The sequence below is a fragment of the Callorhinchus milii genome, unplaced genomic scaffold (assembly GCF_018977255.1).
Source record: "Callorhinchus milii isolate IMCB2004 unplaced genomic scaffold, IMCB_Cmil_1.0 Scaffold16, whole genome shotgun sequence".
Lineage (NCBI taxonomy): Eukaryota > Metazoa > Chordata > Chondrichthyes > Chimaeriformes > Callorhinchidae > Callorhinchus > Callorhinchus milii.
In genome coordinates this window covers 15,828,964-15,973,142 of record NW_024704757.1, presented here as the reverse complement: position 1 = coordinate 15,973,142, position 144,179 = coordinate 15,828,964, and the positions used below count along the sequence as shown (strand labels likewise).

The window sequence follows — 144,179 nt, the reverse complement described above, 5'->3', positions numbered from 1 at the left end:
GCGCCTTAGCCGGACGGGACGGTTTTCCACACCCCCCCCCCCCCCCCCCGATCGCTGCCGCTTCAAGACAAAAGCCGACGCTCGCGGCTTGCGGGGGGGCGCCCTGGCCCGCCAAACGCACAGTCACTACACTTTTTTTTTTAACGCAGCGCAACCCGCGACGTGACGAGGCGCCGTGTCGAGTGCGAGGATTTATTATTAATTATTATTAATGTGGGTGAAAGCCCGACCGGGTGGCGATTGGGCGGCTGCCCTGTTAGGGGGTATAACCCGGTGGCTTTGCCCTCAGGTTTATCTGGGTCAGGGCTGCTGATGGGGTGGGGGGGGGGGTTAATGGGGTGCGTGGAGGTAGGGGCAGTAGGGTGTGGGGGGGCAGTGGGGTGTGGGGGGCAGTAGGGTGTGGGGGGCAGTGGGGTGTGTGTGAGGGGCAGTGGGGTGTGGGGGGGCAGTGGGGTGTGTGTGGGGGGGCAGTGGGGTGTGTGTGGGGGGGCAGTGGGGTGTGGGTCAGGGGCAGTGGGGTGTGTGTGGGGGGCAGTGGTGTGTGGGTGGCAGTGGGGTGTGAGGGGGGCAGTGGGGTGTGTGTGGGGGGGCAGTGGGGTGTGGGGGGGCAGTGGGGTGTGTGGGGTGTGGTGTGGGGGGGCAGTGGGGTGTGGGGGGGCAGTGGGGTGTGTGGGATGTGGTGTGGGGGGCAGTGGGGTGTGGGGGGGCAGTGGGGTGTGTGGGGTGTGGTGTGGGGGCAGTGGGGTGTGGGGGGCAGTGGGGTGTGTGGGGTGTGGTGTGGGGGGCAGTGGGGTGTGGGGGGGCAGTGGGTGTGTGGGGTGTGGTGTGGGGGGCAGTGGGGTGAGTGGGGTGTGTGTGGGGGGCAGTGGGGTGTGTGTCAGGGGCAGTGGGGTGTGTGTGGGGGGGACGGGCCGGGGGTGACGGTTGGACGTTGGCGGTTGGGAAGCTCACGCGGCGGGTTTGAAAGCGCCGGAAGTCGCGCGAGGGTAAGACCGACCCGCCCCCTCTCCCAGCCCCGCCCCTCACCCAGCCCCGCCCCCTCTCCCAGCCCCGCCCCCTCACCCCTAGCCCCGCCCCCTCTCCCAGCCCCGCCCCCTCACCCCCAGCCCCGCCCCGTCTCTCCCCCAGCACTACCACTCAGGGGGGGTCTCCCTGACCAGCGCTCCCCACTCGGGGGGTGGTGGGGGGTCTCCCTGACCAGCGCTCCCCCCTCGGGGGGTGGGGGGGGGTCTCCCTGACCAGCGCTCCCCCCTCGGGGGTGGGGGGGTCTCCCTGACCAGCGCTCCCCCCTCGGGGGTGGGGGGGGTCTCCCTGACCAGCGCTCCCCCCTCGGGGGGTGGGGGGGGTCTCCCTGACCAGCGCTCCCCCCTCGGGGGGTGGTGGGGGGTCTCCCTGACCAGCGCTCCCCCCTCGGGGGGTGGGGGGGGGTCTCCCTGACCAGCGCTCCCCCCTCGGGGGGTGGGGGGGGGTCTCCCTGACCAGCGCTCCCCCCTCGGGGGTTGGGGGGGGGTCTCCCTGACCAGCCCTAACCTCAGGGGCCCGAGAGCGGTTTAAACCAACGGAAGCGCCAACGAGCGTCGAGCGTCCCCGTCCCCTCCCCTCACCCCCCAACATCTCAACATCACCCCCAGTCAGTGTGATACCCCGACATCACCCATTCACTCACTCACTCACTCACCCGATCGAGGAGTGTTTGGGGGGCACTGCTGTGTGCAATTGGCTGCCGCAAAGTATACACAAGTGGCTCCACTTCACAGTGTATCGTGTGAAGCGCTTTGGGACGTCTCACCCACGTGATGAGGCGCTCTACCAACTGCCAGGATTATTATTATGATTATTATTATTATTATCCGGTGTCCCGCTGCCAACGTCCCGCACACCGCAGTGTGTGACCCCAACAGCAGCAGCGCCTTAGTCCGTGCAATCTGCCGTCGTTATGCCACCGCCCACGGCAGTCGGTGCAGCACCGCCACACCGGGCACACGCGCACTCCATTTGTCAGCCCACCAGGAGGTCAATTAAAACAAGAATGTCGGTTTGGATCAGTGCCACCGTCGGGGCAGTGCTGACTGTGAACTTGTCAGCAGTAACCAGCCCTGATGGGCAAACGTGCATCTCCGCTCCCACCTCTCATGTCACAGTGACTTGGCTGTAATTGTGCCGCAGCGGGGGAGAATTCCCAACCTCGTCATGGGGCTCGCCAACTTTCAATCACCGTATTGTTTTTGTAGAAGTAAAGCCTGCTCACTGTTATCTACGCCTTTCCGCACTTTACAACCTCGAACGTGTCATCTCAACAGTTATCGCCAATGAGAATAAGTCAAATTTTGTCAGACTGACCTCTGATGATTCAACAAAAATATGCGGCAGTAATTCCTCTTCATACCACATTGTAACTAGCGTCACCAGATGTTTGATATATCTTGTAAGCCCCCGCCCCCAGCTCCCCGTTACATTTGATGTTCCATTCGTGAGATATTTCAATACAGGATAATGATAATAGAAATATTATTGCTGCGAAGCTCTTGAGGAAAGCAGAATTTTGAGGAGCTTTAATACCAATCAGACTGTTTCAAGCCACGTGCAAATGTTTTTGCAGAGGCAGTAAATGCAGCTGAAGAACACAAGCGCAGTTATTTTCTGTTCAAAAGAGAATGGGCCACAGTATGTTTCAGTATCGGCAATCTTATAACTTGGACAACGTGTTTCTGCTATCTCTTGAGACACATTTACGTAAGGGAATTTTGAGGCCAAGCGGACTGACCTGTCATGTCAGTACATTGCTGACATATAGCAACCATAAATGTACAAATGATTTGGAGGAATGGTCAGTTTTGCCACTTGTTAAAGGGTCAAGGGTGATTGTCCAGAGGTCAGGGCTGAAATGGCTTGCCATTGTAATTAGGGAATTCCTCTTCCGTGGCACCTGTCAACATTTATGTAACACGCTATACCGCAAATGGCCCTCATGGGTAGTGTAACTGTTTAAGAGGTTTAAAGATTTTAAAATAATAATTTATTACTTATGGATCAATTGATCGTGGCTGCACAGGCCAAATGCAATCATGCGTAACTTTACATCAAGACTCGTGTTTGAGAAGCTGATTGAGGTGACACGCAAAGGTTTATGCGTTGAAGAATCACCCTTCATTGTAGGTCTCTTCGATGTGCCTGATGTAAAATTCTGCTTTCCTCTAACTCATTCACGATGATTGCATTCTATTGAATAAACCTCCTCCAAAGAAGCATATTATATCATAGAATCTTGTCTCTTGAAAACAAAACTACCATTGCCTGCAAAATACACAGTCACTTCACTTTACAGTTTATCCAGTGAAACGCTTTGAGTCATCCTCCCAACTTGAAAGGTGCTCTCTGAAAAGTAATTACTTATTAATAAGAATAATAATCAGAAGCTAATTATTACAAGAAAGAGGTATTTTGAAGATTACCTCATCCATTAGCCTTACTTTGACTTGATAAGAGTGCCGCTAAACATTCTATTGAAATAAATCAAGGCAGAGAGAGAAGAGAAAGCTGAACGCTTGAATAGACATCTTAAAAGGCAAACGCAAAAAATTGCAGTTGGCAATGTCCACGTGCGTTTACAACATTTAAATGTATGTATGGTTGGTAAGGATAAAAAATATGTTCAGGAGTGTTGCATCACAGAGTTAAATAGCCTGCGAATATAATTTTAAGTAATGGATTTATCGTAACCTGTACATCAAGTAGACTACCTCATAAACCTCGGTTTTCACGCAATCATAAAATACTTACAGCACACAAAGAGGCTATTTGGCCCACGGTGCCTCTGCCGATACTATTCGTATTCCATTTCCTTACTTTTTTTCACAGCACACTTTAATTTTTGAAAAATAAAATCGTAGTACATTAAATTCAATCCTATTATTGAGTATTATTCAATCCTATTTTAACTTTGGTGCAAATCCTGCTGTCATACGATTCTCGAGACTTTTAGCAATTACAGATCTTGTGTAATAATGGATTCCAGTTTGTCAATCACAGGATTGCTTATCTTGTCTTTGCTCTTTACTAATCCATCTGTGTGTTTTTGCTTAATGAAGGTTAATCCTTTGTTTATTATTTAAACAGCAAGTAGTAATCTTTGGTTGATTTATTTATTGCAGGAGCATCATTCACCTTCCTAGGAAAATGAGTATTGGACCATTTTATTGCAGCACATTGAAGGGCCATTACCCATCCATCATCATGCCTAGCAGAAAAATCAATAATAATTAAACTATAACAGCATTGACAAGATTTTTTGGACTTGCTTAGAAGAAGGTTACAGCCCTAAAGTCATCAGTGGCAGAATTTTAGACAGCTTGAGTAATACCTTCTGCCAAATAACCTCACGTTACAACATCTTTCATTACAGTAGTTAACAGAATGAAAATTAATATCACCATTGCTATCATATTTATTATGTCAATAAAGTCTATTACCAATCTTACCATATAGATGATGCATGCTAGAATTCTCAATTACTAAGTTGACAAGGGATCTGTATTTATTTTATTTGCGCTGACAAGTCAACCTGCACTGAATAATTTCTGTACATGTAATTGAGAACAGTGGAAATAAAAGCAGAACTGTTCCTTAAATGACAAACTTAAATTATAAACAATGTAAGAACGCCTTGGTTATGGATTAGGTTACACACAATAAATCAAACTATGCCCTGGAGCCGAAGACCAATAAATCCTAGTTCTTTGGTATTGGCCTTATTTGGTATCGGTGACGTAATACACAGTTTACTCTTTCAAACATAAGAACATTGTCTTACTACATAAATTCAAATCTACGTATACACTATTGACTGAAATGAACATGCTTTATAATGACTTACCAAAGTAAGACTAATTTCCGAGCCGCAATACAGCCCACAAAATGGAAGAGGAAAAGTACGAATGCTGAACCGTAATGAGCTCCACATAAATTGTATCTGTGGTTAAAACTGGATGCTTTCCTTACTAATATGATATGGCCTCCCATGTAGCTAAGTTGAGAGGAAGATTTCAGAGGCACAACATATATATCAATCAGTCATCGAGCTGCCTACCTGTTAATGGGCACAAATTCAAAATAACCCGAGGGTAATTAAACAATGGAGGCAGAGATTTTCTTTTCGGCAGAGATAGCTATCTGTGTTTTTGACCTGTGAAGGCGTATTCTTTTTCCAGCATTTGTTCAAAAAAGTCTGGCTTTTGTCAGCTTCGGTTATTTTCATAGCCGCTCACTTTAAGGTAATAGCGTTCTATTTTCTGTGTGACGGCGTGACTTTTCTCCTGCAAGTAACATTGAGTTCAACCTTAGTTAACAGGATATTACTTTTAGCGACATCATTAAACATTTTGAAATACCTCTCAACGTGCCATTTTATACAATGAAATGATTTATAGCTTTGAAATAGACAAGCAATGTATAATAATACCATCTACTACTGCTCAACACCACTAATGATTGTGATTAAACATAAGGTATTTCATTGTATTTAAATATTTTTTTGACAACCATTGCGCCCCCCAAAATAATTTCCCCTTTAATCCTCCACATTAATACCGCATTGAGCGTTCAGATCAATCTACTGTTTTCCCTACATTTTGGAGACGACTCCTTCAACCAACTGCTGGAAGTGAATCAAGTGATTTTTCCTTCACCTTTACACCATCGAAAAACACCTCAAGCTTTCAGATTTGGCAACTACCTTCACTCGATGGTAAAGCATTCCTCGGAAATCAAAGTTAAGGATTTATCTGGAAACGTAAGGGGAACAGTTGGGACATTTCATATGAATATTATGAAACAGTTTCAGACAGTTCCGGAGACATTCATATTTTTCAAGTCTTCATGTAACCAAGGGGGTTAAAGAAAAGAACTTGCAATTTTATAGTGCCTTAATATGTCAAAATGTCATAAAGCACTTCATAGATAACTACTCAGTTGAAATGTTTAAAAGGAAGATAGATAGATACTTGGGTATTAAGAGGTCTGGAGAAAATATGGGGCAGTGAGATTGAAAGATGTGCCCAAATCAAATAAACTGGCAAAACAGGATCGATCACTGGGTCTCGTAGCTTCTTGCTGTTCTTATGTTACAATAATAATTCTTCCATTTGATGTAGCGCCTTATCACCACATCGTCAAAACATCTCAAAGTGTCTCACAGGCTTTACTATAAAATGTAGAAATTGTAGTACTTCACCGTATATTCTGTGAAGCGCATTGAGACGTCTCGACGATGTGACGAGGCACTATATTAAATGCAAGTAGTATTATTACTGTTTTCTCTTCGTTTACTTCCTTGATGCATAACACAACCAACAGCTACAGTTGCAGTGTGGAGATAACAATTCAGTCAATTAAGAGAATATATCGTTACCTAAATCCCTTGAGTAAAGTGCAATTGTTTGTGGTTGATAATGGTTTGGAAATATAGCCCTAACGACAATCTGAACAGTTATTTGAAAGATCTGTTAATTTTGTTAAATGCATGTTGACGAAGAGATTAGTGTATCTACATTGTAACACGTCTCATCACCTTGTTATCAAACCTTGGCTTTACTGGCATTACATAGGACTCAAGAGATCACAAGGTTGTTAAATCTAATAAGATATTAATGAATGTTACACGTTAAACCTTGAGTAAACTGTTCCTCAAGTTCTTACTCTGCGACAGGTCAAAATGTGGAGATAAGCTGTGTTGTAAACATGGCCTTGCAAAAGAATTAATAATGATTAACAGGCACAGCCACAAACACATCTGTTAAAAGACAGAAAGAAGCCTTTGATAGATTCCACAAGCTGAATTTTCAAAGGGGAGGAAAATACCTATATTGCATGCAGTTTGTGGACAAAGCATTGTTTGCGAGATTTAAATCTATCCGCAACAAAATGTGTTGAGTGTCCACGAGTTTTAAGCTTGGTTGCCAAATGGGAGTCTTTGCAATGGCAGTAAATTACTTGGAGAAGGGGAGTGTAATCATGTCATCATACAAGACTTACAGCAAGTGGTCCCCCTGTGAGCTGAATAAAGATTAATATGCGCCTGAGAAGGCACGAATGAGCCCTTCGCAGATTTTCACAGTTACCAGGATTTTGGGCAGCTTTTATTTTTCCATCTACTCTGCCCTGAAACCTATCATTTTTAATTTGAAAAGGTGGCATTTGCGCAGTACTGATGTGCGGCACAAGATGTCCCTGAAGTACTTACTTACAAAGTCACCTAGAGGCATCTAGTTGCAATAAAAGTGTACTGTGCCCTAAAATGACTGTCTAGTTGACAATGGACGTAGGGAAATTAAGATGGAAGAAATAAAATAAAAATTAAACCGGTGTTCTACCAAGACTTTAAATTCAATCTACTTTAAGACCATATTCTCTTTATAAGGTACACCACGACATACTGTTTATTCCTCAAAAAGTAACTTTATCAGAAATGTTATTGTATATTATGGTTTGTGAAAACAAACATGCTGCATGATAACTAACTCATTTGAAACTCAATGTTTAGCTTAATGTTTATACACGGATTGATGGTTTGTATGTCAAAGATGTTTCGGCGAAAGTAAACTCGGTTTGGAAAGCGGTATCAAATTTTGTAAAGTTATAACTGTATTTACACCCCCACAAAATGGAGTTTTATGTTTTTTTTAAAAAAGCCTCTATTATAACACACCTGCAAGTGTATCCTAAATCTAATAGGCTTTGACTCTCTTTGACTCACTTCACAAATCTCAAAATTGACTGGTTTCAGATTCCCATTTACTGACTGAGCGTTGCCCCGGGTGATTCTTCAGCTGCAGCTGTCAGGATAACCGGTGCAGGATCAGCAATAACCAGAGAAAACTTAGCATAAACTTCAAGTGAAATTTAACATAAGCTTCTGGTGAATAACAAAGAAACCCAAGAACATCACTTTGAGTGTGTCGAAGTTGTGATATGGGATTTGCCATCTTGACCTTGGACTGGCTGTTAGTGCAAAACACAATTGATTCTGATCCCCGTCCTGATTAATAGTTATAATTCAACAATGGCTCCTAGGTGTCTGGTGTAATGAAGAATAAATATCTGCCTTGGCAGTAAACTCATAAATCAAACACGGAAACACTAAATTAAACATTTGTTCTATCTTTTTGCATACTTTAGGTGCAATTTTTAGGAGAACATTTGTTAAAGTCAATTATTCAAATTCAAGACAACTTGTAATGGGTTTATAAAGCGTCAAAGGTACAAACAACACTTTGTATAGTTCAAAAGGACCTTTCTTGCCACACTTAATCTGAAATCAAATATCAGAAAATAACTTCTTCATAGTGTTTTCTGCAGTGTAGATTAATAGAGATAAACAGCACAGGTTTTTTTGGACTGTTTTGGAAACAGAAAAAGGATAAACAGAAAAAGCTGCTGTCAGGAAGTACCTCTGAATAGGCGACGTCAAATGGAAACCTTGCATATTCCCCACTAGATGATAGAGTGAGTGAGATACTTCTGGGCGGAGAGAGACAGGTTTCCAGGGATGCCATTTTGAGTTTCTGGAAATGTAAAAATCTGCCATGAAATCCAGTTGCTGAACAAAATTCCAAAGGAATTAAACTTTGCCGTGGCCTCATTTCACTCCATAACCAAACCATTTCTGCATAAGACCAAATATGTCTGTCATTACTGTCCCAAACTTGATGCATTTTGCTACTTTCCGGCACCTACTTTGTGCTGAAGTTTTACTGAACTCCATTGAACATTGAATAGGGCCCATCTATTGACTTATTACATGATTAGGCATCTGATCGGAAATTGGTACAGTAGATTTAACGACTTTATTTTATGAATTAGACGGCATTAATAATAATTAGACAACCACAATTCTCATTCGGTCTCCAACAATGTCTAATTCCTGTTCAAATGCTGAACATCTGTTGCAGGTAAAACTACCAGAGGGCTTTGCTTCTGTTTAGATTTTAATCACATTTTCTCACTCTTGGCTAATTCTTTGCTGTAATCTGAATCTCATTTCATCCTACCCCTCCTCAAGGGCATCAAGCCATTAACTGGTACCAGGGAGAGCAACAAGAGGGCCGTTGTGCCCGGCTGTACATTGTCACCATACCTTCAGTGTCATGTTGGATGATCAGGTAATCAAAAACATCAGTCATTCTTTGACGTCCTGTGGCCAGGGATTTACTGCTGTTATTTAAACTGTGTTTACATTAGGTTTGTTGATTTGCATCAAATCAGAATCAACAGCGGGTCTAGATTATAAAACCCAAGTTATTGGAGCCAAATTGAATCAGTTTAGGGACTGTACCCAACTGCAGTAATAATAAACAGCAAAGTACAATTCACAATGTTGAATTTATATTTTCAATTGTGAATTCTATTTAATAGAGGTTTGTTCAGTGTCTTAAAGTCACTTTCAGAATATTCAGGATTGGTGGCTTTTCTTTTGCAAATGTACCATGGAAAATAATTTCAAAGCTAGAAAAAGCATTCAATGTTCAAAGGGTTAATCGAATTGGAAGCTTATTTATATTACAAATGTGTACCACTCCTTCCTGGATTCACATTGAATCAACCCCTGAGATTAAATCAGATTAATATACATAGTTAAAACTAAATGTATTGATTCAGTATGCAAACAGCATTACATGTGTTACCAGCATTCTGAACATCATAAAAATGTGCGGCTGTTTTCTAACTATTTACATTTTTTGTGTGTGTGAGACAGTGGATGATGGTGGACGTGAGCCTAACCCCAATGAACATTCTCCGTGTCAGCCTCTGTCCATCTCCCTGACACGTCTCCCCAGCTTGTCAGGAAGACAGTGCGCCTCATTGCCACCCAGACAACACTGTCACTGTTACCCTCAGCTCCTTCAATACTGTCTGTTTCCACCTGAATGAAACCTCATTTGGAATATTCAAAAGGCGTCCCCACCTCATTCCTGTAGGATTCCCAACATCTTATTTTATCTTCAACCCACGGTGTGGGTTTTAAATTGAAGCTCAACTCAACTATTTCAACATACGGCAGCTGTACTTCCTCATTGATTACTGTTTGGACCAGAAGGGATTTTCTGTAGATCACAGTGAAGAAACGTATAAGAATTTCCCGATGAAACATTTCCTCAACGTCAACCTTGTGCAATAATTCAAGTTCATTGCAGAGAAAAGTAGCTTGTTAAGATTATAATACTCTTGCGACCAATAAAAATATTAATTTAATAGCATACATAATCTTTGACTGATACTGTGGTTTTAGCTACTATTTCAGCCACTCAGAGATAGCATAAAACTGTTATACCATAGTGCAGTATTGCAGGAGCCCTGTCTTTCGAAATTATGCCTGCTATCAGCTGAATAAGATAATTTTGTGCTTTATAAATCATTAAGGTCTTAATGATAGCCATCAGAGAATGGCTGAATCTATCGTTCCACTGTCATTGAACAATTTGCCTGTATAACTGCAGTAGTGATTGAATATATTCACTGTTGGTTAGGTAAGAATGTTATCTGACCTGTTTGAAGTGAATGGAATTGACTGATGGCCTCAAAATGCGATGGTGGATATATACGTGCTGATCCGATGAAACAGATGCAATACGTACAGCGAGACACTTGATCTCACCCACCCCTCCTCGAGTCCTGATCAGCTATTGTTAGTGGTGCACAAAGTAAAATTCCCCGCTATAAGAGAGAACCATTCATATGGGAGTAAATTGACTATTTTTTAAGTTGAAAAGACACAAAGAGCAATGTCTAGTATCCAGTTCTAAAAGGCCAAGCTCTAATAAAGAAGAGAAAGAAAATCTTTTTTTTTTAAAATGGCCCCAAATTCCCCTTTAATCAAGGACATATATGATCTGAATGAGATCCCTGATTTAACAACAATAAAGCCTCATATGTGAGTAAATGGGTGCTGTACACCCACACCGTCCAGGGACTGGGTTAAATCCAAGCATGTTTTATAGGGGAACATTAAACCTGATAAAAAGAGTTTACACAATAAGTAATGATACTAATCATCACTGCATTTGATGCAGCGCCTGTCATGTTGGGATGATAACTCAAAGAGCTTCACAGGATTCGCTGGAAAATGTAGTGACTGTGTATTTTGCAGTCAGACATATTTGGTACGTCACATTGGTCTACCGCAACAACGACAAAATGACATGTGTAAAGCGCCTTTCACGTCGGGAGGACGTCCCAAGGCCCTGGACAGTCAGTGTTTCAGACCTGAGTGGGGTTTGGGATTGGGGTCGAGGTAACATTCAAAGTTGGATCCCAAAGGTGTAAAGACAATGAATTCACCCACTGTGCTACCCAATCCATGTGCAAACCTTAGACTATCCAACACCTTGAGACATCCTCCTGACTTCAAAGGTGCGATTTAAATATAAATTTGTATTATACTGTATTGTGAATGTAATCCATGATTTTACAATTTTAATCAGATTGTAAATTCTCATTTGTAGAAACTGACAAACGCACATTGACACTGACATCAGAACTCACCATCCTTACCCGCCGTGAGCTTTCTACATCCTGGAAGATATTTTTACCTTCAAAATAAAAACAAGTTTTTTATTGCTCTGAATTGCACACAAATGTAAACCTTTGATTCTGTGAAAACAAATTCTTTGGGATTTCTATTGATACAAATCTTAATGTCAGAGAACAAAGACAGTGAACAAAACATGAAATCTGTGTTTAAACTTTGTAAATTTCCCAACAGTGCAATTCCAAACTTGTTCCAATCCCAGAAACTGTTAAACCTTAGAGGTCTTAAGCAGCGTTTTTCCATCAAAAATGAAATGGTTTTGTTTAACGAATGGATAAACAATAACCCATACATCCCATGGATTTGTGAGGGTTTACGAGTGATGTTTGGCCTTAGAAATGTTTGCAAATATATTTCTTACGAGTTGAAAAATGTTGTAGACATATAAAAAAGTTGGGGGAAAAAAAAGCTTTCTTCCAAATATAAACATTGTTTTTTTTATTAGGGAGGACAAATTCTTTAGGGTTTAATTCAGCTTCCCGCTCTTCCCCTCAAATCACGTTGGAGACAGGAATGTGCAAGTGGAAGTGTGAATCGGAAAATTCTATTTTCAAATCCCCGCTGCCGGTTTCTTATACACAAAATGTCACTTACATCACCCGAGACATAATGAACTCCTCGTGGTAAACAGCTGTGATGTCATACCGTTAGCCCAAGAGGTTTCAGAACCAATCACACATCAAACGCTGCCTGCCACATGTTTGGTTCAGGTCCACGGAACAGTGACCTCATAAATGTATAATTTCGTTTTGTTTAAATTACGAAATGTCATCTTAAACCTCATCTTGAAATAATAATGTTGTGGCACCCGGGGAATGGACTCTGGGTAACCCTAGCCTTTTAATCTAGTACAAATCCTAGCGTTCGTGTCTTTTAAACCCTTTCACTGGCTAACTCATTCCCATACAGGTTCGCAGTATGACATTGAGCCCCGACTGTGGATGGCTTGTCACAGATTGTTGCTTTTTTGTCTCTTATTTTACTCGTGTTTATCTGATCGTTTTTGCTGAAACCGCTCTGGAAATGGATCTGATTAATGGGCACTGTGTTCCCAAAATGCCACACAGATGTCAAATGTTATTGATTCGAAAATATAATTAGATAGAAATGCGGGTTAATGCTGACCAGGGGGCATTTGGTTTAAAGCAGAATGTAGGTTTGTACCATTGACAGACTTGCCCTTTTCACATTGCAAATCCGCACGCAGCTTTGAACAACATTCCCGAAGACGCCTATAAATTCTGGTGACTAAAAATTGCTGCAACGCTCCGTAGGCTGCTCGGCCTAATGAAACTCCATTAAAAGAAGACACGGGGGTGTCATTGAGCAACAAGCTGCAGATAAATCCCCTGATTGCTCCTACGTTCACAATCTCGCCGCGCCGTACACAATGGGCGCTGGCAATTATTGACTGGTTTTGAGCAGAATACAGCAACTCTGACACAACGGTTCGGCCCAAGCCTCTTCAGAAAATTGTTCTGTTATCATTTTGCATACCAGCTTTGTCAGAGAGAGCCAACAACATAGTTGACCCGCAAGGTAGCGTTTGACTGCTGTACGGCTATAACAGTTGAGTTATGCCTGTACCCTATTTATATCCGCATACAAACAGCATTCTTTGTGATCGGGGGCGTTGAAATCTTCGGACCTAATCGAACTACTTTTAATCGGAATTCAACAAATCTGAGTGGTTAAACACTAGAGGTCACTGCACCTCGTAATAAGATTAATTACTGTTAAATTGCATAGCGTAAAATAAATTATACTCCATTAGTTTTGATTTTCAGCTTATTTTCAGCTAAAATACAGGTAAACTCCAGCCCCACCCCAACACACACTCTGGGGATGTAAATGTGCATGTGCGTGAGTGAGTGTGTGTATTTTGCTCTACTTGCGACCTGTAATGGATCAATTGGAATGCATTTATCATGGGCAATCCCAACATTCATTGAAAGATTTCTTCCCATTTTTCTTTGCCTAATCCACAATTTTGTCACATCCTCTGTTATATCCCTATAATCCTTGCATCTGATATAGCGCCTTATCATGGCTTTGTGACGTCTCAAAGCACTTCACAAAGTATACGGTAAAGTGGAGTGACTGTATATTTTGTGGGCGAAACGCGGCAGCCAATTGCGCACAGCAGCGTCCCCACGAAAAGTTGTGGATTGAAGTGACCAATTTATTATTAAGATTATTTTCGAAGCCATTATTACCCCTGGAAAATTATTGCCCCCTCTTTCTGAAGCCAGGATTGTGTGACATCACAAAATGACTACATTTGAGCGACAAAGTCTAAAAGAATTAAAGAGTTCGGAAATCTAGAGCTGCTTAGAGCAGCACTGGGAGGGAGGGAGGGAAGACCTGTACACGCAGGAAACCAGAGAAGACATAGGCAGCAAAGCAAGGTCACACGTAACATGACTTTCAAATAGGGAGCAGCAGTAAGATGTTGCACGGGCTCGTTACAGTGGATCCTACACTTCTCCTCACCTCAAGGTACTGACTGATCCTGGCATTTGGTTCCCACTAGATTAGATTCTCCCTCTCCCTCGTCCTGGGTTAGATACTGAGGCCACTCACATGTTGTCGTGCAGCTAACATCAGCTAACCCAGCCCCAAAAAACCAGGGACATTACCACTCAGTTTCACACCAAGCCGGTACATTTAGCCACTGAGCCAAGTTCTTCTCTAACGCAAAGGCGAGAACGATGGCAGCGCAGAACTCTTCGATGTTTGCCTTTAAGACAACATTCCAATAGAATTCCTGAAGAAACCACATTCAGCTTCTCCCCCACCACCCGCCCACTCCCCTCCCTCCCCCTGAGAGAATCCCTGGGGCATCTTCAGATGAATGTTCAAAGGACTTGAGTTTTGACAGCTTTAAGGTTTAAGGGAGGCTAAGAAAAGGCACATGGTGGCTTTAAATGGAATCAACTGTACTTCATACGAGTCTATAAATAAAAGATGGAAATAATGAGTGGCTTGCTGTCCAAACTGAAGTGTATCAGTGAACCTCTTTAAATGTGGTACGGATGCCTCCACGAGTCCAACGTCCAGCTTGTAGAAATCATGGGACTTCAAAAAGTTAACTGAAATATTGTGCTGGAGGTGAAAGATCTGAGTAAACCACATTGGCATGTCGTGCATTGTTGCGCCATGATTCTTAATTAAATGAAATGAATATGTAAAATAAAGTGTAGTCTTCTGTACAACTACACATGGTTGAAACTGACAAAAATAATCGTCTTCACAGCAGCTCAATCATACTGACATGCAGACCGATGAAAGACTGTTCTGTTGCTCATGCGATGCAGGTTAAAGACTGACTACTGTACTCTGTTGAATCCTTATTTCACAAATAACAGGCGAATGAACATCAGCGGTAAAGACAAATTAGAATCATTAAAAAATATTTGATTTCAAGCCTTGCTAAGAATAATAATCCTTGTGTTTGATACAGAGTCTGATCACGTCATCAAAATGAATCCAAGTGCTAGATTCCTAGATTATACCCCCTCCCCTGCCCCATCCCCACACACATGCACACAAACACATGCGCACACATACACACACGCACGCACACACACACGCACACATACACACACGCACAGCTACAGACACGCACAGCTACCAGAAATTAATTGATATCTGAGAATATTTGAAGGAACATGTATCCAGTTAGAGAGTTATTCCGATATCATATCCAGTATTGTGATCATTTGTGTCAAAGATGGATTTGTTATCCCTGAACAGAAGTAGAGACAGTGAAGCATTTGATCAAATACGTTATTCATAGCTTCTTGCTATTGCTGTACAGTAGATGGCTTCCTGAAGAGCCAGCTTGATCTTATCAAGCCTAATGCGATTCTTATGCCGGGACTGGATTTAAAGGCTTTAATAATACTTAATAATAAGCGTAGGGTAATAGGCATTTTTGTCACTCCGCAGATGCTCTTACTGATGTGTGTAAATTACACAGTTGTCACAGAAGTCCATTATGTGGTTTAAAATGAGAAGTTCCTAAAGTAAATCCCTGGTGCGTTCCAATTCCTACCGAAATTGGGGCGAGCCAGAGATTAGCTGGAGGTTGAATGCTTGATCCCGGGGGTGAGGAGGCAGGATCTCTCGAGCACATGCACATATTGTAATTCCTATTCAATACTTCAGGAATTTCTAAATGCAAACCATATGTTGGACTCCATTTCTCCGAGATATTATTCATAAATGTGACTTATATACCATATTTATAAAGTCAGTATTTTACCCTTGAAACAGTGTATGAGCAATAGATTAACACAAAACTCAGGTGTAAAAGCAGGTAAAGACATCACTGGAGATAACAAAGTGGAGCTGATGGTGAAGTCTGAGGCTCATATTAAGCTTTCAACCAGGTTTTACAAACCAATCCAGATTCAAACACGGAAGAGTGACTGATTCATCTAATGTCAGTTTCTTGTTTAATTTTCATGTCCTTTACTGATCGATCTCTTGACCGTTCGATTTACAAAACACTCTTCTCTGTGGGGATTATAGAAAACAAAAAGAACTTGATTTTCGGGGGGAAGGAAAAAAGATCCTTTTTGGGCATTTTAAAATGGAATCCGTAGCCTAATCTAATTCAGAATCCCAGTGAGATTTGTGGGCCTTGCGCTTAAATATCAGATTCTGTTTACCTGGTAAGAAAAACAACAGAATAAAAAGATGCAGCTCAAGAGTATGGATAAAAGGGATCCAGACATTATGTCATTCAAATGCTTGTATATTGCGTTTCTAGTGGAGTGTTTGATGTCACTGGGGAGGTGGTGTCCGGTGGGGAATGCTGTATTAAACGCTTAAGGCTGTCACATTTGACTGGATGTATTGTAAAGTATTTTAAATTGTAGGCATACACTGTACTTAGCAAAGCTCACTCGGTGGGATGTAGTGTTTGTACTGATATCAAGAACTTGCATCAAGCCACGAAAGATAGATGCCCTTTAATTACCAGGCAATGAAACTCTGAAACTTTTGTTTAAGACTTGAAACGATGCGGTGGTTAATGCTGTATCTCAGACTGAATAATATGTGCCAGTATTCAACGACAGCTTTTCACTCGATTCGCTTGCACTTACAGTGATAGCAACATGAATTTTTAATCCACTTGCGAGCTTCAGTTGCTTCAGTTGCTACTGGCTCAAAGTAGTCCCCAAAGCGAGCTACGTTCTGACATAACATTAAAATAGCACGCACTAATAAGTAATGATATTTGGGAGCAATTTCAAGACAATTTTTAATCTTGAGGTTTAGATTACGTACGATTATGAAGAGTATCTTTAGTGATTCGATGTGTCATCTCATTTCCTCTAATGGGTGATTGTGATTATTATTATTATTTCCTCACAATGTCTCCCAGTGATCTTTTATTCTGCGTTTGGCAAAGATCTTTTAAATATATTGTTTGACGTAGACAAAGACAACACAACACAATGTTTTGCAGCAGCAGAATTTGAAACAGATACAGGTTTGTTGGTCGCCTTCTGATATACAACATATGATTATTATTATTATTATTTTATTATTATTATTATCTTAGTCTTTTGTAAGGTTCTTTATCATTGATTTTCTGTCCTCTTCCCCTTTTTGGGACACGTGGGCTGTAAGGCTTCTACAACAACAACAACTTGCATTTATACAGCGCCCCCTCACACAGGGAAGCGTCCCTGAGAGCTTCCACAGCTTCCACAGCGAAGGGTCATCCTCCAAAGCCTCTACCAATGGGGGCTGCAGGTTCCTGCTAGGAGATTCACGGGAGGGAGTCAGGTAGGACTTGTGGTGTTCACTCTCAGTGGGAAATTAACTTGAATCCACTCACCTTTAATCTCCACATGTTTGAGGAAGCCAACACATTGGCATTTTGGCTTAAAATTGTAAATGATCGAGGAGTCTTTAGCGCCTTGGGACGTCCTCCCGACGTGGAAGGTACACGATGCAATTGTAATTTTTTTGTTGTTGTCTTAACAATGAAGCACTTCTCGATCACTTATAGCACAACTGATCCATCCCAACATTATATCTTCATCTGAAATGCTAGAAGTCACAGCATAGATCACTCCATTTCCCACGCTAGGAACCCTCGCAGCATCTGAACGAGCTGCCTATTTCTGGTAAATTGCAGGCGGTTTTGGACTGTAGACCCATACTTTTTAGGAACTGGATTGAACTCAATAAAAAGTTGAGTTCTTGTAAACTTCTTAGCCAGCAGAAAAAATATTTTTTGCTTGCTCACATTAGCTAAACTCCAGCCCCGATCTTAGACCTGAAATGGCAGTGAGTTAAACTAACAATCGTCACCTTTTAAATATGTTCAAGTAAAAATTATAACTGTCCAGCAGGTTATTGGAGTGAAGTTTTGCCCACAAACTATACAGTCACTGCACTTTACAGTGTATCTTATGAAGCGCTTTGAGGCGTCTCGAAGACGTGATAAGGCTCTGTATCAAATGCAAGAGGTATTATTATTAGTAGTAGTTTAACCTACATTTTATTTTCTTTCAAGGGAAATTAATCAATTTAAAGAACTCTATTAGTTGAGTGAATATTGTGGTACAGAACAAGGTAAAACAGAACTAACAACGTGCATGCGAGCTACTGTGTAGAAAAAACATTGATTGATTACTGATCTCAAAAGAGTTAAAGAAATAGCGTACCAGGTTAGTTCATATTGCAGTTCAGTGAATAGGAACTGAAAACAAATCTATACCCATTTGGCTCATGTCTCTTACTGGACCGTGGTCAGTTCTACTGTAAATTCCTGTCGTCAATCGGGGGGTAAAATACAGTAAATCATTTAATCTGTCACCGTAGTTTAATAAGAATGTCAGGCACTGAGCCAGAGTGCAATTAATAGCAAACAAATGTTTCTTGAGGGGCAACAGGAGTGGAGGGAACATGCTGAGATCCTGGACTTCCGGCTCGGGATTCAACTCGGGAGTTCTGGATCTTGCCTTTAAGGAGAATGATATGAAAGAATGAGTCAAGTGGGTGGTGGGGTTTATCAATGATTCAACAAGCACATGGTATAAAAGCGACGGGGTGCAGAGCAAGAGAGAGAAAAGAAAAGACAAATGATTCAAGTCACAAATCGCAACCTGTTCTGAGTTAAAGAATGAACCTGAGGGTTTGCAGCCTGTTCCGAATGGAACAGTAAAGACAAAAAGTTTATTTCTATTTAAAGATTTTTGAACTGAACCAATATTTACAATTATTTAATTGGGGCAATAAAGGCTTTTAAAACACAAGCCATTGGAGTGGGATTGTTCTTGAGAGAACCCCTTCCACACCATGTCTTTGCCACAATCAAACTGAATAAAGATATGTTCTGGTGGTTTAAAGTGTGTGTGTGTGTGTCTGTCTACCGGTCATTTCCCTGCTATTTCAAGCAATGTATTCAGGATACAACCTTAAATCATCATTAATTTTCTGCTATAAGCACCAGTTTTAACAACAACAACAACAACATGACACTTGTAGAGCGCCTTTCAAGTTGGGAGGATGTCCCAAAGCACTGGACAGTCAGGGGTCAGGACCCAAACATGGATGTGAGGTGACTGTTTTTCGCTGCTGTCTCAATCCTGCAGATAAACTAGTCATTGCCTTCATAGCTGTTTGGGTGGTGGGGGGGAACCATACTGTGCACAAAATGGCTGTGGTGTTTGTCTTTTAAAAAAAAAGGTAATTATTTGCCTTCTGACGGCATTTAACTTTGAAGCGTTTTGAGTCTATTCAAGGTTTAAACACTGTTATCAACTGCAAGAATTGTTATTAAATCAGTCTACTGACACAAGTAATTGAACACACTGTAAAGGTATTTTCTTTTGCCCATTATAACAGTGCTAGTTGTTCATGCACAGATCTCCTCAGACCCTGGTGACTACGGACTGAGTATTATAAATATTATTTTCCGTTTCTAATCACTTTATTACTGGAAGTGATTTCAAATTGCTTCCAGCAGTATGAATGGAACATTAGCAGCATGCCTGTCATATATAGTTCCACATGGATATATCTGATATCGATTACAGCCCAAACAGCCTAAATCCATTCACTGCTATTTTCTCAGAAAACACAAAGCCTTATTGCACTTTACACAATCCTGGGTTTATAGTTACTTCCAGCCCAAGCTACTTACAGTTTAACAAAAAAATTCCCAGTGGATACCTGGACCCAGTCCCATTGCTAAAGACTATATTTACAACTGTATCACAAGCTACAGCCTGGTTCCTTCCCAGAGCTTTATATGAAGATGATTGCATCCAGTGTATCAGTCAAACTCCCACCCCACCCCACCCCCAAACTGCCATTAGGTCTGACCAGCCCCCTTATGTTGCAAGGACCGGAACTGTACTCCAGATAAACCGGAGGACGAGGTAGTGTGAGAAACTCTCACGGAAAAATGGGGGTGATTTTCCTGTCATCTCCAGGAAAGATGGGGTGTGTTCATGGGCTGATTGCTAAAAATGGTGATGGCTTCGCTGTGTGTTATAGACCCCCAGAAGCAAAATAATGAGAAATGACTTGAATTTCCACTAATCACCGACTATGCCATTAACCGCAATTAGCAACCCATCGTGTAAGTTTCCCATCTCGCAACATATCCACTGAGATTCCTTTTTCTCACCGACCAGGCTCCGGATATCACAAACTTTTGCAAGATTGCATTTTAGCAGAATTTTAGAGTTAGACCGTCCGTCAAAACACGTAGACCACAGAGACAGTGTGATGCAAGTGAGAGTAAAGCAGCAGATGGGATATTTTGCCTAAAGACACAAGGTATTTCAGAGCATTAGCTGAGCTATTAAAAGAATGTTTTTCCACTTCTTACTGGCAATCAAGTGAAAATAAATAAACAAGCTATTATGCGGAAAGCTATACGCAAGTATTTGGTAAACTCATCCAATATTTGTGGGACACTGCTGTGCGCAATTAGCTCAACCACAAAATACGCAGTCACTACATTTTACAGTATATCCTATGAAGCGCTTTAAGACTCCCCAAAGACCTGATGAGGCACTATATCAAATGCAAGGTTTATTATTATTAATGTTTAATGCATAAAAGTATTGCACCGTTTTGCTGTACAACACGTTACAAAAATTGTAATTCAAAAGAAATAGAGGAATTTGAGAAATATTTGGATGCGCAGATTCAGAATCGCTAACTTAAATAAAAATAACCACAGAAATTCATAGTGTGGTGTCTGCAGTGTTGCACAAACCCCTATGCACAACTAAAGGGTTAATGTTTTGATCTCATTAATGTGATGGACGGCAATGGAGTAGATCAGAGAAGGGTTATTCCTGCTTTATGTCCAATCTCACCACTAAACATTGGAAAGTGAGGTATGGTACGAGTTAGCAATAATGCTGATGGACTCTGGTGTTGCACCTCAGGCTCATTTACAAAGCGGGCAGGGTGAAACCTTAGGCAAGTTGCCTTACTGCACACGGCTCTGTTCACCCGGCAGTAAGTGGGAACACGGCTGTTAGTCGATTGGCGGATCGCTTCTCCGGGGGTAATAATCTCTTCAAAAATGAAAAAAAATTTAAAAAATGGTAAAATACACAGTCAATTCACTTTACAGCACATTCTCCATCAATGCAACACCCCCCAGTGCTGGATTGCAGCGTCAGCGCAGACTATGTGAGTACAAGATGCAGAAAACTGGTAGGAATTGGGTTATTATTGGTAAAAAAAACTCCACTCAGACAGAAGAAGGAAAATTTGGATCAAGGAGGAAGATATATTCCATGTGCCATTTCCCCTCTTTTATTTCTCTGAAGCCGAGCAATCGGTGCAAAATAACACCAGCTGGCAATTGATCTGAATACAGAATAAATGCTGATTAAATGGAGTTGGCCACTTAGAGCAAAACAGTCGTGAAGGTCAGTGAAAAATTATCGTTATTTTGCTGCCAGAACACTGATCTCAGTGAGCTTTGATGTCTGCATCATTTCACAGCAGCTGGGACCGCAGAACGCAGACACGACCCACAGATAGAGCAGTGGATTTGCTCCACTCACACAGCTAGTGCTTCCCTGTGTCCATTGGCAAAGCTCGAGAGGGATATATTACAGTCACTGGCTGTCCATGGACTGCCCACTGCAGTATTTGTGCATCCTGACATAAACAGAGCTGAACATCCTGCAGTCAGCAATAAGCCGACACTCCCAAACTTGTACCCTTAGGATGGACATTGAAAATTGGGGGGAAAAACATATTTTCACTTCCAGCCATCGGAGCATCGTTTTAAGATCATTTCCATCCCTCCAAAAAAACAGGAACAAAGATCGGGAGATTTGTTTTTCATGGAGGGTCATTGGAACATTATCAAACTTGTTGAAGCACCATAAGAGACACGGGGTTTTGTGGAAAGTGCAGAGACCACGTGGGCAGCTCTATCAGAGAGCTGTCATGGAGGAAAAAATTGTCACTGGTGAGTCACTGGAACCTCAGTACTAAATGGTCCACAGTAAACCCTTGGTCTTATCTTCCAAATTAAATAAGCCGTGGATCATCATGAAAAGAGAATAAGAGACCGAGCAAATTCTGGAGGATAAAAATCACTGTAATTTTGTAACAATTTTAGAGTTGACATCGCCACCAATAAATTGAGTTAAATATCGTTTCTGAAGCCAGAGCTGTCCAGAAGAAACATTTTATTTCAAGTAACATATTATCTGTGCTCCCAGCGTGCAGAAACACCAACATTCCTCACTTGAGAATATGTGCCATCCCACCGTTTTCCCACGAGGAGTGGGTTGGGGACGGAATGGCTTTGACTGCTCAGCGCTGAGCCAGACTCGTCTTGGGTTTTAAATTTGGCACATTGTTGAATTCGGTATTACAATTCTCGAAAGAATTTTCCAGAAAACCATATTCAAAAATGAAGAGAACCGCTTGGAAGAAGTTGCTCAGTTTTGGACGTTCTGAAGTAATCTACGAGTGGAGTGAAATGTTGCCTCGGGTGGAATTTCTCTCCTCGATGCGATTTCAAAACCAAACTCAGATCCTCTTACACACCCTCCTCGTCCTTTGAAGACGTCTGAATTCATCCCCCGTCTGATGACCGGGGAGTAATTCAGCTTCGCGCAGCTTGAGATGTTCTGAACGCTGACATAGGCACTTCGGGGGGAAAGAAAAATCCAGATGTGGCGGTCAATCAGTGGGAAGAAATGTGGGTCCAAGTTTTGCATCTGGAGATCCAGATTCACTCAGCCACGCAAAGTATCAATCCTCGAGCAAACAGTATTGTTTGCCTCAACATGATATTTTGGTTTGGGATTTACAGAACATACTCCTTTCTCTTCTTGGCCGTTCTGCTTCATGAGTGGAGGCAATCTAATAGCAACATTCACTTGTCTCTCTCTGGAATGAAACCATGTTCCATTGCATGGCAATTGACTCGGGAACCTGCACAGGCTCTGGCAAAACTCATCACTATTGGAGCTGTCAGCTTTAGTGATCAGGCATCAGGCATCCGTGGGATTTAGACCTGTGATCGCTGGACTGGGAAGAATTGGAGGAGAACTACAGCACCATCACACTGATCTGTCTGTTTCTCAAGATGTTTTAACACTGCTAACTCTCAGGGTGTTGGACCTCACAGGTGAAATCACCCAAACACCAACAATTCCAAACCCAAGAGGCACGTTGTCTGCCTGGGGTCATCACGGCTCAGTATGGTGTGTTTTGGATATCACAAACATGATTTGAAAGCCTTAAATAGTGAATTAAACCTTCACAATCTCTTGTCTGTAGTTCCCTGCTCTACTTTACAGCTGTTTAGTGGAGATCAAATGACCTCTGCCGTAGCACTAAACAGGGTGAACTCCTGACAGTCACAAAGTCTTTTGTGATCTTATTCTCTTTCTGTGTGTTCTCTCTTTCTTTCAGTTTCATATGGTGGAAGCAGATGGAGAAAACACCTTTTTAATGACCAGCTGAAAACTGGAGTGTTAATGGCAGTGTAGATAGTTAGCACTTGTATTAATTACCAACACTTTGGGGGGAAAATTCCACCTGGGACTAGACTTTATTTAAATAAATAAACAAATAAATAAATAAATAAGTTGGTCACTCAATCCACGACTGTTTGTGGGGACGCTGCTGTGCGTAAATGGCTGCCGCGTTTCTCCCACAAAATACACAGTCACTCCATTTTACAGTATATTCTGGGAAGCGCTTTGAGAGACGCAATGAGGTGCTAACTCAGCTGCAAGAATTATAATTATTATTACTAAGTAGCATTTGAAAGAGTCCAGAATTTGGCAATATTGTTGAATTCAGTCTCAACCAAAATCAGTTTTCTGCAGTTCTTACAAAAAAACTTACACAAAACTCGCTTTGAAAGTTAAGGCTGTGTTAAAGAACCTGTCAGATTCTGAACGCTCTGGAAATAGTACATCAATGGAGTAATTCTAGACTCAGTTGGATTTTCCCCCCCATGTATCTGCCCAGCACTTACAAGCGGCTTCTAGTTTTCCTTATTATAGTGCGGTGAATGTTTATTCCTGGCTTGGAGCCATTGAAACGACAGTATTTTCAGCAGTTTGTCCTCACTTGAAACTTTTTGTAGTTCAGACGGTTTTACCACAAGTTTTTTTTTGCTTCCCCCCTAATTGATAACTCAAAAAAACCAAATATAATGATATCTCTTAGTATATGTGGGTTAACTATTGTGCCATACATTTTTGCAATACCATTGTAGCTTAATTGAACCATATGGCTTTGGGTCACAATCAAACGTGCAGACCCACCCACTCCCAACAATTGGGTTGTGAATCCTTGGGGCCATTTCAAATCACATCGCAGGAAGTATCATGTCTTTCTTTTGATGTGGTTCCCATGACAAACATAATAAATTTGGAGGAAGCAATAAACGTCTGTAATAATGTTAGTGTACTCAATGGCATGCTGTCCCTGATCTGGGATTTGTTATATTTTTGCATCTGGCGATGAAATCTATGACAACTCGATGTCTAAGTAAATCTGAAAACGACGGAGAACACATTCTGACTCCTCGAGTGACGTAAGGTGGGGTTCAGTCTAAGGAAATGGGCTGCTCATTCCCAAATAACGAGATCTTATTGTTACCTGAGATGTACCATCATTGTGGCCTGTAGAGGACAGTCACTGTTATTTAATAATGCTGCAAAATAATAATAATAATAATAATCCTTGCATTTGATAAGGCGCCTTATCACGTCTTCAAGACGTCTCAAAGCGCTTCAATGATTCAGTATTTCTACAAAGCCCCAATTACGTAACAGGAGGATTGCTCGACTCCTCAACAGAAAGTCAGGAGGATGAGGTTGAGGGATGGAACCCTGTTGCTCATTCCTTTGGCTTTGATCAATGGCCACCAAGGCCATAGGGTCAGAGCAATACATCGGAGAGGAGGCATTACAGCTAACGTGTGGATTGCACAGTGAAATCAACACAGAATAGTTTACCGCCTTTCATTATGACTTGCTGACTGCTCACAAGCACTATTACCCTTTCTCTTAACGTCGCTCTTGCTTTTTGTCACATTTGTTCCTCAACTGAAGCCTCCTCTCCTTCACCGAGGAGGAATAGATCGTCTGATCTAAAAGCGATTCCTCCACCACTGTTGTTGCTGTGACCTCAGTCAGTTGTGATGAAGGAGATGAAATCGGTCGAAGGGCCTTCTTCATCCAAACCTCTCCTGTGACCTTGTGAAATATTAGGATTCTGTGGTACATCATGACGAGTGGAAAATAAAAAGTCTAGGCACCGACATATTTATGGCCATTGATACTTTGGAAACTGCATGTCGGCACCAGGTATAGACAGCTCCAACACAGAGCACGCCAAGCACATATCATACAGATCCTATATCCTGCAGGGCAATATGGTACATGTTAACTCAAGTACTGCCTTAGGTCTATTTTTCACTCAAATAGTATTCGCTGAAAAAAGATCTCTTTTGCTTTGAAGGAAAGAGAAAGAGAGTGAGAGAGAGAGAGAGAGAGAGAAAAGGCAGATAGATAAAATCTGACCTGCATAAAATCATCAGGTCTGGACAAAAAGTTGTGCTCTGCTGGCAGCCCACTGACAAAACCTGTCTGTAACAACACAAGCTAAATGACTGCAGTTTCTTTTCCCCCCAGAAGTCTGATTTTAATCATCTGACAACGATATGGTAAATCCTTTAACGACAGCTTAAGTATTAAAAGTCCTACATGACTAACGCTGCAATGTATGATTATATCGGTAATGAACATGATGAAGACTGGGTTACATTAACCAGCCTACCCAGACCATTCCTTATAGAGTAAAGCGATCTCCTACAAGAATCTGCTGGGGTGTATCCCCCGCCCTCCCAACCCCAATGGCGTGGGTCGAGAAAGGAAGAGCTGTGTGCGTGTAGGACAGACTGTCGGATTTGTCTCTTGCTGAAGAAGAGGCCTTTTCTTCTTCCTTTCCGTGCTTTTTTTTTATCTTTGAAGTTCTACAATTGAGCAGGTATTATCTACACCGTGTTTTGTCTAGAACTGACTGAGATACAGGCCAATGAAGGAGAGGGTGCTATTGTTTCTGTGGTGAAAGGGTCCTTGGAGTTGAATGTGCCTTTGCACCACCCAGTCTCGGATATCATTTTAATCTCTCGAATGATCCGAGCAGATATTTGGTTTCAAAAATAAATATCACTGCTGTGTAATTCTAATCTGGGGGTAGCCCACACAGAGGCACCGAGCTGCAGAGCGACACACAGAGAAACTGCGACATCAAGGAACAAGCGAAAGAGAAGCTGTTAGCTACAGTAAATTGGTCAGTTCAGTGTTTTTTTTCAGTTCATCAACCAGAATTAGAATAAAATCAAATTGCAACGTTTGACAAAGCTTTTCATTTAATGACGTTTCTTACCCTCGGCCGCTTTATATTATAGTCATATATATATATACACATTAAAGTAATATGTATATATACATTATAGTCATATATATACATTATAGTCATATGTATACACATTATAGTCATATGTATACACATTATAGTCATATATATACATTATAGTCATATATATACATTATAGTCATATATATATGCACATTATAGTCATATATAAATTGGTCATTTCACGACTGTTTGTGGGACATTGCTGTGCGCAATTAGCTGCCGCGTTTCGCCAACAAATATACAGTCAATTCACTTTACAGTCTATTCTGTGAAGAGCTTTGAGACCTCGAGAAGACACGATAAGGCGTTATATCAAATGCAAGGATTATTATTATTAATTTATAATACATTATAGTCATATATATACACATTATAATCAGATATATATTATATAAGGTCACCTCCTCCCTCCCTCCTGCTCGGTGTTGTGCTCTGCCACTGTCAAGGGCTTGGGGATGTTATCCTGGGTGAGTGAGGGGGCGCTGTGTAAATGCAAGTTGTTGTTATTATTATATACAGAAGATAGAATTGAACACTGCGTTGACATCGCCTACTGAATCGCTGGGCTACGCCTCAGCGCTGGAACCAGTCGTGTTATGAACGAGACTGGAAAGCACATGGTGGTGGAGTGGAGAGAGGAGCACACTGTCGCTGAACTTGATTTGGGATGAGCTTGTGTTGGTGACGGTCGCAGCTGATGATTGTTTGTATGGCATCACAGCACAGGTGTATAGTATGCAGCTTCCGTACAGATGATTTGTATCTCCTCGACAAATATGTTACAGCTCCTCTATCACACAGCTACCGACGTCAGCAGTTCCGCAGAATGCACCGTAAACTGGTGCTGGGACAGGTTTCCAGTCACATCCATCGCTAACCCAAGCAGCCATCCTGCCCTCACTCCTCAAACAAACACTCGCCTCGTTTCTGTTTTGACGCCTTCTGCGCTACCCAAATAGATCCAGAACTCTGGTCTGCCCATCTCTCTCTCTCTCTCTCTCGCTATCACACTGGTTAACCCCAAAACAACACCGTGGAAACGAACGCTGGAAGCTGAACAGTCTGTATCTTTCTCATCCATCCAGCTGCAAATGATCACGTCTGTGCTGGAGCAGCTAACTTTAGAAATACAACCTCCTGGTTTGTTTGTTTTGCTGTGTCAGGAAAAGCAGAACAGATTCCTATTTTCTCTACATAAGGGCAGGAGATCTTCCAAGGCACGATAAAAGCTGAAATGCAAAGCTTTCATTACCCTGACATCGTTTGTCCTCAGTAAAGCTAGATAAGGAACGCTGTATTTAAGGCATGCAGCATTTGTACAGCACCTTTACATCTGGAGGACGTCCCAAGGAACTGGACAGTCAGAGAATTGGGCTCAAGCTGGGGATTGGGATCAGGAGGGGTGGAGGGGTAGGTGGGTGACTAAAGGCGCACTTGAAGAGGAGGGTCTTGAGACAGGCCTTGAAGGAGGCAAATGAGGGAGTGAGGTGAAAGGACTGTAGGAAGGAGTTCCAAAGGGTAAATCAATGTAAGTATTTGGTAAGATACCAGCAAGATCACTTTCTTTCTTCATAGGATATCCTTTTGGTCCCTTCCAGCAACAAAGGCTGAAATCTGTGCTACAAACTCGACTCAAAACCCTTTAATAACAGTAAACCTTAAACCCATCTCTCCCATGGAAAATTATTGGCTGATGATATGGGACAAAAAAGGAATTGATTGTAAAAAGTTACCATAGTATTCAAACAGTTAAATATTGAAATGAGAGGCAGCACTTCACCTGACGTGGTTTAGGCAGTCGGATTAAACATTTGTTTCACTTTCGTACAAACAGACCACAAAACAATTTCACTGGCATCAAAAAAATCAATCACAAAATCATTTCATTCCCCCTGAGAGTCGTCTGACTGTTCAATATCACTGTTAAGCCTCCAATGACTTGCCGTTTAGTCAGCCATTCAATTAATCTGAAATGTAATCTACCTTCCCTTGCACAGTCCCTTCTAAAGCTGTCTCAGTGAGCCTCTGGATTGCGTGCCTGTGTTGATTACATTGTTCATAGAATGGCTGAATATCTTTAATACATTTGCTTATAAAGATGGGACAGACTGTCATTCCCCTGGTAGCAACACAGGAAACATGGCTCATGAATGATTAGCCCTGCCGTTAAGCGCACGTTTCAAATTGAATACAAATACTTGTATGTAATGTGCCCACAATTGACTGGAAAAACTAAGTAGCCTGAACCATTTCTTTGAACGCAGCCCTTAAAATGTTGTTTTGCATAATTAAAGAGACCAATTTCTCAAGTAAATATTCCGATGCATTGAACACCATAGCACACTCTGTCAGAACACACTCTTCTCATCCAATGGAAGGAGAATTGGATGGATCTTTGGTCTTCTTTCACCCAGCAAATTCTTATGTTCTTATGTTCACAGCTCTGGGTTGCTGATATCAGTTGTATCACCAACCCAGGTGAGATCAGCTAACTGGATAGAGACGTAGGAACAAACCTGCCATGTTCCTGGTCTGTGTTGCTCACTTTCAGAGCAGACGGTGAATTTACCAAATGAGACATCGGAGGAGCTTTCCATATCTAAATCTGCAACGTCGCATTCCAAGTACCGACAAGGTGACAACCATTAACATTAGTCTAATGCCAGCCATTCTGAAGGAAAGAGCAAACAGCATCTAATTCAGCATTCAACTCAGAACCAGTAACCACAGGCATCAATCTCAGGACAGTACTTGTACAGATAACTCTCATTACTGAACGCAGGACATTCACCAGCAACACATCCACAATGAAACCAGATGCCAACAATTCCCAACAGCTCATCAGTCAGGAATGCTAATACACAGTGGGAGTCTTTTAATGGTGTTCATCAGGACAGAGCAGTTTCACAGAAACTCACTCGAGACGGTGAGGAAGACTTAAGGCAATGAACTGAAATGTGTCGAGGAAGCGTTTCCGCACAATCCCGCAGAGAAGAGAAACTCCTGACAATGAGGGTTCTGGCCAGGCTGTATCTACAAGAGAGAGAGAGAGAGAGGGCTGGAGTGTGTAGTGAAGTTCTTTACACGGTGAACACTATATCCTGTGAAGCGCTTTGAGACGTCTCAACCACGGAATGAGGCGCGATATCAAATGCAAGGATTATTATTATTACTACTGCTCAGTGCGGCTTTAGCTGGGTAAATTCCCTCAGTATCTCCAGCGGGCGCATTGGATCACAAATGCCTTGGCCTTTCCCTGTGTTCCTCAAGCACTGTTGTACACTATAAGCACAAGTGGCCAACGCAAACTGTGCTGCTGTGAAATCTCAGTCGATGGAGCTGATAACACTGAAGTGTGGCAAAGGATTGTCCACAGTGACTCCGACACCTGACTGACCAAGAAAAAGCAATCAAAAGCATGATTTAAGTGGGTAGCTGGCGAGGCTTCTGATATCTGAGATTTATTACCCCTCGTGGCTTCAGGCTACACGGATACTGTGAAATGTAACTGCTGTTAACGACACATATACACAGACCAATTATACAGTCACTCCTGTGAGACAAACACAGCTCTCTGTACACACGTACACATGGATCCAGGCATCACTGAGCGAGATACCTGTGTCAAGAAAAATGCCTCCAGGAGACAGAATAGTCTGGGTAATTGCAAGACCTGGTAAAATGGCCACAGTTGTCTACCATGATTTACAAGTGATTTACCGTAAAATCCATTGTACTGCTTAAGTTACTCTGTTATTTTACAGTTGCCATTCAGTGAAAGTCCTGTAAATCCTACCATTGGATCAGGTGTTCTTATAATTTTATGAAGTTCGGCAATGTGAATATACAGCAGATTTTGCAGTCTGTCTCACAGTTACCGAGAGGAAACCTCACAGCAGGTAGCCCTGACTTGATATGCACATGTGTAATTGTTTCTTTGGTTCAAGAAAAGATCTGATGCTATCTGGAAAGTACCCAGGCTACAAATGTGGTCTCTAGCAAAGGGGGAGGGGAGAGGAGACAGAGCTGATCAAAGCACAACACAGCACATTTATCTCCTAATTGGCTTGAGACGCTCTATTCCAGGAGACTGCATTACAGCCATTAGTAAATATGTCAAACACACCCTAACATGTCCAGGTACAAACAGCTTGATTAGAAGAACATATTTTACCTTATTACTCATATGTACTTCAAGGCCAGGAATGGAATAACAAATACAAACAGGACTCATGGAAATACAGGCCTGAGTGCATGGGTGTTCAATATATGATATTGCCAGGTAAACAGAGGCGTGGGGAGCAAGGAAACCTTCCTTAAAAGTGCATCAGAACCATGTCCACATGATGCTTGTGTCCACATTACCACCTTATCTACCTTCTCTGGGAAGTGGGGGATTTGTGGCCCATTAATTAAAAGAGAAAATTCCCCAGTGTTTCGAGGGCTGAGGCCAGCAGACACACTATCTTGGGGCACTCTTCATTTGGAAGGAAATTGTGTAGAGAAGAGCACAAGGATGATTCCGTGGCTAAAAGCTGTCAGTTATGACGAGAGACGCAAAGTACTGAAGTTTTTCTCATTACACAACGCAGCTCGAGGCACAACATGATCCAGGTCTTTAATGGGGGACAGAGATGCAGATGCCATCAGACCATTTGACTTAGATTGTGAGAGCAGACTGTGAGGGTCGAGGGCATGGGTTTCAAATGAAAAAGCCTCAAGCACGACTAGAGATTAAAAAGAAGCTTTTTCTCCACTGAGAGTGTGTGGATCAGATGCCCGACAAAAGCACTTGATGCGGCTTTGATGAACTTGTTATGAGAGGAATTGGATAATTATCTGCTTGAGGACGGCGGGAAGTAAGGAGAGGTAAGTATAGTATAGGCTGAAATGAATAAGTCATCCATAGGATGCAATGATTTCTGTGTTGCTAGGGCCAGGTAGCTGGGTGGCAGGAATGTTATCTGTGGAGGCAAAGGGGCAACAGTTGAATAGTAGAGTTCAGGTGGATAAATATTCTAAAGCTTTTACTTGATTACCTTTGGGGTTTCAAGGAGTATGTGTTGAATACTCCCCCAGGAGGTAGACTGGCGGAGTGAAGCTCTTTGATAAGAGCGGGTTGTCTAATCTCTGGAGGGAGTGGGTTGGTAGGTCAAGTGGTCTTTTTGTGTTCAATGCATTTGTGTCGTATTCTTGTAGCTATTGCATTAGTTTCTGTGTAGGAAGGGAAAATGTCATTACTCAGAGAAAGCGATCTGGAGTCCTGTAGCTCAGTGGTTAGAGCACTCGCTTTGCAAGTGAGAGACCTGAGTTCAATTCCAGGCAGAGGGCGAAACCTCGGGCAAGTTTCCTTACTCCACAGGCCTAATAATAATCCCTCCAAAAAAAAACAAAAAAAATTGGTCATTTTCAATCTACGACTGTTTGTGGGACATTGCTGTGCGCAATTGGCTGCCGCGTTCGCCCACAAATATACAGTCAATTCACTTTACAGTGTGTTCTGTGAAGCGCTTTGGGACGTCCTCCTGACGTGAAAAGCGCTATATCAAATGCAAGGATTATTATTATTATTATTATTATCTGCCAATCGACTAACAGCCGGGTTCCTATCTACTGCTAGGTAATCAGAGGCATGTACGTGGAGTAAGGAAACTAGCCTAAGGTTTCACCCTGTCCCGGGCATCAAACCCGGGTCCACTTGTGAGGCGAGGCGAGTGCACTAACCACTACACTACGAGACTCCACAGCATGGATGCATACTAATTGGCAGGGTTAGGGTAATTAGGGTTATGTATGTTAGGCAGATGTATATGTGATGCTCACAATTTGTCCGTGTTCATTCTAACAAGGCCCCATAGCCTTTTTACAAACAGAGGCTTCCTCTCTTTATTGGAAATGTAACTGGCAAAAGCGCCCAACCTCCAGTTCAGTGCTTACCTGATCCAAGAATAATTCTAATCCAACAACTCTAATACTGAGAAACAATTTCCATTCATGGCTGCTTTCTGTTTTGGGAGCATTGCTGATCCAACCACAACATTCAAGTAGCAAACGCTGATGAAATGCAGCCTTATCATCTGTTGCTACATATTCAGCAGACAGATCCAACCCCAATCCCATGCCAGTTCTGTCCCAGCTATTTGTTTCTCGTTAAGTAATTTCTGGTGTTTTTTTTTCAGATTCAATCAACGAACACAAAGCTTTGCAAATTGACCATTTTTGTCTGCAGTTTATAGAATCCTGCACCAAGCGTAACATTTCTTGGCAAATGGGCTTCCGTGGGTCTCAGCAATAAACCATAGTTACAGGAACTATGTGTAATAGTGGTGTAATATAAGACACAGGACCCCAAACATCGTAACCCCAACATTGGGGAATGTGTATTCACTTCCACTAGGAAGACACAACAAGGTCCCCTTTCACCACACCGTACAAAGGCCCTGACATAACGTACATTTGTTACATCAGGGAACGGTAGTTTTCTGGCCCCTTTCAATGGGGTCATGGAAAATTGCACCCAATTTTTGTCTTGTCTATATTGCATGTCTCCTTCAATTAAGTCTTGATATCTTGTTCAGTTCTTCCACTGAATTGTTCCCACATTTCTCCCCCCCCCACCCGGACTCTCTACATACAATCTTTTTGTACTCCGCGGACTTGGCACCTCTGTGCTGGAGCCATGCCAAGCACAGCTGGCAAAGGGAGGCCTTTGCACTGTGCCACGGCACTCTTGACAGTTCTCTCCGGGTCTGCAGTGAGGAGTTTGGCTACATGGTGATATATTTATTTTTCTTTGAAATTGCAGCATAGTTGAGAGCTGACAAATAGTATTCCTATCCTGGACGGTATCTTACCACAGTCAGGGAGCTTTAAAACCTGGATCCATCTTTACAATAATAATAATAATCCTTGCATTTGATCCAGCACCTTGTAATGTCATTGAGACGTCTCAAAGCGCTTCACAGAATACGCTTAAAGTGTAGTGACTGTCTACTTTGTGAGCGAAACGCGGCAACCAATTGTACACAGCAGTGTCCCACAAACAGTCGTGGATATTCAGCTACAACCTCAACCAATACACATCTGGACAGGTTATTGATACCATTTAAAAAAAAGTTAAATTTTATTACAAAAGTCTCCAAGAAATTTCTAAATAAACCATTTCCTTTTGCGTTCTATGTAATTCATCCTCGCCACTGCCCTCCCCCACCCGCATGCTACTCTGCTTTTGGTTAAATGTTCTTTGCTGAGTTGAAGCCGACTAAAATTTCACCTACCTAAAAGGTTTTCACATCCGGCCTACTGTGAATAGACCCATTATTAGCTGTATGCATCATTGCCTTGCACTCACTCTAGATAGCCTTTAATCCCAATTTGTAGTTGATATGCCTCTTGGCTTCACATCCCCAGTTTATAAAAGACAACTGTGTAACATGTTAGATAAAACATTTAGTTCAATGGTAATATATATCATCTCAAAACCAGCAGATCCTGTCGATTTTTGTTTAAAGTTTCTCTGAAACCCGGTTCTAAAAGGAATTTTATTTTACCTACACACGCACAACCATTCCCCAAAATGACTCATTTCCTTCAAATCCAAAAGTTAAATAGTTAATCTCCCATGGCTGAAGAAAGTTGGGTGGGGGGGAATGGAGGGGAACGGGCTTTAAATTCCGATGGGTTTATGAAATCTGCCGTATATAAAAAAAATCTTTCAACCATAAAGGATGTCCTTGTGATCATTTGTTCTCAACCCATCTGGTCCCTCTTGTTCCAGCATTTTCTACTCTTTCTCCTGTGAAGTTACAGTTATTTACACTCGATTTTTGCTCCTTTTGGTTTCGACAGGAATGAAAGAACAACCATTTTGGAACCAACCATATCATTTAAGCTGACAGACCCTCAAGGATCACGCTGGGAAACCTGTTGTTCAATCCGAGCTGTCTTCTGTCTTGGGCCCCACTTCGTCTGAGAAGAAGGTCATTCATAAGCAGTGCCCGTCAGTCAGCAACTTTGATCATTGACCATTGAAGAAAGCAAAGCCAATGCTTCAAAACATAATCTAAGATGATTTTTTCCCCCACACCCCCTTACCGCTAGTTATTTGTTCCAACTTAAAAATGAAGGCGAGAGTGGCTTATTCAGGATGGTTTCACTACCTTGCTGCAGAATGTGTAATAAACGTATAACTTTTTCTTGGTTATCTTCAGGTTATAACTCTTTAGCTTGTGTCAAGAATAGGTTTGTTAATTTGATTCTCCTTTTAATTCCCTTGATCGTGCCTGCTAGCTTCCACATACAATGGTTTGATTGGGAAAGGCAGGATAAAAGGTCACAAATCCTTGCATTTGGTATAGCACCTCATCACTCAACTGTTCAGCCTCGTTCTGTCTTGATTCCAATCCCGTCTGAAACCTGGAACTCAGTTTTCCTTGGAATGGTACGGCACAAGTTACAGTACACTTAGGGTTAAACAATCTAACGCAACTATCTTCTTCCCCATTCAACTCCTTAAAGTATGCTTGGGTTGGAACAAATCCGATCTGTTGATTCCCTGACATAATTAAAAAACAATAATTAGAAAATAGATTTAATTATTCCTTGTCGACCAAAGTCTGATCATGTTAGCAGCTTTTATTGAAATGTTTTCTCCTCATTTTTTCTAGTTGGTGCTTCAATATCGTAAGGTCTGTCCCCTGTTTGTGAAGCGAAGCAGAATGCGGAGAGGAATTCAACACAAAGAATGCAAAGTTGCTCATTTTCTGTCTTGAGAGACTTTGACAATGTGGATTAACGCCTTGGGATTCTGCTCTGCTTTTCATGTCAGTGTCACAGTGATTAAAGCAGGAGGAATTTTAAGTTGCCCCAAAATATTGACATGCTGGTATGCTGGACAAATAATGAACTCCAGCAAAATTGGTGGGTGCCATTCAAGTCTCTAAAAAATCCAAGTGATTCTAAAACTACATATCACATATTTCTATCATAAAATAGTGGAAGAGGGAGCAGTCTTATGTATTTAATGCCAAGTAGTCGGAATCTCAACAAGCCTTTGTGATATTACTTTGCTGTGCGCAATTGGCTGCCGTGCTTCGCCCACAAAATATACAGTCAATTCACTTTACAATATATCCTGTGAAGCGTATAGAGACGTCTTGAAGACTTGATGAGGCGCTAAATCAAATGCAATGATTATTATTATTATTTTGCTTGTATTGCACTTATCAAAATGGCATTGTTCCACTTAAGAAAAGCAAATTCACTCATCAACACTATCAAAGGGTTAAACCCAGACAAAACATGGATTGATTTAGGATGTGATTTAATGGCTGTGTTAGGGTGAGTGGCAGGGCTGAAGTACACCAAGGGACTCATTTTAGTGCTCAGCAATGGGCTCATCAATATCCTATCACTTGTCCTATAGTTTTTTATTGATTTTGTTCAGTTCTCATTCTGAATTACTCAGTCATGTACAAATTACAAAACGTGTGGCAAAACATAGAAGAGCACAGTGATAGTCCGCAAGCAGAGACATAGCAAGACAGTTAAAGCATTGGCAGCAACAGAAACATATTGATTAGTAGAGTCCCTCAGGGAAGGGGTTACAGCACTCGCCTCGCAAGCGAAAGGACTTGGGTTCGATTCCCGGGCAGGACAAACCCTTAGGCAAGTTTCCTTACTCCACACGCCTCTGTTTACTTAGCTGTAAGTAGGAACCCGATTGTTAGTCGATTGGCAGATCGTTTTCCAGGGTAACAATACCTTAAAAAGTAATAATAATAATAATTTGATCATTCGATTCATGACTGTTTGTGGGACACTGCTGTGCGCAATTGGCTGCCACGGTTAGCTCACAAAATATACAATCAATTCACGTTGCAGTATCAAATGTAATGAGGCGCTGCATCAAATGTAAGGATTATTATTATTATTTGCAACATAGGAACTTCGCTTTGTTCCCAGGTGTGGAGTTCCAATGTGGGAGAACTGCATCAACTCATTGAGGCCAGAGGAGGAAAGAACTAGCTTATTACCTAGCACCTTGTCATGGTGAAAGGTATTCAAATGATTCACACCTAATTCATCATCCTAAAGAGAACATGTCTGTCTGATAGTGGAGCGCTGCCCAGAACCATCAGCCTAGACTATGAACTCAAAGTGCCAGCCTGGGACTGTGAACTCACAACCTTCCTCTTGACCCACAGGCGAGAGAGAGTAGAGAGAGTGCTACCATTGAGCCAAGTTGACAAGATTAAGATCATTGAATAGTAAAGAGCTCTCTCTGTTCATACAGATCTATTTGGAAGTGAGCAATAGAATCTTTTTTTTGCTGTCAGCTGCATCTGTCATGTGAACTGCGTAAATCTAACTCAAAAGGGAGTTTCTCCCGGAGTCCAGGCCAACAATACCCTGGATAATATAAACGTTTGGTCATTCACTTCATGGCTGTTTGTGGGACAATGCACAAATTGGCTGCAGCGTTGGTCTACAAATACACCACAGGCACTACACACTACATTCATCCCGCAAAGCATTTTGAGACATTCTACAACAACAACAAGATTACATTTATAAAGCGCCTTTCACATCGGGAGGACAATGTGATAAGGAACTATTTCAAATGCAAGAATTATCATTAGTTATCATTATTATTACCCAGTCAAAATTCCTAGGATTTTCACTCACAGCTGTGTTTTTTCCAACTGAGCATGAATCCAGCTGACATAGTGATACACACAAGACACTGTGTCATTGCAAGGCCAAATGTTATGTTTGTCGATCACTGTCGATGTGTCCTGTAAAATAAAATACCAGCCTCTGACCATCTTACCTCTCCCTACATCCAAGCTGAGAGACTGAGATCAATGAGTTGCATCTGTTCAATGAACTCAAGATAGGCCATTGGTGAGTCCTAGAGGCTTTCTGCGAGGTTCAGTGCTACACCAGCCATTGTATTTATTCACTGAGCCAGCAGAACAACAACAACAACAACAACTTGCATTTGTATAGCGCCTCTCACGCAGGGTAGCGGCCCAACTTGCAGAAGTTTTTTTTTAATGTCTTGGCTTCTTGCTCGCTTATTCTAAACGCACAATGCTTAACGAACAACTGTCACTTTGCCGATGTAACACGGATAGGGAAACAGAACGAGTTTCTATTGTTCTGCCATAAGCGGAAGAGATGTTCCACTAGGGAGGATTTCCTTCATTAAGAAACAAGCCTGGACATTGGGTGTCACTTACTACCATTTTGAAATTTTTCCTTGATATTTATTTGGTGTTGTTCGAGCGTGTTCCAAATCACCAGGCACGAGGCAAGCTATTGGAATTGGTCAATTTTTTTTTAACTGTTATTTCCACTGTGCGACTCACAGGGGTGCTTTGCAGGCACAAGGTAAGTCACTCTAAATGTTAATCACTGACTTTTATGAATATACAGATCCCGCGACAAATGAGTTTAAGGAAGTGCACACACTGAACGAGTGGCAACGTAGTCTATCATCAGCTAGGACCTCTCCTGGCGTCTAACCATCAAATGAATGGATAGCCCCTCTTTGATGTATTACTCACACATTACTACAGTTTTAATGATTTTGTGGTCATCGAAGTCAATACTGTAGCCCGAAATAAATCTTAACTGTCGGGAGATCGAGCTCGTGTGCAGCTGAGATAAATGCAAAGCTAAAGCATCATCAATTTCAGAAGGCTGATAGTTTGATCATCGAACTCCCCAGCATGATCAAGATACTGAGTGAAGGCTCCTCCTTTGCCTATTGAGACTGCGTGAAAAGCCATTTTATATTTCGACTTCAAATGAATCTCAGGCAAAGGCTGTTTTTTAATCAGGCAACACTTAGACTCACACAATACAACTGCCCCCCCACTCCCCCCACACCTAACCCCAACCCACAGTGGATTGCATTTCTGACCAAAAGTGTTTAAACCGCTCTTGGTAAGAAATAAAATGACCGCAATTCTGTCTATTTTAGTTGCTCGTTTTCATTCCAGTATCTCGCGTGCACTCACTCTGCTCCGAGCCCAGCTACACAATCAGCAGTAAAAACCAGACGAGTTACACACTGTATGTTTGAGTATTGTGTGATGCATCTACTAACCTATTGATGCTGTCACTCTCTCGTACACAGACTGTTAGCCTGAAGTGCCAGAAGCCGAGTTCCTCTTGTGTGGACCCAGCAGTGATGATAGTGAATGTTTTGGGTCCAGCTGAGATCACAGTGAATCCAAGTTTCCTGACAAGTTGGAAAGAATGCCAATTGCTTGTCACTTAGGATCGTTATGGACCTGTGATTGTCCTCAATGCAGCAAATTTGTCAAACAAGTCACTTCCCCTGAGTAAACCCAGTGAACAAACACTATTGTACTGAACAAAACACAAGGGTTTGTGACAAAGAGTCGTGGACCCGAAACGTTGACTCACTTTCCTTTCTCCACCATTGCACTGGGAGCTTGTGCAGAAAACCTTTCTGATGGCTTTGAGCCAAGGAATATTGGCATATTTATACGCCTGCCAAGATACGCAGCTCTTAGTGAATGTAACGTATCAATAAAAGTATTGATTCAGATAACAAAGATATCCGAAGAAAGTGGAACAAAATAGAAGATGATCTTAACATTGTTGGAAGGTGCGTTCTTTTCAGAGGAGGCTTTAAACCGAGGTCCCATTTGCCTGTTCAGGTGGATGTTAAACGTCCTGCCTCACTACTCGATAAGAGAAGGTCATTTCTCTCTCCCAGCGCCCGGCTAACAATCCTCCAGTTACAATTGTTCACTCGTTTCATTGTGCACAAATTGGCTGTTGCGATCACGTGCAAATGCACAGTCACTACAAGTTACAGTTTATCCTGTGAAGCGCTTTGAGACGTCTCAACGACGTGATAGGCGCTGTATCAAATGCCAGGATTATTATTATTATTTACAGTGAATTCTTGCGAAAGCACTTCAAATGTGTCAGCCACACGATAAAGCTTTCTATCCAATGCAAGGATCATTGTGCCAAATTGACAGAAACTTTCACTGAAACAACTAAATAAAAATTGCGAGGGACTGAATGTAATTTAGACTTAAAAGGGCTAAGTGGAAAAGCGGCCACTATGAGCTGAATGTTTACGTCTCATCATTAACCTCAAGAGAGCTATATTTTGGTGCAATTGTTGAAATGAATATTCCAGTATTATGCATAAAACTCCGATAAAGATGATTAATTTAAGAATTTATATCCCTTACCATGCCACTTTCCCTCAGTCTCCGGGGTATCTGTGTCGTTATGTAACCGGGTCCTTGTAAGAAAAGGACTAATTAGTTGCAAAACAATTATGGAAATTTATAACTTTAAAATGCAATTAACGTTCTCGGCTAAATCAGGTCTTTATGACTATAGATTTTTAATGTCAAACACATTAAAGCTTATTAGAGACATTATAATTGCAGCATTAATGATCCGACCTTTTTTTTAAAACACCTCATAAATTAAAGTTCGCCTTGTAAAACGAGAGCAATCGTAAGTGCGGGAACTGGATTCAGATTCCCCCAAAGATTCATTACTTTATAACCAGAGCAGTTGGGGTTTAGCCCACCAGCACCTCCTTTGACAACCCTTCGGATGTCGTGTACCATTAATAAGTGGTGTAAAGGCATAGCAGGTTGAGGTTGATTAACAGGATGGGTCCAACCTTTTGGCTGTTGAGGGCCGGATGCCCTATTTGAGAAATGTGGAGACAAAAACAACAACTTGCACTTATATAACGTCCTCCATGCAGGGTAGTATCTCAGAGCGCTTACCGGAGGCGGGGCCTGACTCCGAGCCTTTTGTGGGAGATGACCGTAAGAACGGTCGAAAAGGAAGGTTTTCAGGTGGGACTTGAAAAAGGGGGTGGAGAGGGGGCAAAGCAGAGGGATTGAGGGAAAGTTTTCCAGAGTTTCGAGACGTAGTGGCTGAAAGCGCGACCTTCGATGGTGGGCTAGAGGGTGGAGAGTACGAGGGACAAGCAGGAGGCCAGTGCCAGTCGAGCAATGGGGGAGGACAAAATGTAAAGGAGACACTGATGATGATGAGATGGTGATGATGATGATCACGAGGAGAAGAAGGACATCTTGGGAAGAAACACTGGCCATCTCCAGGCTCAGAAGAGATATGATAAGGACCCTGTCCAGGCCGTGATCAATACCACAGCCACTGAACATTCTCTGGAGTTCATCAACATCAGAAGCCTTTAAACAGACAAATGTCAACATTTAAGCATTCCCATGACTCTCCTACTTCAGATTTAACTTGTTGACCCTCTAGGGTATGGGTTCAGAGAACACGGTGAGGTTTATAGAGGAAAGGGGGGTAAGGAATAATCCATCGCAAGACAATTTTACAATACAAAACCACTGGAGGGTCAACTAATAAGAGTAGCTTCATTGAACAAGATCTCATTAAATGGTCAGAAATCCATCTCGTTAAACATTGTGGGATTATGTTTTGCTGCTGCAATTCTATAGAGAGGTAGAGATTTCTCTCATTTATCCTCCCTTATTTATATTCCGTCCTCATTCAAATTCACCCCCAAAATTCAATTGCATTGACTGCCTGTCTCACTGTTTGTAACATGTTGCCACCAGAACTGTATAAACCCGTCTCTACTATTGTATTTAATTTCAAATTAATCTCAACCTTTAAGGTTTGGACACAACTCTCTGACATGAAAGGTGCTGGATAAAGGGCAAGGTGATGCTGAGCTGCGCTTGGTTCATATTCAGGATTATTATTATTATTATTATTATTACGATGATATTGTCTGACCTTTGCTGCTCCACTGGCACTTTATTGAGAGGCAAAGAAAACTTCACATGCCCTGGACCTTGCCAAATTATTTGTTGAATACACATCCACACTGATCAGGCTGTTCGGGAGATTCTGGCGTCCCCGGAATACATTCATCTTTCACTCTAATAACAGCCACAACATTCGCAACTGTCTTATTGATGATGATAACAATAGTAGTCCTTGCATTTGACAAAGATGTTCAGCACTGAAAAACTGGAGCACAAAACCACCCTAGACCCACCCCAAAAATAATATTAATAAGAATATTCCTTGCATTTGATATAGCGCCTTATCGTGTCGATGAGAAGTCTGAAAGCGCTTCACAGGATACACTGTAAAGCGAATTTACTGTATATATTTTGTGGGCGAAACGCGGCAGCCGATTGCACACAGCAGTGTCCCCCACAAACAGCCGTGGATTGAGCGACCAAATTACTATTGTTTTTTTGATAAAGAAACCTTAAAAACCAAGAGTGTGGCCAACATTTTTTTCTAATTTAAGGAACAATTTTTTTTAACAAAGAAAAAAAAGGTTTAGATTTTTCTTACAGCTGCGCTTTTGGATTTGAAAAAGTTCCAGTCAGTTCATATTAACACAACACTCCGGGATATGCCGATATAGTAGGCTCACAACACCAACCTGAGGGCTTTCATTGTTACAAAAAAAATTGAAATGCTCAATTTAAAATATATTGGCAATATATATTGCTAATTTGGTGAGCAATTGATTTAAAAAAAAAGCACTCATTGCAATTCAAATTACCATTTTTATTTCATTCCCTGTGCCCTGTGCGAATGTAAAAGGCATAACATTTCAAAGCTGCATCAGCTGATTGCTTAAATCAAATGAAGGTCAGATGAACTATTCGCTGCTAGAAACACGTAAGGATATGCTCCTGTCTAAGATTTCCTATTAAATGTCTTGTTGTCCGGAGGAAATTCACCAGCCAGAGAGTTAAAGGTGAAGAGCACTTTACTCAATTGTCGTTTAATTGGAAATGTCCTTCAGATCAGACGTTAAACCGAGGTCCCAGTTACCTGTTCACGTGGATGTTAAAGATCCCGTGACACTATTCGAACAGAGAAGGGAGTTTGTATAAGGCGCTATATCAAATGCAAAGATTATTATTATTATTTTATAATTTTATTATTATTATTATATAAATTTATTATTATCAATGGGACAAGAGCCATTGAATTATCTTTGTTTACTTGCATTTTGTCCCTCACTTCTCCTTGTCCCCTCCTACCTCTCTGACCTGCTGACTCCCTACCAACCTGCCCGCTCCCTCCATTCATCAGGCTCCGGTTGCTCCGTGTTTCCCGCCCGACCCGCCCTACCATCGGTGGCCGGGCTTTCAGCCTCTCTGCCCCCACACTCTGGAACTCCATCCTACGGTCCCTTGGCCTCGCTTCCTCCCTCACCTCCTTCAAGGCCGGTCTCAAGACCCTTCTCTTTGACAGTGCCTTTGGTCTCCCTCCCACCTCTCTGCTTTCCCTCACCCCTACCCCACCCCTCCCCCACGCTCGGGCTCCCCGACACCTGACTGTTCGGCGCTTTGGGACATCCTCCCAACGTGAAAGGCGCTCTATAAGTGTAATTTTGTTGTTGTTGATGCTGGATTTTATGCTTTGCAAAACTGCTGGTTAAAGGCCACGCAGCAAGAGGCCATTTGTGCAGAAGTTTCCCTTATCTGAGACAAGGAGATTCCAGGTTTGTGATATAATGTGTTGGAGTATGTGCTGTATCCTGCCTGCACTCCCCCTCTCCAAATACACTTGGTAAGGACCTTCAGGTGACAGTCTTTCTGCACATAATGTACACGATCTGTTCCTACACTGAGGATTCTTTAGCTGATATTGCTTTTAGTCACAGTTCCATAGAATAAAACGACAGCGCCTCAGATGAAAGTCAAGCCATTGGTAGTTTAAGTGCTCTGAGACGCTCCCCCCGCGTGGAGGGCACTGTATAAGTGCAAGTTGCTGTTGTTGTTATTAATAGATATCTCTCTTGTTTAAAAAGTAAGGAATTTTGAACCAATTTGGATGAAAATGCTTCCCCTTTAAGGACCAAAAAAATATTTGAAAACTGAGATCTGTTCTAATTGCCAAATGCTCAAAATATTCTGCTGTGAGATCCAGGTATCAGTGACAGTGTGGCTGAACGTACAGAGTGAAAGAGGAATCACTGGCAATCAGAAATCAGGACTAAAGTCAACAACTGATTGTATTAGAGATGATTGATCTGGTTGGTAGGAGACTTCCTTGACTAGTCTCAACCTGCGGGTAACCATTATAATGAGTGGGAGTAATAGCTGAACCCAGAGCCTTGAGGGCCCATAATAATGTGTTTCGAGAAACGCCTTAAGTAGCAGTTGGCAAAAACACAACGGTATTTATATCTGGGCATAACTGAACGCAGCCAGAGAGAACTGTAAACCTGTAGCTTCAAGTTTTCAAACCCCAGGTTTTAGTACATTTGACAGTAATTACTTGTGAAATGCTTCGAGATGTTTGCGATGTGGTGAAGTGCTGTGTAACAAAAATCAGGTCCTTCTCTCGCTGTGAAACTAACAATGTTGTAACCCACTGCTCCACAGAATGTGCTGTAGTCAGTTGACAGAGGCAATAATGAGACAGGGTCTCGTCAGTGGTGCTGGGTCTGTCTGTTCCCTGGCTACACAACCAGGTGCTATATAATGGCACATTGCAGTTGTTGTTGTTATTGTTGTTTGTTGAACTGAGGAACTTCCGCTTATAATCATTGTGAAAGTCCACCAACATCTACCACTGCACAACAAAGCCCTGTCAGACTTCACCCTCATTTCTCCTATGAATAGATGTTTGATGAATCCCATTGAAGCCGTTTAAAAAGTGAAGGGGCACGTGCAGTATAGCTCAACTGGAACTTAGCCTTGACTTGAGAAGGAATGGGATTAAGTTCGTTCCTTTCCAAGTATCCTCGGATTAGCAGCGCTATCCAATCTGTTTCCCAAGTGAGCGCTTGCTATTTTTCTGTTCGAGATGGATTTTGGTAACGTTATCTTTCTGAAGGATCCATTGTCCTCCCTCAACTGTGTCAAGTGTAGCTGGGAATTGCTGGTGAGGTGGAGGCATTATTTCAGCTCATATTGGACTTGGCTGGAACTATATCAACAATTCAGTAGTAACTAGAGTATCAAAATAATTATTTTTTACAGTAATGACGGAGTCCAGAGTTAAATTTGTTTGGTTCAGTATTATAAAAACTACACTCCCAAAATGCTCCCGACCTGAACTGCGTTTGATCTACGAATTTTTTGCTTAAACTGTTTTTTTAACTGTGATTGACGGACAGTGTTTTATTATTTTTAACAGAACGCTAATCGCGATTAAGAAACCAGCAATAAATTGATTTGATTATTGCGACCTTAAACCCGGGTGTTCGGTTCAGGGACTCTGACAGGTTCTAATATTTCTAAACAAATGTTTGAAAAAACATTCACCAAAGTGAATGCCAGAGTCTCTACATTAGAAAAGGAACAATGTTGGCGTCTTAAGGGGGAATTGGATATTCAAGTTAAATGTTTCTGTGCTTTGTAAAACTTTCTACAGTAGCCCCCAGGCCTCATCTGTGTGGCAAGTAATTTATTTTTTATTGTAATATTCCCATAACGTATACTATCATAACAAATATCCCAGCTCATTTTTGAGCAACTGCTCCTTCAACGAATAAATTACGTACAATAATTTCTACAGGCAGTTTCATTGGAAGTGGATCTTGAAAGATATTCAGCACTGAAAAACTGGAGCACAATACCGCCCCAGACCCAGCCCAATAATAATAATAATAATAATAATAATAATAATAATAATCCTTGCATTTGATACAGTGCCTTATCACATCGTTGAGACGTCTCAAAGTGTCTCACAGGAAATACTGTAAAGTGAATTGACTGTATATTTTGTGGGCGAAACGCAGCAGCCAATTGCGCACAGCAGCGTCCCACACACAGCTGCAGATTGAGTGACCAAACTTTTATTTTTAAAACATTTTTTAAAGAATTATTATCCCCGGAAAAGTGCTCAGCCAATCGACTAACAAGCGGGTTTACTACCTACTGCTGGTTAAACAGTGGAAAGAAAACTTGCCCAATGTTCTTTTATATCTTGCCTCTGAATGCTCAAAACCCCTGAAAAAGATTCTGTGAAGTGTAGTGACTGTGTATTTGGAGGAGACTAAAGCTTCTGGTAAGACAGAAACAATCCATTTTGAAAGAAAGTACATCGAGGCCAAACTCAGGAGATCCAAAATGTGGATTAATTGAGAATTGTAAATGACTGCAGGATTTATTCCCAGCTGTTAGTGTCAGTAGCTGGATTCAGTTTACCACACGTTAGGCCAGAACAGATATACACATCAGGGCTCCTGTTATAACCGAATCTAATTATACGTTTCATTTTAAACCAAAATCAGATCTCATTATTGTTCCTTTACATGCAAACAGAAACCATGTGTGTCCGTAGTTTGTATTAATATCACGCCTGACATTTACCCAATAAATGGCAAATGGTACAGTAATGGGAATGATTCTAAGGCACGTTCATATACCGTATTTAGAAGTCTATCGCAGTTTGCAATAAACCACATAATGAAAGCTTCATAATAGCACATAATTTTTTAAACGTTTTGTGTGAAAAAAACAAGTCCAGCAAATTTGTTACGCTAAGCTGATGGCAAATTGCTACCTCGGTGTGTGCAAGTTGGGCTTCCAATTACCGAAACGATTGCCCGCTGGGATTTCTTCATTAAGCAAGCGTGTGAAAACATAGCGCAGAATACAGGCGCGAAATAGCCCGTAATTGTGTGCGCGGTGGTATTAATACTGTTCGAACCAGGCGACGGGACACCAGTGAAGGGCAGAACGAGGGAGAGAGACTCGACGCCTAGCTTCCCATAGAGCATCAAATGTCACGTAGCTCAAAGAGCTAGAGCGCTCGGCTCAAGACGCCGCGTAAAAGTGTCCGAGTGCGTGCTGTTTCTCAAACTGAACGACGCTGGCAGTTATTTGTACCTGCGCTCCTTCTGGTGTTTTATCTTAAGCACTGGAGCTCGTTCGAGGTATTTTTCGAGGCCCTTGTCTTTGGCCCATTAATCTCAGTTGACAATGTCTGCTGCCCTCTGTCTATAAAGTTGACAGGGTCACGTGACGAGAAAGCGAGAGCGCGGCCTTGGGCCCACTTGACTGACAAGGTCACATGATCGGGGGTTGACCCCCCTATACACGGTGCGTGGCCTGATTGACAGGGTGCAATGGGCCCATCCATTCCCCGATGGGGTCTTGATGGAGACGGGGTGACCTGAACCTGAACAGCATTCCTTTTGTTGCCTCGGAAGGAAACAGATTAAAATGAGGCAATCAATATTCCGCCCCGCGTGACATTCTCCCTCCCCGGCGCGTTCCCCCCGCCAGACTGTCATCTTCAAAGCGTCGTCGGATATATTAATCAGAGAAGATGACAACCGGGTATAAACGGCCACAAACGGGGGAGTGAGGCGGTGATTTCTCTGGATCGACGTTTGGCACAATAACATCTCATTGATTTGGTGGGTTTGGCTGACATTACCGACTTATTACAGTAATTACTCAACTTTCCCCCCCCCCCGCCCTCCCCCCACCCCGTCAACAAAGAACGCACAGCACCCAATAACACAGCAAAGAAATCAGTAAAAGAAAGAAATACCAACACCGTATGAGCCATGTCCATCAATCCTATCTCCTCACAAGCGCCTCAGAGCTCCTTTGATTATTGTCCAATACCGTGAGATGCCGACAGACCTCAAGAACATTTTTTTAAGGTATTTTGTTTAAAATGTGCTTGTAAATTGCACCCCGTACCCTCACCAGCACCCCCCCCCTTCTGAGTAGCGGTAGCGTCCAGACCAGGCTGAAGTACCCTGGATGCTACCATGTTGGATTCAAGCTCTTGTCAGGAGTTATTTTTGAGCTCCAAGCATTGCATCATGCGATCCTATCCGGATGAGCCAACGACAACTCGATCTTTTGGTCAGCTCAATCTGCCTCCCTCAATCCAAATGAAGTCAGTTTGCCATGAATAAACCCACAGAGGCAATGTACCGCATGTACAAATAATCCTTACTAATATAGAGAGCAGAAATCCAACACTCCTTCAAATAACCGCTGACATTTTCATCCTTTAACTTAGAATCAGTCTTCCACAGTTCCTTAAATGACTCCTGTGCAGTACTTTGGAAACTACTGCGGAAATACTGTAGCATTTTTAGAGGGTTCCTTCTAGAGAGGTTCACTATCCGAGGAATGAGCTCACAGGACAGACAACTGGTTTCTACGAAACAAAAGGCAAAATACTGCAGATGCAGGAAATCTGAAATAAATACGGAAGTCGCTAGGAACACGCAGCAGGTCAGGCAGCATCTATGGAGAGAGAGGAAAATGAGTCAGTCACCTGAAATGTTGACCCATTAACCTGACCTGCTGCGTGGTTCCAGCGACTTCTGTCTTAATCAGCATCCATGTCCTGACCCACGATTGCAGATGTGTTGGTGCTGTGGCACCCAGTGGGTAACCGTGAACTGCAAACAGCTGGAGAGTTTGGAACAGCGGCTTAGAAATAACATCATCCTCGCAAGGTACTTGTTTATAGACTCCGGAAGTTTTAAAACATTCAGAGTTTGAGAACAAGAGCCATTCTTGGAGGTTGTTTAGTTTTCAAACAAAAAATCAGTTGCTCATTTGTCAGTCTATGATTCTATAGTTGTTTGTGTGATGAAACTGCTGAGGTTTGACATTTCTCCCAGCGACTGCTCCCTATTGATACAGCTGGTTGGACATAATGTACTTTTGCCAGGAAGAAAATGGGTGATTTCTCAAGAGGAATTCTATCAGGATTCCTACTGTTGGGTTGTGTCAGAGCAGAGTTCTGTTTGCGCTCTTCCCATTGGCATTATTCTGATTCTTTCTGGGGGGTAATAATCCCTCCCTCTCCCCCCAAAAATTGTAATAATAATTTGGTCACTCCATCCACGACTGTTTGTGGGGCACTTTCACCCATAAAATACACAGTCACTCCACTTTACAGTATATTCTGTGAAGCGCTTTGAGACGTCTCGAAGACATAAGGTGCTATACCAATGCAAGGATTATTATTATTATTATTATTATTATTTACCGGAGGCTACAATGCACAGCCCAGGACATTGAGTTACTCATGGCCACAAGCCACTGGTGCCACGTCAACACTGATGGTCCATCTGGACCCTCCCTAGAGACCAGCAAAGATCCACAGCCAAAACCAAGTCACAAATTGGGATTCGGAAACGACTGGGCACGCACCGTTGTTTCCATGTTGACTCCAGTGCCTTGGATGGTATCCAGCAAAGTCAGCAGAATGATTTCCAGGCACTGGCAGCCTTGGGCAGTTGAGAAATGTTATCTGCTTGTGTGCTAAATACACCTTTGCCTCACGAATTCTCCCTCCATCCCTGAGGAAAAGCCTCAGCATTTTTTTATCGCGACCTCTGGTCAAACAAGTTCGACCAAGGACGAGCTGGTGGATTTTTGACAGTAGCTCTGATGGCCAAGGTCTCTCAGACAGGTTACCTGCTCAAAACCATCTTCCCGTGTCCAATTATAGACGTGTGGATTGAGTTTGAAATTGAGCACAACTGCAGTACTAGACTTCAACAGTACCGTAAAATGTGAGGGCTTTAATAATAACGATAACAATAATAATCCTGGCATTTGGCATAGTGCCTTATCGTGTCGTCGAGACGTTGTCTCAAAGCGCTTCACAGGATATACTGTAAAGTGTAGTGACTGCGTTTTGTGGATGAAACCATTGCTCCTTCTTATTCCCTTGTCTCTGTGCAAAGGCATCGCGTCCAAATAATCCAAATAGGAAACTCCAAGACCGTTTGATATGTAATTGAATTGAATTTCTATCTGAGAGAACTGAAACTTAATACAAGTTCCTTCTGCAAAAGCATGTGATTCGCGATTGCAGTCCCAAAACTTTTTTTTAGCACATCTGAAAAGGCAGCGGCTGAGTAGAGCAGGGATGTGCAAGGGGTCAAATGGAAGTGTTGGTGCAGATTGCAACAGAACGGCTTTTTAAAGGCCCAACACAGAGCTCTGTACGTTTGCTACTTGTTATTCCTCTGTCCAAGTCCCTTCAAGTCACTCGAACAAGTTTGGAGTTGAAATAAAATTCCACGTTGAACAATGGGGTCGGGGTCTCCGGTTCCCTGTCACCGACACCAAAAGTTTCTTAATTGTCCGAGGCGTGATGAAGTGCAGACTCTGGTTGGACAATCCCAACAAGTGCTCTCAGTCCGAGGCAATGAATACAAACACTTGACCCCGACCGACGAGGGCAGCAATTAGGTTCAAGGGAGGGATTGTGTGCGCAACACGTCGAAATCCAAATCCGTGCAGTCGACCCCGCCTTCTTCCACACAGCACGGTATTTGCGAGACCTCATTGAGCATCTCCTTAATGAGCCTGCCACTGAGATTCAATACGTTCACGGCTGCTTTGGATGCTCTTAATGCCGCAGTCTATATGGTATTGTGCGGTCGGAGAAAGGCCTGGTCTTAGAGTGTACGGCTGTGTTACAAAAGGGAAAGGCAGAGAGTCTTTAGACCAAGGCTAGGGTTGTTTGCATATCAATATGGTTTGCTCTTGAATGCATTCACTCATCTGATTAATAGGATCACTATCGGCATTCAAGGCTTTCACATGCACTTTGGGGGGAGAGACTTTTAAAGCTGTGACTGAGAATAATTTGGTAGAACGTTGCGAGGAACAAAACCCAAACACGAGGAGCGCAGTCCATCACCCAGACCTGCCAGCGAAGCTGACAACTCGTTCCAGCAGATGTGACATACCCTCCCCCCCTTGCCCCTGCAGGTTAGTCCACAGAACACTTTCATCTCAACAGACTCCCTGCCTTTTTTTTAAAAGACATTTTGTCCCTGAATTATACAGTTTGGGGAAAGTGCCAAAAGGACTGTTAATGGATGGCGCATGGTGACTTTTCCTGGCAGAGATAGAATTTTTGCTCAGCTAAATAAAATTGTGTGTGTGTGTGTGTGTATGTATGTCAGTTAGTGTGTCTGTCTGTTGTGTGTGTGTGTGTGTGTGGCGGGGGGGGGTGCGGAATAGCCATTTTTGATTAAAAAAGTCTACTTTAACTACAGTACTAATTACAGTCAATTCAATTTACAGTTTATGAAGCGCTTTGAGACGTCTCGATGACATAAGGCACTGTAGCAAATGCAAGGATTATTATTATTACTGTTTTATTTCTTTGTCCACAGTTTTCATATTAATCGGTTCCTTGTAACAAAGTTGTGTTTAAGTCTTTGCAACTAAGGACGGTGAAAGGATGGAGTTCCAGAAGTGGGGGCAGACAGGCTGAATGCCTGAGTGCCAATGGTGGGGTAGGTAGGACGGGGGACATGGAGCAGGCTGGTGAAGCATTATCTGATTACCAGAACATGAGAGATGAGTAAATATTTCAATCACAGCCTTACACGGCCAAGTCTGTCTGAGAAAAAGTACCGGTTCCCAGATCGGATCCAACAACAAAAAGTACAGGAATGCATTTTCGGTTATTCAACAAATAAATTGCAAACTCAATAATTATGCCAAGTATTTCTGTATTTATTCAAAAGCAAAATGAGCGCGGAATAAATATTTTACATAACGAAGCCAACTCTGCTTCTCGTGATGCAATCCTGGATTAACAGCAGCCCATTGGGGTCTAAAATGCGGGTTGGGTTGAGTTTGGGTTATTGTAAGACTATGGGCTGTTTGCCCAACCCGCAATTTAGTCTCCATTGACCTGTGACATCGCACACTCAATATCAATCTTTAACTTGTGAACAGAAAGGAGAGCAATGAAATGTCGTACAATATACTTGTTTTGTGCAGTCTGCCTAACTTATAGGAACCTGCACTGTGATTTACATTGGCCCTGGATGGCTGTTTAGGGTTTGCTGAACCCTAAGACGCCATATGACCTCTCTCTGGCTGTAGCCAGAGTTTATGCTGCGCAAATAGAAAGAGGTCAGTAGATCGATTGCATTCACTTGTTCCCACAGCGCTGTTCAGCTCCAAAAAGCTGTTCAGACGCCTCCTCGATTTAATTCCCTTAGATGTTTTTTTGTACCAAGGCTTTGTTGCCAAAGAAAAGAAAATCAGTTGTCTTCTGCAGAAGAATCGTGGTCAGTCACCTCTGCTCTACTACATCTGACAATGGCTCCAATTCTGAAGACCCAACTCTCTTGGTCAGTCAGCGAATTGTTCCACTACCTTCAGACTGTAGTGGAACTCATCTTTGGAATCCAATGAATTTCAGGGGTAAATCCTTCTCTACTCTCACTAACCAGTACGTAAAAGTAGGAAAATTACACATTGCACACTGCGGTATAAGGTTGAATTGACCTGGATTTCTGTATTATATCAGGAATGGCTAGATCCTTTGTTGTAAATTACCCCCAAAGGAACCAGAACGTATAAACAAATGCTATTTTCTGCTGGGATTTGGTCTGAGAGTTAACGAGAACCTGCTGAACTTCGAGGGAAGCAGCGAGGTTTACACGATGCAACTAAAGCGAAGGACAAGTTTATAAGAAGAGTTGAACGTAATTGGAATGAGTTGACCAGATGTATCTGCGTTTGACCAGTGAAGCTCATTGGTTTAGCAGTAAACAGTGGCTGGCTGGTTGACTTTCCATTGGAACCTTGCTTTGCAAAGGATAAGCATCGCTTCAACCTCAAAAAAGCACCACTATTAAATAGATCGAAAAAGAAACTGTGCATCAAGTACCATCAAATGTTCCCGGTCCTTCCTGTTAGGACATCAGTAGTGTTCTAAGCTCATTGAAAGAGCAGACATCTTCTCTTTAACACAGGGGGTTCTATTTAGACAATTCCCCTATATAAGCACCAATGTTCTTCTATAAAATGCCGTGTTATGTTTTTTGGGGGAAACGTTTTAGTTGAAACGATTTGTAAAGCTCTTTCTTCATTGAACTATACAGAAACCAAAATTGTTTTTCTTGTGTTGAGTCCACAAAGAGCTAATTTGACAAAAAGCTACTTTAATGACATATAAAAACAGCTGAGGCACATCTCAGAGTAATATTTTGACTGGCTGTTGTATCTCGAAATCAGAAACAATCAACATTAAGTGAAATGTACTAAAGCTACATTGTTCCACGATAAAAAAGGTAAGTCGTAAACTTGGTGCAAAATGTCCATTAGCTTCAGTTGAAAGGAATTATATTAGTTATTCTTAAAATATACATTATCGAATAAAGCAGCAAATCACATCGCTCTAAATCAATGTGCACACAAGAATGAGAATTCAAAATTCAAAGAAGGAATCAGTATTACGAGGATTTTTTTCTCTCTTATTTTAAATAATAAATGACAGCAATGAAATAAAAGCACTGGAAGTTGTGTATGTGTGTGTGTGTGTGGGGGGGGAGGTTGGTTAGGGAGAGGGGGGGACCTTATCATTAAACAAATCTCTAACTCTTTGTGTGACAAATCTCTATGAGAAATGACAATGGTCTGACAAAACCGGTAGTGAAATGTGTGTGAGCCAAATGGCCTCCTTCTGTGCTGTAAGGTTCTATAATTCTATTTTGCAGGGCTAAAGGGTAAGAGCGGGGCAGTGAGACTAGTTGGTAGCTCTTTCAAAGAGCTGGCACAGGCACGATGGGCCGAATGGCCTCCTTCTGTGCTGCAAAACATTATTATTTTTTGGGCAGATCACCGTTATGGAAAATAACATTGACTTGAGAAACGTTTAATCTTCAAAGGATCAACGTCCAACCAAAAAGGAGATGATTTCACTCGGATCGGAAAGATGGAAACAGGAGGCGATGTTCTTTGAAGCAACCGATAAAATTCAGACCAGAGGCACATTGCACGTACTTAGCAGTGGATTAGGACCATAGCAGGAGGCCATTCAGCCCCTCGAGCCTGTTCTGCCATTCTATAAGATGATGGCTGATCTGTACCTCAACTATAAATACAACCTTTGCCCCAAATCCCTTGATATCCTGACCTCACAAAGATCTATCCACCTCAGTCTTGAAACTCTGAATGGATCCAGCCATAATCCACAGCCTTTTGGGGGAGAGAGTTCCAGATTTCCTCCAACCCTTTAGGCGATGGGGCTTCTTAGTTGGGAAGGGCAATACTTGATTTAACATCCCTCAAAATAAACAGAACTTATAATAATCCTGGCATTTGACACAGCGCCTTATCACGTCTTCGAGACGTCTCAAAGTGCTTCACAGGATACACTGTAAAGTGAATGGACTCTATATTTTGTGGGCAAAACGTGGCAGCCAATCGTGCACAGCAGCGTCCCCACAAACAGTCGGGGATTGAATGACCAAATTATTATTATTATTTTGAAGGGATTATTACCCTTGGAAAAGCGCTCTGCTAATCGACTAACAATCACGTTCCTACTTACTGCAAGAGGGGTGTGGAGTAAGGAAACTTGCCCAGTGTTTCATCCTGCCAGGAATCGAACCTGGGTCCTTTTGTTTGCGAGTCGAGTGCTCTAACCACTGAGTCTCCACTACAGGACGTGCTTTGAGCAATGCAGCCCCTGCAAATGAAGAATCCTTAATAGTGGGGGGAAGAGGTTCAGCTGCTGTTCATCTCTCATCTCACGAGATGCGAGACTCAGCCTTTTGCTTTCAGAACAATTTTCGATCTTTAGAAATGTCCGGTGACATTTGTTTGTGAGAAGCCAACTCAGCAGTAAACGCAGCGTTTCAGCACAACGCTCAAAGCAATAATTTGTGGGGATTGGTGTTTTTTTATATACGCGTATACAAAAATAGTAATCGGAAGAGAAACATTCTGTTGCTGCGAGCTTGTCATTTTTTTGAGAGAGAGATTGATATATATATATATATATATATATATGTGTGTGTGTATATATATATATAAAATCAACAATGCAATTTTAACCAGATGAAAAAAAAATGTTGGTTCCCAACTTGCCAGAGAAATTAATTGATTGAGAGGTTGAATGATTGGGCTTTTATATGCAGTTAAATCACCAAGTTGGTGTCTGCACTATATAGAGTATACAGTTCTTTCACTCCCAGCCAAAGTCTTGCCCCGTCATCTGGTAGAACTTCAGGTTAAACGGCCGATAGAACTCTTTAAGCCGCAGCACCACCTCCATGTCTATCTTGGGATGAGTCCTGCCCTTCGATTTCCCCAGACACCGAGGTCGGCTGCTACCTTCAGGCTTCTTGAGACAAGGGAAGCCTTTGGTCTCATTAAAATAGAAATGCTTGTCCGAAATCACTCGCTTCAGCCCCAGAAAGTCCTGGACTCGGCCCATTTCCCCGGCTGGGTCGCTAACCAGCCGCTCCCCGCTGACGAAGAGAATCCTGGACAGCGGGAAGTACTGCAGCCAGTTCTCCAGGTGTTTGGCGTAAATCCCAATGCGGACAGCGCTCCAGGAGGTGTCGATCAGCCCCGTGCTGACGTTCTTGAACGTCAACGTCCTGAAGCTGGGCACCGTGGGGTTCTTGGACAGGGTCTGGGTGTAGTCCGAGATGGCCCTGGTCACCGGATTCCTGACCACCACGATCAGCTTGGCGTCTTTAGACATGGAGAAGATACGCTTCGGGGCTTCCTTGGTGACAAAATAACTGGGCGTTTTCTCCATTGTGATCTGGCCTTCCAGGGTCCTCGGCATCAGGCTCCTGAGGGACAGAAGAGCGAAAGCATTCAGGGTTAAATCACCAAAACACAACATGGCAAGATCTCACCTGGTATTTGTTTACTCGTATTACTTTGTGTTTCTGTCCAATAATAATACTCCTTGTACTTGATACAGTGCCTTATCACGTCATCGATACATCTCAAAGTGATTCACGGGATATACTGTAAAGTGGAGTGACTGTGTATGAAACGTGGCAGCCAATGGGGTGCAGCAATGTCCGACAACCAGTCTTGGATTGAGTGACCAAATTATTATTATTATTTTTTTTGGAAGGGATTATTAGCTCCCAGAAAGTGACCCGCCAATCGACTTACAAGCGGGTTCCTACTCACTGCTGATAAACAGAGGTGTGTGGAGTAAAGAAACTTGCCTAAGGTTTTGCCCTGCCCAGGAATCGAACCCGGGGCCTCTCGCTTGCGAGGCGCGTCCTCTAACCACGACACAGTCCAAGAAATGGAAAGTGAAAGAAAACAAACTCATTTGCGTTTTTGGCTTGTTTCCCACCCTGGGCTGGGAGGACAGGTCACAGTTATATGTCTCTTCTCTCTGCTCACCCTTAGGTCTGTATCTGAGCTCACAGCAGGAAGCCAGCCAGCTCCAGGCCATGAGTCTAAGGTCACCTTTTACCACGTGGCTCCCTTTAACCTGGGAGCCGCTTCACGCCAACACTTAAGCGGATTTTAATGGAAAAAACAAGACAGTGTTCGTCAAGCGAACGTGTGAAACTGCACTTCAAAGACTGAGAGCAGTGCACGTTACATCGAGGGTGAATGTAACCTCCTCAAACTCTTACACAACAAGCATTTCACATGGCACATCAGGCATCCTTGTGGCCTTTTGAAGTGAGGCAGCCCCTGGTGCCTCCACTTACAGTTTGAGTCATTTACTAAGTGTTGCTTTGGAATACACAGCTCCACCAAGTCTCTCTCCTCTCCCTCTACACCTCTCCCATTCACATCCGACAGTTGAACACGGGCAGCTATAAAGTGCTGCGATATACATTCTAGCCAGCCACATGCATAACCATGTTTATGATAGTCTCGATTTCCAATTCTGGGCTTCCTAGAAGAGGATAACATGCTTCAGTTACAGGCTCAGTATCACATTCACTAAAGCCTTCCATAAAATCACAATGTGTGCCAAAAGCGAAATGTATTTTACATTTAAAGACTGTTTTTTTTTGGTTCTGACCGTTTTTCCATTCAGACATATGGATCCCATTCCTGCCGCACGATTAAAGGCTGTGACTTTGCTGTGTAAAGCACCGGAAAGCTACTGTCATCTCTGGATTCAGGCTTCAGGGCAAGTGATTGTCTTCGGGAGTGGGGGTGGGAGAAGTGTGTAAAAAAAACTAAATACTGTATTGTGTAATTGAACCAATCTACGCCGGTTACGATAATAATCCTTGCATTTCGTAGAACGCCTTCTCATGTCATTGAAACCAATCCGAAGGAGCTTCACAGTATTTTACTGTAAAGTGTAGTGACTTAACACGTTGGACAATATGCACACAGGGAATGTTCCATAAATAGCCACATTTTATGTGGGAGATTGTTGGCCAGAACATCAGGAGAAACTTCTTGTTAACCAGCACCCCTGAGTACGTAATAATAATCGGTGCATTTGATGTAGCGCCTTATCGTGTCTTCGTGACGTTTCAAAGCGCTATACTGTAGAGCGAAGGTATATTTTGTGGGCGAAAAAGGTGTATAAACTGAAATGGCAACGCACTGCACTTCCTCTCAATTACTGTGACTTGGGCTCATCCACCCGTTCAAGTCTTCGCTCTTTGCAAAAGATTTCACTTGTGTGTCGCCTCTCGTCAGCCATCCCTGCCTCGTCCATGCGCATTTTCAGCCCACGTTTGCTTTTAACAGGTTTCTCTTATCATGACAGCCAGTCAGCCCCTCGAGGGCTCATAACTCCCTCTAAAGAGGTGATGTGCTGAAAATAAAACTGCACAAAACTCCAGCCTTTGCAAAAACAACGGCTGGTTTATTTCACTGCAAACGGGCTCATTGTGAGCTGAGTGTGTCTGAATAGAGCGACAGTGTAAGGCAATGAGGCTTCTTCCCACTTAAAACCAGGCGCGTTGGAAGCGATAATAATGGCAATGTGTCGTGCTTAATTTTCATTAAAATAAATCCTCCTCCTTCTCCTCCTCAAATATTTATTGCTTCCTATCTATTTCCCCAAGCGAGGGGGGGGGGGGGGGGGGGAATGGGGGAGGAAAGAAAATAAAGTATGGGAAGGGAGGAAGAGGAAAATGATCAGTTACCGAGTGATATGTGAGTCAGCGAGCCCACACATCACACTCCCCAGTCAGAAAATCATTAAATGGGAAAAAAAAACTCCCAGCAGTTCATTCTGCTCCCGCAATATGTCAACTCCACTCGTTCAGTCTGACTGTCTGTCCCTCTCTGATTCCTTCGTCTCCTAGCCTTTGCTCTTCAGTGCCCCCCACATACTCCTCCACCCCCCACTCCCCCACTCCCTCTCCTTCTCAGAGCTGACACTTCACAAATCTTTGGCTTTGTGTTTGCGACGTTGGCTCAGGCTGGTCTGTCAAAGGCTTGTCACAGCCAGTTACCTCACTGGCAAGTCAGGGGAGGAAGGAAGGAAGAGTGTGAGATGTGAATCTCCAGGCCAGCAAGAATTCAGCCATAAATCCTGCCCCCACTCTTGTCATGCAAGGTCCATAAAGAAATGCCACAGACACACTCCCCCCCCAATCCCCGACACTCTCTCATACACATTCTGCTGTGTTATAACAATAATACTAATAATTCCTTGCGGTTGATACAGATTGTCTCAAAGCGCTTCACAGACTATAATGTAAAGTGAATTGACTGTGTGTTTTGTGTTGTTACAGCGACACGACACATCACGTTAAAAACAACTATTCATTTGTTTCCAAATAAGAGCATTTAATGTTTTCTTTACACACCCAAGAACCAAATTGCTAAAACCACCAAAGTAATAATTTCTCCCTCCTCCTCCCACGCCCCACCCTACAATTTACCCCCACCCCCAAACCAACATCCCCCTCCCCAGGGGGCAAAGGATAAGGAGCAGCTAAAGTGGCTTTGTTCAGGGAGGGAAATATTCTCAGCAACAGACGAAACCACCAAAAATGCCCAAATGACAAACTCGCTGTGAACAAATAACCATTTGGGAATTTCTTTTTCAATTGTATTTTTTTTTATGTTCATTTTTTTCTCCTGTTATGATTAATGTTAGCACATGGCGGAGCGGGGTGGTGGGGTGGGGGGAGCAGTGTGTGTGAGGGGGCAGAGTGGGGTGGGGGGAGCAGTGTGTGTGAGGGAGCAGAGTGGGGTGGGGGGAGCAGTATGAGGGGGCAGAGTGGGGTGGGGGGTGGCGGAGCAGAGCTGTGGGTGGGGGGGAGCTAGAGAAATTCCAGCTGGACATGGATTTGCTCTATTATCTCTGCAGTTCAGAGCGGGGGGGACTTGTGGTCTGAGTCTTGCTGGGACTTGTGGTCTGAGGCTCAGCCGTTGAGACCATGGACTTGGTTTTGGATGGGGTGTGGTGATAGTGGATACGATTGTGTGTCCGCAACCCCCTCACCCCCCAAATCCTCATTGCCCTCCACCCCCAGCCACACATCCCCACCCCCCCATGCCCCAATCCTCACTGCACCCCCTAATGCCCAGCTTTCGTGTCAATCCATTGCCATAATCGCTCTTAACTGCCAAACCGATTCCTATTGTACCGACAATTCTGGTCCTCTGTAACAAGAATGTTTCTGTGCCTCTCCACAGGTTAGCATTCGCCAGCTGTTCTGGTGTCAACGTCCCCACAAGGCTTTGTGGAGAAAACAAGGTTTCGTCAAATAGGGTTTGTCAAACATACAGGAATAAATGAAAACCATCTGAGATGTGCATCTGCCTACGTTTCCTTCAGTTTTCATATGATTAACTAAGTATTTTTAGGCCAAAACCAACACAACAGCCACCAGTAAGTGTTGTGAGGCCACCCAAAACATTTGTTTGAGAACCACTGGTCTAGACCCATTGTCGTCAGGAAGGGCGAAGCTTGGGGAAGAGGAAAGAGCTTATTGCCATGTGCAAACTGTCCAACCCTGAATCCTCACCGGTCTGGATTTTCACTACATACTTCACACACACGGTGTGACAGTGAGAAACTAGAGAGGGTTGTCAGGGGGCAGGGAGCGAGTGGTCTGGGATTTAATCGGCACGATCATTAATTAATAGTTATTGTCTCAATGATGTGATAAGGCGTTAAATCGTGAAGCGCTTTGAGACACCTGGAAGACGTGATAAGGCACTATATCAAATGCGAGGATCATTATTCTTTTTATATCAAATGCAAGTGTTATTATTATTGTTATAATAATGGATGGACTAAGAAGACAAGGTAGAAGTCATGGGGATGAGAATCGTGACGTGTGATGTGCTAATAATCACCGATGATGAAAATGGCCATTAACGAGCCTGACTTTGGGTCTCACCTCCTCCCCCCACCAGAGAAAAAAAACCAAACCCTGTCACTTTGACACCTAATGATGACCGTGATGCTATTCAGCTTGACGGTGATGGTGATAGCGGTGCCGTGGCCCATGAATTGTCTTAACTCAACAACAAGAGAAAAAACAAGAGTCAGGCCAATGAGTCTGAATTATTTGCCCCATGAATCTTGGATCATGCTGTGGAGTATATTTCACTGTGTGACGCTGTAGCAATGTGCCCTGTTTATCTCAGGAAAGTCGTTTTAAAAAAACCAAGATGATTTGTGGCTACCTCTCGGTTTCACGACTTGTTGTTAATAAGAGTTTCAACGCCTTCATAAAGATGAGATCCTTCTCGTTGTGTATAATTGATGAGCAATGTGGAGGCCAACCAGTCAGAAAATATATGGAAATTGCTTTGCAGTTTACACCTCGATGGAAGCGAACCTGGAATTAGCAGCACTTTTTAAAAAAATATATTTCACTAAATACCCCTGAATTATTGAGGCTGATGGGGAGGTGGGTTGAGTGTGTGTGTGTGTGTGGGGGAGGGGGGTGGGGGGAGACGTCTCAAAGCGATGGTTATCACAGACAATGATCATCACACACCCTCCGCCCTGTCAAAAACAGTGGCGTTTCAAGTCAGCAACAAATAAGAAATATGCAAATGATATTTTACGTTCATTGAGTTGGGCACCAGACAGGAAAGCTCAGAGCTGTGGACTAGGCATTGCTCACAGTCGCAAGCAACGATGCTCCAAGTTGCATTATTATAAATATGGAATGGAAAAGCTGTCGTTGAGCTAGAATTACCCAAGTCAAACATTTGAAACTAGCAGATAATTTGCGCACCTCAACATCCCACAAACAGCCATGAAGTAAATGACCATTTTTTATTGGGGGGATTGTCGGCCTGGACACTTTCCTGGCTCTTTTCGGACAGCGCCCTGGGATCTTTAACGCCTACCTGATCAGGGACGGACAGGAGCTCGGTTTAACATCTCCTGCAAAGGATATTTCTAATTTTAGTATTGCCTGAAAGTCGTTCACATGAGTAAATCTTACAGCTATCATCTGCTCTATTTGCGTATCCAGAACTGCGCACACAGATGGACAGTAGGAGGGGAGCCTTCACACATCTCTGCAAAAGACAGACAAGTAAATATTCTCCCAAAGCACTCCATCAAATCAAATCAAATCCTTTCTGGTTTCCGGGCTGAACTGCTTATTAATCTAAATTTTCTGAACAGTTTCCCAAGTTCCGCCACGGAACAAACGCTACCAAGGCAGTCAGCGGTGAGATAGTCGCTGAAGACAGAACCCGGGGCAAAAAAAAATGGATGAAACTTGCGTTCTGTTTATTTTGGTAATGGGGCATTAAAATGTATTTATATCCTCTGCCCTTTTTCGGTGGCAGATGAAATGTAAATAAGCTGTTGCTGTATCACAAATCCCACCTCAGGCAATACTGAGCCCAATAAATTGGGCTTGTGAGCTAATGAATGTATTACGTGGCAGCCAGTAAGACATAGGGTTTCCACAGACACTGAGCTTACTACCTCCCACTACACTCTTATTTCCCCAACTGAGGTCCTGGCAACCGATCGTTTTAATCTCCCTGTTGACCTCAGCAGTGGTAAATCTTCAAAGCAGGAATATATTGAGTGTTTGAAGCCACAGACCTAAACAGATCTTCATTGCACTCCTAATGTAAGGAGAATATTGCATTAAAATGCCTTGTAAATTTGCACAACTAGGCAGAACGGGGAACAGTTAATCTGTGCCTGATAAATACGGTCTGCAGTGAAGACTGGAGTAATTTTGTCTAAAAATCAATGCTTCCCAAATGAAATGTCTCGGGTATTTGGTCATATGCAAGTGAAATGCACCACGTAAATGCTCTAATGCTTAAATACCACTATCATTGGCATTAAAAAGAGCAAATACCTTCCAGCCCTAAATTCCGCCATCTTGAGGAGTGAGAGGAAGAGGGAGATGGAGGAGGAAAAGGGGAAAAAAAATCAGGCCCGGTTTCTGTTGTCCTCAGATTAGTTTACCTCCTGGGCTCACACAGGGATTGTAGTGCCCGCGCTCTGTCCTCTGAGGAGTCAAGCATTCTCAGCCGCTCGAAGGAGAAAAGTCCCTGTGTTTAAAAGGTCCCGGGGCATTTTTGGAAAAGAGGGAGGAATTTCTCCCGGTGTCCTGGCCAACAATCCCCCAAGTAAAATTGGTCCCTCACTGCACGGCTATTTGTGGGACATTGCTGTGTGCAGATTTGCTGCGGGTTTCCAATTGCCCACAAATTACACAGTTACTCTACTCGACAGTGAAGTGCTTTCAGATGTCTAGACAAGGTGATAAGGCCCGGTGTTAAATACAAGGACATTTTATTTTAAAGGAAGCAGTCAGACACTGGCTACCAACTCTTTAACGTCTGCGTCCATTGTGTACAGGCACAGAGGGACACAAAGGAATGTTCTGGAAGCTGTAATCTAATCTAAACTCAAGACAGTTACAAACGGCTCCATCTTTGATCTCCGGTTTATGGCATCTGCTGAACCCTGTGATTAGACTGCAAACCTAATCGGCCCTCGCTGCCCTTTATGTCGTGTCGGAGCAGGGAATGCAAGCAACAAGACAGTGCCATTCAGCTGATGGAGAACCGGCACCACTTGTGGTGGGTGCTGTGTGTCTTAAACACACGACGAACAAAGGCAAAGACTTTTTTTTAAAATAATAATAATCTGGTCACTCAATCCACGACTGTGCACAACTGGCTGCCGCGATTCGCCCACAAAATACACAGTCAAGTCACTTTACAGTATGAATACTGTGAATACTGTGAATCCCTTCGAGACGTCTGATAAGGTGCTGTATCAAATACAAGGATTATAATAATATTAATAACAATCCTTGCATTTGATATAGCGCTTTTCACGTCGGGAGGACGTCCCAAAGCGCTTCACAGAACACACTGTAAAGTGAATTGACTGTATATTTGTGGGCGAACGCGGCAGCCAATTGCGCACAGCAATGTCCCACAAACAGTCGTGGATTGAAAATGACCAATTTATTATTGTTTTGGGGTTTTGGAGGGATTGTTATTAGGCTCTGTGTGGAGTAAGGAAACTTGCCCAAGGTTTCGCCCTCTGCCTGGAATTGAACTCAGGTCTCTCACTTGCAAAGCGAGTGCTCTAACCACTGAGCTACAGGACTCCACATAATTACTATTATGATTATTATTATAATAAAGCATCACATGTCCCCCAAACGGCAATGAAGCAAGTGTCCATTTTTTATTGGGGGTGGGGGGAATAAAAATCATTGGCCAAATTAAATGGTGTTAATTCAGACAGACAGCCACAATTGTCACAGTAGAAAAATAAATGTAAAAGAACCATAAAGTCATACTCCCTTTCTTTCTGTCTCAAATGTTTCAGTTTCAGAAGCTAAAACGTCTCTGTGTTGCTCATTTCCCTTCTAACGCAGAGAGGTCGGGATGAAATCAAAACAGGAGCCTACATTTCAGAAAATAGTCATGAATAAAATGTGAGCAGTTCATTTAAACAGCCTTCAAAACAAAGTCTTTGAAGCTTTCTTGAAAATTTCAAGATTGCTGCATTAAAGCATTTTACAGTTTAGCGTGTGGCTTTCATGGCTCGTCATTGCCTATTAAATGAAATGGATCCTTTTATGCACTGAACTTGTGCGCCTTCCTTTGATACACGAATTTGCCTTTTTTTTTATAATGGGATTAAATTATGAAGTTCTAAGTCACATTAATGAAATCTGCCAATCAGGAGAACCTTTCCTTCATTAAAGTATTTTCGGATGAAGCGAAGGAACAGTTCAGTTAAACACAAACTCACTGTCCAGGCTAAATTCATACACAAACTACTGGGAAGTCGGGTTGAGTGACCTGGTTTCTAAACATCAGCCAAATGCTTGAGTTCTTAATCATCTGAACAGTGTCTCAAAGCTAAAGCAATGGTGCAATAATCCCTTTGCTTTTGAGCAAACCATTGGGTCATGTTCTCTTGACGTTACCTGACCGTTTAGGTTCTCTGAAATTGACTTACCCCGAAGGACCAATTCTGAACACAAGACCAAAGGACTAAAAAATGTCAGACTCTGCCATTGTTAAGCGCTCTGAGACGCTACCCCGTGTGAGGGGTATATAAATGCAAGTTGTTGTTGTCTCTCGTGGTGTCTTGGCCAACAACCCTCTGGTGAATTGACCATTCACCGAGATTGCGGGACATTGCTGTGCACAAATGCCTGGGTTTGCTGAGTTAAAGAAACAGTCACCTCACTTGGCAGTAATTGCCTGGAAAGCAGTCTCAGACAATGTGCGGCAATAAGGCACTGTAAAAACGATTTTCTCTGGCAATCTCTCAAATTGCCGGCTGGTGGTATTCAACCCTGCTGGATTTGTCAACACTTGAATAATGGGGTTGGGCCTGCGGATCAGACCAATCCTGCAGTCAGTGCAACTACAGGAAAAAACCTCAGCCCCAGAGGGTAGAAAGAGTGACTTCCACGCTTGAAATGAACTCAGAAAAGTTGGCAGATTTAACAAAAAAAAATCAGACAACGTCCCTTTCAATAAAAACAGAGAATTTGATTCGAATCGAACGGCGGGTGACTGACTGAGCTGAATTTGTTTGGACTTGATACTTGGTGCTGTGCTGCTCTGTGCCAAGCTTAGCGTTCCTGGCCAAGTCTGAGTAACAGCAACAACAACAGATTACGTTTGTACAACCTGGTACTCGAGAGCAGGAAATTATTACAAATTCATTGTAAAGCTCAATTTCCTAGAGGAGCCTAGAAACCAATAAAACTGGTCAATCTGTGAGCTGAATCCCACAGCCCATGTTTTGTACTGTGGTGTAAGAACACATTTGGGAGCCATTAACTTGTGCGCTGACCTATCACTACCTCTGTGACACCGGGAGCTTTGCGGTTTGAGATCTCTTAAGAAAGATTTCAACAAAAGGGGATGGTTTTCATCTGGAAATAAGCTTTGTTTCTAACCCCTCGCCCCGCAAACATCCGTCCCATTTTATTGCTCAACAGCAAAGTAGTCACTAGCAGGGAGCTACTCTAGTACAGCAGACACAGAGGTTAGAGTGCAGCAAGTAGAGATTACAGTACATTTACCAGCGAGAGACAGCAAAGCCAACAGTCCACTAATAATCAGAGAGTTGGGCATGTGGGGCCTTATTCTGGGGTAAGTAGATATTTCCAGTAAACATGAAACAAGTGTACACAAGCCGTTGCCGAGATTAATGCGATTAATGCCCACCGGGGACTAGCAATGGAGTGTCTGCTACAATCTAACACCAACACCTACTGACAGGAGCCGCTCACTAAGTCACGTGGAACGAGACACGCGTCACCCAAAGGCAGCAAGTGTGCCTGGCACATGGTAGCGCGCTCTCCTCACAGTCAGAAGGCTGTGGGTACAAGCCCCCACGTCGGGACACTGTCTTGGTCGACCCTCTAGCGCAGAGCTGGGGGTGTGTTGCATTGTCGGAGGTGCCGTTAAAATCCCATTATAAGTGCACGGCTCTAGGCCCAGTGAAGTCCCTGATGGGGGGGAAGCATCCGTATCAATTTACGTCAGAGGGAATTCAAATCGACTGTGAGTATGTATTAGCCAAAGCCACTGTTCTTTATCACTAACCATGCAAGATGGGAACTAACTCTTCAAACAGAAATGAAGAGTCCAGGCTCTTTCCTCCCGATGAAAAATAGCCACATCCCTTGTTAATCCATCACAGACCAGGGCAAGGGTGCCTGGCATCTTATCTTCTCACAAAACATCTCAGTGACAGCTTTTGAAGGATGTCCCGAGCTACAGAGGGGGCAGATATTAGCGGAGGTTCCTGCTCTCACTCTCTCTGAGGTGGTGCCTTCCCTCCCCCCGACACCCACAGAAATCCGTTACAAATATCTATTTTTTGGGGCCAGCCGGGTGGGTATCTGACACACACAGAAACCCATCACCATTGCTTAAGAGTCTCCAAACCAAGCTGAGAATTCCCTGCCTCCCACCTACACATGGGAATCCCAGAGATAGACTGTTGGAATGGAACGTGCTCTCTCTCTCTCTCTCTCTCTCTCTCCCTGGAGAAACGCATCCTGCTTACCTAATTCCAGAGAGTGTTAGGCGCAGGTTAGCAAGAGCCCAGGCTTGAGGGGGAGGAAAAGAGGGAGCCCAGAGTGTGTATTGGGGTAACTGCTGGAGTCCAACCAGGTAAAAACCACGTAGCTTGCTCTGATGTCACTGTCCAGCAAGCTTTCCCGCTGCTTGTCCAGCCCTTCCTACCAAGGTCTTGTGATGCCTCTGCCGTAGTCAAACAGCCTCACAGCAACACTCAGCGCCCAGACTCACGCTCAGTCTCCCTGCCCACTTCCAGCCCCCGTGAAAATGTATCCCAGTAAAGAGACAATGCCCTCAGGCAAGGGCAAGCAGCAGGGGGAAAAGGGGAAGAAAATTGGCTTTTTTTTCCAACAAAAGCTAGCATCTGTCTTGAATTGTCTGCCTGATACCATTAACCAGACTTACAGACTGAATTAATGTCAAATTCTCCCTGTGACAGATCCTATTGCTGCCCAATGTATTTTGTCAACTCCATGGAGCTGGACTTCCTCAGGGATCTGTAATACAACTTTTAAAACAGTGAACTTTTCACTAGGCCTCTGCACGTCCAACAACAAGCAGATAATAATAATAATCATCCTTGCATTTGCTATAGCGCCTTGTGACATCTTCGAGACGTCTCAAAGCGCTTCACAGGATACACTGTAAAGTGAATTGACTATGTATTTTGTGGGCAAAACGCGGCAGCCGATTGCGCACAGCAGCGTCCCCACAAACAGCCGGTTTTTTAGAATCTCTCCCCACTGTGCAGTGAGGGCCGTATAAACACTGTATAAACAATGCGCTAGAGCGAGCCCGGGCTCGTGCACCTCAGACCAGCTTCTCTCTCGTTAATGACGGAGCACGCCGGGCCTATTCAGATATCCGGACAAGGTCCCTCTTCACAAAAATGATGCCTCAAAAAAGCGGGGCTTAAACCACAGCTTTGACCACCTTCCTTCCCTCCGGTTAAAAAAAAGTTCTGCAAGTTGACCCCCTAGGTCTGTGTGTTCATCTGTTCCTTTTACAAGGTGACTGTTTTAGCATACGCTTCCTTTAATCTTCCTCCTAAACAAGCATAATCTCACACTGTTCTGCATTAAATTTCCTCTGCTGTTTCTCTAACTGCTGCAGGCTAGTTAGCTGTTAGTTCAGCCCCAGGCTTGGATTAGAAGGTTGTCTCCCAGTTGATAACCATTTGAGGTTGATAAATAATCACCATGTTTAATATATCCTTGGGGAGGGGGCGCTGAGCTAAAGGCAAGACTTTGTAGCAGAAATCGAAGCCACTGTTGACGTTTGACCATCCTTGTCTCGATCATCAATAGTAATCTAAATTATTTTTATCAATAAGACTTGGAGGTGTGGACATGAGCTCCACCAAGCAAGACAAAGCCCTAAAAGATGGATAAAAGCAGGGACAGTCGCTTTATAGTGGTGACTAAGTTGGCAACTTACTGTACTCTTACTTGTGGAGTAACCTTGTTACGTTAAGAGAAGGAGAAAAAGGAGCAAAATTAGTATAAAAGTGGGTAAACGTGGCACTGTTCGAAAAGAGAAGGAAATTTCCCCCGGCTATTCCTGGCCAAGAAATCCCCCATAATAAGATTGTTTTTCACTTCATGGCTGTTTGTAGCAACACAACAACAACTTGTATTTATCTAGCGCCTCTCAGGTAGGGTAGGGTCCCATTGCTGTATGCAATGTCCCACAAACAGCTGCCAATAATAATAATAATCCTTGCATTTGATATAGCGCTTTTCACGTCGGGAGGACGTCCCAAAGCGCTTCACAGAACACACTGTAAAGTGAATTGACTGTATATTTGTGGGCGAACGCGGCAGCCAATTGCGCACAGCAATGTCCCACAAACAGTCGTAGATTGAAAATGACCAATTTATTATTGTTTTTGGTTTTGGAGGGATTATTATTAGGCTCTGTGTGGAGTAAGGAAACTTACCCAAGGTTTCGCCCTCTGCCAGGAATTAAACTCAGGTCTCACTTGCAAAGCGAGTGCTCTAACCACTGAGCTACAGGACTCCACTGTAGCAGTTTACCCTCAAATGACACACTGATCTGGCTTTACAGTAAACCCCGCGAAGCCCACTCTGAGGCGTCCTCCCTGACGTGGAAGGCGCTGTGTAAAACATCAGGACCAGTATATATTTTGTTTTAATCTGACTATTTCCCTTGTTTTTTTTCAGGTGGACTTTCATGATGTACAGAAGTAGAATCTCTCCCCACTGTGCAGTGAGGGCCGTATAAACACTGTATAAACAATGCGCTAGAGCGAGCGAGCCCGGGCTCGTGCACCTCAGACCAGCTTCCCTCTCGTTACTGACGGAGCACGCCGGGCCTATTCAGATTCAGACACAGACACGTCCCTTCACAGCGGCCGTTGACACACTGAGCTTATCAACCTCCAGAAATCGTCGCTTCACTGACAGCTGTCACAGATGGTGGCCTTGTCTCATCCAGAAAACGCTGTGTCTGACAACCAACCACACACCCTTCACCAGGAGGTGGGATGTGAGCAGGCGGCTAAGTCCTGAATGAGTGAACCAATGAATGACGGAATGAATGAATGAAAACGTGCACAATAGCCCCAATGATCCCCAAGTGATAGATTAAAGAAAGCAGTGGCTGAAGTGAAGTCAGGCCAAATTTTACATCTGGGACTCATGCAGAACTGGCATTGCCGCTGAACACATACATCCAGGGTCGAATTACACAAAACATTTCTGCTGCCAACAAAGATTTTCGACATCCACTCAGACGAGGCTAACAAAAGAAGTTAATCTGCACCTTCTCCAGTCCCCAACCCCCAGCCCCCATCCCCCAACCTCCAGCCCCCAACCCCCAGTCCCCAACTCCCAGGCCCCAGCCCCCAGCCCCCAGTCCCCAACTCCCAGGCCCCAGCCCCCAACCCTCAGCCCCCCAAACCAAACACCCTCCCCCCTCTCTTCACAGACTATTCACTTCTTAAAGGGATATGTGTTTCGCCCACAAATATATTCCATCAGTTCACTTTACAGTCTCTCCTGTGAAGCTCTTTGAGACATCTCGTGGAAGGCGCTGTGTGAGGGGCCGTATCAAATGTGAAGATTATTATTATATTATTATTGCTGTTGCTGCTGATGTGAAAGGAGCTGTATAGAGTGTTTGGATTTACTGAGGTATGGGTTATGGGGTATCCAGGAACCTCATGTGAATAGTCACCTCACCTGCGACCCTTGATAGCGGGTGTTGGCGAGATGTACAGCCAGGTGATCAATGAGGGTCACAAACTTTCTCCTGTAGTAAATGTAATACACAAGCAAGTCAGTCCTGCCCCAGTCCAGACAGCAGGACTCCCCAGTCTGGCCTCCTTGGCTAAGATTGGGCTGAAGTTAAGTACGATTTAGGGGCAGTCTGACATTGCAAACGAACCTCAGTTGCAAACATATAACGCTGTGAGCAAGCAATTGTTCCTTTCTTTCTCCATTCTCCAGATACCTCTCAGCCCAGGCGATGAATAGAAGCACATTTAGCTCTCTCAACTGCAGTGCTCTAGTCAATCCTCGTAGAAAATGCTAGTCTTAAACTTTCCTTCACTCTTGTCCACAACAGCCAGCCAACTAGCCAGCCAGCCCGCCAACCCACACAGGGTAATATCCTGGAAATGCGATTTATCTCATTCCGTCTAAGGAAAGTAATATGGATTCAGCCTCCACCACCGCATCCGGTGGTGCATTCACATGATGCTCCCCATCACCCTTTCCTCCCTCCTCCCTTTTTCTCCTCGCTCGGCGCTGAACCCCGCCACTGTGAAGTGCTCCGAGACTTTATCCCAGGTGAAGAGCGCTGTGTAAATGCAAGTTGTTCCTGCTTCACTAGATTTCTTATTTGGACCTCGCTGCGTCCATCCTGGTCCCTGCATCAGTGGCTACACTGACAAACGTTAGCAGCGTTCAGGCTGATTTCCAATCTGCTGAGACTTAATATTGAACGTCCAATTTATAAAGAGCAAAATATGGATTCGACAGCAATTTGAATCCACCAGGAAATTTCAAGACAGTACAATAACCCTGCTTTATATGTACATAGATGGTATTATCATCCTGTAAAAAGAAACGCACATCATTATAGGCCTCAAAAGCTCAACCATAAGAACTTATTAATGTTTCTCCAAATTTCAGTAATGATGATATCCATGTTTTTATAGTTCCTGTTTCTTAAATGAAATGTTCCTGAAACCTTGTAAAGCATTTTACTGTCAGATATCAAAAAGAATCCTTGAGGCTTATAATGAATGTAAGACCTGCCAATATCAGCATGAATTCTTTCATTATCCAGTCTTGCTGCTCATAAGCCCGACTGCTGCATTAAGTAACAATCTTCTTGTTTTTTTGCAGCCCTTTTCACTGTTGCTCCTGCCAAAGAGGCTTGTGTTAAACCCTTCGAGGTTATTCCTACATAGGAACACATGTTCCTTGCATAAGTAGGAGCCCAGTTCTTAGATGATTGACGGATCGCTTTCCAGGGGTAATAATGCCTCCAAAAAAAATTGGTCACTCAATCCATGGCTGTTCACAGGATACTGCTGTGTGCAATTGGCCAAAAACTCTTCTCACGGAATTGCTGTGTAATCAGTGTAGTGACTGTGTATCTTGTCAGGGAACACGCCAGTCAATCTGCACACAGCAATGTCCCACAAACAGCCACAAAGTGAATGGCCAGTTTATTGCTGGGGGGACTGTTGGCTCGGACACAGGGAGAAACTTGCTTCCCTTGTCCAACTGCAGCATGGGACCTTTAACAGCAACAACAACGTGGCAATGTCTCTGAGTGCTTAGTAGTGGCAGAACCTTTAACACCCACCTGAACAGGCAGACTGCATTGCTTTAATGTCTGATCTGAAGTGCTGTCGTACCTGTTAAGTGCTGAGGTTTTTAAAGAAGTGAGATCCCCCTCTGCCGCCTCCGTTGATCTGTGTGGAAGGCTGTTCAGTCAGTGCTCAACAATACAGCTCACTTTTGTTCAAGTGCTACATTTGCACTCCACGCACACAGCACACACGTAAATGGCAGATTAATGGTCTCATTTGCTCCTTTACAAATGCTAATCTGTTTAATTGTTTATCCAAAATGGTCAGTTTAACACCTCCTTATTCACTAAACGTTGGCCTCAGGCCAGAATAAACGTCCCACTTCTACATTCTTTAAAGAGCTTTCAATCCATCCCAATGATTACAGCAGCAACTTTTGGAGTCAGTCTATTTGGAAAACAGTGAACTTTACTCTGAGGGTCACAGACCACAGGTTCTCAGTGATTTGCCAACAAGGGGATAGGATCCCATAGGTTTTAATAATAAAAATAATCCTTGCATTTGATATAGTGTTTTATCGTGTCGTTAAGACATCACAGAATATTACTGTAAAGTGAACTGACTATGTATTTTGTGGGCAAAACGCATCTGTCAATTGCACACAGCAGTGTCCCACAAACAGCCGTGGATTGAGCGACCAAATATTTATTATTATTTTTGGGGGGAGGAGTTATTGCCCTAGCTAGGTAAACAGGGGTGTGTGGAGTTAGGATTAAGCAACCTCATAGAATCATACAGCACAGAAGGAGGCCATTCGGCCTATTGTGTCTGTGCTATGCTTTGAAAAGAGCTTCCAAATCAATCCCACTCCCCCGCCCTCTCCCCATTAGCCCTGCAAACTTGTCCTCTCCAAATAATTATCTAATCTGTGTGACATCTGAAGTCCCCTTTGCCTTAGCCTCTCAGATCATTTGTTTAATAACTGCTCAGAAATGCGGAAAATTCAGGCTTAATCTGGAAAAATTCAGACTTAATCTGGAAAGCCGTTTTTCTGCTGATCTTCAGAACGGATTTCCCAAGCACTCTCTGCCATTTTAAATTGCAGTACCACAGAGTGGTTTTATTGGCTGGGGCCAGGTGGAATTTTAATGAGTTCAGGTGTTTGGTTCAAGACACATGTGAAGGAAAGAGCCACAGCTTTAAAGCTTTGGCACCTACAAATATCAGCCAACCGCACTTTCCCAGTACAAACCTTATTAGGCAATCTTACATGTGTCAAAGCAAACCCATCCTGTCCAAAAAGGAAAGGAAAGGGTGGTCGTGAAACAATCATTGTTTTGAAGAGAGCAAAAACAGCCAAGTGCTGAACATGTACAGCTTTCAAACAACCAGGGCAGAGAGTTCCATCGGCACAACCAATTTTTGTATAGTTTTGATGTCAATCATCGAATTACCGCATAGAAATGGATACCATTCAAACCACCGAGTCTTGAGGTGGTGTTTGTTAACGCACTGGAGCACAAGCACCTTATCGCTTTGTTGAGACATCTCAAAGCGCTTCACGGACTATGGTTAAGTGTAGTGACTGTGTATTATCCCGCAAACCCAAAAGTTTAAATTGTTCAGACTGAATTGGTATGTCCTCTCGATGTGAAAGGTGAGATACGAATGTAATTTTGCTGTTGTTTTGTTGTTGAAACTAGAGCCAGTTTGCTTTCGACAAGCTGACAGAAACTGTCAACAAATTAAAACCCAATTTAAATATTTTCCCTTCACCGCTCTCTGGCATCTTAAACTTTTAAGGCAAAAAGGCCTCGTGGGCTAAGACCAAGTGGAATTTTATCGTAAATGTGTCGCATATTTCAAAAAAAAGTGCCTCCTCTGCTACACACAAATAATATTGACTAATTGTCTGTCATTGAATTAAGTTGTGATTTGGTGTGATTCCCACAAGGGCTCAGTTGATAAATGTGCTCCTTGTCTCTCTCTCGCCCCCACTTCACCGCACCACCACCTAACATTATCAGACAGTTATCTGTTTGAAGGGTTAAGATCGCAAACGCAACCTGGTGCTTTGTGACCTGATTCAAAGCCTCCTCCATTCGTTCATACATCCCTGCCTTGCCGTCGTCTAAACAATACTTTACACTCGTGCTTCACCAGAAAGGGCATTCTGCAGAATTCCCTCACGCTCCCTCAATGCTAATAAAAGGGTGATGGCTGTGTGTTAGCTCCGTGTCTATCTCAGTCAGTCCTTGTCCTGTCCTATGATTTAACCCTGCAGCGTGGGAACAGGCATTTGGTGCAAGCTCTTCTCCTCCCCCTCTAACCTCCCTCCACACTCCCCACTCCTCCTTCCCCACCCCCCACTCGAATGCTATAGCCTGAAGTTCTGCTCCGCTGAGCTCATGAATAGTGAGAGCTGCTCAGTGTCCTATCTCCCCGCCAAACCCCAGCCCTATTCTCCATCTGACTGACTGAAGGAGGATTTGATGCATTAGGGGAGTTCGACACAAAACCCCTCGATCCACTTTACAGCGTATTCTGTGAAGCGCTTCGAGGCTTTGAGACGTCTCGACGAAGTGAATAAAGCGCAGTATCAAATGCAAAGATTATTATTAGTATTAAAACATCTTACACAGGTCTTTATTGCTGGATCTCACTGTTAGTGAATCATCCGGTGTTTATAGGCGCTGTGCCCTTGGGGAGTGGTAAAGGCAGCCGGCTGGTATATACACACATGGCCAGTGTAGGGCAGTAACTCTATGTTGGTGGCACAACTGGGTTTTGCTGTTGTTTCTGGGCAGTCTCAGAAAAAAAACTACACAACCTGCGAAAACGCAAGCTGGCCTGTAACAGTGCCGCACTGAAACCCACCCCCAAACAGGCCCCAGATTTGTGTGTGTGTTTGTTGGTGTGTATTTGGATGTTTGTGAGTGCCTGTGTGTGTATATGTCTGGGTGTGTCTGTGTGCATGAGTGTGTGTGCAGGCAACAAACTTTAAGTGTTCCTATTCTTCCGATGATCCACAGCCCTGCCTGTGTGTCAGGGAGAGGCTTGTTTGTGTTGATGCGGGCGAAGGGGAACTCAGGGGCAATTGTCTGCCTCTAAAAGCAGGGCATTGACAGAGGTGTTTGATCATCAGGGTCGTATTGTGGCAACAGAGAGAGAGAAGAGAGAGAGAGGGGGGACTGGGGGGGGGGAACTACAAAAATCCCCCGCAACATATTTTGTGAAGTAAATAAACTGATTGTGCGGAAGATCTGGGCGGTGAACTGAAGACAGTGGCTCAAACACCACTGGAGAAATTCTTTTCAGTTAAAAAAACAGCACGTTGAGCTCTGCCTGGTTACTGTACCTCATTATATGTTAGGAGAGAATTATTTTTTTTCCCCCCTTTATGACATAAAGCAATTCCTCAATTCCTCCCCCTCGCTCCCCACCGGCCCGGAGATGCCATTACTTTTTTGTCTGAAGCTGGTCGGATGATGGTTGTCTCTTTGTAAACCCGAACGCTCTGATTCAAAGGAAAATAAATCAGTGTAAAACGACCTGATGAGGGTGCATTCACTTCAGAATGGAATAAATGAAGCGCAGCAGGCGGGGAGACTCAGCCATTCTGTTTAAAGGATAAAACTCCTTAATGCAGAATGTCTGTGAACTTTCTCTCGTCGGCAAAGCTCGACTCGATGGACAATATCAGAGTAGGGAAGGGATTCATGAACAAATCAAACACAATGTTGAAACCTCACTCTTTCTGAGCATAAAGCTAGGAGCTGACTGATAGACAAATAGACAGACAGGCAGACAGACAGGTCGCACACACACACACACAGAGCTTTGCTAGCAAGCGAGGGGACCTGGGTTTGATTCCCGGGCGGGGTGAACCCTGAAGTTTCCTTACTCCACACGCCTCTGTTTACCCAGCAGTAAGTAGGAACCCGGTTGTTAGTTGTTTGGCGGATCGATTTCCAGGGGTAACAATCCCTCAAAAAAAAATTGGTCACTCAATCCACGACTGTTTGTGGGACGCTGCTGTGTGCGATTGGCTGCTGCATTTCTCCCACAAAATACACAGTCACTACACTTTACATTATATTCTGTGAAGTGCTTTGAGACTTCTCAATGACGTGATAAGTCGTTATATTAATTCAAGGATTAATATTATTATTATAATGGACAAACAGGCACAGACAGACTAACAAAATGAATTAGATGCTCCTTTTTTTCCTTTAAACCTCTCCCACTTTCCTGTAACCCAGCTGAGATCATTCTACAATCTCGAAGGTCAGAAATGCACTTAACTGTGAGAGAACAAACTATCCCAAAATATGGCAGATTCCTCCCGCAAAATGACTCACTCTCAAGGCTGCAGAGATAGGGAAGTAAATTCATCTTCCACTCCCTACAATAACAACAATGATCAACATTCCTTTGGGTTCGGATGAACCGAGGAAACCTTTTGCAGTGTTGGGGCGAGGACTACATCTTGCAGTTGATTCTGTGCTGATCCTGAATCCAAACTCAGAGCAAATGGGGACAACTTGATGCCAGGCTGGACTGGAAACGTCTCTCCTACAGTGTTGCTGTCCCAATGTAGACAGACTGTCCCATGTACTGCACTTGCCCACACAGTGGGCTGTACAGGCAGTGCCAAGAACCAGCCGACTTTGGTGGCAGAAACTCCAATAAAACATTAAAAAAAGTCACCTCTGTCTTGTGCCTCCCCCATCGCGATAGGAGTAACTTTTATCCTTAGTTCCAGAACGTTTTATTTGGGGGGAGGGGGAGTGGGGGGTCTGTGCTGCTGGTGTTCATTCTTAAAGGGCCGCGGTCAATGAACCAATAAAGGATGCCGGTGATGTTAGCCATTGATTTTCTCCCCCAGGATATAATGCCGAACAATATTAATGCACGTGTGGTATGTAAGGTTCGGCTCGTGCAGCTATCCTGCAAAGATTTAACCAGGTTAGTGCATTATCGGTTACATTGCCGATTGCCAACTCTACTGGAAGCAGTTCCCAGAAGAGAGAGAGAGAAAGAATGTAGAAATATTAAGGGCCAAAGGGCTCCAACAAATATATACCTCCCATTCTTGAATGCAGTCACTCTTTTGGGAGCATATCTATTGGGGAAATTGAATAGGGAGGAGGGAGGAAGGGAGGGAAATGTTGATTCAAATTGAGAATTCCTCCTCGATCTGAAACTTGCGGGATTAGGTTAGATTGGATTGGATTGGATGCCAATGGAAAAAATCTTTTCTCTCAATTTGAACTCTTAAATAAGGATGGTCCCAAATGTTCTTCTCTGCCAGGAGCCGTTATATATATATACATATTTTCCAGGCAATTTGGTAAATGTGATGCAGTCGCAGATATGACTACTTGGAAGATGGAATCTCTGTGTATTTTCCACGCTCCCTCCTCAGCTCAGTTGTGGAGGAATCTCAGCCTCCAAAGCAGTTTTAAAGCACTTGAACCCACACCGACTACGTTCGGAGGAAGTCAGGTCACTAGCAACTGGACTGCGTCAAAGCTGTCAAGTTGGAACCTCGCCACAACACACACATTCACTCAGTCACACACACTCAGCCACTCAATCGCTCACACACACATATATACACATTCACTCACACACACTCTTACTCACACACAAGTGCACACACACTCAAACCCACGAACACACAAAAACACACACACACACACACATGTCGAAGGGTCATGTCGAGTATTCCACAAAAAAAAGCGAATATTATTTCAGCAAAAGGAACTGCTGTGGTTCCAACTCAAATTGACGCAGACTCTGAGTGCATCACATGAGCACCAGCACATCTCAGGTAGGTACCAGCCACCTCCCCCAACTCTTTCTCTCTCTCCCCCACCCCCCCAGTTTGAAGATCACTGTTTAAAGCAGCCCGCCTTTCCCACTCAGCTCAGCACTGCTTGATCACGTCTCTTAAACAGCTTCAGTCCAGGGTCCGACACTGTAGAATGGAGTTCAAAGTTGAGATGGTCTTTGGTCAAATATTTCCTGTGATGAAGATGTGTTTCAGATCAAAGCTTCCACAGTGACCCGAGGGGAAAGTGACTGAAGGACCGTACTGTCAGTACCGGGGCTCTACAAAGATACATGGCTGGCTGCACTGACGTGGAATTGGTTTGGACCTTAATCAAGGGTTGTCTGGGAGGTATATCACACTTCCCATCAATGTGGTGGCTGACTCACTGAGTGAAAGCTCACTGACATCTCAGCTCCTTAAACAATGGAGTAAATTGCTGTGACAATCAAATGCTCTTTAGGGGTATAACGTGACTGCGGCTGTTTGTGCTGGAATCACACGGAAGCGGCTTTTAAAGTGACAAACAAGAACAGCCCCTAAACTGCAGCATGTGAACCAACACCAAACAGTCAAGCCTCGCACACACACACGCACACTCACGCACACACACACGAACACACGCACACACACACACAACACACACGCACACTTCTTAGCAAGTTAGAAAAAATACGCACAATTGACTCCACCTCTAATATTTCAATGAAATGTGTATCCACTAAAATCCACATCCATCCACACTCCTACTCCTTTCCCCCCTCCCTCCCTCCCTCCCTCCCTCCCACACTCTCTTCTCTCTCTATCTCTCTTTCCTGTGGGGTAATGCGTTCCACATTCCCCGCAGCCCTCTGTGTGAGGAAATATTCTCTGATGTCACTCCTATCCAGTTTAGCCTGAATTTTAGTATTACGTCCCTTTGATTAGGATCCCTTTACCATCAGGACTAATTAGCTGCCCACTCTCTCGCTTCCCCCTGACTAGGAATGACTTGCCAGTGCAAACTAGGGCAAAGAAGATCGTACATTGATTGAGAAGGAAGGAGCCTTTACACAGGATTTCATTACGGCTGGAATAAAAGGTTATTTGCCCCTGAGTTTGACCCTTGTGTCCAATGCGTGCACAGATTATTCAGAGGATTGAGAAGGGCCATGTGTGAAATGTACTTGTGCCTTGATCTTGATCGAACACAGCATTTCACTGTGATTATTCCAAACTGGAGTTGACTGGCACAGCCTTCCATCGATCTGAATAGCACAGGAAAGTCTTTTTAAAAGAAAAAGGTGCAGCAATCTAGCAATAGAGAACCTGACTGGAACAGAAATGCGTCGCGTCAATTTGAGGGTAACTAGCAAAGCCCGTCCTGCGGCTGAGACATTAAGCCGAGGTCCCTGTTCAGGTAGACGTAAAAGATCCTGAGGATTTATTTGAAAAGAGAAAGGAGTTTCTCTCTCTCTCTCTCTCTCCCAGTGTTCTGGCCAACAATCCCCCCAAATAAAATCGATCACTCACTCCACGGCTGTTTGTGATTTGGTACAAAACAAGTGCACGGCTACTGCGCCACAGTAAAAAGGCAATTTCTCCAGCCAGGCCTCGCTGAGCCACATTCTGAAGTGGTCCAGGAACACAAACGCAGCATCGAATGAACACGATCCCAAGGAGAAATCAAGTTACCGGCAATCAGCACTGAAGAAGTGAAATGCAAACCTTTCTTTGTGTCAACCTCAGAGACGCTGGAATTGGCTCAAGATGAGGACAGAAGACCTTAATTCTGGGCTAAAGGTTTTATTATAAACAGGAACCACTCGGCATTTCGATACAGCAGAGAGGACCCTGTGGTTTGATCTTATAGAATAATAGAATCTTACAGCACAGAAGGAGGGCGTTCGCCCATCGTGCCTGTGTCGGCTCTTTGAAAGAGTTACCAACTAGTCCCACTCACCCGCTCTTATCCCATCCATAACTCTGCAATTTTTTCTTCCATTTGACCTTCTGCTCAGAAATGTGCTGTTAAAGCAGTACGCTTTTTGTGATACGCGGTATCCAGTTTCCTTCCTCTCCTCTCTCTCTCCACAGCCACTTCTGCCTCTCTGTCTCCTCATCGTTTCTCTGCAAACCACTCTCAGATAAGATTGTCTCTTTCTGAAAAGCAACCAAAGTGCTACTGCCTCAAGAGAATGCAACCTGTCCCATCGCAAGCAAAGTATTATAAAGAGTCGGGTATTTCAGCCTCAGAACAGCTCTTTAACACTGTTACTTCTGTAATAGCGTTATGACTGTTTATGTCACAGTGGTTACAGCAACAACACGTCAGTGGTTCTTACAGTTAAAAAGCAGCAGTGAATGTGGAGGAAAGTCCCGACAAGTCCAAACTGATCTCTGTGGGGAAGACTGGGTACTGGAGCTTGCAATTTTTCTTTTGGAATTAATTTTATAATAAATCATGAAAAACAGGTGAGATTTATCTTGGGGGAGAGAGTGTGTATGTGTGGGGGTGGGGGTGGGGAGTTCAGACATTAGTCTGGATTTGCTCTATTTAGTATTCTAGAAGCTTGAGGATTTTGTAGGATTACTAAACATTAATTTTGAAGTTCCATTAAGAAATACAGAAGAACAATTTGCTCCATTTCCGGAAACACTCCAAATAAATAGAGACGTAAATAGAGTTGGTCAATGCCGGCCAAACTATGGTCAATAAGCCGACCCACTTGCTTCGGACTCGATGAAAAAAAGACTATTAATGGCCACCCTATTGAATTTTTCCATAATCTTAAACACCTCTATCAGGTCTCCTCTCCATCATCTCATGTCCAGAGAAAACAGCTCTTACGTGCAACCAATTCTCTCTCTCTTGCTCAGTGCATTGAGGAGCGGGGAATCTAAATCAGTCTACCCGCCCCTGCCCCCACCCCCCTGCACCCACCCTGCCCCCACCCCCCCTCCCAAATTTCTCATCTCTTCACTGCTGGAAGTGACACAGCTTTGCCTTCAGCCAGACAAAGTGTTCACCAGGGTCAGGCAAGGACCTGAGGCCTTCATGTCCAGCCTGGCTGCGAAAGGCAGAGAAACTGGCCACAGCAGGAACAGTTTAGAGAGGAAGATGAAATGCAAAGAAAGCCCCTGCAGAGAAGCGAGGCTTTGAGATGGTTCTTGTCTAATCGTCCGCGCAAACAATTAGGAAATCGGACTGCACATTCCTCTATCTCAACCGAGTCAGAATAATTGGCTTGATTGGAATTGGGTGCCTTGAGGGAGGGAAGGAGAGAGGAGAGCAACTTTTTTTGGGGGTGGGGAAACAGCTCGAGTTATTGAAATTGAATAATCGCTGTCCCATTAGCCACTGTACAGAGCTTTTATGGGTAGACATTAGGCCAAGCAATCTCCAGAAATTGGATATTTCCCCTTTATGGTAACAGGCAGCGGATGGGTTACCAGTCAGTTCACGTTGCTCTGAGATAACGGACATTGTTAGGTGGTAGAGAGAGTTAAAATTAAAGGAAGCACACACAACAACAACAACAACTTGCATTTATATAGCGCTCTTCACACGGGGTAGCGTCCTGGAGCGCTTGACAGTGGCAGAGTCTGACCCCCACACACACACAGACACAGACATAGTCACAGACGCATACACACGCAAAGAGCTGAACTAAATGGCCAAGTGTTTACTGGTGTCCATCTGGTAAGAATCCCTTGCTTATGTGGTTTTGGAAGGCTTCTTGTGAACTCCGGCCAAACCCGTTGCATGGGGAATTTTTTTTGGATGAGCTAACTGCTCCCAGCCTATGTTCATTTTCTTTTACATTGTCAAATTACAACCCAGGATTCTCACAATACTGAGCAGCTCAGCTCCACATTGTCTGTTTGCTTTACCGCAGGACAAATCAAAGTCACTGCTGCTCTCTCAGACAGGTTTAGTACATCCGGAGGAGCAAAGCAATGCCGAGAGAGACTTGCTAACGGGCACTGACAAAAGTACAATACCGTATACTTGGTGGGGAAAGAATGCCACAATGTGAGAGTTTTTTTGTTGCTGAGAAACTAAGAGTGAGGAGCAAAGCCCTTCGAGCAGGACGTTCCATGTTTCGCCCACAAGATATACAATCAATTCACTTTACAGTATATCCTGTGCGAAGCGCTTTGAGACGCCTCAAAGACGTGATAAGGCGCTGTATCAAATGTAAGGATTATTATTATTATTATTCCTGGTTCATGGTTGAAGGCAAGAAAACGAGAGCTAAATCAGGATGGTATGATACCAAACTTGCGTTCAAAAAGCCTGTAGCGTTTCGAAAAAAACAGGAAGTCAAGGAGTTCCACAGACTTGAGGATCCTGGGGAGATTGAACTGGTGGCAGGGACAAGTGTAATGGGTGATGGTTTCAATACTGTGAGGGTTGCAGTGGAGAGGGAAAAGCACATCAGATAATGTGTTCAGAGCTAGGAAGGAACAAGGGAGGGAAGTTCACAGGAAAAATGACCACAATATCAATAAAACAAAGAGCGGCTGGATTGTGGGAGAGAGACAGAGAGACAGGGAATGGCTGGAGTCCAGAGGTGAAAGGAGGATCACTTGTCATGGAACAAGCCTTTTCTTGAATCCTATCCAACAGTCTATTCCCAGATATGGGAGCAAGTGCTCAAGTCACGGGCCAACCTGGGTTTGCAGAACGGTGAAGGATTGTGGAGGTGAAGATGCTGGAATGAAACAAGGAATGGTGTTTCTCAGTGGCAGCTCTAGCAAATGGAAGGAATGTGGGAATCAATAGTTATAGGACCACAGGAACAGGAGAAGGCCATTCAGCCCATCGAGCCTGTTCTAGCATTTAATTTGGAATTGTCTGCACCGGGATCGGGGTTTTTGGCTGGCAGAATTCTGATTGTTTGTGGGCCGCTGCTGTGCACAATTGGCTGCCGTGTTTCGCCCACAAAAGACACAGTCACTCCACTTGACAGTATATTCTGTGAAGGGCTTTGAGACGCCTCGAAGACGTCACGCTCAGTGGGAAGGTGTGACTCACGGCACAGATTCCTCTCAGCCCATCACAAACAGCAAACACCAAAACTGAGTTTTATTCAGAGAGAGAGGAAAAACACAAAATAAAAATCCCAAATAGTTTATTAAAGTCATATTTATAAGCGTTTTGTTGCAAACGTAGGGAAGTGCCATCTGGCTTGACATCCTCCCAGGCTGAACAAAAGCATAAGGCCCAATATTGCGTGGGAAACTGCATCTGTCTGAAGACAATCCCCCCCTCCCACCCCCCCATGAACTCAATTATGTGCATTGTTTCCTGCGAGTCTCTAGGTAATTACAGTAACATGCAACGCATGTCATTCAGCCTCGGAATCCTCGCTCCTCAAATTGCTTCCTTTAATTATTAATAGGTTGCTCTTGACAAATCCCGATTAAACCAGCCAAGGAAGATCAGGCGTTCATCATTAGCTCTTTAATCCCAGCCACAGCGAGATCTCATTAAACTAAAGATTAATTCCCATTGATCTTAACCGAATATCACTCCAGAATTAAGCAGCGGTCTATAGGCTTCGAAGCAAAGTAGGCAATCTTGGTTCCCTCTGAACTGCATTAAAAAAAAGTCTCATCTTCCTCTCCCCCCCCTCCACCTCACCCCCTCACAGCCCTGAGGCCAGAGAGATAATAGGTAGAATTAGTTGGAAAAGGATGCCTTAAAATAAATAAGAGCCTCTGTGTGATCTGCCATGATTACCATCAGCTGAGGAGAAGAAAAAATCTGGTTCTCGTTGCCTTATTGCGTTGCAAACACGGAAACAAAATAATCTGGTGCGTAAGATTTCTCCAGCGAGTGAACAGATAATAAATATCCTTTGAAGATTGACTAAAGGTCTGATAAAACAGACAGCTGGCAGGAGGCCTAATTACAGCTTGTTTTGAGATTCCTCTGCTAATCATATCGCTGGACGCATACTGCAGCTATCTGTCTGTCCGTCTGTCTGTCCTGGGTGCAAAAGAATCCAATATGGTTTCCAGTTACACGTGTCAGATGCATGAGGAACACAGGGGGCTTTGTGTACAGGGATTCCTCACCAATCTCCCCGGCCACATGTGGGTACGGTGGCGTTCAGCATCCAAATAAGTCAAATTGGTGGCCCATGGACACACAGCGAAAAAATATTTACGGGGAATAAACAGTTTATAGTCCATCGATCAGGCAGCTGTCATGACACACAGCTCCGACCTGGGGCTGGGCTCAGGGCCGATTGCGGTATGGACATTCATTCCCATTGGCTGAAGCACTTCGTGAACAGAGGCAGTCGTACATGGTACAGCGTGCCACACGGTCACTACACTTTATAGTATATCCTGTAAAGCACTTTCAGGTGTCTTGAAGACGTGACAAGGGGCTATATCAAATGCAAGGATTATTATTATTACAGTGTGGGGGGAACATAGGAGGAGGAAGAGGAGGAAAGGAGCGGGAGAGAGTGTGGGCAAGGTACTGGTGAGGAGGGTGGAGAGAAGATAATAGGATCAGAGAGGAAATTGGATCTGGGACACGGAATGGCTTGAGAAGCCGAGGGAGGCAAATAAATAATTAATGGAATGTTTCTGCAATTAGAAACTTCTTTTTTTGCGATTATCCGGTCGTTTGGGGTTTATATTTTGGCTTTGTCTGGTTTTTATTTTCTCGTTGTGTTCTTCCTCGCTCATCCGGTTTTAGATTTTTCTTTTAGTTCCTCTCCGCCCCCGTTCCTTTTGGCCGCTGTCCTGCCTGTCGTGTTGCTTTGCTCTGCGGCAGAGCTCACGCAGTAACGGGAGAGGCAGAGAGCGAGAGAACATGTGATCCAGTGGACAGATGACTGTAGGGCAGCTAAAGGGGATGAGGCTAATTACAATTTGTTTTGAAATTCCTTTGCTAATCACGTCGCTGAATGCACACCACAGCTAACTGTCTGGCTGTCTGTGCTACGGGAAGTCCTGTAGCTTAGTGGTTAGAGCACTCGCCTCGCACGTGAGAAGACCAGGTTCGACTCCTAGTCGGGGCAAAACCTGAGGCACATTTCTTTACTTCTCACGCCTCTGTTTATCCCGCAGTAAGTAGGAACCCAGTTGTTAGTCCATTGCCCATTAATCGCTTTCCAGGAGTAATAATCCCTTAAATAAACACTCACAAAAAATTTGGGCCCTCAATCCACGACTGTTTGTGGGACACCGTTGTGCGCAAACGGCTGTCGCGTTTCGCCCACAAAATGCACAGTTAATTCACTGCTAAGTATATTCTGTAAAGCACTTTGAGACGTCTCGATGGCGTGATAAGGCACTATATCAAATGCAAGGATTATTATTATTATGGAGATCAAGGCCACATCAGAAGCTTCAGTGAAAACAGCAACAACAATTTGCATTTGCATCGTGCCCTTCACCTAGTTTTCCTCTTCCCATGTGAAGGGGGCTGAATAAATAAGTGCAAGTTGTTGTTGTTGTGTGCTAAATTGTCCCAGAGCTCCCCATTGACCTAACTTCTTATTGAATAACAATAATCCTTGCATCTGATACAGCGTCAATGACATTGGAATGTCTCAAAACATTTCACGTGAACCGTGACTGTGTATTTGTAGGTAAATTGTTCACAGTGACGTCCCTCGAACAGCCTTGAGAGGAACGACCGATTTTATCTGGGAGATTGTTTGCCAAGAACACGTTTCATTTCCAGAGACGTTTCCAGAGTGGGAGAGCTCAAAGAGAGTGCCATGTTCTCTAAATACAGTATATATTATATAATAATATGTCTCTGTCTCCCAGTGGGGCCTCACACTTCATAAGAGTCTACAAATCAGACAGACACCACCGGAGTCAAGTGATCTCATCTGCGTGATCATGTTTCCACACAAGCCATTAGTGAAATCTGCTAAACAGGTTGAGGCAGAACAAACAGCAGGAATTAAAATCATATCCATCTTGTTGTTAGACACCAGAACCTTCAACCCACAGCCCAACAGAACGAGTGCGTGTGGACAACAACGACTTGCATTAATATAGCATCCCTCACATAGGGTAGCGGCCCAGAGCGCTTGACATTGGCTCAGCCTTGGGGGAGCAGAGAAGTGACCGTAGGCTCGGTCGAAGAGGAAGGTCTTTGACCAAGGAGGGGATAAGGCAGGGGAGGGATGGAAGAGGAGTAAGCCAGAGCTTCAGGGAGTAGTGGCTGAAAGTGCGGCCACTGATGGAGGGCACGAGGGACATGCAGGACTATTTGATTTGAGAATTTTCAGATAATAGAGAAGCCGATGGCAGGAATCTACTGGCCTTACTATTTATATCCTCCTCTTTATCACATGGGAAAATCTTGTACGTCTTCAAAGTTTCCTTGTTCTGTACATGGGAGATCAATTGCGATTATCTAATGGGCAACTCAACGTAAGCTCTTCTCTGAATTAACAGTGTTCTCCTGTGACAGGAAACAGCTGATACCAAACCGTGACCACACAATAACTAACCCTCTCTCCCTGGCTCGGCGTCAGGCTGGGCCAGTATTAATGGCACCAGGAAGCTATCCTTCGTGAAGGGCGCTATAGAAATGCATGTTGTTGTTGTTATCAGTTCCATTTACAATGGCCTCCACAACCTACATGAGCGTCTTTAGTCTGGTATTTCAAGTGATTATTCCTCTTTTACTCTCTCTTATTTTCTCTTCACCCCCCCCCCCCCCCCCCCCACCTACAGCCCCCATCCCCCACCCACCAGCCCCCCCTCCCGACTCGTGGGCAGTGCCCGCCCAGGTCCGGTCTAGCGGGCAGCTCTTCAGAGCATCCTCACCTCTCAATGGCCAGTGGACCTGTCAGTCACCCCATCAGCTTTCACCTGCCTTAGTGGGGACAAACCCTTCAACTGAGTTTTACTCACCTCCCCCCACCTCACCTCCCCTCCTCACACCCCAAGAATATTTTCACCTCCAGCCTATGATGATAGTGCAGTGGTCACCTGCCCAATATACCCGCATTATACTGAAGCAATTAGACAAACAGTATGCAAAGGCAAAAAAGTCCTGGGCCAATTAATCATGTGAGTTAAGGTGCGAGGTCCATTGTAGATGTAGAGAAGGTGGTGTGTACTGGGGCAGAAGCCAGCAAACACACACACACAATGTGTTTGACCAAAGGATGCCCATTAGTAAGGATTTTTGCATCATTATTGATGACAGACTGAAAGCTTCCCATCCGTGCAAGGCTGTTATCAGCAACGCTCTTCAATGCACATCTCTGGGGTATTTGGCCAGAAGGTAACACAAATGATTCTAACCTTGTATAGATCACTAAATAGAGGTTGTATTTGGAGGACAGCTTGTGGCATTGACCACCCAACCTCACACCATGGTGCTGGGATTTACAGCTCCAAAGTACAATAAATCTAGAAACTGGAATGATTATTTTGCAGCAAACTTTATGGAGGAGAATGAGATCAAAGTTTCAGACTTGCCTTGTGTTGCAATGTGATTGGTTTGTATATCAATTGCTTCCCTCCTCAGGTTTACAGCCCAGATAGCCTTGGGTCTTGTTTTGTACTGAATATTGCTGAGCATGTTAGTGCTAACATAATGAAGTGTAAGAGCCAATGGTGCCTGACCTGTTATCTTGTCCCAGTGTTGATCCCTCGCTGTTATCTAAACCACTTCTCACCAAAGTCTTAACCCAATGTAAACACATTAGAACACAGTAGATTGCTAAAGATTTTTTTTGTCAGCCGGGTGTCTAACACATCGGAAACCCATCACCGTCGCTTAAGAGTCTCCAAACCAAACTGAGAATTCCACGCATCCCACCTACACATGGAAATCCCTGAGATAGGAATGAGATGCATTCTCTCTCTCCCTGGAGGGATGCATCCTGCTTACCTATTGGAAAGTATTAGGCGAGGTAAGGCAAGAGCCAAGGCTTGGGGGGAGCCCAGAGTGTGCGTTGGGGTAACTGCTGGAGTCTAACCAGCTAAAGCAGCATAGCTTGCCATTGACATTGCTATCTGGCAAACTTTCCCGCTGCTTGTCCAGCTAGGACCACCCTACCCGTTAAGGCTTTGGCTTGAGTCCTAATACAGATCGAGCATATAATGTTGCAGGTTGACATCCATGGCTGTGTTTGATTTGCTCTTTCTGTAGGATCACAAGATGACTTGAAGTGAACTATGAAGAGAACAACAATATTCTAACAATAACAATTCGTGCAGATGGCTAGGATCTCATTGAGAGCCTCTGTACAGTAACCACACAGTTTCCTTTTAATCGTCGCTGGGGAGAAACCTCCCCTGGGGTCTGGGCTTGCACTATTCGTGCCTGTGGCAAAATTAATCTTAACGTTTGCAACCAATTCTGAGGAAGTTTCGAAGAATCGGAAACAAACCCTCAATATGTCTCCACTGATCCTCAATCCTCAAACACCTCCTCATCCCTCGGACAACATCTGGCTCAGATATCACGGTGCGTTTACAGAACCCTTTAATGAGCAAATCGCTAAATCAGTATACATGGACCTCATACCCAGTACCTCATTACTCCCCTTTGTGTTCACCCCATCCCACCTCCACCCCAGGTGCTCTGTTTATCAACAGATCAAATCCTTGACTGTCCAGTACCTTGGGTTGTCCTCCCACATGAAAGGCGCTATGTAACTGTCATGTGTTGTTATACAAGTTCATTCACAACCCCTTCATTCAGTGTCCGATATAACAACCCCCAAATGTGATCCTGCCTCACACATTGCTGTCCTTTCCTCTCTCCACATTGTGGAATGATTACACCGCTCCAACACAAAACAACAACAACTTGCATGTATACAGCGCCATTCACACCGGGCAGCGTTTCGGAGCTTTATCATCTGCTCGGAACAGGTTGGGGGTAAGGTTGCGTTGCTGGGAGAGATTGCTCCAGTGGGGGGGGGAGGGGGGGTGGAGAGGAGGAGGAGGAGGAGGAGGAGGAGGAGGAGGAAGAAGGGATTGCAGCAACAAAATGAGGTAAAATAAATTCCTGATGATCTTCAGCTGCGTGGAAATGGGAATCAGAGAGCTTTGGGCTGGCGTATAACCACATGTTTTCAGACTGCTGCTCCCTGTCCCACAAAATGTATTCACTCTGACTTCTGTGGAAGTACTTAGGCTGTTTCTATAATCAGATGAATATCAGTATCAAAGCCCCCCTCGCCCCCCTCACTGGGTGAATGTGCAGTGCAGCTGTGGATGTGTGTGTGCAGCTCTAGCTATAGCTAACTTACAAGGGTTTCAGTCAGTCAGTCAGTCAGTCAGGGTACAGCAAAGTGCCCAGGAGCAATTAAACTCCAGTTCCTTCAAGCAACAGGAAATCTTTTACTTCTAATGACTTAAATCTGTCTATTCCCTCCCGAAGAATCAAACCATTTCATGTCTGAGCGCTGAGATCCCAGCTGGACTTCCCGAGGCCATTTCATTCTGACACGCCGTTCTTTTAATATCCAGGAGTCAAAATGCAAATCAGAATAAAGTCCTCGCAATATCGGGAGGAGTGGGAGGGGGGGAATATGCAATTAGGTGAGAGTCGTCGCAGAAACGGCTTCTTTTTTTCCTATCCTTTTTTTTAAAAAGAAAGCCCTGAATGTGATCATTAATGATGTCACCTGAATTTGATCCTCAAATGTGTGAGAGATACACCCACACACACACCCACTCACACACACCCACACACACTCCCGCACTCACACCCACGCACCCACGAACACACATACACCTACCGAAACACACACACACACACACACGTGCACACACACATAGACACGTACCCACACACCCATGTATACATATACACACACACACACACAGACACACACACTGGAGAAAGCCGGTCTACGCAGTTCACCTTTAATGTGGAAATCGACCCCCGATTATAGTTCAAACAATTACAACATCGCAAATAAGAACGGATTCGATCCGTAATTCGAGGGCGCGCCGGGCTGTGACAGGTAACAAGGGAAACAGAGCTCACCTTGGGGAGCAGTCAGGAGACTGTCAGGAAAGAGGTCTAATTGGACAAAGGACGAGAACTTATTGTGACTGAGTTGAACTCTAAGTCTCAGACCTGTCACAGAATGACTCTGGAGGGTGTGAGATCCCAGCAAATGTCAAGAATTAACCCAACAGCGCTCATGCCATATTAGTGTCAGAGGCTGATCAACGTGATTACTGTTAAAGGCTGTAAGAGCTGAGGAACCCAGTGTTAGAGACCTGGCCATCAAGCTCAATCCACGGCTGTTTGCGGGGACGCTGCTGTGCGCAATTGGCTGCCGTGTTTCGCCCACAAAATATACAGTCAATTCACTTTACAGTATACTCTGTAAAGCGGCTCTGAGACGTCTCGAAGACGTGATAAAGCGCTATATCAAATGCAAGGATTATTATTATTATCAGCCTCTCTAGCCCACTAACTTCCCATCATCTTGTCTCCCCACCGCATCCCGTCATATTTTTAATCCCAGTCTTTCTCTCCGTCGCGCTCTTCAAGCCATGGCGTAACATGATCGTTAAGTAGCGGAGCAAGCTGCCTTCCCAAACCCAAACACAAACCCAAACCTGACCGCAACTAAACTGTAGATGGTAAAATAGATCGTAAGTCAGCGGATAGGAAAGAATTACTCGGGATGTGAGGCTATTAAGAGATATGTGAAAGAGGCAGAAAATGGGATTAGAAAGATAAAGAGCTGTCGTAACTAACAGTGAACTAATCGTGAGCAAATGCTGCGAGACTCTGTCCCATGTGAGGGGCGCTACATAAATGCAAGTTGTAGTTGTAATAAAACATCAGGCAGTAAATGGGCTAAAAGAGCTCGTACGTGTCTAAGTTCTACTTTTAGTAACTGCCTCGCATTGTGACCTTCCATTTCTTGAGACAATATTTCCAACCGCAAAGCAAAGTGAGCAGGTTACATTCCAACACTAATGTCACAGTCACACACTCGGTCTCAATTAGACACAGAGCTCTCACATTTGCCTCTTTGGCTCCAGCTCCTTGATGACTTAATGCAGTAAAACCTGATACCACTGATCTGCAGCTCACTGAGCGAATGGGGTTTATGAAAAGACCAGGGAGATCAATAGAACTCAAGCTCCTTTAAAGTTCCTAGCAAAAAGCTGATATTGTATTGATATCCTGTGGCTCCAGTTAGTGGAAGAGTGAAACCCTCCACGAAAGGGCTTCAGGCTTCCTTGGATCGTTTAGAAACAGGAAGGGATATTGAGGGCCAACAAACCTGTCCCAATATTGACTGTGACCCCTGTCTATCCTCCATCCAACAATATCCAACGTCTAACCCACAAACATACACAGTCAATCCACTTTACAATAGAATTCTGTGAAGCAAATTGAGACGTCTCAACGATGTGATAAGGCGCTTTATCAAATACATGGATTATTATTATTATTATTATTACTATCCCTCAATCTCTCCACACTGGTGAGATGTGGGGTGGGGGGGCAGGATCTTCGAGGTGAGGACTTGATGGACCGCTGAGCACTTTTTTCCCCACTCTTGCATTCCTATGTCTCATTTATACCATCAGCTTCAAAGTGCTTCCCTGCTACTGTACCCCATTAAAGTCCGTGACTGTTTGTTTCAAAGGGGCTTCCTTTCTGCCTCCCAATTTTTAGCACTGTGCAATTTTCACCTGGTGAACAATCTGCCCAGACTCCAACTCAATCAATTCTCTTGTACATCCTGAAAAACGTAATTTGAAGCCGCCTGAAATGCACTGTGTGAGCGCGCACGCACTCACACACACACACCACACACAAAATACACACCACACATACCACACAGTCACACACACACACCACAAGGTCACACACTACGCACACACCACACAGTCACACACACAGTCACACGCACACACCGCACAGTCACACACCACACAGTCACACACCACACACACACAGTCACACGCACACACCACACAGTCACACACCACACACACACACACCACACACACACACACACCACACACCAGCTGCCTTTGGATTGGGATTGGTGGGTGGGTCAGTCACGAGATGGAGAGTTTGTGGGGGAGGGAGGGAGGGACCCTGTGTTTACGATGTGTCCCAAGGGAACAGCCTTGATGGTGGCCGTTGTCTCTTGGAAAGACTGCAGCTCGGAGGGTCTCATCGTCCGTCCGGCCTCCAAGCCTGTACAAGGACCTTGAGCGGATGAAGTGAAACAAATCATAAGACAGTAACAAATGGGACAGATCCATCCAGCAACAACATGTTCCCATCAGCCAAGACCGCAGCCATAATACCAGCGTTCACGTAAACACAAAGGGACCCAAGTTGAAGGATGTTGGCTCTTGTTACAGAACCATAAAGTTAAGACCTCCACAACCCCACAGAACTTTTGGCATAGTTTGTAAACACGAGGGATGGGAACAATACGCTGATTTGAATTGCACTGTCTGTCCACTGCGAGCCAAGGTCGTTTTACAGTTCACAAACACACAGCAATAGAAAGAATGTCCCGTTAATATCTCCTTTTGAAGCATCAGAGATTCTCCGCGTAGATTTGGCGTCTCATCGTGTCTGTGCCATTGGTGCTGTTTTCTCCCTGAACAAATGTATTGTTAGCTGAGACCCAAGATGCACAGCTTAAGTGCCTCCAGCCTGTCTGAGCATTTACACTGCACTCACTGGGTAAAAATTCCTTCAAGTGCTAGCACGGTGTCTTGTGTCGATCCGCGGGAAAGCAAATTAAAAAAATTAATAACAATCGTTAAGTTTGATAAAGTGCCTTTTAATGTCGGAAAAACTGTCAGAAGCACTTTATGATTGCGTAAGGGGAGGCTGTGCACTCCTGATTCAGGGGATTTTGAAGGGAGTATTACCCCCGGAAAGCAATCCGCCAATCAACTAACAACGGGTTCCTACTCGCTACTGGTAAACAGAGGCGTGCGTGTGGAGTAAAGGAAACTTGCCCAAGGTTTCGCTCTACCCGGGAATCAAACCCAGGTCCTCTCGCTTGTGAGGCGAGTGCTACAACCACTGAGCTACAGGACCTCAATACAGGACCCCCGATCATTTCAATACCAAATCCACTCTCAGTGGCTTCATGATGATAACCCTTGCTTAACCAACCTTAATTAATATACCTTCTGGGATCTGCTCCCAATACTTACAAAAATCCCAAGAGGAAGCTGATTGAGGCCCAAACCTCATCCTTAACGGCACTAATCGTGGGGAAATCATTCTGTGCTTTTTTTCCTCATTTTCTGGCATTGAGGAGAAAACACTCGCCTTGTTTTAATGGTGCAATTTGGCGCAGAAAGACATGCTAGACTGATTCGCTTATTACTGTCTGATCCAATCAAAATTACTTTTCCCCTAATCTAGCCATCCATTAACATTTCCTGTCATAATTAAGTCCATTCCTTATGCGAGCCTGAGGGACTGTCGTTATTTTTGTTTATGTCTGGATGGACCTGTCACTATTTTGTGACTGTTCTCCTTAAATAATAAGCAAGCGAGAGGACCCGGGTTTGATTTCCGGGCAGAGCGAAACAAACCTTAGACAAGTTTCCTTACTTCACGCGCCTCTGTTTACCAGCAGTAAGTAGGAACCCGGTTGTTAGTCGATTGGCGGATCACAGTTCCAGGGTTCAAAATCCCTTCAAAATAATAAATAAATGAAATTTAAAAAATACTAATCTTGTCACTCAATCCGCGACTGTTTGTGGACACTGCTGTGCACAATTGGCTGCCGCGTTTCGCCCGCCATGTAAATTCCCCTTACAGTGTATCCTGTGAAGCGCTTTGAGACGTCTCAATGACGTGATAAGTCACTGTATCAAATGAAAGGATCGTCATTATTATTATAAATAGTCCGTCTGTGCCCACTCCGCACCCAACCTCCGTCCATACCTACCCCCACAGACACTAACAATGTAAACTGTAACCAGTTGAAAGTCGTTAGTAATAGGGCCGCTCAACAAAGATCAAAACAAAAAAGGAAAATCTGTTTTCATTCAGCAGTCGAAAAATCATATTTAAAGAGGAAGGTAAAGCCTCTCACAATGTCCCCTTAATATCTTAAAGGGAGATTTTTGAACATTATAGCAAGCACCAACATCCTAACCGCTGGAACTCTCTCCCTCAATCCCTCTGCCTCGCCCCCTCCCTCCCTCCCTCCCCACCTTCAACTTCCACCTAAAGACCTTCCTTTTTGATCGTGCCTCTCGCCCTGGCTCGGGGTCAGACTCCGACACTATCGGGCTCTCCGGGACGCTATCTAAATGTACACGCTACACCACGTAAAGGAGCAGAGATCAACTTGAGCAGCACCGCCCGCCTCCGAGCTGGACGGGTCCCACACAGAGCCAGTAATTTGTCCTCACATTGTTATAGAATCTCCCTGTAGTGTGAGGGTCGCTGAGCTGCTGTTGGATTAATTGCACAAACCCCGCGGTGCTGTGAGGAGGGTCAGCGCGACACGTGACCGGCAGGAATCAATCTGCACAGAGACGTGTTGCGAACACACCAACATTTTTGAGCTTTTAGCGAAACGGAGATGATTACTATTATTCGATGATTGTTATCGTTATTATTGCTTTATTTGTTCTTATTTTATTTGACTGTGTCATTATTATAATTATTCTTATGATAATTATTATTACAATTATTATTATCGTTGCCCTGTTGGTTCTCGCCGCTGGGTGTCAGTTTATTTTCAGCGCGGTGAATAATACCAAATAAATTATATTAAACGCACGTTAGAAAAAAATCCTGAAACTGTGAGTGCCGGCTCCTGACAGAGTGTTGATACAGCCGTCTAAACTCAGGGCTGCTCTTGACCCATATACCAGCCAGAGGCTCTTACAAGGGACGAGACACAAAGTTATAGCCGTTCAGTGTGGAACCTGCGGGATGGGAATGCACCTCACCAGCCCATCGCATCTCATGGGTGTCCTGTAGCTCAGTGGCTAGAACACTCGCCTCGCAAGCGAGAGGACCTGAGTTTGATTCCCGGGCAGGTTGGGGCGAAACATTGGGCAAGTTTCCTTACTCTACACACATGCCTCTGTTTACCGAGCGGTAAGGAGGAACCCAGGTGTTAGTCGATTGGTGGATCGTTTTCCGTGAGTAATAACCCCTTCAAAATAATAGATAAATTAAATTTAAAAGATAATAATTTGGTCGCTCAATCCACGCCTGTTTGTGGGACGCTGCTGTGCGCAATTGGCTGCTGCGTTTCGCCCACAAAATATGCAGTCAATTCACTTTGCAGTGTGTCCTGTGAAGCGCTTTGAAACATCTCAAAGATGTGATAAGATGCTACATCAAATGCAAGGATTATTATTATTATTATATTACTACTATCGCATGACGGACGAAGACCGAAGGCAAGAGCTGGATCTTAAAAATACCCTTAAAACCTTTCAACACCTCGAACGATAATCAGAACCACGTTTTGTCACCAGCCTCGAATCCTCACACTGCGGGCAACAGAGTCTGAAATTAGTTTGGAATCGGATGTCTAATTCCACAGCTGGACGGCAGTTTTAATTTGAGCGCCATCTAAAGAAACTGACATAACGCATTCCTGCACCATTCCCACTGACAAACAAAGCGAGAATGAAAGGCTAGAACATATTTGCCTGGCCCCGGACTGCGTTCCATTACACCAGCCCCCTCCTCGCTTTGCCTTATCCTTTGGATGAGATGTTAACCCGAGGTCCCATCTGCCTGTTCAGGTGGACGTTAAAGATCCTTGCGGCGCTATTCTCCCAGTGTCCTGGCCAACAATCCTCTTGATAAAATTGGGCACTCACTCCATAGCTGTGTGTGGGACACTGCTACGCACAATCGGCTGCCGTGTTTCACCCACAAAATATACAATGAACCCACAAGGTTTACTTGTCTCCTTCAGCCTCAATCTCAGCTGAAAACTTGTGTTAAGAGTCAGAGACGATGGGACACCTCCCTGACACCTAATCCTTGTGAGTATCGCTTAATGCTCAGAACATTCACGCCCAAGACGCCATCCATCAGATCTGCTTCCACTTTTTGAGTTCCACTTGTATAAACATAGCACAGCCAGTCCCCGGTGGCCAGTGAAACCCAACTCGTCCCTTGTCTATTTCTCCAAGGTTTTCTTTTACGCTATTTAAACTACCCCTTTAATATTAACAGTCCATGCTCTCTTAATCCCAAACCCCACGGGAGGAATTACACAGATTTTCTTTTCTTGTTTATCTCGCATTTAACTTTTCTTGTAGGGAATCTTTCGTTTCCTGTTGGAAGTTCTGCGGCCAAAGCACTTGGCATTTCGCATCGTGATCTTGGCTTGAACAATTTACAAGGAGAAACAAACAAGAGGGATTTGAGTTGTGCTTTTAAGAAAAGTCCTTCTTGTCTCTGTGGCTCTCAGATCCCTTTGACGTTTTTTTTTAAAAAATCACATGTTATTTTTAGCTAAAACATCGTTACTAAACTGTGTTTAATCAGCTGTTTCAGGAGTACTTCAAACTTCCTGAACTTTGTGGGAAGGTTTTTCTTAAATAAAGTATTCTCAGAAAGACAAAGTTTGACCAGCGATATCACTAAAATAAATTATAATTCAGATTGAACACCCTATCATTTTTTGGTGAGCAAGCTATTTGCTCAAGCGGCTCTTGACCCTGATGTTCTCCAGAATTAGGCTAAAATAATGCTAAACTAATAACAACATTAATCGTTGCGTTTGAATTATGGGCCGTTTTGAGATGCACAATTGGCTGCCGCGCTTCACCCGCAAAATACACAAGCAACCCGCTTGACAATATATCCTGTGAAGCACTTTGGAAACGTCTCAACGATAAGGTGATAGGTGATAAGGTGCTGCATTAAATGCAGGGATTATTATTATTATTATCTGCAGTTGTCGCCTTGTCACAACAAAGCGTGAGAGTGCCAGCTTAGCCTGTGGGGCTTGAACCTGCAACCTTCTGACTCAGGAGGCACCTAAGCACCAATCGGGCGGATGAGCGCTAAATCCTTGGTTTTTCCTGTCTTCCCCTAGGGCTCGGCATTCCAGACTCCAAATGCTCCCCATTCCTGACACGGCCGGAGTTGGGAACTTTAAGTAGATTTAACTCCCTTTGTCCCGCCTTTGCCGCTGAGCCGTGGGAGCAAAGAGTAATGTCAGCGGACGAACCGTTCTGACTCACTTTCCTTTCTCCATAGATGCTGCCTGACCTGCTGAGTGTTCCAGGCGGCTTCTGTTAATGTCAGTGGAAGTGGTTTGGACCTGAATTTGGCAAGTTTGACCCAAGTTCTATAGGAAGTTGTATCCTTCATCCTAACTCACTAATCACACACAGGAAATTATAAACAACCAAGCAAGGAGGAGGGGGGGGGGGGGGGGGGGGTCAAATAACCACTGTTTAAGCTGTAATTGGCTTCACATGGTCCACTGCTGTTGGAACTGGAAGCAGCGTTTTCTTAATTGCACTGCGCTGCAGAATGGATCTGAAAATAAAATGTAACAGCTTGGTGCAGAGCATGGCTTGCGTTTCATTCAAGTTCCCAAACACGGTGAAACATTCATCCAAGAAGCTGCAGCAGCAAATACAAACACACAGTATATTCTGTGAAGCGCTTGGAGACGTCTCGATGACGTGGTAAGGCGCTGTATCAAATGCAACGATTATTACTGATTCCATTTAATAATAATAATAATCCTTGTATTTGACACAGCGCCTTATCACGCCATTGAGACGTCTCAAAGCGCTTCACAGGATACACTGCAAAGCAAATTCATTGACTGTATTTTGCGGGTAAAATTTAGTTGGATTTTGAGCCTTTTAAATATAATTCAGTCCTTACACAAAAGACGAGCAGTTAACTTTACTCTAACGCTTTTAATTTACTGAGAGAAAACACTCTGATTCGGGTGTTTGAGTCTCAGGGTATCTGTTCTGGAGAAGCTGTAAACAAAACAGAAAATCCAGGAGTTTGGGCATTTGTCTCGCGTGGTGTCTGGGGGTTTGGATGATCCACCTGGGAAAGCAGTCAAGTGTCTTGTTTGTTTGTTTGTTTGTTTGTAGTGGAACATGGGAATCACAGGGAATGGGAAACAAGTGAGCTTTTAAGTCCCCTGTCGGCGTGTGACCTGGGAAAGCCGTGTCGGGAATGGCAACACGCAGCAGAGACAGCCTCATTGTAACACGGCAGCCAAAGTCCATTGTCGCCGTATTCTGTGAAGCGCCTTAAGACGTCTTGAAGCAGGACAGAAGTCAGCCGTCTATTAGCGCGGGGGAAAACAGCGGGAGTTTCGCAGCGAGACCGCATGATTTGGAGCGAGTCGAAAAAGCCTAACTATGAGCTTTGTGGATTGTTTTTTAAGTTAATAATCATAATAATAACCCTCGCATTTGATACAGCGCTTTATCACGTCTTCCAGACATCTCAAAGCGCTTCACAGGATACAGTGTAAAGTGAAGTGACTGTATAATTTGTGGGCGAAATTAAGCCCGAGTTTAAGAATTGTCCCTCAATTACTGCTCGCCTACATTATAAGAAAAAAAACGGACGGACGGCCTGAGACTAGGTGGAATCTGTGGGCCTCTGGAGTCTAAAGTTATCTGTGAGACGGAAGCTCCCAGAGTGTGTGACAAGACACCTACAAGTGAACGTCAGGTTGTTTCCAGGCCAGATACTGTGCTGTACGTGTTGATTGCTTTGCGCTGCATATTTACAGCTTAGTTTCTTTTAACGTCTGTGTCTGTTCGTGAGCTCGGAGAATTCTGGCCATTTCTGATGAAGGATTTTACAGACCCAACGTTTACAGGGTCAGAACTTCTCTTCCTTGGTCCCATTATAATGATAATATAATAATCCTTGGATTTGATGTAGCACCTTATCACGCTGTTGAAACTTTTCAAAGCACTATACTGCAAATTGTAGTGACTGTATATCTGTAGGCAAATGCAGCAGCCAAGTTGCACCCAGCGATGTCCCACAAAACAGCCAAGGGATGGAGTGACATTTACACGGCACCTTTCACATCGGGAGGACGTCCCAAGGCGCTGGACAGTCAGGGATCTGGACCCGAGCTGGGAGTTGAGATCGGGGGGATGGTGGGGGGGTGAAGGGGGGTGTGGAGGGCATGTGGGGGAGGTGGGGGGTGACCCAGATCCCAGCGTTCCTCAACTTGCGAGCGGTGAGTGAGTAATTCAGCCCAGACTACTAGCCGCCATCTGTCTACTGTCAACAGGAGATGAAAGGGCAGAAGCTCTGTGTTGACACAGTGAGGTAGAGAGGGATGGCAGGGAGATTCTACCTGACTAGATCTCAGCTCACGGCAATAATCTGAGAGGCTTTACGTTTATTGCAAATAGCTAATGCTGATGATTTTACAGCCTGTCCAATGCAATCGAGCAATCTCTCTTGGCTGTGAACTGTGTATTATCCGAGTGCCACTATTAGTCTCCTCATAAAGTATCTCTCCCAAGGCCGCAGTCTCCTTGGTTGATGTTTAACGTTTATGACAAGTGCCCGAGTTATCAAGGAAATCTCAGGTCAAGGGATTTATTACCGTCCGTTTTTCTTCTCAATCGGGCAATTAAAGATCAGACGCTATTTGCTTAACTAAACAAACTCCATAATCCAAGGACCCAATTTGACACCTCACAGCTCTAGGTACAGAAGCTCATTTGAACACCTTCTAAATCCTTTTGAGCGCTGCCAACTTTCAACTTTCTGATGCATTTGTGAGTCAAAAGGCTGCTTTTACCTCATTTGAAGGTCTTTAAGAATAATAAAAATCATTGCATTTGACACAGCGGCTTATCACGTCGTTGAACGTCTCAAAGAGCTTCACAGGATACACTGTAAAGTTGATTGACTGTATATTTTGTGGTTGATGGGAAATTACTCTTTAACAGGTTGAATAGATCTGACTCTAAAACCATCTTCTCATCTGGGATCCAAAATCGCTCAGTGTTTGTAGCCTCCAGACCCGTTGTACAATTTCACTCTTGAGTTACCATCCGATTTTCTGCAGTCGATTTTCTTCAACTGCTGCAGAAAATTGTCTGAAGCCTCGGACAGTGGGGATTTGGGGAACGTTACAACTGATGTGAGTGATAAACAACAACAACAACACGATTCCATTTATAAAGCGCCTTCACGTCAGGAGGACGTCCCAAGGCGCTGCACAGTTGGGTCATGACCCGAGCATTGGGGGGAAATGGTCAGGGTGAGGGGAGGGAAGGGAGGGAGCGAGGAGGGGGGAAATGGTCAGGGTGAGGGGAGGGAAGGGAGGGAGCGAGGAGGGGGAAGAGAGTCGAGAGGGGAGCTAAAGGCTCGGTCAAAGAGAAATGTCAGCATCTCACCTCAAAGTGTGATAACATCCGTTTGCTTACCTCACAGCAGCCCTGAGATTCCAACTAGTCTTAGTTTGCGAGCCCTATAATGTGAGTTCACCCAGAACTGTCTGACAAATCCTGAATTCAGGATTTGCTTTCCTGCAATTCTCCAAACCCAGGTTCACCTGAAAAATTTTCCACAATTCCACGGGGTCTTAAATTCAGAAACTCTTCTCAAAAAGAGAAGGCAGTTTCTCTCTCCCTCTCCCGGTGTACTGGCCAACAATCTCCCCCCGGATAAAATTGATCACTCACTTCATGGCTGTTTGTAGGACTTGGCTCTGCCCAAACTGGCTGCCGAGTTCGCCTACAAATACACAGTCACTACGCATCCCAGAAGCGTTTGCAACATCATGGCATATTCCCGTGCGCATAATTGGTGGCTTCGTTCCCCCACAAAGTACACAGTCACTCCACTTTACATGGTACCCTGTGAAGCGCTTTGAGACGTCCTCCAGTGAAAGGGCACTGACTGTGCCAAATGTAAAGATTATTATTATTATTATGATAATTATTACTAAACGTTTGAAACGAGCGCGTCCTGCGGGAGACGAGAGCGAGGCCGTCCGGACGGACAGACAGACAGACAGACAGAGTGACAGAGAGACCACCTAGCCCCCTGTCCGCGGCTTTTGCGTCAGTACTTACTGTAGGAAACTCCTCGGGTTTTTTTGCTGGTTTATTATTTCTGGCAGCCCGGCTATAATCTAAAACAGTAGTCAGCAATAATTCCTGCCAGCGAATGCCTCGTTTGCTCGCTCGCTCGCTGACCTCTCGTAAAGATGAAGGAAGGCGAATAGCACCTGCCACCAGCAAGATAAACAAGGGGCTGGGAAACTCCAACCACCATCAGGCCGGCAGCAACCAGCAAAAACAACTTGCCGGCTCGAATTCCATCCTTATCCTAATGTTTACATTCTGACTCCCAGCTCGTGGTCCCCACCTCTCCCTGGTGTTAATGGGAATTCTGACCCTTTCACATCAGTCGCCGCTAAACCCCGGCTTGAACTCCCGTTTTATTACGAAACAAACGGCTATTTACGAGAGTCGAGTCCTGGTAAACACATCACTTTGTTCAGCCGGGGCCGAAAGTAGGCGGCGTGTGAAAAATAAAAGCTGTTTTGTAGGTCATTTCTGGCATAAATATACACTCCCAAATGCAAGGCTGGGGTGGGGGGGGGGGGGTGGGGGAGAGAGTGGGGGGGCTTTAAACTGCAGATGTGCAGAAACATCTGACACATTGTGGGACATCACCGAGCACAAAATTGCCTGTTTAGTTCAGCCACAAAATACACGGTCCACGTGCTGCTGTGGTGAAAGGCGCAGTAACCAAATGTAGAGGTGCCGGCAGCTGTGTGTTTTGGGGTCAAAATTGAGTTATTTCAAAAAGTGTGTGCCTCGTTAATTCCCACTGGTTGGGGAACGTTTTACTATCGAACGGACAGAAGATATAGAGGTGTAAGGGGGAGAGAGGGTGGGGTTGGGGGGATGGAACTTGAGGTATTTTTTCACCCACAGGCGAGTGGAAATCTGGAGCTCTCTACCCTGAAAGGCTGTGGATGCTGACTCCATTCCCACTGTCAAGACTGAGGTGGACAAGATATTTGTGAGGTCAGGGTATCAAGGCATACAGGGCAAAGGGCAGGCAATTGGACTTGAGCTACAGATCAGCCATGATCTTATAGAATGGCGGAACAGCCTGGAGGGGCTGAATGGCCTCCTCCTATTCCTATGTTTCTATGGAATACGGTAGAGTGACATGAGTAGGAGTGATAAGCTAAGCTTGGCTTTGGTTTGATTCCAGGTTGGTTTGCGACAGATTTCCCTTGTGTCTGGTAATGTAGCAGCCGCCTTGCCCTCTGCTCTGCACGTGGTTACACTTGGAGCAGGGCTCGCAGTGAATAAAGATGTGTTACTGATGGCTTTATGGTAACTGAGCACTTCCATCCACGCAAAATCCCCACCGTCCCGCACACGTCCAAGCTTTACAGCTCACTGACACCAGGCAGCCACGGCACTGGGTTTGAGTACCTTTGCGAGGGAAACTCTTGACTGTGCCGAGCGAGAGTCCTAACCCGGTGGAAACACAGCGTTCAGGCAGCTGAACAAATAAAAACACATTCCATTCGAATCGCATGAGGCTTTTTTTGTGCTCTGCTTCAGGGAGTTAAGTGTTCTCAGCCTGGGCCAGAGCAGTCTTAGGATCTTTCATTCTTTAGTCTAAAATTAGTCGTTTGGGATACGCCCGTCGTGTAAATCAGCCACCTTCCCGGGTGTGCCCTGCCTCTCGCTGTGACAAGTCCAAACAATTTGGGAAGATCCTGGCATTGCCCTGTTGCTACCGATTCAGAGGGTAAAATCTGCGGGCACTTCCCAACACATTCCTCACGTTAATTAACACAAATAACAGGTCAGGAAACGTTGCAACTTTTGACCCTCAATCTCATTTCAAAGCTGGCTAAACATTGTGATCAGAAGAGACGAGCTCTATTAATATTTTTCTCCTTCCTTTTCATCTCCCTCATCCCTCCACCTCCCTCCGCCTCGTACAAGTTAACCCTTTAACCGCTGTCTATCACCCTTAAACATTCGTCCTGACTAATTGATAGCCCCCAGCTGACTCCTAGTCTTGATTCTATAATAAACACGCAACTTCTTAAATCGAAGAGCTGTTTTTTTCCGCAGTTCTTAAAAAGGAAGGAATTGAATTGAAGATACTTTTTCTGTCTGTTTTTTTTTTGCCTTTTGAATCAATATGAAGGAGGCTGTGCAGTTCGCAAAGAAAGATGCTGTTTCCTTCCCTTGTATTTTATACGGTCTCTCTGTTTGCTTTTATAATCCTGCACGTCTCCTGCAACCTCTACCATTAGGGTGGGACGGGGGAATAAATGAGGACTCAAACGGGGTCTGTGATACTGCAGTCCTTTGCGACTGACAGCGGACACCACTGTCAGGAGAGGAGCATCAGTCTGTCACTTCCCCCGGGAGCGTGGGACTGAGGGAAAGAGCACAGAGTGTGACCCAGTCAAGGACTGATGGAACTCAGCCGATCACGTTCCGGGTGACCCTGGCTGGCAGCTGACTGCACTGTGCTATATTAGCCAGAGCCAAGCCTACGAGTACGTTTGCCTTATAATAATCCTCACGTCACACAACGCCTGATCACGCCTGAGACGTCTCAAAGCACTTCACAGGATAGACTGTGAAGTGAATTGAGAGCGAGATGAGATGACCTTGAGGTAATCTCGAAGCGGATCGCCCTTCTAGCTTAGTTTTATTCAATAATTTCCTTCAGTTAAAATTGAAATTCTTCCTGCTCAGATCCACCAGTAATCCATGCATTTGCTGCAGTGCCTTTCCCTGGGAGGACATCTCAAAACACTTCGCAGAATTGGGCCGTAGAGTGCGGTGACTGTGTGTTTTGTAGGCGAACACAGCAGCCAATTTTCACTCAGTGATGTCCCCCGCTGACAGCCATGAAGTATATTGCCTCTTTTTTTTCAAATGTATTTCTTACACTGAAGAAAGCAAACCCTCAGCACTTTCTCTCCCATATTTCTACCTGCCACACGTTTCCATCTGTTAGTCTATTCATCACCAGAGACTGTAAGCGTTCTGGTAATATTACAGCTCTCTCTCGCTCACTCCCTGTGCTCACGGCTTCCTGTCTGTTTCATCTTACATTAGCAAAGGGATCCAGCACAAAGAGTTCAACAGCTACCTCTCCGCAGCTGGGCCCAGCTTACTTACGCTGACGTGTATATCCTTTTTGTGCTGAGGATTTCAGCAAGTCACTTGGGAGGGATCGAGGTGATAGATTAGCCGGGAATGCCAAAATGGGAAAAGGAAATCCAAGAAAATCCCAGTACATTTTTACCATTTTATTAAAAGCGCTCACGTTACCTCTCAATCCTTCAAATATACTGTTTCATCAGAAACGTGCTTCACTAACGGTTTGCAAAGCCTGTGAAAACCGAGCCCACGCTGCTCCGGAGCAGGCCATCCATCGCTGGGCTGGGATCGAGGAAAGAAAAACCCAAACCACACGACAACATAAGAATTTGCTCGACCAACAAAGACCAAGGTCCATCCAGTTTGTCTTCCACAGTCCTGGCAGTCGCTTGTACATGTCATCATGTCCCAAACTATACACTGTCTCCCACACACAATAGTATTTCCTGAAAGAAATCGATCTCATTTGCTTTTTGAAAGAATCAACACTGGGACTGGACTGGAACCAGGTGAGTTCAGATCCCCAGAGTTTGTGCAGCTCTTCGGGTAGGAACCCAAGCGGAGGGTAAACAGAGAAGAACAGGTTAGCAGGAAGAATGCTGGTCTCCCAGGGCACTGGGCTCATCTAAGAAGCATCTCTATGCTGCCGTGGGAAGATGGTAGGTAGGACGGTTGTTCTAGAAGGAGAAAAGGTGTATTTGTGCAGAGGAGACCAGTTAGTTTACACTCGGGCAAACCGAACGGGAAAGTGATCCGAAAATGTATTTAGGAAACGAATACACGAGCAAATATGAAAGTTAACAACCCCAAAAGACTTAACAAGTCAAGGTATTTGAATTCCGCGTGTTTTTTTTCCGCTGCAGGGTTGTGAGTAATTATATCGGTGGCTGAATGGGTTTCAGTATTTGTTTTGTCTACAGTAGGGAACATTCTTTCTTCTGGGTTTATTGTGCGGCAACCAGAGATCTGTTGCAGATGCCTTGCGATTATATTTTATTTTATTTTTTGAAGCGGTTTTCAACGGTCGGTGGGGCAGAGCGTGGTTTACACACACACAGTAAAAAGTGACCCTGACACCCATTCCACATTGCCAGATGTGAAAGCTCTGCGCTTAAAATGTAAGAACTGTCACAGCGAATCCATCTCGTGTAAAACATTTATTTATTGCGAGCGGTAATCTCTGCCCTGGACTGTGCATCCTGGCAGGATCATTTACTAAGTGACAGTAGGTAAGCTTTGGGTGTTATTTGATTTTTAAAAATAAAGCGTAGAGACATTCAGAATTCAACTCCAGTGGAGTTTAAAAGACCAATAAATGCATCTCGGATCTCAAGTGGCTTGGCTTAGTTCTGCTTTCTGAAGAGTTTGACCATCAAGAAAATTAAATTTCTCCCATCTGAAGCTCGGAACATGAATCCCCAGTAAAGGAACAAATTCCAAATCAATTCTTTACAGCCATAATTTGCCCAAAGAAAATAAGAAAAATACCCCCAGAATTCACTCTTAAAAAGGGAAACTTTACCCCCCCTTTCAAAATTATTTCAATAAGGTCCTCACAACCAACCTCCCCTGCCAAGAATTCCAACCCCACTCTTGTGGAAAATCAAAATGCTCTGTTTTTGGCCTTTTTTTAATGTATATACATATATATAAAAAAGACTTCACTTTTCCATCTTGCAGTGAGTTAAGTTTCCTCACTCCACACACACTCCTCTGTTTACCCAGCAATAAGCAGGAACCCAGTTATTAGTCGATTGGCCGATCGCTTTCTGGGGGGTAATAATCCCTTTTTTTAAAAAAAAGTGGCCACTCGATCCCCGACTGTTTGTGGGGACGCTGCTGTGAGCAATTGGCTGCTGAGTTTCGCCCATAAAATATACAGTCACTTCACTTGACAGTGTATCCAGTGAAGCGCTTTGAGATGTCTCGAAGGCGTGATAAAGCGCTGTATCAAATGCAAGGATCTTTTTTCACACAATAAAAAGACTTTGCTTCTCTACTTTGGAGCGCATTGTGATCAGGGCTGAGACTGACGTGCCCTCCAGCTGCATTTCACAACTGTCCCCACAATTTGGCTTGATGTATTAAATACAGCCTCGTTTTATCACGAGTGTGTGAATCTGCTCTGGGAAACTGCTCAATAGGGCTGCGGGCTGTCTTAAGAAACACAGACCTTTTCAGCACAGAAAGGAAGGGATTTGGGTTTTCATGTCTGTGCTAATGGTATTCATGCTGCTTGGAACATACTACAAAGTGCGTTTCGCCCACAAAATACACAGTCACTACACTTTACGGTATATTCTGTGAAGCACTTTGAGACGTCTCAACAACGTGATAAGGCGCTATATCAAACGCAAAGATTATTATTAATATTCTAAGCATGGGAGTAATGCAACTAATGCATATTAAATTATTACATTATAATTTTAAACTGTGCTACGCAATGGGTTAAAGTTGGTGACGTCTTGAAAATCAACGCAAAGAAACCCGTTAAGAAGTGCTGCAAACTTGACCCCAGCGGCATTTTCTCGAAGAGTTTCAGAGGACAAAGAACTACAGTGAGCTGCAAAAGGGGGCAATGCAGAAAGATCCTCACCTTGCCCTCCCCTCCCTCCGCCCTCCTGAGCCCAACCCTCAGCTCGGGTCCAAATCCCTGACTGACTGTCCAAAGGCCTTGGGATGTCCTCCCGACGTGAAAGGAGCCGTGTGAATGTCATTTGTTGTTGCGGTGAAAAAAAGTTAAACGGAAATCAAATTTCTGCAAATACCTTCAAAAGTTAAGAGCATCGCAGTGGCTTTCACTGTGCGAATTTCAAATTGATATTGCTGCCACATTTAAATCCCATGAGGACAATTCAAACTTAGTGCTTTATTTATTTACTCAGAGCTCCGCATTGCGGGCCAGGTTGGCAGTGGATTATTTTGCGCTTGGGATAACAACTGCAAATTCACAACAGCAACAGACAGAACTTTAATGAGGAAACACCTTGTAAACCCAGTCCAGTCTCCAGGTTTATAGTTCTGATAGATCTTACAGTCTTGCAAATTCATTTGTAGAGGACCTTTTTTATGTGGGTATTTTCTTTGGCTTGCCATTTCATATATATATTATATATAATATATACACACACACAATAAATATAGCTTTACTATTCTTCTAAAACGGTTGTGGGGTCTGAGCGCTGGCTGGAGTGGAAATGCTTAATGTCAGTCAGAACACTGCATTGATAGTGAACGTTAGGGAAACGTTAAGTAGCTTCAAAACAAAACTAGAGCAACTTTCATATTGACAACATCCCCCCTCACCCTCGGGGTTTTGAACTAACTTATCCTGGGCTGACACACACGGTGCAGGGCTGGGTGGGATGTGCTGCATTGTCGGAGGTGACATCCTTCAGATGAGATGTTAAACCGAGGTCCCGTCTGCCTGTTCAGACGGATGTGAACAATTGCCGTGGTGCTATTCGAAAAGTATCCTGACCAACAATCCTCCATACAATACTGTTCATTCATTCCATGGCTGTTTGTGGGACATTGCTGGGTGCAAACTGGCTGCCACGTTGGCCTAAATATATACAGTCACTACACTTCCCGGTAAAATCCTGTGAAGCGCTTTGAGACGTCTCGACGCTGTGATAAGCAATTATGCCAAATTCAAGGATTCTTCTTCTGATTATTATCGTAAACCTGATTGGGTATTTCCCAGCGTGTCAGACCCACCATGTAGAATGCTCCAGCGATGCTTTAGAAAGATTAAACTGAATGTAAACTCGCTGGATCATGTCACGTCATGTCATGTCGTGTCAGGGCGAGTGTTGTTTCCACGACAAAAGCCAAGAACTCAAGGTGGATCATTTGCTATGGGTGGTGGGGGGGGGGGGGGAGAAATATAGGGGCAGCTTTGCATTTTAATTCAGCAAAGTCTCGTTCCCATTATTGTCGTTCTGAAAACCTTTCCGGATGTGCTTAGCCCTTCCAGATGTCAATCGATTTTTCCGCTGTATGCAAACCATCCATTTGAAAGCAGACAAGAGCTTTATGCAGCACTGTAAACAGAGGGGAGGATGTAGCAGTAAATGCTGTCAATCGGTGTGTATACAAACTCTTCTGCGTTCGGGAACTTTAGGAGCTGATCTGGTGGTTTGGGAGAATTTATATTGGCAGACATCGGATTAAACTGCTGGGAAATCATTGTAAATATGGGATACAGATGGGCCGAGGTTTGAGTCTATGTTAACTTCAGTTTTTTTGTTTAACACCACAAATGTTTGCACATGTTATTCTCTCTTCCCTCTCCCCACCACCCACCCCTCATGCCGAAGTGCAATCATTTATTCTCTCATCCATCAAGGACCCTACCGCACACGTCATTCCACAGCAGGCAGGGAGAGCGGGCGGACAACTCCAGTGGACAACCCTCTAGTCTCTTCCATGGGAATGATATCTCCTTCCAAGTCCCATCTCCCTGCTGAGAGGGTTGACCCTTTGGTCTGCAGTTTGGCACCTGGAGAACTTTAATGAGTGCAAACCACATCCTCCCATTCTGTGGCCTTGAATGGGACCTTGCAGCACTAAACGGCGCTATACAAATGTAATTTGTTGTTGTTGTTGTTGTGTGACCCGGGCTAACCCCTGCTACAGCATCGGTGGCACAACAAAGTCTTGTTCGATTTTTAGCAATGCTGTCGAAGGGAAAAACAGATATCACTTCCTGCTCTCTATACCTCACCCACACACCCACCCACACATACACACATATACACACACCCACACACGTACCCACACATACACACACCCACGCACGCACCCACACATACACACACATACACGCATACAAACACACACAGTGCAGAAAGTAATGGAAGGAATGCTTCCTGTCATAGAACAGGAAATGACGCTCATGGTGACTTGATTAATCGGAGGTTTGGGCGGTTCGGTAATTTTATCGATTAAAATGGATTTTGGGGTGGATTGTGGAACATCATGGGAGCAGAAAAACACAAGTATTGATGTTGCCTGATGTTTTGTGGATCTCCACCAAACCTTACTTATCTCATTAGCAGAAACGAGCTTTTAATTGAAGGAAGTGTTTGTTCCTTCCTGGAGTTATAATATCCGCTTCACATCGCACAGAACACGGGAGTATTTTGAGTTTCCCTCAACTGTGCACATTTAGCAAAAGCACCAGCCACCAATCAGGATTAATTCACACCGAATCTTCACCAAACCGTCAAACCCGGCATTGTAAAGGGTGTAATTGATGATTCGACGTGTATTTAAACTCCCATTGGAGCAGCATAAGGCACTGCTGCTTGCAATTAAACCAACCGTCAAACTCCCCTTTTGTTCTCCAATTCGCCCGATTAACAAACCTGGGAGCTTGCGACAGGTTTCCCTAACGCTGACCCCGATACCATCTCTCCTCCTCGCGCGTCTGTTTGCGCTGCACCTGCCTGGCTCCCGGGGTCAGGGGCTGCGGAACCCTCCGGATTTTGTAAAGCGCGAGGATCGGATCGTCGCTTGCCCCCTTCCCCCCCCCCCCCCCCCCCATCAATCAGTGCAGTGTCCCTCATCCCTCATCCCACACGCGGACATGGAACAGCCGTCGGCTGGAAAGGCAGGACGTGAACTGCACCCCTCTCTCCGGGCAGGGACACGGACGCACAGCTCACAAGCCCCGGTTTTGACGAGGATTCGCATTAACAATGGAGGCCACGGGTCCACGTGGGGAGCGAGGGAGGGCCACACAACGACAGCAACTTGAGTTTATATAGCGCCCTTCACGCGGGGTAGAGTCTCGCAGCGCTCAACTATAACTGAGCAGATTCCTAGCCTCGTCTCGCTCGGTGGTGATGATTTTGTCCTTTTCCATCTCATTTACCACAAGCAAAATACAGGACTGAATAATAATAATAATAACAATGATCCTTGCATTGGATACAGCGCCTTATCATGTCGTTGAGACGTCTCAAAGCAGTTTGGTGGGGGAGGGATTATTACCTCCAGAAAGCGATCCACTGTACATGTGACAGCAATGAGCATAACAGTCTAAATCCAGATGGAAAAAAACACATAAGAAAGGTTCAGACTGGAATAAAGACTCTATGGCTATACTTACCTTCCTCTCTTTTTCTTTCAAGTCTATCTCAAACCCCTGAGGTAAAATTCCACCCGGGTTCACTCTGTTAACACAGAGTCCAGAGTTTGTCAATTTCTTAAATGAAATCGTTAATGTCAAAGCCATTTTGGGGGAAAGTTTCTTTCAAGAACTGCAGAAAAACGGGTTTCAGTGTTACAAGTGAACGCAACAATTTGCCAATTTCTGCAAATTCTGAAATGCAACTTTAGTAGAGTAAATCTAGATTCCGGTGGAATTTCTACCAACCCTCCCCTCCCCCCACCTACCCCCAACCATTATTATACAGTGCAATCACTCAACAGTATATTCCGTGAAGCGCTTTGAGACGTCTCGAAGACATGATAAGGCACTACATCAAATGGAAGGATTATTATTATTATTATTATATCTGCTACTTTTCACCATGTCTTTCTCTAAGAACCTATCCAGCTCTTGCTAAACCAATATAGGAATAAACAGCGCAGAAGGAGGCCATTTGGCCCATTGTTTCTGCTCATTGCTGCTCAATGATACACTCCATATGTTGGCAGAAAGTTAACAGATCCTAGGGCTGGGGTGGATAGGTCGATTTGAGCCGTTCAGTCAAGGTACCGTCAAAAAGATCATCCTGAAACTGCAACCAGATTTTTTGGGGCGTCAAATGGGCATTAGATGTACGTGGAAACCCATGACCATCCATTCTTAGGAGCCTCCAACCCAAAGTAATGATAATAATAATCATTAAATCCATAATCCTTGCCTTTGATCAAATGTCCTTCAACACAGAAAACAATTCGAGTCTACATAGCGGTCTTCACATAAGGCAGTGCCTCACGCGTGTGGCTTTCACGTCAAGAGGACAACAACAACAACAAGGTCGTCTCAAAGTGCTTCGTGGGAAATTACCGTAAAGTGTAGTGACTGCGCATTTCGCAAGCAGAGGCGGCAGTCAGCAATGTCGTCCCACAAACGGCCACAAAGTAAACGGACCAATTTTATCCGGGGGGTTGGGGGCGTGGGAAGGTGGGTGTTGGGCCGGGAGGAAGTTCCTTGTGAGTTCCACACGTGTACGGTTCCTGCTTGTCTGGTACGGAGCGTGCAATCGCTGTATGAGGCCACATCCTGCGTAACTATAGCGACTTCGCCATTGGGGACAAACTAGCCTGTGCTTGCCTTAATGATTTCACAATGGCCCTGCCCCAATAACACAAGATCCTTTTGTGCCTGGCAAGCTGCCCCCGCCCTCCTCAAACCTCTGACCTGCCCAGCTAATCTTTCATGTTGAGGCAATACTGCGAAATGAGGATTACGAACCTCCTAAATATTTTTGTCAATGCCGTGTAGGTCAGCAAAATACAAGTTATCCCATTGCAACTGGATGCCCTGTATTTAGACGGGATGAATGCAGTGGCACAAAGGTGTAAGATGTTCACCAGATTTCGGAGTAACCAGCTCTTTCTGAGCTTCAGTATTATTCATGTAATTACAATATCGTATGACCTCTAATCATTGGCGCTGGGAAGAAGCAACCTCAAAGCCTTGGGAGAAGATTTCCAGAACATTCTGCAGGGCTACAAACGTTAGCTCATGCTCCAGTTAATGACAAGCTCTGCCTAAAAGAGAAAATTTCCAAACTAAAGGGTTTGCTTACGCTCCGATGGGCTTTTGAAATGATTGGGATCAAGCCCCAGATTCCGTGTCCAAAACTACATGGAAGTCAAAGCCCCCACAATGTACGTCCACATCCTCCGGGATGCCCACTCTAGATGGTTGGGAAACGAAAGTCCCAAAGTCCCACCAGGAAGTCAAAGATTCCATCTCAATGTCATTTAGAAGCTCCGTTTCTACTGTCCTTAAAAAGCAACAAGTTGAATTTAGGAATTTGTTGACAGTTCTGCACGAGGGCATGATTTTGATTTCAGGTGACCGAGCTCACAACCTTCAGTCTGTCTCTCTCTCTCTCTCTCTCTCTCTCTCTCTCAAGTGTTGAATTCCCTGCTCCAGGGAGCTTTACAAAAAGGAGCTACTTCTGCGCATGTTCCCCCCATACATCCTCTCTCTCGTTCTCTCCCCCTTCCCAAGGATGGGTGGAAGAGATCAGAAGCAAATAATCCCTGCTACTCTTATACACCTCCAAGTAGCTTGTTACAGAGCAGCTCTGACACAGGCCTGGGAGAACATCCTTGTGATGATTCTCAGTCACTACAAAACTGGATTGACTTTTAAGTCATTCTTTTATTCACATTTCACAATGCTGCCATCACCCACCTGGTTCCTTTTCCACAATGTTTTTTCTGCTTCCTGCTTCAATTTCATTAGCTCTTTCTTAATTGACATTTAACTTCCTAAGGCAATATCCTACAGTCCGCTTTGATCAAGCCCCCTAAAGGTTTCTATTCACCTTCAAAATACACATTCACTACACTTTGCAGTATATCCTGTGAAGCATTTTGAGGCATGAAAGGCTCTATATCAAATGCAAGGATTATTATAATTATTGTTGTCATTTTTCTGGTCGCCCCACTCCATCCTCAAATTACGTGTGTGTCATCAGTAAAAGGAAGGAGATGGAATAATATGCCCTTGATATCACAAACAGCAATCAAGCCTCACTCAGCTGGAAATATTGTTTAAGCAGAATTAACCAACAAGAGATAATCAGCAGATACCAGGAAAGCACACCTGTCTGTGAGGTTGAGCTGACAAAGCGCATCATTTTAAGCAGCACTTCCTGAGATTGCACAATATTGCGAAGCAAATGCAGGTAAATGTCTGCCGCCCATGTGTGGAACCTCACTCCTGGCACAGGGAGGAGATGCAAACGATCACTAGACACCTGGCAGTTTTCTAAGCCACCTGCGGGAAGTGAAACATCAATTTATTTTTAAACTGCAGGAAACGCAGTGACCTTTACTGTTTGACCGCACCTCCTTTCTGAGGAACGGGGTCACGGCTGAGACCGAACACTTCATTCGTGTCCACTTACATCGGAAAAGTGCAAGGTTTTCTTTGGTTTTAATCATTATCTTATTTGTTTGTTCTGATATTTGCGGAATATAGAGTGTCTCGCACCTCAGATGGAACACAAACGAGGGAGAAGGGAATCGTGGGGTGCAGGGGCTGGTGAGCGAGTGGGGATTAGGAGGGAGGAAGACTTGTGTGGAGCATAAGCAACGGCTTGGGCTGGGTGGGCCGAATGGCATGTGTCAGGGCAGAGGATCGACATTGTGCTCTTAAACCAAAAACTGTTTTCTCTTCCTTCGGTTCGTGTACATTACGGTTTCTCAGAACCACTGACTGCTGTTTATTTACAAATTGGAACCATTAACAAAGGACTGACTGACTGCTGATCACAGAGAGCTTTTCCAATTGAGTTGCCTGCTTGTGGTTGTGAATGTGCAGGGACAGCACTCTGAAAATCAGTACAACACCCTTTGCACAAACATTATCCATTTGATCACAGAGTCAACATCTAACCTCTTACCACAGGGAAGCAGGAAATGCGATGTTGACACACTGCAAATGTTAGTCTTGCTGAAATGGCAACTTGTCTTTTTACAGCAACCTCATTAGACACCGTCAACAGCTTACAGGGCATTGTTGTGAAACAAAGACGGCAGTTGAAAATGAATATTGCCACCGACGTCAACCCTCCCTCGTGTCAGTATCCCAAAAGATATAATAATAATAATAATAATAATCCTTGCATTTGATATAGCGCTTTTCACGTCGGGAGGACGTCCCAAAGCGCTTCACAGAACACACTGTAAAGTGAATTGACTGTATATTTGTGGGCGAACGCGGCGGCCAATTGCGCACAGCAATGTCCCACAAACAGTCGTAGATTGAAAATGACCAATTTTATTATTGTTTTTTGTTTTTTTGGAGGGATTATTATTAGGCTCTGTGTGGAGTAAGGAAACTTGCCCAAGGTTTCGCCCTCTGCCTGGAATTGAACTCAGGTCTCTCACTTGCAAAGCGAGTGCTCTAACCACTGAGCTACAGGACTCCAAAAGATAAATATTTTAAAAACTTGTTGACTCAATCCACAACTATTTGTGGGGACGCTGCTGTGCGCAATTGGCTGCTGCGTTTCTCCCACAAAATACACAGTCTATCGGTTTACAGTATATTCTGCGAAGCGCTTTGAGACATCTCGAAGACGTGATAAGGCACTGTATCAAATGCCGGGAGTATTTATTATAAGAACGTGATGAACATCACTGATTTTTTCCTATTAACAAAGAGTTGTGGACAAAGCTTTTGTTTAAGAGGCCAGCAATGAGGGAGTTAATACTTACAAAAATCCGAAGTTACTTGGTAGTTGAATTCTTTGGGTGTTAATCCCACCTTCCTGGAAAAAACACTCCCATTGTGAGTATTTCACACCACTCAATTTATCATCACTTCTGTTACTTTTCTCAAATCTCCTCCAATACCAAAACTAGGTGCCAAGTCGTTGTGCCAAACAGCCCTCGAAACAGAAACACATCAATCTGATTGTTCTACTAGTGCCTCACACGCCAGCTCACGCTTTGATCGCAGATCTCAGAGCAAGATTAATACTTTGCTAATCGGCGGAGGCGAGCGCGTAGCTCAGAGCATTAGACTCTCTGAACCGACATAAACTCTCACTTCAACACATATCACGGGGGACTTCAAGAATGATCTGTCTCCATCGCGTGCAAGGCAGCCACACAACCCAATCCAAGTCAACGCTAGTTTATTATCCGCTTTGCCACCTCTTTATAAATATAAATAGCAATTTGTAAATATAAATTTGGGCACAATTGGCTGCCGCGTTTCGCCCACAAAATATACAGTCTGGTGTGAAGGGCGCTATATAAATGCAAGTTGTTGTTCTTGTTGTTGTTGAGAATTTAGCACCATGATTTCATGATGATGATGAGACAATGAGAGGTTTGTGTCTGTCGTGTTGCAATTAAATGGGAATCCCACTGGTCAGATCTCATTTGTTGGTAACCCAGGAACTCTAAATGTAATTATTTGACATTGACCAGCAAAGGCTAGACAGTAATTTGTCATGACCTATCATTCCCCTTTAAATTAAAACATCAATGATTAGAAGTGTCCACTGGCCTTTCATTAACCCTTTTAGTAATGGATTTTCTCTGACGCATCCAGATCGCAGCGCAGATAATGATAAGAGGTTTTCTGTAATCACCAAATGGTAGATTCTATCTCTGAAAAAGAGCGAGGTGGGGGTGGAGGAACTCCAGGATAGAGTTCAGCATAGCTTGCTATTCATAGCGCTGTCTAGCAAGCTTTCCCGCTGCTTGTCCAGCTAGGACCACCCTCCCCGTTAGTTAGGGCTTTGGCTGCAGGGTTACCAGGAGCTGAGGGGGAGGATTCACTGCCCCCAGTGACTGGTCGGCCCTTCCAGGTCCTGCTGATGAGCCGGGCCGGGCTGCGCTGCCATCAGCAGTGAGTGCCCCGGGACACTGCGGCCCCTCCTGATATCCGTTTACTCCAGAGAGAGAGAAAAATTCAGCAGATACTCAGTGCCTCACAGAGGCCAGTCATTAATTAACATGCTCTGAAACTACATTCTCCGACGTGACTGACTGACTGACTGGGTTTGCTTCGGGCACCCTCATTACCACACAGCTCATTGTAAGCCGCCCTCTCCACCCAAGTATAGAGTACACTGTTACAACACCATTCTGCTGATCTCACGAAGATGGCATTAGAGAGGGAGGAAGAGAGAGGGCGAGAGCGAGAGAATGGTACTGCACTGTGGCTCACAGCGGCATTGAAACCAAGATCCAACCATAACATTCCAGTTCCCCTGAACATAAATTATAGGATTGTATGAAAATGATACTATTTTAGCTGACGACACTGGGATTCAGTTTCCCATTCCTGAAGACTTATTTTCCAATCCCTGTGAACGTAAAATTCCCGTTGAAATTCTGACTTTCCTTGGGTTCTTATTCCTGTGTTTCAGGTGGGGTGGGGGGGGGAACGAACATAGGAACAGGAGGAGGCCATTCAGCCCCTCGAGCCTGTTCCGACATTGTATTAGATCATGGCTGATCTGTACCTCGACTCTAATTCCCCGTCCTTGCCCCGTATCCCTTGACACTCTGACCTAACAGACATCTATTCACCTCAGTCTTGAAAATGTGAATGGATCCGATCCTAATCCACAGCCTTTTGCGAGTGAGGGTTTGGGTGTGGGGTGGGGGTGTGGGTGGGGGTGCGGGGTGGGGGGGGTGGGGGTAGGACACACACACCCACACACATTGCCAGCACTCAGCAATGGGAAATCACTGCAACATAGCAATGTGTGTGTGTTTGCCTTACTGCAAACTGCATTCATTTTGAACCTTGTTTTTTACCCGATATCGTCCAACACTCGGGAAATGATGTCCTTGAGCGGAATTTACCCGGGTACATCTCACCCACAAAATACACGGTCACTACACTTTATTCTGTGGAGCACTTCGAGACGTCTCGAAGACACGATGCACCAAATACAAGGATTATTATTATTATCATCATCAGTGCTATCAGTGTGAGATTATTACCCATTTTTTAACCTTTAAGTCAGCGTTGACACATCTCACTCATGGCAAGTCTTCGTACAGTACTCCGAGCATCTAAACAGTAACGCAATCTCTCTCCCTCCCTCTCTCCATCTCTCTCTCCCTCTCTCCATCTCTCTCTCCATCCCTCCATCTCTCCATCTCTCTCTCCATCTCTCCCTCTCTCCCTCCCTCTCTCCGTCTCTCTCTCCCTCTCTCCATCTCTCTCTCCATCTCTCCATCTCTCTCTCTCCATCTCTCCATCTCTCTCTCCATCTCTCCCTCTCTCCATCTCTCTCTCCCTCTCTCCCTCTCTCCATCTCTCTCTCTCTCCATCTCTCTATCTCTCCATCTCTCCATCTCTCCATCTCTCTATCTCTCCATCTCCATCTCTCTCTCTCTATCTCTCTTTCCGACCACCAGGACATCGCAATGATCAGTCAAAACTTAAAACAATTTTTTTCCCCCAAAAAGCACCTCAATGAGCGCGTGAATCAATGAGCTCTGAAAGTCATTCTCACTGTAACGTGGGGACGAGTCGGTACAGAAACACAGCGCGAGACACCGGAGACACCGGAGAGACACCGGAGACACACCGGAGAGACACCGGAGACACCGGAGAGACACCGGAGAGACACCGGAGACACCGGAGACACACCGGAGAGACACCGGAGACACCGGAGACACACCGGAGAGACACCGGAGAGACACCGGAGACACACCGGAGAGACCGGAGAGACACCGGAGAGACCGGAGAGACACCGGAGACACACCGGAGAGACACCGGAGACACCGGAGACACACCGGAGACACACCGGAGAGACCGGAGAGACACCGGAGAGACCGGAGAGACACCGGAGAGACACCGGAGACACACCGGAGACACCGGAGACACACCGGAGAGACCGGAGAGACACCGGAGACACCGGAGGCCGTTTGCTCCACATGAACCTGAACTGACAGAATGTACCTGTGATTTGGGTCTCTTGGTTCATAGCGGCTGTGAGTGTGAGTGTAAGTGTGAGAGTGTGTGAGTGTGAGTGTGAGGGAGAGGCACAGAAACAACTACAGCCCCTGTGAGTGTGAGAGTGAGTGTGAGAGTGTGTGAGTGAGAGTGTGAGTGAGAGTGTGAGAGTGAGAGTGAGTGTGTGTGAGTGAGAGTGTGAGTGTGAGAATGAGTGTGAGAGTGTGTGAGAGTGAGTGTGAGAGTGTGTGTGAGTGTGAGTGTGAGAGTGAGTGTGAGAGTGTGTGTGAGAGTGAGTGTGAGAGTGTGTGTGAGTGTGAGTGTGTGTGAGAGTGAGAGAGAGTGTGAGTGAGAGTGAGTGTGAGAGTGTGTGTGAGTGTGAGAGTGTGTGAGAGTGAGTGTGAGTGAGTGTGAGTGTGTGTGAGTGAGAGTGTGAGTGTGTGTGAGAGTGAGAGTGTGAGTGTGTGTGAGAGTGAGAGTGTGAGTGTGTGTGAGAGTGAGTGTGAGTGTGTGTGAGAGTGAGTGTGAGTGTGTGTGAGAGTGAGAGTGTGAGTGTGTGTGAGAGTGAGTGTGAGTGTGAGAGTGAGAGACCGAAACACACACTGCTCCAGCGCCAGAGTACGAGACACAGACACTGTGTACCCCGCGTGTGAGTGTATGTCAGTGTATGAGTGAGAGAGTCCCAGTCCCAGTGCTGCCCAGTGCCAGTGCACCTGTACCAGTCCCAGTCCCAGTGCCCAGTGTACCAGTCCCAGTGCCCAGTCCCAGTGCCCAGTGTACCAGTCCCAGTGCCCAGTGTACCTGTACCAGTCCCAGTCCCAGTGCCCAGTGTACCAGTCCCAGTGCCCAGTCCCAGTGCCAGTGTACCTGTACCAGTCCCAGTGCCCAGTCCCAGTGCCCAGTCCCAGTGCCAGTGTACCTGTACCAGTCCCAGTGCCCAGTCCCAGTGCCAGTGTACCAGTCCCAGTGCCCAGTGCCAGTGTACCTGTACCAGTCCCAGTGCCCAGTGCCAGTGTACCTGTACCAGTCCCAGTGCCCAGTGCCAGTGTACCTGTACCAGTCCCAGTGCCCAGTGCCAGTGTACCAGTCCCAGTGCCCAGTGCCAGTGTACCAGTCCCAGTGCCCAGTGCCCAGTGCCAGTGTACCTGTACCAGTCGAGTCCTCTCTCGTAATTCCTATCGAAGAAGTGCGGTTCAGCTCCGAGAGCTCTGACGTCCGGATGGATCCTCAGGAACTCGAGCAGTGCCCGAGTGCCGCCCTTCTTCACACCGATGATGATCGCTTGTGGGAACTTCTTACTACCGAAGCTGCTCAACACCGAGAGGTTCCCGCCCGGGGTGGGGGTGGGGGTGGGGGGGCGCCTGGGGGGCGAGGGGTCCTCCTGCCCGTCCCCGGGGCTGCTGTCCCCGAGCCCGGCTCCCGGGGCAGCCTGAGCCGGAGTGGCGCGGGGCGGGAGCTGGTGCTGGACCTGGACCTGGTGCTGGAGGGGTTGGTCCCGGACCTGGACCTGGTGCTGGAGGGGTTGGTGCTGGACCTGGACCTGGTGCTGGAGGGGTTGGTGCTGGACCTGGTGCTGGAGCTCCTGGTCCTGGGGTTGTCTCCAGTCGCGGTGGTCCTCCTGCCCCGAGGCCGGGCTGAGCAGTGCCGGGGGGCCGCAGCCGCTCAGGCTGTAGATGAAGAAGTAGCTGAAGGCGATGATCATGGTCAGGGCCAGAGGGGCCGCCCTGCCCTGAGCCTTCCCCCTCCCCGGGCACGAGCTACCGCTCCAGACACCGCATCCCATCAGGCGCCCTCCCGCTCAGAGAGTGGCTCACAAACTTCCCCAACATCCTGGATCATCTCCTCCCTCCTCCTCCCTCCTCCTCTCCTCCCTCCTCCTCCTCTCTCCCTCCTCCTCCTCCCTCCCTCTCTCCCTCCTCCTCCCTCCTCCCTCCCTCTCTCTCTCTCCTCCTCCTCCCTCTCCTCCCTCCCTCCTCCCTCCCTCTCCTCCTCCCTCCTCCTCCTCCCTTCCTCCCTCCCTCCTCCTCCTCCCTCCTCTCCCCCTCTCCTCTCCTCTCACACTCCCTCTCTCTCTCCTCCTCCTCTCCTCCTCCTCCCTCCTCCTCTCTCCTCCTCCCTCTCCCTCTCTCTCTCTCCCTCCTCCTCTCCTCCTCCTCCTCCTCCCTCTCTCTCCTCTCCCTCCTCCTCCCTCCTCTCCTCCCTCCTCCCTCCTCCCTCCTCCTCCTCCTCCCTCTCTCTCTCTCCCTCCTCCTCCTCCCTCTCTCTCTCCCTCTCCTCCTCCTCCTCTCTCTCTCCTCTCTCTTCCTCCTCTCCCTCTCCTCTCCCTCCTCCTCCTCCTCCTCTCTCTCTCCTCCTCGTCCCTCCTCCTCCCTCCCTCCCTCTCTCCCTCCCTCTCTTCTCCCTCCCTCCTCCTTCCTCCCTCCTCCCTCCCTCCCTCCCTCTCTCCCTCCTCCCTCCCTCTCTCTCCCTCCTCCCTCCCTCCCTCTCTCCCTCCTCCCTCCCTCTCTCTCTCTCCCTCCCTCCTCCCTCCCTCTCCCCACTCTATTCCTCTATCCTCCTCTCCCTCACTCTATCCCTTTATCTTCTTCTTCCCCACCTTCTCTCCCTCCCTCCCTCTCCTCCTTCTCTTCCTCACTCTATTCCTCTATCTACCCCCTTCTCTCTCTCTATTCCTCTATCCCCTATCCCTCTCTCTCTCTCTCTGCACTGCAAAAGAAAATTACTCTGACAAGTTATTGTCAGTCCACTGGAGCTATTATCCCCCCCCCCCCCCCCCCCCCCCCCTGTCTCTCTCCTCCCCGCCCTTTTTTAAAATATAAGCAATAGGTATATTTCTATTATTTTATTAATAAATACAAAAGCATATAAACGCCCCCTCCCCCCCCTCCCGCCCCCCCCCCCCCCCCTCCCGCCCCCTACAGAAACTCTTCTGCACAACGCAAAGAAGTACAGTTCATCTATTCCCTCATTTCTAGTTCTGTTTGGGATGTGAGTACAGAAAGACTGTGAGTGTCTCTGTCTCTCTGTGTCTCTCTCTGTGTCTGTCTCTGTCTCTCTGTGTCTGTCTCTCTGTCTGTCTCTGTGTCTCTCTGTGTCTGTCTCCCTGTGTCTGTCTCTCTCTGTCTCTCTGTGTCTGTCTCTCTCTGTCTGTGTCTCTGTCTCTCTGTATCTGTCTCTCTATGTCTGTCTCTCTCTGTCTCCCTGTCTCTGTCTCTCTGTGTCTGTCTCTCTGTCTCTCTGTACCTGTCTCTCTGTCTCTGTCTCCCTGTGTCTGTCTCTCTCTGTCTCTCTGTGTCTGTCTCTGTCTCCCTGTGTCTGTCTCTCTCTGTCTCTCTGTCTCTGTCTCTGTCTCCCTGTGTCTGTCTCTCTCTGTCTCTGTCTTCCTGTGTCTGTCTCTCTCTGTCTCTGTCTTCCTGTGTCTGTCTCTCTCTGTCTCTCTGTCTCTGTCTCTCTGTCTCTGTCTTCCTGTGTCTGTCTCTCTCTGTCTCTGTCTCCCTGTGTCTGTCTCTCTCGAGCAAACTATTTCAGTGTTTAATCTGTCCGATTCCAAACGTTGACTGTAGAACATCTCAACTCGTTCAACTTGGACCCCCTCTCTCTGTCTGTCTGTCTGTCTCACAGCTTGCTGGATCCCCCCCCCCCCCTGTCTGTCTGTCTGTCTGTCTGGCTCACAGCTTGCTGGATCCCCCCTCTCTCTGTCTGTCTGTCTGTCTGGCTCACAGCTTGCTGGATCCCCCCTCTGTCTGTCTGTCTGTCTGTCTGTCTGTCTGTCCGACTGTCTGTCTGTCTGTCTGGCTCACAGCTTGCTGGATCCCCCCTCTCTCTGTCTGTCTGTCTGTCTGTCTGTCTGTCTGTCTGGCTCACAGCTTGCTGGATCCCCCCTCTGTCTGTCTGTCTGTCTGTCTGTCTGGCTCACAGCTTGCTGGATCCCCCCTCTCTCTGTCTGTCTGTCTGTCTGGCTCACAGCTTGCTGGATCCCCCCTCTCTCTGTCTGTCTGTCTGTCTGGCTCACAGCTTGCTGGATCCCCCCTCTGTCTGTCTGTCTGTCTGTCTGGCTCACAGCTTGCTGGATCCCCCCTCTGTCTGGCTATTGGGTGATATTTAAAGGTCTTCTAGAATTGTATTCCCTCCCCCCAAAAAAGCAGCAACAGCAGTGCCAAGTACAGCACCTGCTTATCCAGACAGATACCCTCAACACCCCGTGACGACAATAATGATAACAACATCAGTAATAATAATAATACTTGCATTTGATACAGCGCCTTGTCATGTCTTCAAGATGTATCACAGGATATACTGTAAAGTGAGTTGACTGTATATTTTGTGGGTGAAACACAGCAGCCAATTGCGCACAGCAGCGTCCCCCACAAACAGTCATGGATTGAGTGACACAATTATTATTATTTTATTATTATTATTATCGTTCACCCTGCCCGGGAATCGAACTTGGTTTGCTCTAACCATTTTGCTACAGAATTCCAGGTAGGATTCTGATGGCGGATTGATCCCTGCTGGAAAGTGCGTGTGTGTGTGTGTGTGTGTGTGGGCAAAAGGTGAAGACAGGATCTGGTTGGGTTTAATTGACCCCCTGGAGTTTAATACACTCACTGTCTGGGGCTTAAGCACCAGGAATGGACATTTGGAGCCAGAGTTGCTGAGTCACTACCTTCAGGCACCAGTGGGAAGTTTGTATATGTGTGTGTGTGTCTAACTGTGTGTTTGTGCATGTGTTTGTATGTGTGTGTATGTCCGCGTGTGTGTGTGTGTGTGCTGAAAAGATTATTTGATGAACTAATTTAAGGAATATTAAGGGGAAAAATTTAACCCCCAGAATCAGTTGAAAATGATGTGCTGTTCCACTCACACGAGGCTGCTCTACTTTATCTTCCCGCAACAGTACAACAATGACAACTTGCATTCATACAGCGCCCTTCACATATGGTCACCTCCCCACGGGCTCGGCATCGTGCTCCATCACTGTCGAGCGCTCTGGGACGCTATCCTGCGGGAGGGGCACTGTAGGTTCGCAGCGCAATGTTACCACAGCTGACAACAGGTAGCAGTGAGCCAAGGGTGACTTTGATAAACTCCTCCAACATCCATCTCGCGGGTTTCTTTTCTTGATATCATCAGAACCCCTGGATTGTGTTACTGTTTCGGCCGGTTTTGTATCTCACTCCCCAGCAGCTGTTAACCAATATATATTACACTGCACAGACCTCTGTGTGTGTGTGTGTGTGTGCGTGAGGGGGGGAAAGGGGGTGGGGGGGTGGGGAAGAGATTTTGTTTAATGCCAGGTGTGCTTATCATGCCTGGGGGAGCTCGCTGAGTGTAGTGCAGCACAAAGAGTGTTCCAGCTGTTGATGAGCATTTGACCTGAAGGCAGACAGCGTCACATGACAGCTCCTGCCAAAGCTAAAAGGTTTCCCTAACAAGCGATTTACCCCCTTCATGTCCCACTCTGCACACATGCCATTGTACAGGAGGGTAACCGATACCTGCAAGTGAATTACAAGGCGGAAATCCAATCAAGGAATTTACGTGGTGTCATAAACCAAGGGAGCAAAGCTCAAAGCATACATGTTAGTCACCTGAGTCTTAAAATGGGATTAGGGCCCTTGAATCACTTACACCGGCTTCTGTTGTGGTTGACGATATGTGCCAGAGATGTGACGGCCTTTTCACCCCAGATAGCTTTCTCCTTTACACAAGTCCACCGCAAATGGTGGACATTTCCCAGTGTTGGCAAAGTGAAGAAAAAAGCACGTACAGTCAGTCCAATGTGATGCAATATTGGCAACAGCTTCAGACAAGAGTGGACCACTGCTCCATACAGTGTATAAAGATCCCCTCAACACATTAATCGTTGGCTTGTGTGTTTATCAGGAGCTGAGTGGGAAAACTCGTGACTTATTTGCTTCTCCAAGTCCTGCCCACAAGCCAGGCTATCTGAACCATCATCAACAGTGTCTCGGAGTACCTGCCTGGCTCAGCTGCAGATTTCCGAGTCTGCCAGAAAAGAACAACTCAATTCGATTCTTTCAACAAAGCCCCAAAGTGGCCCTACTTATTTCCTCCAAGGAGGAAAGCCCCAAGGTAGTCATTAGACAACAACAAATGATAGTTACACAGCGCCTTTCACGTCGGGAGGACATCCCAAGACACTGGACAGTCAGGGATTTGGATCCAAGCAGGAAATTGGGATCAGGAGGGGTGGAGGGCAGGGAGGGTGGGGTTAGGAGGGTGATGGAAGATGCGGTCGAAGAGGAGGGTCTTGAGACATGGCTTGAAGGAGGCAAGGGAGGGAGCGAGGCAAAGGGATTGTGGGATGGAGTTCCAAAGGTAGGGCAGAGAGGCTGAAGGCTCAACAGCCAAAGTTAAAAATGTACTGCGTATAGGTTCACACTGAACAACCCCGCAGTGTTCTACTGTAGACAATTCAACAAAGGAATATGATGGATGGTCTGTCAGGGTTAATATCTCCCAAAGTCTTGTTGAGTCCTGCTCTGATCATCCCACCACCACATGCCTTGGGAGGAGACAGAGAGCGAGAGAGAGCGAGCAAAACAAATTGGAACCAAGGTTTGCAAAAGATATTTGCCATAATAAAAGATAGTTGTTAGTGGATTAGCAGATCGATTTTGCAGGGGTAATAATCCCTTCAAAATAAACAAACAAAATAATAATAATCGGATGAGATGCCTGTCTGTCTGTCTGTCTGTTCGTTCAGGGGGATATTAAAATCCCACGGCACTAGGTGAAAAGTGAATGGAGTTTCTCCTAATGTTGTTCCTTGTATAAGTTGATTATAGGATATAACATCATTGAAAGCATCAATCAGACCATCTCAATCAGGTCTCTGATCCACACAAACCCAACCCAATCGCATTCATATCTCATCGCTGCTGAAATACTCCGGTTGATCCATCAGCTCCATCTACACCCCCGTGCGGAACACAGATGTTCTAAGTGGTCATGGAACGATAAGCAAGTCTCTCGCCCGGACACATTAGCAGGATCTGCGTAAACTCCACAGGATTTTATCCTCCTCCGTCAGGAGGGTTTCATTACACACATGCGGAGAAATTCTTGTCGGGATCACTGAGATTAAGTGAGTTGGAGATCATGTTTAATTTGTGGTTCTATCAGTCATGCCACTTCTGGCCTCATGCAAGGAGAGACTAATGTTAGGTGGTCAGATAAGAGCTCATTGAAGAGTAACATCTTTATCTCCCTGGTCTGAAATCTCGTTTCAACACACATACACGCACATGTACACACACACACTTCATCTCCTTTATCAGCTCACCTATCATCGTACTCAAGGTAATGTTAGTCTTTCCTGTGGCGTGTGTGTGTGTGTATGTATGTGTGTGTGTATGTGACTACATGGATGTGGACCATTCACCAAAAGGCTGAAGTGGATTGACTGTGCAACTTTGTGGCGAACGATAGGACAGAAATAATCAGACTTTTTTTTAACCAGCGGTTAAAAGCTCAACGCTGACTGAGAACCGACTCTTTTGCCTTAACGAAGGCTTTCATTGACAGTTTGAGCAGACCAGGAAATCCTCACAGCCAAGTCCGATAAGATAAACACCAAGATAAGCTCCCGGGCAATTCAGGTGACTCCACTAAGATGCACAAGCAGCAGGAGCTCTGACATGTGGAAATAAACAGCTGCCGACACACAGCGTAGCTTAACGGAGGTGCATGTCTATCCGTGTGTGTAATAAAGTCACTGTGGACTGTCCCCTGGCAATGCATGTGTCAGGAGCAGAGGCAGGGAGATCCTGCCCCTGGCTGATTCACACAGAATGGCCGGCAAACTCGGCATTTCTCACCTCTCAAACTGAAGGAGGTCCCGTTGGGGCCTTGACTCGGTCTCAGTTTTCTGAGGTACAGCCGGCACTAATAATAATAATAATAATCCTTGCATTTCATATCGCGCCTCATCGCATCGTCGAGACGTTTCAAAGCGCTTCATAGCACACGCTGTGAAGTGGATTTGACTGTGTATTCTGTGGGCGAAACCCGGCAGCCAATTCCAGCACAGCAGCGTCCCCACAAGTAGCCGCGGAGCGAGTGACCAATTTTATTTGGGGGGAATTGTTGGCCCGGACACCGGGTAGCGAGAGAGAAACCCCCCTTCTCTTTATCGAATTAGCGCCACGGGATCTTTAACGTCCGCCTGAACAGGAGACGGGACCTCGGTTTAACATGTCATCTGAAGGACAGCACCTCTGACAATGCAGCACACGCCCAGCGCTGCCCTGGAGAGTCGGCGTTGAAAGCTTCAAGAGGAACCTCTGTCCTCAAAGCGTTGGAGCAGCTGCTGCTGAAGGGAGAGCAACGGACAGGGGATTGATGGCAAATTGCGGGAAATACACAGGGAGCCAACGGTGATTACTGTATGTTCTCTATCATCCGCAAGTGGCTCCATCCTCATCAAGCTCACACATCTCATTCAAAGGAGCCGGGAATCGGAAACCCCACCCTCTGAGTTTCCCTTTCATATTATTCTCTTATTGTTCAGTCGCTGAACTTTCACAACAAGCCACAAAATGCGACACTGCAGGCTCTCCCGTTTGCCTACAGAACCATATACATTTTAAAGCTTTTCCGTTGACACTTTGACTCACTTCCATCTCCACCCCCCCCCCCACCCCACCCCCACAGTGTTCTTGAAAAAAGAATAACAGGACGATTGCACTGCCAATCTGACCAGATATTATTACTGATGGAAACAATCCGACTGACGTAACTGAACACTTGTCATTTAAAAAAAGTTCAATCTTTTTCGTAAGAATTTGCCAGACGAAAGAAGACCAAGGTCCATCCAGTTCACCTTCCACTATCCCGGCAGTCGCTTGCACATGACATTGTGTCCCAAACTGTGCACTGTCTCCCCCCAGATATCATTCCCTTAAAGAAATCGACCTCATTTGCTTTTGAAAGGATCGTTCTCAACTCAGAAACCTTTAAATGCTGGTGAAAGTCGTTCCAGATTCTCCAACCACTTGCTCCTTCCTACCATCAGTGTCCCGGAGATTTTAAGATACCTCAACTGTATTTTTTTTCAACAAATTGTCCGATATTGAAAGTGTTGCAGTGTCCTGACCAGCAAAGCAAACCAATGCCAATTCCAATCCAGATGCAAACAGCACCATCTATAGGGCGTTTCTGGTGGACACGACCATTGACTCTCTCCAGTGGCATTTATTTATTTCCCCTGATGTGGAAACATTGGGTTCACATTGTCCAAGATTTAGTGGAGCATGTTGGCGTGCGTTGAAATATTATTAAATTATTGGCGATTCGTCCACACATGCTCTCTCTTAACGCAGTGATATACAGACACTGACAGCGAAGCTATCAACATGCAAAGGCCAAATCTAAGCATCCACTTTCGGGAGGAATATTCACAGTAAATCTTTTGAAAGAGAGAATAAGGGCCTGGATTTTCTTCTGCTTAATGTTTCCAGCCGTTGTAAATCTGCCCGCTACTTGCAGGGCAATTTTCCACTCTCTGCTGCAGGCAGCTGATCCCAATATTGAATGGTCCCTACGCAGAGAAAAACAAAATAAAATAAAATAAAAATAAGATGGGAAACCGCGCTGCTCTGTTGACTTTTGGTGGGGTCGCTGAAGGTTGGGCCCAGAGCGAAACTGTCACACAGTGAATTCCCTCCAACAGAGATTCCATTGCAAACAGAGGAATAACAAAGTCTCTTGTGTATCTGGACGTGAACTGTAAGGAACTGTAAGGTGTGATCTCCCGTCTACACGTTTCCTCACCCTGCACTCTTCAGCTCAAACCTTCTGTTTGTGCTTGATCTGGGACGCTAGCCCACATGAGGGGCGATCTATTAAATGCAAGTTGTTGATCCCTTTCCGCCAGCTCAGGACTAAGACTAGGCGGAATTTCGGTGCAAGTCGGTCTGTATTAGACCAATTGCTGCCAGTATTCTGTGCCCAGAGCTAGCTTTATTTTAGCTAAAGTTAATTCTTCCACCAAGCGAGACAATTTAGTTTTGTTTAACATGTTGTCTCAGTTCAGGCCTTTTCCACGACTTTACCAAATGAAAGTTATAATAATACTTTTGCATTTGATAATAGCGTCTTATTACGTCGTTGAGACGTCTCAATGTGCTTCACAGGATATACTGTAAAGTGGATTGACTGTGTATTTTGTGGGCAAGAATGTATAATAATAATCCTTGCATTTGATATAGCGCTTTTCACGTCAGGAGGACGTCCCAAAGCGCTTCACAGAACACACTGTAAAGTGAATTGACTGTATATTTGTGGGCGAACGCGGCAGCCAATTGCGCACAGCAATGTCCCACAAACAGTCGTAGATTGAAAATGACCAATTTATTATTGTTTTTGGTTTTGGAGGGATTATTATTAGGCTCTGTGTGGAGTAAGGAAACTTGCCCAAGGTTTCGCCCTCTGCCTGGGATTGAACTCAGGTCTCTCACTTGCAAAGCGAGTGCTCTAACCACTGAGCTACAGGACTCCGTATAATAATAATAATAACATTAATAAGCCTGGCATTTTATACAGAGCCTTTCAAGTCGGGAGGATGTGGTGAAGATCTTCAAGGGATGTACTGTATGGTGCAGTGGATGCGTGTATTGGAGACACAGAGCTGTTTGAAGCTGAGAGTTGTTTGAAGGGCTAAAGGCCTCTGACAATGTGGCTATACCTCAACATCGAATGCTTCGAGACCACGTTCTTCCAGGGCTTTGCGTCACACAGTACCTGAAACGCACGCCTGGTTCATATTGTGCTGGGAGAAGGCGAACAGAGACCAAAGCAGTTATACAAGTGAAGTGAAGTAATCCCAGTCTTAAAGGAACTTGGGGTATAATATGTTAAGCAGAACCAGGCTGTGCAGTTTCTACATTGATGGGTCTTGAGGCCTGGACAATAGAAGGTTTAAGGGCATTGGGTTACATGTGGGTAGCGTCTATGTCTTTAATCAGTATTATATCTGAGTGCGAGAGAGAGAGAGAAAAAGAAGCCATCACTTTTCGAAACAGATCAGGCTTCAGAGAAAGTCACTGCATAATAATGCTGCCTTTCAACGTTCCAGAATTTATCCCACCATTTCTCCCCCGACTATCTCTCTATTCTTTTGCCCTAAGGCTGTTATTCAAAAGTACCACCCAAAAAACAATCAAGCCTTTCAAAACATCCCCCATTTAAGCTTATTTAGTTTAAGCCAGTGTGTGTGTCATCTGGATTATTTTTGTTACTCGTAAACCAGTTTAAAAGCGAACTGAATTCAACAATTTATTATTATTATTATTATTAATAATAAATCCTGCATTTGACACGGAGGCTTATCGTGGTCTTTCAAACGTGTCAAAGTGCTTCAGGGGCTTTAACTGTAACGAGCAGCAACTATTGTGTTTTGTAGGCGAACATGGCAGCCAATTTGCACACAGCAAAGTCCCACCTTGAATTGTACGCCGAGTTGTATCGGAGTTGATTGTCGGACAGAACCCTGGGAGGAAGGTCCTTGACTTTCACGGGATCTTTAACGTCCACCTGAAAAGTCACCTCGGTTTTAACACCCCGTCCATCCACCCAGAGCACTGCAAACTACAGCAAGTCGAGTTGGAATGTCTCCCGTCTGAAAGCTGTGCCAATTAACCAACTCCCTGAGAAAGAAGACGGGAGGAGCAAGTCTGATCAAGAAAGGGGTGGGTGGAACGTGGGATAATTGTAGACACAGACAAATGCCCTCAGTCCTCGGTGTTGCAATAACGACCACAAGAATGCCAACTGTGCAACGCCAGCGCTCCAAGCAGAGATATCCTCCCCAAAGCTGAAGCCACTTATGTAAATTGTTGTTAAATAATGGGACAAATTTAAGGTTTTGGTGGTTTGCCTGCAGGAGTCAGTGAGAAATTGCAGTTTTCTTGGAAGAGTGAAATCGTTATTATTATTAATATATTATCATATATTATCAAGTCATTCAGGAGATGTGATAAGTTGAGGAGAGCAATCGAGACCACACACACCAGCTGTTGGAAACAATGGCCATAAAATGGACTTCCTTTTCAGTGGGTCAACATGGACACGATGGGGGCAAAGTGCCTCCTTCGGTGCCGTGCTGTGAAAGTCTGTGATTCTGTCGAGGACTTTTATTATTCTGCGTTTCTCATGCTCCCACTGTTTATTGACTTTGCGTTTGGACCAGGTCTGTGTTGATGTCAGGCAACTGTCCCTTCGTGGATGTCGAAAGAATGAAGCTGCTTTTCCCCTTCTGGCAGGAACAGTCTCACAGATATTACTGTGGCCCAGCCCTGTGTAAACAACTGATACAAAACCAGTTTGTTTTGGCAAGTTTGGCCTTGCTTCCGAAGCACTGAACTTCATCAGAATTAGTGGTTGAGTCTGAGAACATCCAAGTAATCCACGCCCATTCACAAGTCAATTTTGTTTTTCGTTTTAAAAGTCTCTTAGAAAAAATAATCCAAAATATGCAAAAGGCAAAAAAATGTCCAATTATGTATTTGGAGAATATCCCAAAGGCTTCACGTCCCTCTACATGTAACCTTTATCACATCAAGCCCAGGACAACTTATCAAAGCCCACGCGTTATCAAAACAAAATGCAATTATTTCGGAGTTGACAGTGGCACATTGAACAATTTCCATCTTTCATCGCACAGATATAAGAGCCTGTGTGGGTGCACTGTTTTCTTCTCTCTCTCTCTCTCTCTCTCTTTTCTCTCTCAGCTTCAGCGCTTATTTATACAGCGTTTCCTTTTCAAAAGAAAAGAAAATATTCGCATGAACATCGTGTTACTCTGTAAAGCTCTCCAAAGTTTACTCCCCCTCCGCCCCGATATGGCGCCTTATCACGTCTTCAAAACATCTCGAAGGTATTTGTGGTATTTATAGAAATAATAATCTTTACATTTGATACAACGCCTTTCAGGTTGGCAGGACAGAGCACCTCAAAGAAATTCACTGTAAAGTGCACTCACTGTGTGACAACTCTAGGCAATCTCGGCAGCCAATTTGCACACAGCAATGATCCACAAACAGCCATGAAGTGAGTGACCAATTTTACAAATGGCGAAATCATTGGCCAGGAAACCGGGAAAAGCTCAAGGTTGAAATTGGTTGGGTAGATAACTCGAGTCCGACTGAAAATATTTCATTCCAATTTATCCCCGAATCTAAATTCCTTCAGTGTGCAGCAAAGACAGATATTTTCACATTCAACTCTAATGGATTAGGTCAAATGTCTTGTGATCCAACGGTATGTTCTTTCCAAACGTGGCAACAGCATTCTGTTATATTTGTGTTAATCCCATTTATTGTATTTTTCCATCTATCCAGTCTTTTTTTTCAGCCGCCTTTAAAATTCAGGAAGTGGGACACTCACTAGATCACAGTTCTCCTGGTCAGCAATCAAGCCAGACATCTCAAAGGGCTTCGCAGGAATTATGGTAAAGTGCGGTGAATGTGTATTTTTGTAGGCGAATGCTTCAGCCATTTTGCGCACAGCGATTTCCCACAAATAGCCAAGACGTGAATGGCTGATTTTTATCTGGGGACATTGTCGGCCGGAACACCGGGAGAGAGAAACCCCCTTCCCTTTTCAAATAGTGCTGTGGGATCTATGCAGGTTTCCCTATAAATAACAATCATAATAATTTCTGGGTTTATTGTAAACTTGCAGGCTGAGGGGAATTCATAATAACCCTACGTTATTTAGACATCTTAAGGTTATTGCTTTCTTTCTGTTTGCTTTATTATTTTCATTATGAAAACATTCTTCTCTAATTTGATGCATCTGAAGTCCTTCTAATCAATGCATGAATTCATTTGGATATGATTTCACTCAGCCCTGACTTGTTTGCTTTTTCTATCTAATGTTAGGCCTTTGCCAATGAAAAGGTTGGCGTTTCCACACCTGCCCATTTATCTGCTAAATCGGCTCCCACGGAAGAATGTTAATCATCATACAGGACTTCAAAAAGCTTCGCAAACATCGTGAGGAGAGGGGGACTGAGAAGGTGTGAGCTGGGATATGTCAATGAGAAAAGGTTAACTGTGAACATTATTTACTGAGTGCCATCAGAGGCAACAATATGAAATCCTTCAAAAAAACATGATAATTTGGTCACTCAATCCACGGCTGTTTGTGGGACGCTGCTGTGTGCAATTGGCTGCCGTGTTTCACCCATGTTTCACCCATCCTTGCGTTTGATATAGCGCCTTATCACATCTTTGACCACAAAATATACAGTCGATTCACTTTACAGTGTATCCTGTGAAGTGCTTTGAGACGTCTCAACGACGTGATGAGGTGCTGTGTCAAACACAAGGATTATTTTTATTGTAACCTGCAGATAAATGACAAGGCACAATTCAGTTCTTGAGCCCTCTGCTGGCCAACACAATCACAATAGACCACCTCCGGCACATTTACAAATGGCAGGGGGGCAGCTGAGACTCTTTTACAAGCCGGACTCTCACCTCCGAGTCAGAAGATGGTGCGTTCAAGCCCCAATTTGGGACTTTGCGCTCACTGGCTAGAGGGCCATTGCATTGTCAGGCTTATTGTCCTTCTGTAGAGACGTTAAACTGAGGTCAAGTGTGTGGCTGGCCCTGCACAGGTGAACGTTAGAGATCCCACGGCACTATTCATATTCAATAAGAGAAGGGTGTGTCTCTCCGCAGGTGTGCTCTGGCCAACAATCCTCAGATAAAACTGATCATTCGCTAGTTGGCTGTTTGGTGGGACATTGCTGTGCGCGTGTTGTTGTAGGAGAGAAGATTCCACCTGCGACTAAATTTATTTTAAACTCTTCTAAACTTATTTACTCAACTCATTGTTAGATTATCTAAACTCATTTTCACAGGGTCCGGAATTTGACAAATTACTAAATACAGCCCGGAATTTGAAAGCTGTTTATTCCGCAAGCGTAGTAACTGTGTACGGTGTAGCTAAATCCGGCAGCCAGGCAGTTTTCCCCCCAAACAGTCACAAAGTGAATGACGTGCCACAGCAATGGGTATGTGACCTATAAAACAAGTCTTACGGGGATTTGATTTGCCATTAAGTACAATAGAAAATCGCCTTTAATATTAATATCGTCGAATTATTGGTGTAACGTGACAGTGTGTAATATGTTGCAGTGCCTCACAAAGCAAATTACCTTTTGATTAAACATCTGCTGGTCTTTTATTAGGGACATGAAGAGATACTTAGAAGAAAGGTGCGTGACAAGAGTAATGGCCTCTCCTTTTTTTTGCTCAGAGAATTAGCCTTTGTTTCTTCGTTTAAATGATGTAATGTATCACACAGCACCTGAGGCGTAGAGAGACACAGGAACATCAATAAGAAAAGGTGCCTCATTTTCTCAGATGTCAAGTGAAACGTACCTGGTTACCTGAAGGCCAGGTAAAAGGTCTCTCTCTCTCTGTCTGTGTGCGAGTCTCAGTGCACATTAATCTAATGCTTGTAACTTTCAGTGCCCGCCATTCGTTAGTCTCTTTTCTTTCTTTAAGTTTGATGTGGTTTTCGTCTGAATAAGCCAAACCATGGCCATTGTCAGTAGAACCACGTGGCATTCAAACAAGAAAGCATTGCCGTCCGGGCCGATGTCACAGTGAGTTCAGCCAGGGTGGTGCTGAGTGAGCCAAGCAGTTTAGTCCGCCCTGAATCGGCTGACGTCAACCCGGGTGGGAACTGACACCCGCGCTCCTGCATTCGGGAAGTGACCGTCCCATTCCTGATCCCTATCCCGTCCCTGTCGTCCATCCGTCTCTCCCTCCCCGAAGGTGTGTGTGTGGCGATATCCAGTGCGGACTTTATCGGGCTCAGTTGTAGTGGCTTCAGCAGTTAGATCCTGTAGGTCAGAGCGCTGGCCTAGCAAGATTCCCGGGCCGGGCGAAACCTTAGGCAAGTTTTCTTACTCCACACACATACGCACACATACCTCTTTTTACCTAGCGGTAAGCAGGAGCCCGGTTCTTAGTTGATTGGAGGATTCCTTTTCCGGGGAAATAATGCCTTCAAAAAACACAAAAATAAATTTTTAAAAAATAATAATAATTCGGTCACTCAATCCCCGACTGTTTGTGAGACGCTGCTGTGAGCAATTAATTGGCTGCCGAGTTTCGCCCACAAAGTATACAGTCAATTCACTTTACAGTGCATCCTGTAAAGCCCTTTCAGACGTCACGACAACTTGATAAGGCGCTGTATCAAATGCAAGAATTATTATTATTATTACGATTACACAATCCCTACAATTTACAGGAAAATCCTGTTAAGCGAACACCTTGCCCGGCGTGAAAGGCGTTATATCAGATTCGAGGATTATCCTTATTTATACCTTATTAGCTTAGCTGTAACGGCAACGAAGGTCATTAAATGGAGCAAACACCTGACAGAAAAACACTGCTGCTCAGGTTTATACCCGCAGTTCACTAGTGGTTTTGAAGTTTTACGGCTTCATCACTCGGCTGAAATCCAGAGCCCACTGAAGTCCAGGCGGAGATGGAAGCTTTACAATTTAAAGCTGACCAAAGTTAAATGCTTTATTCTGTTTTACTCCATGGGTAAGAGAAGGATTGGCGTTTTACATTGTAGCCCCAAATAAAATTGGACACTCACTCCACGGCTGTTTGTGGGTCACTGCTGTGCGCAAACTGGCTGCCGCATTTCGTCCACAAAATACACTTTACAGTATATCGCTTTGCGACGTCTCGACAACGTGATAAGGTGCTGTATCAATCGCAAGGATTACTATTATTCCAGTGCTTGTGCTTCATTGCAGAATTCACTATTAGCAGCAAAGATCAAACACCTTGAGGTAAAAAAAACATTAGTGGGTGTTTGGCCACTAAATAGACAGTCATTACAATCGACAGTAAATCCTGTGATGTGCTTTGAGACATTTTTCCGACACTACATCAATGTAAACTGCATTACGATTGTATGATTATTAAGCGCTCCCAAGATGCTACCCACGTCAAGGGAACTATTATAGTTATGACTAAAATTATTATTATTATGTGAGCTGTTGTTGTAGTATTAGTTTTAATATCTTCTGATTATTAACAGCCACCTTATTATTCTACACATTATAATACCTCTGAGCTCAGATGGACGACAGCATCGTTTGAACCTTGACCATTGTGAATCGGGATCAGGAGAGCATGAGATCTTCTGCAGAAAGGCCCTAAAGTCTGGAGACATTTAGGACTTAAAAGCACAGAGGTGGAAAGTGCAACCTGACTCAAAAGTGTCGGGAACTTTAGAGAAAGACTTGACCAGTGTTCAGGATGTTGGTCTTCATATAAAGGGAACCACATCAGATGATCATAAAAAACTTTTGAAAGCTAATGTTCCTTAACGTGATGCCAGGGGATGGAATGAATTCATTCCCGGGTCTTTCATCTACTGGAAATTGATAGCACTGGCTAGTGGATGTCAGACATGGTAGATTGTTTATCTAACTATATCTGGACTGCCTGTGGCTATGTATAAATCAATGGCATTAAACAGCTCCCTGAGTTTCTGCTAACGGACTTAAAACGAGAGCGAGCACTGCAAACAACTTTGCTATGAGCACCCAAAATTAAATAGGTCTCTTAAAAGGGTTTCCAAGCTTTCTTTTTTAATTGTGCATTAGCTGAAAGGCCATTAGTTTACAGGCAGCTGATGGATAGAGTAGATAGATCCATTTATCTTGCGATGGGACGTGTTTTTCTTTTACCCAATCTGTAAACCAAAGTGTATAAGGTAATTCGTGTTAAGAGTGTGGAATAGGGAAGGTGGTGGAATCGGGTGATGTGGCCATAAATGGCAACAGCATCTAATGTCTGACTCCAAGTTTCTCTCTCTGTCTCTCTCCCTCCTCTCCGTCTCCACCAAAGTTTTAAAAGAAAGCCTCTCTGAAATAACAACTTGATTACAAAAAGATTATTCCATCCATCAGCTCGAGCACCAGCAATGGCATTAACTCAGTGGGTAACTCAGTGGGTAAGACACCCTAATTGAAGTGCAAGGCAGTGTCTTCGTCCTTACAGCTGTGGAGTCTTGCAGTGCAGTGGTTAGAGCACTCGCCTCGCAAGCGAGAGGACCTGGGTTCGATTCCCGGGCCGGGTGAAACGTTGGGCAAGTTTCCTTACTCCACACACACTGTTTACCGAGCAGTAACTTGGAACCCGGTTGTTAGTCGATTAGCGGATTGCTTTTCCAGGGGGAATAATCCCTTCACCCAAAAAAATGATAATTTGGTCATGCAATCCAGGGCTGTTTGTGGGGACGCTGCTGTGCGCAATGGCTGTCGCGTTTCGCCCACAAAATATACAGTCAATTCACTTTACAGTGTATCCTGTGAAACATTTTGAGACGTCCCGAAGACGTGATAAGGCGCTGTCTCAACTGCAAGGATTATTATTATTATAAGATAGCTGGTTCCGCTGTAACTTACACTCAAGCATCGTTACTAAGGCAGGCACCACGTATGTGTATTACCTGGAATACCATACTAGAGCTCTGTGGCAGAGCAATGATGGATAGGTTTTTAAGTAATTTTACATCATTTTTGTCAGTAAGGTAACAGAGGGTAATCAGACGGCAGTGTAATTTAGACAGACATGTTTGCTTGCTTTGGGAGATATGTTGCTGTAGTTACACCCGATTTCAATTACAAACTGCTGCTCCTAATGGCAATATAATTGTTTTCTTCCCAGTCTAAATGTGGCTGTAATCTGATTGACTCGGGGGGAGGGGGAGGGGGGGGGGTCCAGGGGGGTGGGGGGGGGGGAATGAACCACAGCATATGCTGCAAATTTATCAAAAATGACTTCATATTCCACTATGAAGGGATTACATTAATTTAGTTTAAAGCAAAGTAGGAGAAAGGATCCATCATTCAACATAGGAGAGGGCTGAGTGTACTTGTACGTGTCTAACTGTGCCCGGTGTTATTGAACATGCATTCAATGGTAACAAGAAAGAAATGTTTTTTTTTAAATGGCATCCTGTCATGCTGAAGCACTTTGAGACGCTTTCCTACTTGAAAGGCTCGATGGCGTTGTTGTCAAAGCATCTCAAAGCGATTTACAGTAATTGCTTTCGTGTGTGGGTGAGTGGAGTCTTTTTGGGCGGTGGGGAGGGGTGGGGGGGGGAGACAAACACAGCAGCCATTTTGTCCCACAAACAACAACAACAACTTAAATGTACACAGTGCCCTTCACGCGGGGTCGTGCCCGAGAGTGCTGGACAGTGGTGGAGTCTGACCCCGAGCCAGGGGGAGAGGGAGGGGGGCGGTGGGGGGGTGACCGTAAGCACTATCAAAAAGGAAGGTCTTTAGGTGGGAATTGGAGGTGGGGAGGGAGGGGGATAAGGCAGAGAAATTGAGAGAGAGAGTTCCAGAGTTTCGGGGCGCAATGGCTGAAAGCACGGCCGCCGATGGGGTGAATGTGCGATTAACCTGAAATTACTGTTGCCAGGACTCGGGTGAAACTCCCTTCTCTTTTTGAATAGTGTCGCGGGACCTGGAACCCATTAAAGAGTGAGGGGTGTGAGCAGGAGGGTAGGATCAGATTGGTTTATCGAGAGAAAAACACCCGTGTAATATTGATGGGCCGAATGGCCTGTTTGTTTCCGAGCTATGATCAGAATCGGTCGCTGTACATTTGTCACCAATGTATTCTCACCCCGTGATGAGGTCAGGACTACTGGCATCAAAGTTTAAGCCTCGGTCCTTTCTTTATAAAGTTTATAACGACACTAACCATTTTGCTAGATCCTCTTGTTTATAAAGAGTTATGAATAATGTACATTGTCAGAGTTGCTTTCCTCTTGTATTTAGTGTGTGTGGAATGCTCAGTCCTGTTCCATCAATCTCCATTTCCACCAGTTTCCTCATAACTCAGACACCTTTATAGCCTGGATTAATGATTCATCAGTCTTGTCCACATGAGCTCCAATCCTCTGACTATGTTCCTTCATGAGAACTGATGTGGGGAATTAACTTAATAACACTTCAATTTCCTGCTCCTAAATTATCAGTCTATCCTGATTAGCCCTTTAAGCGCAAACACTGTGTAATCTTCTGCTCACTGCAAATATCACTGAAACTTTCATTTTTACTTCCCATGATGTCTCTCGAAACTCATTTCTCTCCTCTGCAATTTTTGTTTTTATAATGCTTGATGGCTTTTCATATTTAATTATCTTTACCCTTTGTTAATTCTTTACACATTTTCGTGTTTGAAAGCCTCTTCGCTTTTATTATCTCTCATGACCTCAACAACTTTGGCCCAGAGGTTGAGTCCGGTTTCTCACTGAGTGAGATTTTAATCGCAAGTTAACCATCTTTTCTTTCAAATAAACTGGCCAATTGATCATTCGGTGACATTTCCTAATTGATGCACAAACATTTTGTCATCTCACAATAGCTATCACATTCACATTATCTCTCCACAAGTTCCGTCACCAAAATTTACACTTTACAGTATATTCTGTGAGTTTGATCTGCCTTTTTTTTGGTCAGCCGGGTGTTTGACATGTGTGGAAACCCATCACCGTTGCTTAAGAGTCTCCAAACCAAACTGAGATTTCTATGCATCCCACTACACATGGAAAACCCCAGAGACAGATTGTTGGAATGGGATGTGCACCCTCTTTTTCTCTCTCGCTCTCTCTCTCTGGAGGGACACATCCTGTTCACCTAATTCCGGAGAGTATTAGGCACGGGTTGGCGAGAGCCAAGGCTTGGGGGGAGTCCAGGGTGTTGTTGGGGTACCGGCTAGTGTCTAACAGCTAAAAGCACACACAGCTCACCATTGATATCACTGTCTAGCAAATGTAACCTCCCCATGAAGACCAGGAAACTCAGGGATGGACCAGGTTTCAAGCCAAAGAGCTTCCAGGCTGTAAACTGTAATTCTGAAAACCTATTGATGCCCAAGTAACAATATGGTTAGAATTAGGTCTTTGATGCCGAAATGTACCTATTTTGAGAGACCAGCAAACTCCCCCGCTGGCTGCTTCCAAATGTGAAACAGTGTCCCGCTCGGTGCAGAAACTCAATTAAGAAAATGTAAATGCTTCTAATTCAAAAAATTCTAATTAGTTGTCTTAATTTGAAACACCGAAACAATCATTATTCATGAAAATCTCAATTTTTTTTATTTCATTACAAATTGCCATCTGTCAAGCAGCTTATTAAAAACATCCCAAAGCCTCGGAGATTGCTATTGCTGTGCAGCGAGGATATTAGCTCGGGTGGGGGGGTGGGAGAGGGGGGGGGGAGTTCTGGTGCAGCTCAAATAGATGGGAGCTACTGTCTTGCTCCCTCTGATGTCTATTAAACATGCAAAGCAAATTGAGCTGAGGCACTCGGGGTATATGAAACCCACTCAACAGTCAGGGATTTGAAAACAATGGATGAGTTCCAAGCACAAAACCCGAGCAGAACAAAATGTTTTTTTTTTTAATTTAAAAAAAATTGGGAGTGAGTGAAGTTTGTAGCGTTTCATAATAACAAGTTCTGTAATGTGCTAATTACCAACCAAGCAGCGCATTATGAAATGTTTGTGAATTTCACCTCCTAATCCGCGCATTTTTCTCCGCATAAAGGCTTACTTGACTTCAATTTGTCAATCTTCAGGACTTCAACCTCACTTAAATCGCGGTTTCAATTTATTTGACTTAGAGACAGCGAAATGTATTGCATGTCTGCGATCTGGGGATTTCTATCTCGGACAATCAGACCTGTCTATCACTGCTATTAGGAATGTCTTATAATAAAAAAAAAGCCTCAAGGATTACATTAGTTCTATTGTTCCATTTCAACAGAGCTTTTTTTTTGATCCTTTGACATTACATCATTCTCCTCTGTTTTCTCGCCATTTCTAGATTCTAGGTTTGGTTACATCAGCATTTCTTTATCCCATATTTCAACACTTGATATCCACCTTGACACATGCCTAATGTGCAATATTTCTTAACAGGATTCCTTAAAAAGGAATCCAATGTGTTCAATCAGAGGTATGGCACTCTGGCACGGGACCTCGCTGATCTATATCCTTGACTGGAACGACCACAGAAACATGGGAATCTATAGCGTAGGAGGAGGTCATTCGGCCAATCGAGCCTGTGCCAGCTCACAGATCAAGGAATGGCTCCAATTTTATTACCCCACCTTATCCCCACACCCCTTTAAGCCACTTTCGTTCAAATGCCTATTCATCTCTCTCTCAAAAGCTACAATGGAATCTGCCTCCACCACCCCATTTGGCAGAACATTTCGCACCCTAACCATTCTCTGGGTGAACAAGTTCCTCACTAGTTCTCTCTTCACTCATCTTAATGGCAGTCTTTTCCCCGAGTTACTGCCTCCCCTATCATTGGAAATAACTTCTCTCTATCTACCCTAATAAATTCCCTCATGATTGTGTCCACCTCAATCAGCTCAACGTTCTCTGGTCCAATGAAAACAGGCCCATCTTCTCCAAACTCTCCTCAACCGCCCTAGAAAAGAGCTTCACATGCACTGCAGCTTTAATAGCTTGCAATTAAGTAATAAGAGGCAGGATTTGATGGTGGGAGGCATTAGTGCAGATAAAGCACATTTATAGTGAGCTCTACTTTGAAAGCCGTGCTTTGCCAGACACGTAGTGCATTATCGAAGAAGAAAAGTGCTTCAACTCTGATCTGACACCGTCTCTTACTCTCATCAATTAGGGGCAAGGGCAGCAATCTGGTACTGTGGCAAATGCATCAAAATGTACAGCGATGTCACAAGCAGAATGTTTCAAAATAAATACAATTACTGCACCAAACCTAAAGAAGGGCTTCCAGGTGTGGAAGTGCTACATTAATTAACGTCATTATATGAGGTGAACCATTCAGCAAGTGATTGGTTTGAAGGACGTGCTGACAGTCTGTTAGTTTTTGACAATGGTTGGTTTCTCATGTCATTGTCATGGTTTGTCAAGGTTGTCGTGTCTACAGTTCAACTGTGTGTGATCAAGACTGGATCCCTCAATAAGAAATCAGAGTTCAATTCATTCCTGGTGTTAGCTGACCATTGAACAGGATTATCACCTTTTACCACCTTTCCAAAGTTAGTTTTTATTATTGATAATTTTGTATGGTATTGTGCTTGCTCTCGAAGCCTTAAAACACCCATTGCAAATGCTCAAAGAAGCTTCATTCTGGTTTCATGCAGTTATCTTGACTCCACTTTAGGATGGATTTTGAGGATACACAGCAGTCTGACTGGATACAGTACTGGTCTAACCATCAGCCCCCGACTTAATAATGCACCAACGACGATGTCGTTTATTTTAACAATGGATCCGCTCATTACAGATATTGCATTCAATTGCACTTATGTGCGTTTTCTGTTTGTCTTATAGTTCATGGTAAGTTTCGATTGTGTTGTAAAATATTTTCGGCTGGGGCTCGGTTTGAATTGACTGAGGACAGAAGCCCCAGCCCCCAGCTCAGCCCCACCACCCAAAGCAAGTTTATTGCTAATACAGTCTATAATGTAATCATTTGTTATAACTGATTGCTAAGCCTACTTTTGCCTACGAAGCACACAGTCACTACACTTCACAGTAAATCCTGTGAAGTGCTTCGAGACTTCCTCCTGATGTGAAAGGCACTATATCAAATGTAAGCATTATTATTATTATTATTGTTTGATGGTTGTACTGTGCTGCTCTGGTGCTGATAGTGACATTAAAGGAGGTGCAACTGCAAACTCTACACTTAGAAATATACACCAGATTATCCCCCTAGTCTTAACAGGCCACCTAACAGGCCTCAATACTCTCATTTCCAGACTCTCAACTTCCAGATCACTCACTTTACTTATAAATAAAATGTAATGTAGCGCCACAATTACAGCAGCTGTTTTCACTTGATTTTTAACGTGCAAAACCTTTGTTAATCCCCCGCCCCGCCCTGTGTAATGGTTACATGTTTATTAACAACAACAACTTGCATTTATATAGCACCCTCCATGACAAGTGGCGTCCCAGAGAGCTTTAACGGGAATAAGCAAAAATAATTCCTCAATTCCTTTGTAACTAAGTTCTTTGGGGATTAATGTGAAGATGGATGAAGTTATTATCTATCTAACATCTCGTAATAGCATCCAGATGCAACTTGATTGTGTGAATTAATTGGTGCTCACTCTAGAGCTTTGGCATGACACACTGATAGCAAACAGGACCTTATTGCAATCATCTGGTTAAAGAGATGCAAATCCAGTTTACATTGCCGAGGGGAGATGTGTCGAGTAACTAGTCTGTTCATATAGTCTTACATTGGTAAAAAGAGATAAATTTTCCAAATTGATGGGAATCGATTAAATTTAGCCAAATAAAACCATTGGAAACTATTCAGTTCTCGAAAGCCATTCACTCTCCAGGATGGATAAATAAACAACAACGACTTGCATTTATGTGGCTCTCTTCACATGGGGTAGTGTCCCGGAGAGGTTAAACACTACTGCATCCGGGACAAAGAAAATCCCAGCCACCAAACCCTTAAGCGTTAAGACGAGAAGTCTATACGAGTTGTCCTTTAAAGAATCCCAACCCTGAGACTTAGAAAAAGCATAAAAGATTCACGATGAGTCTCTCAAACAACAGCTGCATGCTATTTGTGTCACCTAAACTGGAATTATCATTCTGGAAAACAGATGTTTTCTTCACACTTCATTACCCCACGTTTCCCTTTCCCAGACTGCGACAGAGCTATGTATGGCTGGTGCTGACGGAGATTAAATGATCAGACCCTCTTCTGACTTTTATAGTCTCTCAAGGATCCAATTCTGCAACTGAGGAACTGAGCAGCAGCGCTCGCAAACAGCCGGCAGAACACTCACGCTGATGGCTGACCTCTGGGATGCCGAGCTGAGAAGTTCAGGGTTTCAGAGAACTTAATGGAATTTTTATGTTGATGAACACTAATGTTTGCTGCAGATATGATCGAATACTACACATGGATAAATGTATAGTGAATGGTACTGAGGCAAGAAAGGGGGCCCTCCCACCAGCAATCCTGACCAAACAAACCTGTCCCTCAGGAGACGTCAAAGTCAACTGAAACTGGAGTCTCCGAGTTGAGAGTTTAGTGACCTCTAGCACTGCAGTGAACTGATATCTAATGCATCACTTTGTGATTTAATGCAGTGGAAATGTATTAATTATCCAAATGGAGGAAAAATATTTCGTAGACGACTTGTCTGGAGCCGAGGTACAGATTTGTTCACTGTATTTCGAGGCAGTTAATGATCCTGTGTGTTAATGATCTGCAAGTGCCATTCATTACTTCGTATTTCTACAATTGCTCTGACCCGAAAAGAGCACAGTAACAGTACGTGTTAAGCACTCCCACACTTGACAGCTGTGAGACACCTCCTGGCCCATTTGGGAACAATTTAGCAATAAGATAGACGATGAGATTTATTTTTAATATAAATGACCACATAAATAAAACATCGCCCAAAGTCACTGACAAGGTCCTACTCATTGTGTTAAATTTACATGCAACCATCGCTCTGGCCAAAATGTAAATTGGACCAATTCTTAAAAGGTGGACTTGTTCTCAAAATGCTTCTCTCAGGGTTTATTCTTTATCAAGGAACGGTACGGATCAGGCCATTTCACGAATGATTGCTGGAATGTCAGAGAAGTCTGCTGTCTATCCCGGAAAATGCAAGAGGGTCTTGAACAGCAGAACAACAGTGTGGCCGTCATATCCTTTAGCTGGACATTGCTCTAAAAGAACTTGAGGCTTCCAAGCAAAGCACCAGTTCCGACAGAGGACACAGCAGTGTCCCACATACAGTTGTGGATTGAGTGACCAAATTATTTTTAAAACATTTTTTTGAAGGGATTATTACCCCGGAAAGCGATCTACCAATCGACTAACCACTGAGTTCCTACTGACTGCTGGGTAAACAGAGGCGCGTGGGGGTAAGGAAACTTGCCTGATGTTTCGCCCCACCCAGGAATCGAACCCAGGTCCTCTCGCTCGCGAGGCGAGTGCTCTAACCACCATACTATGGATCGCCACAGGCAGGTGCTCTAACAAATATGCTACAGGACTCTACAAATAGTTGCAGCTACAGGAGAGTTTGATTTTCATTATCCATGAGATGCATTAACTTGGTTTGGCTGCACTTTGCACATGTAGTTGTGTGATTCAGTTGTCGCTCAATTCAGCAGTTTCACAACAGCAAGAACTTGTACAATTAGCCCTGATAATGTCAAAAAAATCTCAAAGCAATTCACAACAATTACTGCCCAAAGGCGTTGACTGTTTTTTGCTAGGCAAATGCAGAAACTAATTTCCACAAAAGATGAGGTATTTGACCAATTAACGTGGATTAGGTTTACCATTAAACGTTGACCAGGCGAAACTCCTTTTCTTTGCATTTACAAAGAATGTACAGCAAGGAAACAGGCCCAATCAGTCCATGCTGGTATTTATAATCCACACAGGTGTCTGCTCACGGCTGTACCCTTCTAGTCCCCTTTCTTTCATGGGAAGATCTAGCTCCTTCCTCTTGAATGCATCTACACTATCTGATTCAACCACCACTTCAGGCAACGAGTTCCACAATCTCACTATCTTCTGCATGAAGTAATTCCTCCTGAATCCTCTTTTAGATTCCCCAAGTCGCTATGTTATACTTGTGTCCCCTGGTTACGGACTCCCCAACCAGTAGAAACAGCCTATTATTGATGCTATCGTGCAGCCATTCCTGAATGAGTGGCCCGTGAAACCAATGTTCCATTAATTAGGGCAGCAATGAAGCTACACTCTGCTGGATAGTTTGTCAGCCCTCCCCATCAGGAGGTCTGTGATGCCCTGCACCACATTTCTTTTTACAACACTGCAAGGAAAAAAATCTTGTGAAAGAAAGAGGAGAATCTTTATGGCCTCAGAGAGCGGGGAGGCAGAATAATAGCAGGAGAACTGAAAGGCAGACTAAACACTTATGAAGCTGATGCATCGAGCACCAGTACTGGTTGAGAGTCTGAGGCTGTTTAAATCACTTAACTCTAACTTGAACTTTGTCATACCCAGTAAGGTTGAATTTGCTCTCTTCAGATTTAAGATGAAATACGATGAAAACGTAGAGACGTGGAGTCTGCAGTTGACCCTCGAAAGCTTTTTAGATCTTAATAAAAGTCATGGAGAAGGTGTAAGCAGGATTCGAACCATGCAACTCTTTAAGGAGATGTTTTACAGAGGTTGCTTTGGCATAAATTGTCGAGAATCACTTTGGGGAGGAAGGAACAGGTTCTCACTGAAGGCTTGCAACAGAATTTGCTTCCATTGTTCGAAGCTGGATTTTTGTTAACATTTAGCAAAGGGGATGGTAGCAGAATTTCATGGACTACCTTGATTATCCTGATTCCCAAAGCTTGTCAGACAGCAATGTCAATGCCAAGCTATGAGGGTTTTAGCTGGTTAGACTCCAGCAGTTCCCCCCAATGCACACTCTGGGCTCCCCCCAAGTCTTGGCTCGTGCCAACCCGCGCCTAATACTTTCCAGAATTAGTTAAGTAGGATGCATCCCTCCAGAGAGAGAGAGAGTGCATTCCATTCTTCCATTCCAACAATCTATCTCTGGGATTTTCCATGTGTAGGTGGGAGGCAGGGAATCCTCAGTTTGGTTTGGATAGGCTTAAGCAACGGTGATCAGTTTCTGCATGTGTCAGACACCCGGCTGACCAAACAAAACAAAAATCAAAATTGTTATTGTCAGTCTCCTTCCTCAATGCAAATTGTTAGGGCTCAGCTACGGCTCAAGTGACTAGACAGATATTGATAATTCGAAGATTAAATCACATTGGTTCAGCTGAGAAAATACTAGCTGCTGATTTTTGCCTGGGTTTTATGTGATGTCATGCATGGGACCGATCCACGTGACTTTCCTGTCGGGAAGATTTGTTGTGTTGCTT

The 144,179-nt window shown here is 44.4% G+C and overlaps 2 protein-coding genes across 3 annotated transcripts in view; both read right to left on the bottom strand.

Moving 5' to 3' along the window:
- Nucleotides 1-35, bottom strand: part of meiob (meiosis specific with OB-fold) — an 11,595-nt gene extending 11,560 nt beyond the window's left edge. For both annotated transcript variants that reach the window (XM_007906094.2, XM_042341220.1), the window contains exon 1: nt 1-35. This exon is cut by the window's left edge and continues 115 nt beyond it. The gene's annotated coding sequence lies outside the window, so the exon portion shown is untranslated.
- Nucleotides 36-54,400: 54,365 nt separating this feature from the next.
- Nucleotides 54,401-118,057, bottom strand: LOC103186884 (heparan sulfate glucosamine 3-O-sulfotransferase 6). Its single transcript, XM_042341183.1, has 3 exons — nt 117,545-118,057; nt 117,333-117,514; nt 54,401-55,145 (listed from the first exon to the last, which is right to left on the bottom strand). The coding sequence occupies exons 1-3, from the start codon at nt 117,968-117,970 to the stop codon at nt 54,527-54,529; spliced, it is 1,227 nt and encodes a 408-aa protein (XP_042197117.1). The 5' UTR covers nt 117,971-118,057; the 3' UTR covers nt 54,401-54,526.
- Between the last annotated feature and the right edge of the window lie 26,122 nt (nt 118,058-144,179).

What these genes read in the sequence shown, in the direction of transcription:
- LOC103186884 (XM_042341183.1), bottom strand. Translation starts at nt 117,970, where the DNA reads ATGGGATGCGGTGTCTGGAGCGGTAGCTCGTGCCCGGGGAGGGGGAAG. An exon ending in ACCCCTCGCCCCCCAGGCGC is followed by an intron (nt 117,515 to 117,544) that starts CCCCCCACCCCC and finishes ACCCCGGGCGGG; the next exon opens with AACCTCTCGGTGTTGAGCAG. An exon ending in AGAGGACTCGACTGGTACAG is followed by an intron (nt 55,146 to 117,332) that starts GTACACTGGCAC and finishes TCTGTCCCTCAG; the next exon opens with GAGCCTGATGCCGAGGACCC.